The 144,179-nt window shown below is 43.8% G+C and overlaps 1 protein-coding gene across 6 annotated transcripts; it reads right to left on the bottom strand.

Moving 5' to 3' along the window:
* Positions 1-29,011: 29,011 nt before the first annotated feature.
* Positions 29,012-99,199, bottom strand: LOC138669635 (C4b-binding protein alpha chain-like). 6 transcript variants are annotated; one of them, XM_069756283.1, is made up of 14 exons: positions 99,067-99,199; positions 65,100-65,163; positions 63,912-64,103; positions 63,590-63,686; positions 62,198-62,277; positions 60,076-60,258; positions 55,315-55,494; positions 50,714-50,776; positions 48,410-48,466; positions 46,300-46,353; positions 41,970-41,996; positions 35,886-35,964; positions 33,348-33,450; positions 29,990-30,383 (listed from the first exon to the last, which is right to left on the bottom strand). In XM_069756283.1, the coding sequence occupies exons 2-14, from the start codon at positions 65,152-65,154 to the stop codon at positions 30,372-30,374; spliced, it is 1,182 nt and encodes a 393-aa protein (XP_069612384.1). In that variant the 5' UTR covers positions 65,155-65,163; positions 99,067-99,199; the 3' UTR covers positions 29,990-30,371. The 6 variants fall into 6 exon arrangements, with proteins under 6 accessions (XP_069612389.1, XP_069612390.1, XP_069612384.1 ...); XM_069756286.1 differs by having other exon boundaries at positions 99,094-99,169; XM_069756284.1 differs by having other exon boundaries at positions 99,072-99,154.
* Positions 99,200-144,179: the final 44,980 nt, after the last annotated feature.

Here is a 144,179-nt window from a genome sequence, read left to right as displayed (position 1 = left end):
TGAAGGCTTCAGTACACTCAGTCCAGAGCACGTTCAACCGTGCTATCAGAGACCGGCCGGTCCAATGGGCACATCCAGAGTTTCCCTCGCAGATGGAAATCGTTGCCTACCAATAGCGCCTGTGTGTTGTAGTCCTACCCTGCTGAGCATTCGGAATAGTCCTCACAACTGCTGTTCTCTTTCGTTCGTTCTCTACAGCTCTCTCTCCCTCTCGTTCTTTGGTTCCAGATGTTGCTAGTTTCTAACGTCCCCCAGATAAAGTATGGCTAGGACGCCACCCGTTTGACGGGAAGGCTTGGAGGTCTTCCGGGACCCTAGAGACGCCCCTCTCCCAATGTTGCCCCCTATGTCTTCGTAGGTGTAAAAGGTAGACAGCCAACCTATAATCAACTGTCCAGCGGAATTTGAAGTAAGGCCTGAAGTCAGTTATTCCTACGGTGATCCGGCCACCGACTACGCGCCTCAGTAAGATGTTGCCTTCCTCTCTCGGCACGACTCTTACTGGCTCTCCTTTGTGCTGATCTCGTTTACACTGTTCTACAATATTCTTCCCTTCTTGTCTCTTCCTTAGGATACCGCCGCAAGGTGTGCAGGCGCGGTTCCGTTACGTTCTGTTCTGTCGCTAGGCACCTGCCAGGTTCCCACGCCTGACAGGGACCCCCCTGTGTCTTCTCCCCGCAACACCCCCTGCCACGGGATGTTGCCTGGTTCCAACCCAGTCAGCTTCTGACTAACTTCCTCCCCAGCCCCTAGTTTTACCAGTGTGAGGAGTGGCCCAATAAATAAAGCCTTTTTCTCCCCCTAGTGGCCTTAGTGTGAAGTGTAATGTGTTCTGGTGATACCTGGTCAGGAGAACTCTTTAGTGCCATCGGACGTACCGCTACTCGCCTTGGGGCCATACTGCAACGACCAGGTCTCTGGGGCGCTGCACTCCCCCCCGGTTAAATCCAGTACTCCTGGACTGGGAAGAAGAACAACAATATAATGCAGTGAAAGACATACAAAATTTTTGGATGCTAAGAACAAATAAATAGAAAAGGTGCTTCCCTTTATGGGAGGTAAGGTCACTTGAACGTTACAAACAAAATTAACAGTTAAATATTCTTAAATAACATTATAACTATAAATAACTCTCTGTACCCAGCCGGGTATTCTACTAAGTGCAAAATTTTCGAACATTAGACTAACTTTTCCTTTAAGGGCGTATAAGCTGAACCCACTAAAGGCCTACTATCAAGTACTACAACAACTCAACTTTTCTTTTCCGTTCTCACTTCACCAATGCAGGACCGCCTAGCTCCTTGGCTGAGCCTACTGCCATTGTGCCGACCATCTTTCTACGTTTCTCAGGAGGACTCTCTCTCTAACCCCTACGGGCTCACTTCAGCATTCCTGTCCTCAATCTTTATTAACATTATCAAAACTTTCTAAATCCTTCAACATTATTAACGTTTTAGTAAAACAATCATCAAACATTCCCTTTAAGAGGGACCCAAGTCTCTGGTGCAGATTTTCTTTACAGCGAGCAAGTCCTTCCGCAGCAAGTCTTCGCAAAGTCTTCTTCGACTTATAAAACCAGTAGGGGGCACCTTTAAGAAGGTGCAACTATGTACAAGGCCAGTTTGTGAATCATTCACCGTCCATGATTCGGCAGTCTTTAAACAATGATGAACTGTTGAAAAAAACAAACAATAGAAAACAATAGGGATCCCGGGTCAACAAAGGGATCCCTAGGAGTTAACCCTGGTCGGGTTTAAAGCAGCAAAACAGGAAACAGTTAAATAACTAAGTACATTTGTCGGGGTTTCGAGGTTTAGTGCTGTAACTCAGGGGGTAGCCCAGCTGGATACTGGCGACTACCAGGTGCCACATAGGGAGCTCCCTCACTCCAGATGGGGGCCTTATGGCTTTGCATATCTCTTTTCTCATCCGATGCTGTATAAATGTCACTAATCAGTTTTTCAGGTATAATCTGGGTTCGAATGTCAGTTTTGGTAGTAGTATTAGGATTTGTCAGTTCAGAGTTATTCTTAGTCATGGCAGCAGGTGGCGCTGCTATGTAGCTTATCAGTAGGTCTTCTGTCACTGGGGCAGGGTCAGCGTTCTTACCTGCCACCACGGTGTCCTCGGGGTCAGCCTGCTCCGTCTCCGCTGGGATCTGGAGCGCTGACTGCGGGGCCTTGCGCTGCAGCGTTGCCATCTCTGTTTGCAGTAGCTCGCTTTCCGGCAGGACGTTGCTTTCTGGCTTCGGAGCGCTGGAACTTCTATCTCGCTCCGGACCACACGAGGCTGCCGACAGACGTCTGGTGAGGCCCCCGGTGACGATCTCCTTCCACCCGGCCTCAGTGCTCAGCTGCGTCCGCCGGAGTCGATCGCTGAGCTCGTCCACTCCAGCCTGCAGGAAGTCGGGGCCGACAGGTGACGCTTGGCCACGGAATCTCTCAGGGTAGCTGGGGAAGTCCTCTGCTCCGACCCCACGCTCCGATCCCGGTCGGCTGGCCATGGCGTCTCCCACGTGGTTCAGTTCTTCTCCCTCCTTGTCCTTTTCCCGCTCTCTCCTTCGTGGGCGGTTTCATTTTCTTTGTCTCCGCCCACCACTGAGGATCAGGAGGCTGATCTCGGCTGCTGACGGACACGTCCTCAAAGTACAGAAATATTTAGACTAGGCGGCCATTACTTTTCGCGCTCTTCAGCTTGCTCACGCCCACTTCCACGCCCTTCTTCTTCTCCTGCGCTCCTTGTGGCGCGGCAATGGCGGCGGTTTTGGCTGGAATCTTGCGGCAACAGCAATACACAGTCTTTGCAATAAATCACAGTCCAACACGTTTCAATCACAGTTCCAAGGCACACATGACCCAATTCTTCAGGCTTAAGTACGATCCTGTTCGAGACGCCAAGTTGGAGCGCCCCCAGACACAGGGCCACAAGTCACTCGGTACCGGTCCCTTCTCCTTCTGTTCTGCGGTTGTCACGGTGGCTTGACCCAGTCGTGACCCTGCTAAGGGGCGTCCAATGGAAATGGTAGTACAGTCTGTCAGGGGTTCGTGACGCCACCTGTGGTGTTCGGTCAGGGTGACTGACCCTGCTTTGGTGTCCGCTGGGGTGATGGAATAGCAGCTGGATGGTATACCTTCCCACAGGTGAAGTGAATCCCCAGGGCTTCCCAGTAAGGTGGATGGTGATGATGTGAGGTGCAGGCAATAACGAGGACACAGGGTTGCAGTCTCTTTACCTTTTACTGAAGGCTTCAGTACACTCAGTCCAGAGCACGTTCAACCGTGCTATCAGAGACCGGCCGGTCCAATGGGCACATCCAGAGTTTCCCTCGCAGATGGAAATCGTTGCCTACCAATAGCGCCTGTGTGTTGTAGTCCTACCCTGCTGAGCATTCGGAATAGTCCTCACAACTGCTGTTCACTTTCGTTTGTTCTCTACAGCTCTCTCTCCCTCTCGTTCTTTGGTTCCAGATGTTGCTAGTTTCTAACGTCCCCCAGATAAAGTATGGCTAGGACGCCACCCGTTTGACGGGAAGGCTTGGAGGTCTTCCGGGACCCTAGAGACGCCCCTCTCCCAATGTTGCCCCCTATGTCTTCGTAGGTGTAAAAGGTAGACAGACAACCTATATTCAACTGTCCAGGGGAATTTGAAGTAAGGCCTGAAGTCAGTTACTCCTACGGTGATCCGGCCACCGACTACGCACCTCAGTAAGATGTTGCCTTCCTCTCTCGGCACGACTCTTACTGGCTCTCCTTTGTGCTGATCTCGTTTACACTGTTCCACAATATTCTTCCCCTCTTGTCTCTTCCTTAGGATACCGCCGCAAAGTGTGCAGGTGCGGTTCCGTTACGTTCTGTTCTGTCGCTAGGCACCTGCCAGGTTCCCACGCCTGACAGGGACCCCCTGTGTCTTCTCCCCGCAACACCCCCTGCCACGGGATGTTGCCTGGTTCCAACCCAGTCAGCTTCTGACTAACTTCCTCCCCAGCCCCTAGTTTTACCAGTGTGAGGAGTGGCCCAATAAATAAAGCCTTTTTCTCCCCTTAGTGGCCGGAGTGTGAAGTGTAATGTGTTCTGGTGATACCTGGTCAGGAGAACTCTTTAGTGCCATCGGACGTACCGCTACTCGCCTTGGGGCCATACTGCAACGACCAGGTCTCTGGGGAGCTGCAGAAGCATCATGCAGGGAGGGGGCTCCCTGCATCCTTCCCTCCCTGCAGGCCCCGGATCCAAGATGGCCACAGGGGTCCTTCCAGGTCCTACAGGGAGGTGGCTTGTGAGCGCCTGCTGAGAGCAGGTGTCGGCAAGCCTCCAGTACTGCCTGTCAGATCACTGATCTGACACAGTGCTATGCAAAGTGTCAGATCAGCGATCTGAAAATATATAGTGATGCCACCCTGGGACAATGTAAAAAAGTTTTTAAAAAATACACTGTGTAAAAATATATTTTTTTAAATTCCTAAATAAAGAAAATAAATAAATATTGTTCCAATAAATACATTTCTTTATGTAAATAAAAAAAACAATAAAACTACACGTTTAGTATCGATGGGTCCATAACTACCCGACCCATAAAACTGTCCCACTGGTTAACCCCTTCAATGAACACCGTAAAAAAAAACGAGGCAAAAAACAATGCTTTATCATCATTCAAAAAACTTAAACCATAATCAGGTTCTTCATATCATGTTCTCAAACACTTTATGCAGTTAATAGCCCTCTGTGTCTGTACTGTTACATACTAAGGCAGTTAACTGGTTCATGCAGCTTTACATAAACACCCGAGCCTTACACTATGGCTGGTCCGACTAACTAAAGCAATTGTTACCATCCACCTCTCGTGTCTACCTTTTTCCTCATAGTTTGTAAGCTTGCGAGCAGGGCCCTCATTCCTCTTGGTATCTGTTTTGAACTGATTTTTGTTATGCTGTAATGTCTATTGTCGGTACAAGTCCCCTCTATAATTTGTAAAGCACTGCGGAATATGTTGGCACTATATAAATAAAATTATTATTATTATATACCTGTGAAATACCACTACTCTTCTCACTTACCTGATAAAGTGGTGACGCAAGTGTCGAGGGGTTCTCGCTTCTGGCTCCAAGTGCATTTTGACCCTTTTCCCAGCTAACCCGACTTGGTGGGGTGCACCCTGCTCAGGCTAAAGGGGCAGGTGGGAAGTTTGACTGGACAGTACACCTGTCAAACTGTAGCACAGGTGTCCTAAGGTGAACTCAAGGAGGCCTCCTGTGGAGCAGAAAGTCAAAAGCTCCTTTGATCTTAATTTAAAAGATAGACACTCTTTATAGGTTGGTTTGATCCAGTGAATTATGTTCAATTCTGAGATTAGACTTGAAATTAGAGACATTATAAAGGAACAATAATCTATAACTTTATATTGTCATATAATTATCCAATTATTATCAAACTAGATGGTGACCCAATCCTAACGCATCGGGTATTCTAGAATATGCATCCACCTCTCATGTCTCCCCTTTTCCTCATAGTCTGTAAGCTTGCGAGCAGGGCCCTCATTCCTCCTGGTATCTGTTTTGAACTGTATTTCTGTTATGCTGTAATATCTATTGTCTGTACAAGTCCCCTCTATAATTTGTAAAGCGCTGCGGAATATGTTGGCGCTATATAAATAAAAATTATTATTATAATATGCATGTCTACGTAGTATATTGCACAGCCACGTAGTATATTGCCCAGCCACGTAGTATATTGTCCAGCCATGTAGTATATTGGCCAGTCACGTAGTATATTGCTCAGCTACGTAGTATATTGCCCAGTCGCGTAGTATATTGCCCAGTCGCGTAGTATATTGCCCAGTCGCGTAGTATATTGCCCAGTCGCGTAGTATATTGCCCAGCCTCGTAGTATATTGCCCAGCCACATAGTATATTGCCCAGTCACGTAGTATATTGCCCAGTCACGTAGTATATTGCCCAGTCATGTAGTATATTGCACAGCCACTTAGTATGTAGTATATTGGTCAGCTACGTAGTATATTGCCCAGTCACGTAGTATATTGCCCAGTCATGTAGTATATTGCCCAGCCATGTAGTATATTGCCCAGCCACATAGTATATTGCACAGCCACATAGTATGCGGTATATTGGTCAGCCACATAGTATATTGCCCAGTAATGTAGTATATTGGCCAGTGACAAAATAAAAAATAAACATATACTCACCTTAGTCCTGGCTCCTGTGTACGGTGCACCGGAACCTGCCGGCGGACAGGACGCGACGTCGGAGGGTGAGAATAACTTTTTTTTTATTATTATTTGTAACATTAGATCGTTTTACTATTGATGCTGCATACGCAGCATCAATAGTAAAAACTTGGTCACACAGGGGTAATAGCTGCGTAACTGGAGTGTGTTACACTGCGCTCCGGTAACGCTGGCATTAACCCTGTGTGAGGGCTGACTGAATGACTGGAGGGGAGTATGGAGCGGGCACTGACTGCGGGGAGGAAAGAGCGGCCATATTTCCGCCGGACTGTGGCCGTCGCTGATTGGTCGTGGCAATGGTCGTGGGCGTTTTGCCACGACCAATCAGCGACTTGGATTCCATGACAGACAGAGGCCGCGACCAATAAATATCCGTGACAGAAAGACAGACGGAAGTGACCCTTAGACAACTATATAGTAGGATAATAAGCATAAAGAAATAGGTTTAGCCAGTGCTCATGAAATAAAAGAGAGCTATAACATTTTTTTTAGGCTGGCTGAATTGCAGTATCATATCTGTACATAATGGTTTTGCCTACATAGATAATATGAGAGATAGACCTTTTCTAAACAGGCGAGACCCTCCTAATAAATTACAATCATTCATCAAGTGTGGTGGTTCTACTATTGTAGTAGCAGCTAGAGCTAGAGACTTTGCACTGTGGAATTGTGAAATGTATTTTAATGTTTATTTAATAAAGGTTAAATTATTTAGCTAGTTCACTTAAAGAGGTGTCCAATACTTTATTGATGACCTATCATTGAGACAGGTCATCAATGTCTGATCGGTTGGGGTCCGACACCTGGCATCTCCGCCAATCAGCTGTTTTTGGTGTCTACTGTGGCGACTGCTGGCTGGAACCACTCAATTGTGGAGCTTCTCCGTCCTCTTATTGTGGCAGCAGCAGGGTACTGCACATCCTCATTGCATTGCTATGAATAGGAGGCGGATGTGCAGTACTCTGCTGCGGCCACTCTCACAAGCAGCTACACAACTGAGCGGTTCTGGCTGTTGCAGATGATACTGAGAACAGCTGATCGGCAGGGCTGCAACTTGTACCCCAACCGATCAGACATTGATGACCTATCCTAAGGCTAGGTTATCACTGATAAAGTAGCGGGCAACCTCTTTAAACGTACCGTCACACTCAGCAACTTTGCAACGAGAACGACAACGATCCGTGACGTTGCAGCGTCCTGTATAGCGATCTCGTTGTGTTTGACACGCAGCAGCGATCTGGATCCCGCTGTGTCATCGCTGGTCGGAGCTAGAAGTCCAGAACTTTATTTCGTCATCAGGTCGGCGTGTATCGTCATGTTTGACATCAAAAGCAATGACGCCAGCAACGTTTTACATGGATCTAACAACCAGCGAGAACAATAAGTGAGTCGCCGTTACGTCACTGGATCGCTCCTGCATCGTTCTGGAGTTGCTGTGTTTGACGTCTCTACAGCGACCTAAACAGCGAAGCTCCAGCGATCGGCTCGTTGTCTAAATCGCTGCAGCGTCGCTGAGTGTGACGGTACCTTAAGTTAGTGACATTGATTTCAATTCTAGTGGATTAGTGAGTATTGTAAGTCCTTGTGCCGTGATAGATTGCACCATTAGAGGAACAAATAAAAAGATTTTGTCATTAATTCAACAATAATTCTGCATTTCAAATAAAGGTCATATTATGTAAGCTATTTACACTGGAGTGATCTGCTTACCGGTAATTCAAGAAATCATTGACTTACAAGTTTACAGAGTGATGTCTATTGAGACAAAGCAAAGAAAAAAGCAGGAGCAGCTTAAAGGGAACCTGTCACCCACAGGGCATTTTTAAGTAAAAGAGCCACCGTTTGCAGCACTAAGGCTGCATTCTGTGAAGGTGGATCTTATATTTGTGCTCCCTAATAAAGCTGAAATATTAAGTTCTATCATTTTCGCACCATACCTGTATTCTGTCCGGGGGGGCACGTCTTTTCCCCTGGTCTGAGTCAACCGCCTTCCAGCCGTCAATCATCCCCGCGCCGCCTCCTCTGTTTGTATACACATACCCGACGCCTGCGCTGTGCTCTAATTTTTCTGTCATGCGCTGTGCGCGATGCCCTGCAAGTTGCATCAGCTGGTCTAGTGATCCCGCCCCGCAGTGTGTTCTGATGTATTCACACTGCGGGGCTGGGAATCTGGCGCATGCGCAGTTAGTATCTGTGGCTGTCCCCATCTCCTCCGCCTCTTTCCTCCAGCGTGATACGACTCGTCTGCAGCTTGTGATCAATCTGACGCTGCAGTGCAGACGAGTCGTATCACTCTGGAAGAAAGAGGTGGAGGGAGATGGGACAGCCGCAGATACTATCACTAGGATCACTGGGATCACTAGATCAGCTGATGCGACTTGCAGGGCAGCGCGCACGGCTCATGACAGAAAAATGACAGCACAGCGCAGGCGCCGGGTACGTGTATAAAAACAGAGGAGGCAGCGCCCGGCGCACTGATGGGATGATTGACGGCTGGGAGGCGGTTGAGTCTAGGGGAAAAGACGTGCCCCCTGGACAGAATACAGGTATGGAGCGCAATTTATAAAACGTAATATTTCAGCGTTATTAGGGAGCACAAATATAAGAGCCGCCTTCACAGAATACAGCCTTAGTGCTGCAAAAGGTGGCTCTTTTACTTAAAAACACCCTTGGGGTGACAGGTTCCCTTTAAAATAGTCTGGTCAGCAGAAAACTACTGGTACACCAATGTTTGTTTGCTTTTACAATGCACAAGAGTGAAGTCTTAGAACATGTGCACACAGAGTTTGTTGAGAAGTCTTTTGGTGTGGGTCTCCTAAAAAAACAAAATTGCTGAAAAAATGCTTGATAGACTCTTGTGTAAAGACTCTTAGGGGCACGTAGCCGGAAGCTGGGAGAGCTAGACATATGCAGCGCCCCAGAGTCCTGGTCATTGCAGTAATGTCGTTCTTCCACCAGGGGGAGCGATGTTACGTCTGATGGCACCAAAGGAGTTCACCCTGCCAGGTATCATAGCCACACACACACTTCACACGCCGGCCATCAGGGGGAGCAAAAGGTTCTATCTATTAGGCCACTCCTCACACTTGAGTAAAACTGGGGGTTGGTTAGGAAGTGAGTCAGAGAGTTGGAAGAGGAAGTCGGAGTTGAAGCCAGGAGGAGAGGAGCAGACTGGGCTCGGCCCAGGAAAGGGACAGAAAGACACGGAGCGGCTCTTGCAACCCATGCGGCAGTCTCCTAAGAAAGGACACGAGAGGAAGTGTGCCATAGTGAGTGAGCACAGAAGTCATAGCAACAGTAGTGAAACAACAGAGGGAGACCAGCTAGAAGCAGGCTGCCTCCCTCTGAGCGCAGATCCGGTGGCCGGAACACCGAGGGAGTAATAGACTCTACGCTTTACTTCAGAGACCGGCAGGGTAGTCGATTCCAAGTTGGCTGTCCGACCTAAAAGCCTAAGCAGACAAGGTGACAACGCGGAGGAGGGGCAACGCTAGGGTCCCTATAAAATAGCCTCAGGCCACCACCGTCATATGGGTTATGTCCTATCCATCTGGGGGACAGAGAGAGAAGTAACAAGCGTGAGGACCCTATGGTAGCTAATGCAAGTAGGGACCTATTATGTTACTGTGCGCAAGGGGAAGGTTACTGATTTCCACCTGGATCAGGGGACTCTGGAGTTGCCATCAGACCGGCTGGACCCTGCCTACCCTGTTATCTGGCACTCTGGACTGTGGATGCTGAAGCCTTCAGTAAAGGTAAAGAGACTGTACCCATTGTGTCCTCGTTATTTACCGCACCTTACATCATCCACCATCAACATCTACACTTCTGGGAAGCCCTGGGGATATACTTCATCTGTGGGAAGGTATACCATCTAGCTGCCATTCCATCACCCCAGCAGACCCCTAAGCAGCATCGGTCACCCTGACCGAATACCACAGGAGGCGTCATGAACACTACCGTTATCAACTAACTATTCCTTTTATTGGGCGCCCCTCATAGGGCCACGGTCCGGGTTGGGCCACCGTGACATCCCAGCTGAGGGAACTGAAGGACGCGGTACCAAGAACCCCATTGCCCTTACGTGGGGGCAATCCACACGCAGGAGAAATCTCTGAATCCAACATCATAAATCTTGCTAACCCAGCTGGTTTACCCTACCATCCACAGCCAAAAACATCTTACCTAACTCTGCTGCAAAGGGAGAAACCTTCAGAGCAAGCTATTGTGTCTCCTTCCTTACCCAGTGCCATCACCTGAGGCCTACTCAAAGGTCCAAAGCTGTCATCACTCGCTGACCCTGAAGTAGCTTACAGGGCTCATCAGCAACAGGACTGAGCGCAACAGTGGGGCTTTTGGGAGGTGGAAGGCTCATTGACACCCTTGTCAGGTGAATCAGCCAATGCCGCAAGCCGGAGAGTTGGCAGCGGATTAATCTCTGTCCTGTCCAGCTATTCAACAGTGAATATATGTTTATTCAGAAACAAAGATAACACAGCTTGCAACTTATATTTCTCATAGCTTAGGATCTTAGCATCTTGTTTGTCAGTTTGCAAAGTGATAGCAAATTGTGTTCCAGCTACACAGAATGAGTGAACAGTAACTTCCTGCTCTTTGTTTTTTGTTACAGTGCTTTACTGCAATATAAAACTATTGTTGGTAGTAGTAAACAGTAGTTGATGCAATATCTACTATATAATTGTCTAAGGGTCACTTCTGTCTTTCTGTCCTTCTGACTGTCAAGGATATTCATTGGTCGCGGCCTCTGTCTGTCAAGGAAATCCAAGTCGCTGATTGGTCGCGGCAAAACAGCCACGACCAATCAGCGATGGGCACAGTCCGGAAGAAAATGGCCGCTCCTTACCCCTCGCAGTCACTGCCCGGCACCCGCATACTCCCCTCCGGTCACCGCTCACACAGGGTTAATGCCGGTGGTAACGGACCGCGTTATGCCGCGGGTAATGCACTCCGTTACCGCCGCTATTAACCCTGTGTGTCGCGAACTTTTTACTATTGATGCTGCCTATGCGGCATCAATCGTAAAAAAATATAATGTTAAAAATAATAAAAAAACAAAAAACCTGCTATACTCACGCTCTCGTTGTCCGCCATCTTCCGTTCCCGGCGATGCATTGCGAAATTACCCAGAAGACAAGCCATGTGACCTGTGACGTCATCTCTCTGTGCCCGTCTCCAGCCCTCAGGAAGAGGTAAGTGCAGCTGTTATATGAGGGATGCACAGCACCAGGAGGGAGCCATCCGTTATATGAGGGATGCACAGCACCAGGAGGGAGCCATCCGTTATATGATGGATGCACAGCACCAGGAGGGATAATTGTCTAAGGGTCACTTCCGTCTTTTTGTCCTTCTGTCTGTCTGTCTGTCACGGATATTCATTGGTCGCGGCCTCTGTCTGTCAAGGAAATCCAAGTCCCTGATTGGTCGCGGCAAAACAGCCACGACTAATCAGCGACGTGCACAGTCCGGAAGAAAATGGCCGCTCCTTACTCCCCGCAGTCACTGCCCGGCTCCCGCATACTCCCCTCCAGCCACCGCTAACACAGGGTTAATGCCGGTGGTAACGGAACGTGTTATGCCGCGGGTAACGTACTCTGTTACCGCCGCTATTAACCCTGTGTGTCCCCAACTTTTTACTATTGATGCTGCCTATGCGGCATCAATAGTAAAAAATGTAATGTTAAAAATAATAAAAAACAAAAAACCTGCTATACTCACCCTCCGTTGTCCGCTGAGCCGCTCGCGCCTGCCGCCATCTTCCGCTCCCGGCGATGCATTGCGAAATTACCCAGAAGACTTAGCGGCCTCGCGAGACAAGGGGCCCTCGGATCGGAAGGTGAGTATGTAAGAACTAAAAGGGGCCCTCGGATCGGAAGGTGAATATGTTTATTTTTTATTTTTTAACCTGTGACATACGTGGCTGGGCAATATACTACGTAGCTGGGCAATATACTACATGACTGGGCAATATACTACGTGGCTGGGCAATATACTATGTAGCTGGGCAATATACTACATAGCTGGGCAATATACTACATGGCTGGGCAATATACTACGTCACTGGGCAATATACTACGTGGCTGAGCAATATACTACGTGGCTGGGCAATATACTACGTGGCTGGGCAATATACTACGTGGCTGGGCAATATACTACGTGGACATGCATATTCTAGAATACCCGATGCGTTAGAATCGTCCCACCATCTAGTATAAAATAATAAGCATTATTCCAACACCCCCACTCATCAACTACTTATCCTGTTAGTCCTATTATGCTTTTGATTTCTTGAACATTGGCTCTTGGTAGTGGCTTTGTCATAACATCAGATATCATCTGGTCAGTCTCACAATAACCTTTATTAACTATGCCCTAAAGGACCTTTAAAAAAAGAGTAAAAAGTACAAATAGTGTAATTATGAAAGGTCTAACAAAGATTATAGTATTAGAAAGGTTATCTGTCCCTATTGACTGTCTGCTAAACATATTCCTGGCTGCGGAGATTGGCACCCTAGAAGAGATGTCGAGAATTGATACCCCAGCTCGTTCGTCGACTGTCTCTAAACTGACCTTGTTGGCCCTAAATAGATGACCAATAGAAGACGACGATACCTATAATCTTGTACATCGCAATTGCAAAGTAATAATTCACCACGAACATGTATAAGAAAACTGAATAGTATATTGTATGTTAACATAATGTGCAACAAGCACAAAGGAATTTGAGGATTCTTATAAACTAATATACTTAGACAAAAAACTCAATTTTCAATCTCAATAAAAAGGCAGAACTGAGTCCCATGAGAATCATATAAGTCTCCTCAGGTTCATTTTTAATAATTAGAAGGCTGGGCCTATCTATACACCCTGATAAAGTGCTGGAAATAGTGCAGAACCTAAAAAGACTAGTTTCAGAAAAAGGTGATACCTGATGCTTATACCTAATGTGCACCTTTCTACTTGCGGAGGTTGGCACCCTATAGTGATGAGAGATGGTGCCCCTGTTCATGCATCGACTGATCCTAGCCTCCCCTAAATTACTCAGGATGAAGAGGGGCAAAAATGAAAGGATCCACACTCACTCTTGAAGGTCGACCAATAGTGTCAGGGATGGACTCTATAGCATAAAATCTAGGAGTATATGGAGACAAGTTTCTTAGTCCCTTTATTATATTCCTACCATCCTATCTGAGGGATACTGCAAACCTTTTAGTGAAACTTGTAGGCATAAATATCAGTGAAGACACTCTTCTAGCATCCGTCACCGTAGAAGCAATTATAGTAGTATTCCGCATTGGGCTGGAATTCAGGGAATGGAATATTTTCTTAACACAAGGGCAATACATTTTGCCCAACATAATAGGTTCATCTCCAATCTCATGACCTTCATACTCACCCATAATTATTTTCTCTTCAATGGGAGGACCTACCACCAGCCCAAGGGGACAGCAATGTGGAGCTCATGTGCCCCACTCAAGTGAGCCATAAGGAAATAAGACCGTTAATAAACAGCAGTGACTTACAATACAAATAGTTTCAAAATATAAACGTGAACTTATCACTTGAACAGACCCACAGAATGACCGTATCGAGAGAAACAAAAGAAATGCGATCTATAAACACAATAAGTATATATAAACTCCTCTCACAAAGTCCTATAGAAAGGTGTATATCCGGGTGTATGCAAATACTAAGTCACCCATAATAGAGAACATATCCAAATTTGCGGAGTGCCAGCGGGATTGTTGTACCCAGCCCCCTTACCCAGAAACATTTAAGGGGGAATAAACCACACTCCAATAAAGCCCCGAGCTTACCCACAATGGGGAACACACCCTGGATAATGGAGACCAAAAAACACAGGTAAGCATCTATTCAGTTATTATTAAGCGATCCTAGTCACTGCTGTAGATCAGTCAAGAGCCCTGGGAAGCAAAAGCAGGAGGTGCGCAGACCTGACGCGTATCCCCACAAGGAGTGGCTTCGTCAGGGGTGATATTTTTGATGTCTGACGTAGGTACCACATTTATGAATATACTGTATATAAAGTGAGTATTAGGTACCTATAACTATTAGTGATGAGCGAATATACTCGTTACTCGAGATTTCCCGAACACACTCGGGTGTCCTCCGAGTATTTTTTTTATTGCTCGGAGAGTTAGTTTTCATCACCTCAGCTGAATGATTTACATCTGTGAGTACATGTGGGGGTTGCCTGGTTGCTAGGGAATCCCCACATGTAATCAAGCTGGCTAAGATATGTGAATCATTCAGCTGAGGTGAGGAAAACTAAATTTCCGAGTACTAAAAAATACTCGTCGGTCACCCGAGCGTGCTCGGGAAATCACGAGTATATTCGCTCATCACTAATAGCTATATTTATGCAGACATGGCCATCTATATTTTATGTATCAGGCATCTACTACATACATAGACATCTCTAGATATGAATTGCCTCCATATTTATGTATTATTCATGAGATAAGTAATGGCTTTATCTACTGCATCCGTGGATTATTATGCCAAATTTTTTCATTACTAATCCTGACTAGTGAGAGAGGTCCTGGACTTTATTTTATGTTGTGTAGGACACATTTATATTACGGACAGTATACCTGGATTCTCTGACTTGAGCGGCATCTATGTGCACTCGGCCTGATCAGTTTTGGCACAGGCGCCTTTGATCCTCTGTCCTTCTGGACATAGGTGTCTGCCCTTGTTTTTGAGATAATTACCAAGTTCTGTCCCATTTGCCGTACGTGGTGCATGCACTGTGGAATTTTTGGGGAGCTTTTATAACTCCTGTGCAGTGTAGCTGGCAAGCGTAGGCGGCGCATGTGTGCTTACATCATTGTTCACGACTGTGCACGGGAAGTGCGCAACCTCTAGCATCCATAGACTGCTTTGACATGCGCATTCAGGGACCAGGGGTTATTTTTTAGATTGCTTTCTGAACACAGGCCTATACATCTACTTTATAAACAGGAAGTAAGGGGATCATTATGGCGAACGGCTACCTATATATATATGGCGATGTAAGGTGAATGGAGATGCAATCGGTCCTATATTATTATTTTTATCCACTATTGATCTCCTGATGAGCCATGACTAAAAAGGGAAATCCATTGAGATTGAGATAAAAACCCATGGGAAACATTATCATCTAAAGATGAGGAATATGGCTGTTTCTTTGCTATAGGCGGCCCCACAAGAAGACACCCATGTCTCATTTATTCTATTCTTAAGGCGCAACTCCCATAGACGCACCCCCAATAAACCCCCAAAAAACATCATAATGGCTGAAGGGGAAGAGAGCAAAACTTTCCATAGGCTTCATAGAACCAGCCACTGAATCCATAGTTATTTACTGACATCAGGTGACGGTTTACAGAATTGCATTAGGCTTTTCATAAATAATTGTATCAGACACACTTTTTCTCCCTACTGGTTTCTTTGAGCTGTAACAAGGGCCTCCTCCAACCGCAAACCATTAGCTAACACAAAGGTACATAGTTTTTGTCTACAACAACTATTTAAAGTAAAAGAAAAAAAAATTGATCTTGGTTTAAGTTGGTATACATGCAGCACAGAAACGCACACATTGGCCAACTACAGTGCCTTACGAAAGTATTCGGCTCCCTGGAACTTTTCAACCTTTTCCCATATATAATGCTTCAAACATAAAGATACCAAATGTAAATTTTTGGTGAAGAATCAACAACAAGTGGAACACAATTGTGAAGTTGATCAAAATTTATTGGTTATTTAAAATTTTTGTGGAAATTAGAAAACTGAAAAGTGGGGCATGCAATATTATTCGGCTCCTTTACTTTCAATGCAGCAAACTCACTCCAGAAGTTCAATGTGGATCTCTGAATGATCCAATGTTGTCCTAAATGCCTTATGATGATAAACATAATCCACCTGTGTGTAATCAAGTCTCAGTATAAATGCATCTGCTCTGTGATAGTCTCAGGGTTCTGTTTGAAGCACAGAGAGCATCATGAAGACCAAGGAACACAACAGGCAGGTCTGTGATACTGTTGTGGAGAAGTTTGAAGCCGGATTTGGATGCAAAATGATTTGCAAAACTTTAAAAATCCCAAGGTGCACTGTGCAAGCGATCATATTGAAATGGAAGGAGTATCACACCACTGCAAGTCTACCAAGACCCTCCCTCTAAACTTTCATCTCAAACAAGGAGAAGACTGATCAGAGATGCAGCCAAGAGGCCCATGATCACTCTGGATGAACTGCAGAGATCTACAGCTGAGATGGGACAGTCTGTCCATAGGACAACAATCAGTCATACACTGCACAAATCTGGCCTTTATGGAAGAGTGTCAAGAAGAAAGCCATTTCTCAAAGATATCCATAAAAAGTGACGTTTAAAGTTTGCAACAAGCCACCTGGTAGACACACCAAACATGTTGTAGAAGGTGCTCTCGTCAGATGAAACCAAAATCGAACTTTTTGGCAACAATGTCAAACGATATGTTTGGCGTAAAAGCAACACAGCTCATCACCCTGAACACTCCATCCCCACTGTCAAACATGGTGGTGGCAGTATCATGGTTTGGGCCTGCTTTTCTTCAGCAGGGATAGGGAAGATGGCTAAAATTGATGAGAAGATGGATGGAGCCAAATACAGGACCATTCTTGAAGAAAACCTTTTGGAGTCTGCAAAAGACATGAGACTGGGATGGAGATTTGTCTTCCTACAAGACAATGATCCCAAACATAAAGCAAAATCTATAATGGAATGGTTCACAAATAAACGTATCCAGGTGTTAGAATGGCCAAGTCAAAGTCCAGATCTCAATCCAATCGAGAATCTGTGGAAAGAGCTGAAAACTGCTGTTCACAAACGATCTCCATGAAACCTCACTGAGCTCGAGCTGTTTGCCAAGGAAGAGTCAAGAATTTCAGTCACTCGATGTACAAAACTGATAGAGACATACCCCAAGCGACTTGCAGCTGTAATCGCAGCAAAAGATGGCGCAACAAAGTATTACCAAATAATATTGCACGCCCCACTTTTCAGTTTTTGAATTTACACAAAATTTAAAATAAGCAATAAATTTCGTTCAACTTCACAATTGTGTTCCACTTGTTGATTCTTCACCGAAAATTTACATTTGGTATCTTTATGTTTGAAGCATGATATGTGGGAAAAGGTTGAAAAGTTCCAGGGAGCCGAATACTTTCGCAAGGCACTGTATGTTCCATGCCAAGCTTCCAGGCTGATGATTGCAAATTTGCCTCCAGTATTTGCTGACAACGTGCTGCATTCATCTTTCCTTCAACTTTGACCATGTTTCCTGTGCCTTAGTAGCTCACATATCCCCAAAACATCAGTGATCCACTCCGTGCTTTACAGTAGGAATGGTGTTCCTTTTATCATCGACCTTGTCTCCAAATGTAACGTTTATGGTTGTGGCCAAAAAGTTCAATTTCGGTATCATCACTCCAAATTACCTTGTTCCAGAAGTTTGGAGGCTTGTCTCTGTGCTGTTTTGCGTATTGCAGGCGAGATACTTTGTGACATTTGCAATCATCAGCCCGAAGCTACGCATGGAACATACTTGGGCTTTCCAACAGGACATCAATCCAAATTACAAGGCCAAGTTGACCTGTCATTGGCTTCAGCAGATCAAAGCGAAGGTTTTGTAGTGGCCAACTCAGTCTCCTGACATCAATATCATTGAGCCACTCTGAGGAGATCTTAAGCACGCAGTTCATGCTAGACAGCCCAGGAATTTACAGGAAATGGAGGCTTTTTGCCAAGAAGAGTGGGCAGCTTTACCATCTGAGAAAATAAAGAACCTAATCCACAACTACCACAAAAGATTTCAAGCTGTCATTGATGTTAGAGGGGGCAATACACGGTATTAAGAAATGGGGTATGTGAACTTACTGTATTTAACACCTTAGCGACCGCCGATACGCCTTTTAACGGCGGCCGCTAAGGGTACTTAAACCACAGCGCCGTTAATTAATGGCGCTGTGGAAAAAGTACATAGCGCCCCCCAGAGGCCGATTTTCTCCAGGGTCTCGGCTGCCGGGGGTAGCCGAGACCCCAGAGAACATGATTCGGGGTTTTTTTTAACCTACCCCGCATTTGCGATCGCCGGTAATTAACCGTTTACCGGCAATCGCAAAAAAAAAAAAAAAAGCGATCTCTTTTTAATTTCTCTATCCTCCGATGTGATCGCACATCGGAGGACAGAGAAAAGGGGTCCCAGGTGGCCCCCCAATACTCACCTAGCTCCCCCGATGCTCCTCGTGTCTCCCGGTGGGTGCCTCCATCTTCAAAATGGCGGGCGCATGCGCAGTGCGCCCGCCAGCCGGCACCGGGAGAATCTTTGGGGTCTCGGCTGCCGGGGGTAGCCGAGACCCCAAAGAACATGATTGGGGTCGGTTTTACCGACCCCTGTTTTGCGATCGCCGGTAATTAACTGTTTACCGGCGACCGCAAAAAAAAAAGAAAAAAGTAAAGTGTAATTCTCTGTCCTCTGATGTGATCGCACATCAGAGGACAGAGAAATAGGGGGATTCGGGGACCCTACAATACTCACCTGTGTCCCTGGATCCTCTTGCTGCTCCTCCTGGCCGCCGGCAGAAGAAAATGGCGGGCGCATGCCCAGTGCGCCCGCCATCTGTCTCCATCTGCCGGCCGGCAGGAGAACAGCAGTTGGGGCTAAAATTAGGGTTAGGGGTAGGGTTAGGGGTAGGGCTAGGGTTGGGGCTAAATTTAGGGTTAGGGTTGGGGCTAAATTTAGGGTTAGGCTTCTTTCACACTTACGTCGGTATGGGGCCGTCGCAATGCGTCGGCCCGACATACCGACGCACGTTGTGAAAATTGTGCACAACGTGGGCAGCAGCTGTAGTTTTTCAACGCATCTGCTGCCCAATCTATGTCCTGGGGAGGAGGGGGCGGAGTTACGGCCACGCATGCGCGGTCAGAAATGGCGGATGCGACGTACAAAAAAAGTTTCATTGAACTTTTTTTTGTGCCGACGCTCCGCCAAAACACAACTGATCCAGTGCACGACGGACGCGACGTGTGGCCATCCGTCACGATCCGTCGGCAATACAAGTCTATGGGAAAAAAACGCATCCTGCGGGCACATTTGCAGGATCCGTTTCTTGTCCAAAACAACGGATTGCGACGGAATGCCAAACGACGCAAGTGTGAAAGTAGCCTTAGGGCTAGGGTTAGGGTTGGGGCTAAAGTTAGGGCTATGGTTGGGGCTAAAGTTAGGGTTAGAGCTGGGATTAGGGTTGGTATTAGGGTTAGGGTTGGCATTAGGGTTACGCTTGGGATTAGGGTTAGGTTTGGGATTAGGGTTAAGGTTAGGGTTGTGATTAGGGGTGTATTGGGATTAGGGTTAGGTTTGAGGTTAGGGTTGAGATTAGGATTAGGGGTGTGTTGGATTTAGGGTTTTGATTAGGGTTATGGTTAGGGTTGACATTAGGGTTGTTTTGGGGTAAGGGTTGCGATTATGGTTAGGGTTAGTGATTAGGATTATGGATCAGGTTGGGATTAGGGTTAGGGGTGTGTTGGGGTTAGGGTTGGAGCTAGAATTGGGGGGGTTTCCACTGTTTAGGTACATCAGGGGGTCTCCAAACACGACAGCCAATTTTGCGCTCAAAAAGTCAAATGGTGCTCCCTCCCTTCTGAGCTCTGCCGTGCGCCCAAACAGTGGGTTACCCCCACATATGGGGCATCAGCGTACTCGGGATAAATTGGACAACAACTTCTGGTGTCCAATTTCTCTTGTTACCCTTGCGAAAATAAAAACTTGGGGGCTACAATATCTTTTTTGTGAAAAAAAAATATTTTTTATTTTCACGACTCTGCATTCTAAACTTCTGTGAAGCACTTTGGCATTCAAAGTTCTCACCACACATCTACATAAGTTCCTTGGGAGGTCTAGTTTTCAAAATGGGGTCACTTGTGGGGGGTTACTACAGTTTAGGTATATCAGGGGCTCTGCAATCGCAACATAATGCCCACAGACCATTCTATCAAAGTCTGCATTCCAAAAAGGCGCTCCTTCCCTTCCGAGCTCTGCCGTGCGCCCAAACAGTGGTTTACCCCCACATATGGCGCATCAGCGTACTCGGGATAAATTGGACAACAACTATTGCAGTCCAATTTCTCCTGCTACCCTTGTGAAAATAAAAACTTGGGGGCTACAATATCTTTTTTGTGGAAAAAAAAAATATTTTTTTATTTTCACGGCTCTGCATTATAAACTTCTGTGAAGCATTTGGGCATTCAAGGTTCTCACCACACATCTAGATAAGTTCCATGGGGGGTCTAGTTTCCAAAATGGGGTCACTTGTGGGGGATTTCTACTGTTTAGGCACATCAGGGGCTCTCCAAACGCGACATGGCGTCCGATCTCAATTCCAGCCAATTCTACATTGAAAAAGTAAAACGGCACTCTTTCTCTTCCAAGCTCTGCGGTGCGCCCAAACAGTGGTTTACCCCCACATATTGGGTATCGACGTACTCAGGAGAAATTGCACAACAACTTTTGTGGTCTAATTTCTCCTGTTACCCTTGTGAAAATAAAAATTTGTGGGCAAAAAGATCATTTTTGTAGAAAAAATGCAATTTTTTTTTTTCACGGCTCTACGTTATAAACTTCTGTGAAGCACATGGGGGTTCAAAGTGCTCGCCACACATATAGATAAGTTCCTTAAGCGGTCTAGTTTCCAAAATGGTGTCACTTGTGGGGGGTTTCCACTGTTTAGGCACATCAGGGGCTCTCCAAACGTGACATGGCGTCCAATCTCAATTCCAGCCAATTCTACATTGAAAAAGTAAAACGGCACTCCTTCTCTTCCAAGCTCTGCGGTGCGCCCTAACAGTGGTTTACCCCCACATATTGGGTATCAGCGTACTCAGGAGAAATTGCACAACAACTTTTGTGGTCTAATTTCTCCTGTTACCCTTGAGAAAATAAAAATTTGTGGGCAAAAAGATCATTTTTGTAGAAAAAATGTGATTTTTTTTCACGGCTCTACATTATAAACTTCTGTGAAGCACATGGGGGTTCAAAGTGCTCACCACACACCTAGATATGTTCCTTAAGGGGTCTAGTTTCCAAAATGGTGTCACTTGTGGAGAGTTTCCACTGTTTAGGCACATCAGGGGCTCTCTAAACGTGACATGGCGTCCGATCTCAATTCCAGCCAATTCTGCATTGAAAAAGTCAAACGGCGCTCCTTCACTTCTAAGTTCTGCGGTGCGCCCAAAAAGTGGTTTACCCCCACATATGGGGTATTGGCGTATTCAGGAGAAATTGCATAACAAAATTTATGGTTACATTTCTGTTTTTACACTTGTGAAAATAAAAAAAAATGGTTCTGAATTAAGATGTTTGCAAAAAAAGTTAACTGTTCATTTTTTCCTTCCATATTGTTTCAGTTCCTGTGAAGCACGTAAAGGGTTAATAAACTTCTTGAATGTGGTTTTGAGAACCTTGAGGGGTGTAGTTTTTAGAATGGTGTCACACTTCATTGTTTTCTATCATATAGACCCCTCAAAATGACTTCAAATGTGATGTGGTCCCTAAAAAAAAATGGTGTTGTAAAAATGAGAAATTGCTGGTCAACTTTTAACCCTTATAACTCCCTAACAAAAAAAAATTTTGTTTCCAAAATTGTGCTGATGTAAAGTAGACATGTGGGAAATGTTATTTATTAACTATTTTTTATGACATATCTCTCTGATTTAAGGGCATAAAAATACAAAGTTTGAAAATTGCAAAATTTTAAAAATTTTCGCCATATTTCCGTTTTTTTCATAAATAATCGCAAGTAATGTCGAAGAAATGTTACCACTAACATGAAGTACAATATGTCACGAAAAAACAATCTCAGAATCAGCGGGATCCGTTGAAGCGTTCCAGAGTTATAACCTCATAAAGTGACAGTGGTCAGAATTGCAAAAATTGGCCTGGTCATTAAGTACCAAATTGGCTCTGTCACTAAGGGTTTAAAGGTGTAGCTCCCTTCAGCCTCTCTGACTACAACGAAGGGCTCTTTCAGATGTTAGTGTCTCTGTTACATGTGGTGACACTTACACACTGTGCACATATCAGTGTGTTTCCATGGACATGGCCATATGCCAAATCATGTGGTATGGCCGAATACAATGCAATAACATCACATTCAATACATGAATAAGCATTGCACCATTTCATATTCTTCATTCCATTAAGGATGTGTTTGCTATCTCTTATGTAAATATGACATAGCAAGCACATCCTTAATGTAATATATACAGTATATATATATATATATATATATATATATATATATATATATATATAGTAGTGTGGCTAATGTTTGCGTAGTCGATAGGAGGTATGTGTCGCAGAGATGGCTTGTCTCGGTGATGTAACCCGGATTTTTTTCTCTAGTGCATGAAAGCACTAAGAGGTTCATTTGTTGTACCTGGGACTGGGTTACGGGTAGTTGTGAAAATGTGCGGTTCTAGTTACCCACATACCCCACCTCTGGGTGTGGTTAACAGACTATGTAATGGAGGCTGCTGTTTGGCACATGGTCTGTGTGTTGGGAGGTAGAAGGTCTTCTGTGTGTTTGTCTCCAGACCGAGCCTTAGTACTGGACGCTAACCTAATCTGTGTGCCCACAGGCCTGGTGGAGCAGAGTCCTGCTATAGACATTTTGTGTTTTGTTTGCCTGATCTAAAGGCTGATTATTTTCTGTTTGGCTTTTGGGTTTATGAAGCAATAAACACCCCATGAACTTTTAAACGAGCAAGCCTCCTGTTTTCCTCCCATCGCACCCAAGCAGCCGTCCCAGCAGAGACGTGCGACTGCTACAGGAGGGGCTGCAAGTCCTGGGTTAAGTCTGTCGCAAGCCAGCAAGGTTCGCTAGACAAAATGGAGGACCTGCTGAAACACCTGGTCCAGTTTCAGCAGCAACAGAAAGAGACCAACAGGCTGTTGTTACGGCAGAGCCAGCAAGAGGAATGACAGCAGGTGCAGCTTCTGGCAGCCGCCATCCAGGGCAGGATGAGGGCCCCAACCTCAAGTCTGGCTGATGATGTTCACATCTGGAAGGCAGTAAGACCTGCTTTGCAAAAAAAATGTCCCCCGGGGATGACGTTGAAACCTTCCTGACGGTGTTTGAAGGGGTCGCCGAGAGGAAGAAACCCCCGTCAGAGCATTGGGCAGAGATACTAGCGTCATACTTGAAGAGAAAGAACCCCAGAAGGCATACTATGACTTAGCTTTGCAGGGCACCAAAGAGTATGACAAGCTACAAACTGAGATTTTCGCATGCTTGGGGGTTTCAATGACAAGCAAGGCACAGCGGGTTCATTACTGGGGGTATCACCGGGAAAACCATCTCGCTCCCAAATGTTCGACCTGTTGCACCTGGTCCAGAAGTGGCTGAAACCAAAGTCCTCTACACCTGCACAGATGATAGAATGGGTGGTGATGGACCGGTTTGTGTACTCCCTGCCAAGGCTCATACAGACTTGGGTTGCTGAGGTTGAACCCCGGAATGCCAAAGAACTGGTCGGACTGGTCGAGAGATACCAGGAGATTGAAGGTTCCTTGGGATGGCAGCCTACTCCATACTGGGAATTCTAACAGGGGGTGGAGGCCCAAAAGGGGGTGGGGCATCTAAGGTCCAAAGGGACAGGGGGAGGTGGTGCCCAAGGTCCCTATGGGTGATGTTATTTGCTGGAGGAACCATGGCCCAGGACATATAGCTACCCCTGTCCCCTGATGCCCAAGCAGATGGACTGCAGCATAGAACGCCATTGTTCATATTGTGCATATCCTGCCTGCAGTGTTGGCACCACGTCGGATCCCTGCTCTGACAGGCAGGGTCATCGGCGTGTCTCTTCACTCACCCATGCTGCAGTTCTTCCCTTCCCCATGCTCAACATGCTTCCAGCCGGTCCTCTGGCCATGTCCTTAGGGCACGCATGCGTGCGCTCCTGCCCTCTTAAATGGCCAGCGTGTGCACTTGCTATTTCCTCCCCAGCCAATGTCTTTGGGACATTATGTATATATTGCTTCCTCCCCACTGGGGAGGTGCCTGAGCAACCTTCCTGTTTCACAGGCAGTGTAAGTTGTGTAAGGTTGCATACCAGTCCCCATTGCACTCAACTGCAGACCCTGCTTGCTGCACTCCTGTACAGACCTTGCCTGCTGCACTCAACTGCAGACCCTGCATGCTGCACTCTAATGCAGATCCTGCCTGCTGCATTCAACTGCAGATCGTGCCTGCTGTATTCAACTGCAGACCCTGCCTGCTGCACTCTACTGCAGATCCTGTCAGCTACACTCTGATACAAACACTGCCTGCTGCACTTGGATGCGAACTGGTTGCTGCATTCCAATACAAACTCTGCCAGCTGCTCTCTCCAGTCTGTGCTCTGGGTACAGCTGCTGCATGCCCGTTGTTCTGTCCTGGAGTGGCACCTGGCGTTAATCGGGAGCAAAGTCTAACCTCACCATCAGAGGCTCTAGTGAACAGTCAGGTGTTCGCTTAGTCACACCCCTTCAGGCTCTCCAAGGTCCGTGGCACAGTGGTTCCACAAACCATGTCCATGACAGTTTGCTCAGGCCATGGATTCCGCTGGATCCCGGATCTTGCCTGTTTTGGCCATGTACCAGGAGCTTTGCTGACAGAAAGACACACAGGAAGATCTGTCCATACCGTTGCAGTGTTTAAGAACTAAATTGGAGGCTTTAATCATCCCTCCTGAGTTCCAGCATGTTGAAACAGCGGTGTCTACTTCAGAAACTTCCCAGACAGTTTGCTTAGTTCAAGATCCAGGTCCATGACTCGCAGCTCCACCACATTTTGATGGCAATCCAAAGCTCTGCCACGGGTTCATTAATCAGTGCTGGCTACGTTTTGAACTTCTCGTTGGACCGAGCAAAACTAGCGTTCCTTATGTCGCACCTTGGAGGCGAGGCCCTGGCATGGTTGAACCCATTATGGGAGAGAGGATCCGATCATCTCCAATTTACCTGCATTTTTGGAAGCTTTTCGCAAAGTGTTCGATGAATCCGGGCGAACCACCTCGGCAGCTTCCGCTCTTCTCCGTTTACATCAGTCCAATTCTTCTGTGGGGCAATATGCGATACACTTTCGAACTCTGGCATCTGAACTCGGATGGAATAACGAAAAGTGATGAGCGAGTGTACTCGTTGCTCGGGTGACCTCCAAGTATTTGTTAGTGTTCAGAGATTAAGTTTTCATCGCAGCAGCTGAATGATTTACAGCTACTAGACAGCTTGATTACATTTGAGGATTCCCTAGCAACCAGGCAACCCCCACATGTACTCAGCCTGGCTAATAGCTGTAAATCATTCAGCTGAGGTGATGGAAACATAATCTCCAAACACTAACAAATAGTCACCCGAGCAACGAGTACACTCACTCATCACTAATAATGAAGCTTTGGTGGCCACATTCTGGGAGGGGTTTTCCGGAGATATGAAGGATGAGCTAGTTGGTCGAGACCTACCAACTACTTTCGACGACCTGATGTCCCTCGCCATCCGTATAGACCTCCACTTCATTTTCCACTTTGATTTTGAGCATCATTCCTACTCCAGACTTCAGTGGGATATTAGTTGTGATTTACGTTGATCATTTTTAGGTTTTATTGTTCTCAACACATTCCACTATGTAATGAATAAAGATTTACAACTGGAATATTTCATTCAGTGATAACTAGGGTATGGGAGGTGGAGCCGCATATTCATCACTGTAATGGGCGGCACCACGTGACCGCTCATACAGGAGAAGCTGCGGCCAGGAGAGGAAGCAGCGAGGGAGCCGGGTAAGTATTTTATTACCAGCGGGGGGGGGGGGGGGGGGGAGGGGAAGCGCAGAGGGGGTGGGAGGGGGTTGGGGACAGGGATTTTTTTTTTAAACACAAAAAAAAAAAAAAAGATTTTTCATATCTTCTCTCTAGCGAACGCTGCTGGAGAGAAGAAATGAATGGCGGCTTCAGCACCACGCTGGGGGGACAGCGCTTACTGTAGCGCTGTCTCCTGCATGGCACACGGACTGCACACGGACAACATCCGTGTGCGATACGTGTTTTACACGGACCCATTGACTTTAATGGGTCCGTGTAATACGTGCGCTCCCACGAACACTGACATGTCTCCGTGTTTTTCAAACGGACACACGGTCCGTGAAAACACGCTGACATGTGCAGAGACACATTGATTTTAAGGTGTATGGGTGTCACAGACAACTGATTGTTCGGGGAGTTAAGGATCCAGCTTGTCAGATTACAGATGCTGATCCTCTTGTTCTTTCAGAGATAAGCTGATGCCAGACAGGTCTGATGGCAGCTCTCTCAGAGAGCACAGGAGCACTCCTGTGTGTGGGCGAGTCAGCCCAGATGGCTACCAGCTGAACAATTGGTCGAAGCATCATTCGGCTGACAGACACTTTATGTGTAAGGCATTTTTTAGACTTTGAAGTGTGAGGAAAGAAATTTGATAATACTGATCAATCACTTGCTGTTATTAGATGGCAATTAAAGTGGAGCACGTGCAAAGTAATAAGAAGCTGCCTTCCGTCCTGCAGCGACATGATAGTAAATGCGTGCATTAGGCCATATTCACACGTAGAGTATTTGGTGAGTTTTTCCACTGCAATCACAATTGAGAAATAAATGTTTATTTATGGATCTGGTGATACAAAATAAAGTTCACTTTAGTAAAAATATTACTTTATTATATAATCATTTACATAGGAGGAAATAAAATTAAATACACAATAAATTTACATTGGCATGAAAGTCAGTCATCTATTGCTGTACAAAATGTAGAATGCTCATGTTGGTTTACGCTTTTTTTTTAAACAACGGAAACATTAAATGTATTTTAAGTACATCCAGGTTAACTATGCTACATTCAATTAAATTATTATTAGATTAGAAGCTCATTTTTAAAGAAGCCCTCCCATGAACTTTTCTTTTTACCCTTAATCCAGTGTATATGTCACTCTTGAGTGACATCACTGCTCTTCAGACCCTCCTCATCATGCTGCATGACCCAAAAGGTTTTTACCATGTAAACCTAAGGAGCGTCAAAACCAGGCTTACACTGTAAAAGAAACATCTGGCATACACACAGATTGATCCGGATAGTCTGAAAAGTATTGATGTCACTTTGAAGGGATGCAGAACGGGACTGAATCCTCGAGAAACCGCCAGAGTAAATGAAAATACTGACGCTACACTACATACAGTGGCATGTAAAAGTTTGGGCACCACTGGTCAAGATTACTGTTATTGTGAACAGTTAAGCAAGTTGAAGATGAAATGATCTCTAAAAGGGTTAAGTTAAAGATGACAAATTTCCTTTGTATTTTAGGCAAAAGAAATATATATATATTTTCATCTCTTACATGGAAAATGGGCCTATGCAAAAGTTTGGGAGATTTGTGTGCTCCGATGGCTTTGACCAAAGTTTCAGACCTTAATTAGCTTTTTAGGGTAATGACTTGTTCACAATCATCGTTAGGAAAGGCCAGGTGATGCACATTTCCCGGCTTTATAAAAACCCAGCCTCCTCTATCCTTGTGCCAAGAAATAGCAGCCATGGTCTCAACTGTCTAGCACTCTGAAAATGAAAATGATGGAGGCCCGCAAAGCAGGAGAAGATAGCAAGGAGTTTTTAAGTTACCCTTTCCTCAGTTTGAAATGTAATCAATTAAATTTCAACAAATTCTTGATGCAAACACGATCTGTAAAAAAAGCTGAAGTTGAAAAGATACTAAAATCCACAGCAGAACTACGTCAAAAGGCACAAGCTGAAGGTTTCGCAAAGGCCCTTACAGTCCCCTGATCTGGACATCATTGAAAATCTGTGGCTAGACATCAAAATAGCAGTGCATGCAAGAAGACCCAAGAATCTCACAGAACTGGAAGAATTTTCCAAGGAAGAATGGATGAAAATCCATCTAACAGGAACTGAAAAAATCTTGGCTGGCTACAAAAAGCATTTACAAGCTGTGATACTTTCAAAAAGAGGGTGCTACTTGGTACTAACCATGCAGGGTGCCCAAACTTTTACATCAGTCCATTTTCCTTTTTGTAATTTTTAAAATGTAAAATATGACAATTTATATATATATATATATATACACATTTTTTTTTCTAAAATACCGAGTAAATGTGTCATCTTTAACTTTAGGCCTTTTAGAGATCATTTAAATCTTCAACTTGCTTACCTGTTCACAATAACAGTAATTTTGACCAAGGGCGCCCAAACTTACACACAACTGTATACACAGATTTAGAGAAAAAAAATAAAAAGTTCATGTGACGGATTGTTTAAAGCAGTTTTCAGAGCATTAACACTTATTGCCTACACACAGCATAATTAGGTGTCAGAATGAAACCACTAAATCCAGCGTTTAACATTTTGTGTTTTTCTTTCCTTCCAAAGCCTCAATTAAAGGGAACCTGTCACCTGTGACCCAAAACCGGTCCCACCAAATTCAGGTGACATGTTCCCTTTAAAGGCAGATTTTCCTCACTCCAAGCTTGTTGAGTAAGTGGGAAAGGGAGGAGGATAAATACTATGAATATTATAATTGTATTCACATGTGGTACATATCGATAATTTTTTTACCATTTATGATATGCAAAGTTCAAGAATCTTAACAATCAGAAGGAATTCAGATGCAGAAAGTAATTCACCACCAAGATTTTTTTTTTGCTAGTTTTCTGGCTTAAAAGCTTTGAATGAGTGCCTTAGGCCAAGATATATCCACAAAGTGAATAAACCACTTTGATAAGTCCCCAAACTTTAGCGCAACTCAAAATTGCAGAAGAATTGTGCAACTTTTTTTTTTTTAGACAGGTCTTGCCTGGATCTCTCGAAATGTGCTGAGCTTGGGCCTGAAGGGGGCAGAACAGGAGTGTGACACCAGTTTGTCTAATTCATGCTGAACAGTGGCCTGCCTTATGCAAGAAATCTGACTAGCCCCGTCTAAGATTTGTGGTGAGGAGCATGGAGGCATGCATCTCCTAATGATGCTGGTGCCTCCAACTCCAGTGTGCCCCGTGATCACGACCGTCATCAGCATCGCCGTGCTTGATGAATTGGAGCCCAAGACTAGACAGTCTATAGATACGCCCGAACTTAACCAACAAGAGACAGCATGACAAATTTGGCACATTTCTCTATTACTTTTCGTGGGCTACTCAGTTCACCTAAAAACAATTACTACTGGGCTCTCCATTTATGAACTATGCCATTCTTAAGTCCTATACAAAGCTCTTACTTTTAAAGGCCATTACCATGGTCCTATTATGTGATGAGTCTACAGAACTTTGTCCACAATGCAGACTGTCCATGTGGCACATTTATCTTACTCACTTATATAGCGCCATTATTTGAACAGCACGTCACAGACATCATCACTGTGGGGCTTATTATCTAAATTCCCTATCAGTATGTCTTTGGAGTTTTGGAAGAAATCTGAGTAATCGGAGGAAACCCACCCAAACACGGGGAGAACATACAAACTCCTGGTATAGATTACCCCTGGTGTGATCAAACGCAGGACCCCAGCTCTGCAAAGCAACAGTGCTAACCACTGAGCCACCGTGCTGCAAGTTATAATATTCCCATTATTACTAAATCCCTTTAAGAATAACCAGGAAAAAGGTGTTTTTTTTAATTTTTTTTTTATAAAAATATAACAGTCTATCATATTATACTCATATTTTAAACTGATGAACTAAACATTACATTCACAGTCTTCATATATTCAACCGCTGCCATGTGCAAAGTTTGCAATCAGAAAACACAAGTCTTTAAGAAGGAAAAGCATTAAGTGCATGGATCTGGCTTTCCTGAAGAATTAGGTCAGACGTTCATGTGCATTTAAGCCAAGCAGGTCGGGGCGAGTTATTGCAGTCTGAAGGCACATCTTCAGGAATCAAGTGGATCAAAGCAATATTCTCCTCTCAGGCATACAGGATGGGGTGTAGGCTTTGCCACACATGGAGAGCCCTCAGGTTCAGAAGCCAATATTTATCACAAATGCCATAAGAGCCATAGTGAAGATAATTATGGTGTTGCCTAAAAAACCCCAGAAGAAATGCATTAAAATTGTGAAATTATTATGACGAGTATTTTGAGATAAAAACAATGGAGGCAAGTAAATAAACTTATCAAGTCGCCTAGTTTCTCATTAATAAGGATCTTTTGAGAAGCGAGACAAAGGTTAGTACGTTAGGAATATTTTGTTATTAATAGAGACATTGCATAACATCTGAGCCAGTCTTAGAAAACAGAAGCGTTCATTTTCAGTACTACCGTTAAAAAGGAATCTGTCACCAGTTTTGTTCTACCAATCTAAGAGCAGCACAATGTAGGGGTGGAAACCCAGATTGCAGTGATGTCACTTACTGCACTGGGTTCTGTCTTTTTAAGGGGTATCTGTCAGCAGGTTTTTGGGACAATCTGAGAGTAGCATAATGTAGGGCAAGAGAGCCTGATTCCAACGATGTATCACTTATGGGGTGCACCAGTTGGGACACAATTAGATTTTAGATTTAGCATGTAGCAGAGCTCAGAAAGCGAACCCTGCTCACACCACAACATTCTGTGTAGACTGTCTATTGACAGAAAGCTGCTTATCAGAGGAGGGCATGCTCAGACCAGGGCTCATATGTACTGTGGTCAGGGCAATGATAATCTTCTAGTGATAAAGAAGTCACTGTAAGTAAACAACAGCATACTTTCAAATAGATGACAATGCTGGATTCAGTGTCTCAGCTTCTATCTCATACGCCCTCAGATTACATAGCAAAAACCGGGTGACAGATTCCCTTTAACATAATCATTGCTTCATCTGCAGATATAGCAGTTCTCTAAATACGGAGCGCTGTATAACCCCGCCCACATCACTGATTGGCAGATTTCACTGTGTACACAGAAAGCTGCCAATCAGTGGTGGAGGCGGGGTTATACAGAGCTCATTAATTTGGAGGACTACATGGCAGCAGGTTTAGTAGTCCTCTAGTGATAATCTCCTGCTGATAAAATAATGACTTTATCAAAACTCCAGGGATATTAAAACTACAGCAAGCAGCTCAGTAAGTGACACATCTCTGGTATCGGGGTTTCTGTCTCTACATTATGTTGCCAAAACCTGGTGACAGTGTCCCTTTTACGCCACACTAGGTGTAGTCTAGGTTTATTCAATGAAACCATGTCTATGATTTGGTATATTATATTCTTTATAAGACAAAATAAAAGTAGCTACAAGGTCAGGAACAAGCAAAAAGTGAAATACTTTTAGTATTCTCATAAAGATAAATTGACAGTAGATAGAGTCATGCTGACTGTGGTTCGAGCAGCATCAGACCGGACGCATTATTGCAGACGTGTGGTTTAGTAAGAGCTAGCTAGAGAGTATGCCCCACAACTTGGGCGTGTATAGAGAGACCTGACAACCAAGAGAGAGGAGCGGAAAGATGCTGCTGGGGACCGGAGTTTTGGGCTAATCCTATAGATGCATGCTCCTCAGCAAGGTTTTCAATGTATGCTTACTCCAAAATAAAATTCAGAGTAAGGGTGGGTGGATCTTAGTCTAATCAAGGACCGCAATACACAGACTGGCCGTGCGTCTTCCAACTAGAGAATGGCAGCTTCATATATTTCCATGGAGCCATCACGCTCGGGCCGGGGGCCCCTTGGCTAGTCTATCGATTGTTGTCAATAGATTGAGATCCATGGACTTCTGGATGGGCCCTAAGAAATACACGACGGCAATAACACAACCAGTGTCTGATTCATGCTGCCCATGGCTCACACAGCAGTAACTTACCCTCCGGTCACCCCTAAATGGGTGACTTTAAACTACCAATTACTTCTAAAACTCATTTGGATCCCAATTAAGAATGACATTTTATACATATCAATCCCATCCAGCACACACCACAGTTTACATATGCAATGAATAAGTACGGTACAAGCCAAGAACAACAATTTGGTAGACTTGAGGGGGCCAGAAATTGCTTGATATTCGTCACTAAAGCTAATGACCGTGAGCCAACAATGTGAAACATAAATTATTCCGGTTGAACGGAGACTGCCTGCTTTGATCAACGTTTCCAATACTAACGAGTATATCCTACCCAACGTAGACGGAAGAATAAGATAACACAAACGGCACACGACATGGCCGGGATGGCTAGACAAACGGCAAGAGGAAATCTAGAACAATGAACATGTAACATGGAAAAAGACATTTAAAGGGGTTGTAGTACAATGGTTAGAAATTTCATTGGTGGATCCACTCACAAACCACCATTATTTTCATCCATTAATATACGGCTAAGAAAACAATGCACATTAGATTTTGCAGCGTATTAGCTGTGATCTAACGTATCCCACAATGTGTACATGTAGATACTTTCTACAGCAAAAACATTTTATTTTTTGGCTGAAAATGGTAATGTATACCAAGTGTAAACTTTATGATCCAAGTGAATAAAAATAGTAACAACCCCTTTAATAGACACAATCCTGTTATTATCATAGACGCACATTGATCAATAGTGTTACGGTTCTATCGCACATTACGACATTGCTTTTCCTTTGATAAATGTGCGCTATACTGTTAGAGGTTAATGACAGGCATGTTGCCGTACAAAACTGGAGTTGGTTAGATTTGTTGCAAGATATCAACTAGGTCAACGGTTTTCTTCTTAAAGGGAACCTGCGGCAGACTCGTATCATCTCTCCCTATGGCTCCCGGACAGATCCTTACAGTAGGTTTTCTCCAAAACACCGGAGCGTTTCAGAGCAGAACATACCTGGCTGCAATCGTGCGCAAGGATCGGATTCAGGCTGTGGTTTGGGCAGCATGAATCCACTGACAGGTTCCCTTTAATCTTCTGTCAAACCGTGCCCGGTCTATGTTACAGAGGAGCGAGGTTAGTGCACAACAGGCAGCAGGACGGCACTGAGCGATGCATAATGGACTCGGAACATGGGCCCGGTGAGAAGGTAGGTACCGAGACCATGACGATCTACCTGGGCTTCTAGCTGCTTCATATCATACTGTTCTACTGGAGTCTGTGGGCTACTTGATGGGCCACTGTCTGGGTTCTTTCCAGTTGGAGCTATATAATCATCACTGCCCATATTTCAGTGTAGGAATGGGAAAAAAGAATATATATTATATGTTAATACAATTACCAATGATTAAACTAACAAGTATTTAAAGACGACCTGACAGCTCTCCTGAATCTACTACATGGACATGAACCTAGAAGACGCACAGGCATCTTTTCTTGTAACTGTGTTGGGCAGTACCTCTTATTTTTCTTCGACGTGTAAGGAAGATGGATCACTGTGCGTTACCGCTTTCCATGTACCTACACACACTGTCAATATGATTTGGCCCTACAACGTCTGACAAAGAAAATGTATAGCCATTTAAATGGAATCTGTCAGCAGTTTTGAAAGCAGTAAAATGTAGAGAAAGAGACCCTGATTCCAGCGATGTATCACTTACTGGGCTCTTTGCTTTAGTCTTGATACAATCACTGTTTTATGTGAGGTATATTGAACAGTTCTCGGATTGCTGAGCTCTGTATGACCCCGCCCACACCACTGATTGCACAGTGTGTACAAAAAGCTGCCAATCAGTGATGGGGGTGGAGTTATCTAGTGCTCCTGAATATGGAGGACTGCAGGTTTACTAGTTACTTGTATCAAGCCTACAGCAAACAGCCCAGTAAGTGACACATGGCTGGAATCAGGGTCTCTGTCCCTACACAACTCTGCACTCACATTAGGTGGTAAAAACCTGGTGACAGATTTCCTTTAACATATTACTACAAGAGGAGTAACTGAATTTGTCCCGAGCAATTCCTAACAAAAAGGTGCACCAGAATTGTTATTTTACAGGGAATACAAGTACAAGAGACAAGAACGGAGGTCCTCTATCCCACAGAAAATCCCTTGTATGAACCCCAGGTCTCTATATGAACTATTGTCAGAGATCACATCAGTCAGTGCATACCGAACTATCATTTCAGTGGCTGGGGCACATACAAACTAGGGCAAAAAATGGGCATCAAATGGAACGTTTTTGGGAGGTGATCATTATGGTTTTTCCTTTTCTGAGGCACATTAGCAGTCAAAGGGTTTCCCAGTAATGGATAACCAGTTTCAATATAAAAACCATTCAGAGGCCTAACTTTATTTTTACATTAATATACGGTAAGTATTTTTCAGGAGCAGTTTTGGCACATTATTACTGTACAAAATTTAGCGTTTAGCTTAGATATATTAATTTTTATTATGGGCAGAAGGCATAAATAATTTATATTTTCTTTATTTTTTGGGACACTTAAAGAATTCACATTAATTTAAAAAAGTGTAGAATTTGTTTTTGCAGTGTCCTGTTTGAGACATTTATTCAAAAGTGTTTGCTTTATTATTTTGTGCTTTATTTTTCAGAATATTTAATTGGATTTACACATTTTTGTTTTAAAGAGAATCTCTTGTAATAATAGGTTAATTAAAGGGAATTGGTCATGAGGTTTTTGCCACCTAACCTGAGATCAGCATAATGGAGACACAAAGAAACGGATTTCAGCGATAGGACACTTACTGGGCTGTTTGCTGTAGTTCTGATAAAATCATTATTTTATCAGCAGGAGATTGTCACTAAAGGAATAATAAACCAGCTGCCATGTAGTCCATGAGTTCTGTATAACTCCGCCCCCACCACTGATTGGCAGCTGACTACACCCAGTATACATGGAAATCTGCCAATCAGTGGTGTGGGCGGGGTTATACAGAGCTCAGCATTCAGAAGACTGGTGGATCTGCAACAGAAAAAAAATCTGATTTTATCAAAACGACAAGCAGCCCATCGCAGGAATCAGGGTCTCTGTCTCTACATTATATAAAATAAAAAACATGCAAAACATTAAAAACAAGCACAAATGCAATAGTGAATGGCCACTTTAGGTTTCTTCTTTTACAACAGGCCGCTGTGCTATTCAATAATTAAATTATCCTATTTATTAAAAGGTAATGTTGGATTTATACAGTTATATGTTCCACTTAGTCATTTATATTTTCTTTATTTGGAAAACATCAAGACTATAAAGCTTTGATGTTATGGCCTTACACTTCGAATTAAAAGGGCCTAATGTATGGTTACTAAGAAATAAAAGGGTTAAGACCCCTGGGGGGGATTGCATGTTGGTAAAATTTGGTCTAAAAACACATGAAGAAAATGGAAACTTAGAGGCAGATTCATCAAAACTGATGCCTCTTGCTGGAGTAGAAGGGGCCAAATTCATCAAGAGGCACACGCCACCTAATGAATTCGATGCCTCCATGCGCTGCATCAGAAATGCCCCTCCTATCAGGAGAATCCGCACGTCCCATCCGGGCCCCTTCCCAGCTACGTCCATGTTGTCGGTGTTCTTCTCGAAGCTTTTACAGAACTTTTCTGGCGTACAAGCTTTGATGAATCGGCCCCTTCGCTTTTCAGCACTCTACGCTATACTTTTTAAATACAGAATGCATCTGGTCATTGGATCATCTCACCCCTTTTTTCTCCTAAACCAGCACGCATAAATTACTGATGCTGCAATGAGAATTCCAAGAATTCCACCGATAACTCCGCCTTAAAAGAAATACAGCAATATTACATACAAGTGCAAGTTTCCTGCAGTCAGGGATCAAACGTCTGCTTGACTACAAGTATTGAAATATTGAGAAAATTGGTTACGGTATAAGGGTTGTCCAAAACTTCTTGAGCTACGCCTGAAAAAGAAAGATTGTTCCAAATATTTACTTACTTATCCTGCCCATTCCCGCCGTGCACGTATCGGTGACGTGATCCTGCCCACCAGCCTCCTGTGATGTTCACAGTGAGAGGCTGCCCCAAAAAGATGCGCATGCGCAAACTCCCACAGCTCCGTTCAACCTTCTCTTGAGTGATGAGACTTCGGAGACTGGAGGTCCGAAGGAGAAACCACTGGACAGAACGTCACAGGATGCGGACAGGCAACATCACATTTACGAAAACTTCTTTCTTGTTTTTTTAAAAGAACTTTCGGACTAAAGTGGTATAAACAGACAGAAGAGGGCATGGCCGCTGGAAGATGGGCCAAATGTGGCAAGCGGCACATGCACCTTACAGAATTTAACACATCTTACTCCAGTAAATCCTGGATTGAGGCTTGCATAAAGAATGCTAGTCTTGATGAATCGGCCCCCTTTTTCTATATTGTGGGCAAAACTAATTTTTTTCTAAATGAGAGATCAAATTTTCCTTGCAGTTGAGAAATATAAATCAATCAAAGCTGATTTCAGCCTCTATAGAGAGAATAAAAGCTTACAGAGTTTAATGGGGATTTTTTTTTCTTTAAATTTTCTTTTTAATCATTTTTCAATTTTTTTTTAATGGGCCTAAGAACTTACTGCCAGGTAGTTGCTAACTACCCTACCTGTTCTTCCCAGCGCTGATCATTGCCGGCTCAGAGCAGTCATGGACCACACCAGACGGTGACTCTGCGGCTTCCAATGATGTCACGGCTTCTCTACCGCTCTGTGTTACGGGGCCGATGTTGAGCTGATTGTCTGTTTGCTCCCTGCTGCGTGGACCAAGCTGTCAGTCAGCAGTGACGCCTCATCGACAGGAGATCGGAAGAGAAAGAGCTGCTCTTTTGACGCAGTCACATGAAACAGCAGAATTGCCGGCATGGAGCGGTCTGTGATTACCATGAGCCGTAACCAGGCAGAATAGGCAACTACCTGCCTGTAAGTGTTTGGCTCCATGAGAAAAAGATAAAATAGACAAAAAGAAGCCCTTTAATAAATTGCATTTGATACCAAGAGTATACAGTAAACACCTACATTTCCCTAATGGCGGTTGCAGATAGATACAACAGCAATAAAGATGGATCCATTTACCGTGCTCGGTGTGGATTCATCAGAGAATAAAAAAAAAAAAAAGTGAACCGATCTAAATATGTAAGGCTGGTTTCACACTTGCGTTTCAAAACGCATGCGTTTAAAAAAAAACGCATGGTGAAAAAATGCATGTAAACGCGTGCAAACGCTGCTTTTTTTGACGCATGCATTTTTGCATGTGGTGAAAAAAACGCAGCGTTTTGACGCGTTTACATGCGTTTTTTCATGCGTTTGCGTTTTTTAAACGCATGCTGAGAAATGTGTGACAGCTGCCAATCATCAAAATAAAGTAAAAAACCCACTATAAACAGAAATAGTTAGGGTTAGGGTTAGGGGTAGGGTTAGGGATCATAACCCTAACCCTAAAGGGATCCTAACCCTACCCCTAACCCTAAAGGGATCCTAACCCTAACCCTAAAGGGATTAGGGTTAGGGTTAGGATCCCTTTAGAGTTAGGGGTAGGGTTAGGATCCCTTTAGGGTTAGGGTTAGGGGAAGGATTAGGATCCCTTTAGGGTTAGGGTTAGGATCCCTTTAGGGTTAGGATCCCTTTAGGGTTAGGATCCCTTTATCACCTTTATGTTGGGGGGTGGCATATCAGTGTGTTTTCTGTTTTTTTTAAATAAAAACGCATGCGTTTTTAAAGCAAACAAACGCATGTGCTTAAAAACGCATGCGTTTCCATTGACTCCAATGTATTTTTTGGCACAAAAAAAAAAACGCATGAAAATGCATGCGTTTTTATGTGTAAAAAAAAACGCCTCTCAAAAATACTACAAGTTGCATTTCTGAAAAAGAACGCATGCAGCAAAAAAACGCATGCGTTTCAAAACGCGACCAAACGCGTACAACAAAAAACGCATGCGTTTTCAATGTTAAATATAGGAAAAAAAACGCATGCGTTTTTTTGTGCAAAAAACGCTGCAGAGAAAAACGCAAGTGTGAAACCACCCTAAGAACAGTAGAAGCGCTTATTCAGATGTCAGCAGTTTCTATCACAGGCAAAAAAGGTTCAGTTTTTTAATCAGTGTTTCTATATCAGATTTTCATCAGCGTTTAGTCAGCATGCCGGGGTTTACAGTCACAGCTTGATCGGTTTTATTTGCAAATTACAAGTTTCCTCCAGCTTCTCCCATCAGACATTTAAATTGGACAGCACACAATGACACATGGGTTTATTATGTAACCATAGATGGAAATCAGCAAGTTTGATTCGGATAAAAAGCAAGACATTTCTGTGTTCTGGTGCAGACCACTCGGTCCACAAAAAGACATGGATATGGCGTGATGACGACGACAGACATGCCTCACAGCTGACCCCTTATCCAGGCCACTAAACAAATCCAGAACCATTCCCGAATTGGCAGACCTCCAACCAAAAGTACTTTGCGGAGGGAGGATCATTTCCCAGCTGCCTTGGAGACCCGGTAGAGGAGCACAGATAGATGAGCGCACAGCGCCAGACAGCGCACAGATCCCCAGGCAGACGTGCAATTGGCAGTCAGCAGAGAACCGCGATATATGATAGTGAGTGGACACACCATACAGTCATCCCACATGGCTACGTGTTCCATCAACACCCCGGCCGCCACCACTGCCTTCCGAACGCCTCACCACCACTCTACAATGTGTCAAATAAAAGCATCAGGAATATGACCACCATACCACCAGCCTAGCTCAAACTTAAATCCATATCCATCTACCTTCTTAGAAGCTCAGCTTTTACACAACGGAGGTCACTGGCCTAATTTTTGATAATTTTCTAAGATTCTGCTCTTACTATGTGATCGTCTGCAGCTCTCTTACTTGCTTATTAGCAGACAGTTTGCTGCCACCCGCTGGCCATTACTAATAATGACATCACTTTTACAATTGCCTATAGGGATTTGAAACCTCTACTGTCGTCCTTCACTTTACTTATGAAAGCTCTGTGATTTCTCTAAATGTTTTATTGTCTAAAACGACCATTCTGCTCCTAAAATGAGCCTGATTTATTTATTTTTTCTTCTCGATACAGTGTGTGTGTTGGGATTAAAGTACAATCCCGTTTTTACTTTTATTTATTTGACCGCGGGTTAGGCATCAGTAATGTATGATCCATGTGTGTTGTAAAATAGTTTCTGGTGGCCATCTTCTATTTTTTCCAATGCTACTTTGGTCCCTCTCCATCTTCTTGTGATCGTAGCTCTGACTGGCTGGAATCACTACCAACTGTTCGTTTCTCCCTTAGAGGTTGTCCACTACTTTTGCATTGATGACCTATCCTTAGGATAGGTAATCAGTGTCTGATCGGTAGGGGTCTGACACCCAGCTCCATCTCCGATCAGCCCGTATCTGTGGGGAGGCCGTCTGCCAGATGTACTCACTTGAGGAGCTGGCCGTCTTCTGTTGGTGGCCACCGCAGGATACTGCACATTCGCATCCTATTGATCTGAAGCGGATGTTCAGTACCCAGCTGCGGTCACTACCAGAGGACGGAGCATGGCTTGTGAGTACTTCCGGCCACCGATCAGCAGAGGTGACGGGTGCCCTACCCCAGCCGATCAGACATTGGTGACCTATCCAAAGGAGAGGTTATCAGTTTAAAGGTAGTGGACAACCTCTTTAATGTAGGTCTATGAGACTCAGAATGTGGCTCTCGCAGAATAACATTGAGACATGACTTGTGGTCTGCTGAGCAAACCGTAGAGGGTTCCGCACAGCCCAACTTTAATCACAGGATGCATAAGAGAGGAGCTGCGCTGGAAACAGCAGAAGATGGTGACTGATAAGCATTTTATACACACGTGGAACATACAATGCTGATACCTTACCGGTGGTTAAATAAGAACCACTGGAGAGTTGGTGGTCATGAAGAGGTTATCTATGGACCTATGATGTAGGCGAGTGTAGAGCTTTCATAAGCATTTGTCAGAATAAGCTGGTGCATGATGGAATACCCCCTAATAAGGTATAGATTTCCCCCTCCTTTCACAGCCACTATGCTGATCTTTCACTTACAATGCTCAGCGAGGGTCAGTCAATGGAAACTTTAATATCCAAAATGGCATGCGTCAGGGCTGCCCACTTTCTCCCGCTTTGCTCAGCCTCAAAACGGAGGCTTTCATCTAATAAAGCAAGACTACAGGGGCGTGGCGTGTGCTGATGATCTTATGCATGCTTCTTGACATATTTGAAACAAAACATCACAGACAGAACTCCGATATGAAAGACAGATGTTTGGATGAGCCCCAAGTATGGCTACTTCCTCCTCCTTTTATTGTTATTTTTTAGGAAGTCAACAAACGGGACTCTTCAGCTGAAGCATATGATGTCTGCATGACTTTTTCGGTGTGAAGAATAATAATTTAACTATGACCTTAATTAAACGATGAAACTTTGGATTTCAGCTAATTGAATTATGCCGCCATATGCAAATAACCACTTCAGAGAGCAATAGAACCGGGTCTCTGGTGCCAACTACAGGAGGGGACAATCTTACAAGTCAATAGCATCACTTTAAAGAAACTTGCCACACAACTTGGGACATAAAGCCAAACAAGTATCATCGGTGAACATGAAAGACCGATAACTGCCCAATACCAGACAATAAGTCATCTAAAAGGACCTCAGAATTACTGCAACACATGACAATTACCTTCCTGAATAACGCATGCATTCAGAGCAGGTCAGATTAGATCAGAGGCTTCCACTACTCATGCATGCATCCAGCAGTGGGCATCTGTCAAGGCAGAGGACTAGCGGACATGACTCTTTAGAAAAACTCTTCCACCCATATGACTCCCTACATATCATGTTTCCATGGTCAGGAAACGCTGTGGATCGGATGCTGCGTACAACCGCAGCGTCCACTCCGCAACGGCCAGATGTTACAGCATAGTGGATGGGATTTTATGAAATCCCATCTCCCCTATGCGCTCAAAGACGCAGGTGGCAAACCTGCGTATACGCACATGCGGGGCGTCTTTATAGACCGCAGCATGTCTATTTATCTTGCGGAGACGCTCAACCTCCGCAAGATAAATAGCACCGTTCTATGTATAGGATGCGGTGATTCCGCATGTATTCAATGAACACATGCGGAATCACCGCGCGTACAAAAGCCGGCAGCGCTTTGGATGGAGCGGGTATCTGCTGTGTCCAAAGTGCTGCCATTCCGGACCGTGGAAACATACCCCTGGTGATTGTGAACCAATGCCTTGGGTAAGTAATCCACATGTAGATGTTATCGTAAGTAATGCTGATGTAGAACGTTGTATTGTCGAATGTCAAATCTGGGGGGCAATAATGTAAGCCAAGACGTTCAGCAAGTGGCACTGCTGATGTACAAGACCTGGCAATGGTCTGTAGTGTATACCACAGAATCTTGGGGTCAACAGAATCTCTTGACCCCTGTTAACTGTTTCAGGCAACTGCATTCCCTACCAGTGGTCACAGGAGAAGTCAATGAACGTTATGGAGAGAGCTTCAATACACTTCCTCCTCTTTAATTCTCATATGGAATAATGATTACTAAACAGACTGTTGATTTCTTTGTTCTACAACTACTTTTAACAAATATCCAGGGTTAAACAACAGATCATTCCCTAATACAATATGCAGCCCCTTTAGAAGACAAATGACTTATCTTTATGAGAATAAAATGATCACAGTGAGAAGGAAATGCGTGCAATATTTACATGTACATTGGTAAGCAAACAACTACGTGTCTTACCCACGATGGCTCCACTGCTGCTCCCCCCTGTAAGGAGACAAAATGATTCTCATCAGATAGTCTAGAACATTATTTACCCATTTCATTAGATATTTTCTATACAGCAGTGAGTACCAATGTACAGATTAAAGTAGAAATTATGTATTCCCAAAAAGAGGAAAAATTAATGGATAGAAGTAATAGATTTTTAAAACTAAAAAAAAAAAAAAATTGATAGTCTCCAACATGTACCTTAAAATGGGATTTCTCATTTTTCATCTATGCAGTGCCAAAAAACTGCATTTATATAAAAGTTGGACAACTTTTTAATACATAGTTCTGAGTTGCTCACCAAGATCTCGGTTTGTGGCGAGTGAATGAGAATATTCTTGTTTATGAGATGCTGCAAACCTGTAAATGTTACCAGCAGTGTTTCCATTCACTTCAACAGACAGGGTCTTGAAAATAATGATGGGAGTAAAAAAAGAAAAAACTTATACTATAACGCTGCACTTATATAATGGTTAAAGGGAGTCTGTACACCAAGAACAACAACTGCAAGGAGTTTGTATGTTCTCCCCGTGTTTGCGTGGGTTTCCTCCGGGTACTCCGGTTTCCTCCCACACTCCAAAGACATACAGATAGGGAATCTAGATAGTGAGCCCCAATGGGGACAGCAATGATAATGTCTGTAGAGCGCTGTGGAAACTAACAGCGTTATAGATGCAAATAAATACCTGAATAAACCCAAATAAACATCCTGCAACATAGATTTCAATTCTTTCATTTTGCATGGCAAAAAAATGATATGCAAATGAGGGTTCTGCATCCATGGCATGGCCAAGAGCTTAGTACACCATTCCACATCCTCAATCCGCATGCCAAGAAAACAGAAAATAAATCGGTACAGAATTTTGGATTCAACCCACCTTTCTCGCCCAAATAGAAAAAGGAACAATTTTGCGATATGAACCTTTAACTGGTAAAAAAAAAATGCTAGAAAATGCCAGTATAAGTATAACATTTAAAAGGGAAGCATCAACCGGAAAAGACTTCTTGCTTAAATCAGGTTTTTGTGTAACATGTATTTATTTATTTATTTTTTTTAAAGCAGCCAATATTTTTATTCCATATCACAATCTTTTTTAATAAAAACAAAGTTAGCAATCTTGCAGTTTTCACAGTGGCCACTGTGGTTTTTTTAGACTCGTGCTTCCCACCTCTTCAAGAAGCAGGCTCCTTATGAGAGGCAGGATTACAGTGACAGGTAACACCTCTATACACAGCGGATAACACAGGATCCACCAATCACAATAGAGGATACCGCAGCTGACCGATCCCCATTCCTTCAAAATGATTTTTGCACAGGAACACACTTCAAAGCAACACATAGGGTTGGGGTCTGACCATTGTGGCTATGTACATATGTTATTTCCTGAAACAAACCGGGAGTTAGTGTCTAAGAAAGCTGCAGTGTCCAGTGTGAAAATTGCAAGATTTCTAATTTTTTTTTATTTTTAATACAGCTTGAACTGTAACAAGAAAACCTTGCCAAAAATGTTTAAAAGTGACATTTAATACAAAAATCCGATTTAAACAATAGGCAATTTCCTGATGAATGTTTCCCTTTACAGGCCTCCAACAGATAATGCCCATACACATTATACGGATGTTTCCCAAACCACAAAATATTTATGGGCTCTGCAAACAGTCTGCCCAATAATGAATGGGGCACCCCCTTCCTAAATAATCCCCCAACAGATGTCAGGGGATATAAGAACCTCAAATGTCCGAATTCAGACTGCCGATCCTTTTGTTCTCAAAGATATGCCTCTGCCATAGGAGTCTGGCAGCTGCTCTCTCAGAACACAGGATCACTCGGCACAGCAGGTGCTCCTGTGTATGGGAGAGTCAAGTGAGATAGCTCCCGGCCATCAGCTATCTAGACTGTATAGGATGCTACACAGTGTGCCACAGAAGCATTGCATTGAGTAAGATGCATAGTGTGTGCTATTAAGACCAAAGGGATTAACAGTTCAACGGCTATTGAGATTTACTGTGTGAATAAAAATCTCATCGGTCAAAACATTAAAGCATGTACCACTTATTGACTGGTTCTTACAGAAAATGTTTTTTGAAAAAAAAAAACAAAAAAAAAAAAAACACTTGACGCAGTGGTTTCCATTTTCATTGGAGATTCACTTTTAATACAGCTATTTGGCACAGCTTAGTGTTTGACTTTGTTCACAGAGTAGCAACTTGGTGCATTTTCAGACAATTTGATTTAAAGGGAATCTGTCAGCAGGTTTTTGCTACCTCAACTAAGAGCAGCCTGATGTAGGCAAAGAGAAGCTGAATCCAACGATGTATCACTTAGATTACTGGGTGCAGCCGGTCTGACAGAGTTTTTAGATTTAGCATGAAGCAGAGCTGAGGAAGCTAACCCCGCCCACCCCAGGCTCTGTATATACAGTGTCCATAGACAGTGCGGTGCCTATCACAGGAGGGGGCGTGCAGGACCAGGGCTTATGGGACCAGCTAGTGGCAGCAATGATAAGCTCCTGGTGCTAAAACAATCATAAGCAAACAAAACCTCTGAGCTTGATAAGAGAGGCATTGCTGAAATTTGTGTTTTAACCCCTACAGCACGCTGTCTTCAGAATACATAGCAAAAACCTGCTGACAGATTCCCTTTAAAAGAAAAAATAAATAAATAACACATCGGTGTATAAATCCATTCCTGGATGTCTCTGGAGTGACATCATTGTGATGTTCCATCTGTTTCTGGAGACCAGAAGAAGAAACCATTTGAATGGGATGACAGAGAAAGCGGACAGGTGGTGTCATGTAGCCGCTACCTCCTCAGTTGGAACAGGGCAAGATAAGTCAATGTACTTAGGAAAATATTTTAGTTTATCAAAAGATTAGTATTGCGTTTTGCTGTAAAAAAGTAATGGACAAGCCCACTAATGTACCAAAGGGTGCATAAACTACTGAATCCAGTGGCATACAACTAATAAAATCAGACCACTTGTCCACCATGGGACTCAAGAGTTGGAGGGGCCCTGTGCCAATCAACATCCGCCCCTCTCTGTGTCATTAACCCAAAGAATCTGCATCCTCCATTGAAATATTAGGATGGGACAGGGAGCCATCGGCCTGTCAGAGGCTAAAAAGAGAAGGCAAGATGACTTCACTAGTAGTGATGAGCGAGCGTGCTCGCCCCTTGAGTGACATTGGGGTGCTCAGGTATGTACATGGTATCGTGGGTGCTTGAGTGCCATGCTTCCATGTTTTGCAGTTGTTAGCCATTAAACATGCTCGGATATCCTGCCATACAGGGTAATTTTGTAGCTATGTTGGCTACAGCCTACAGCATTAGCATGTATGGCAGGCAGTCCCTAGGGACTCAAGCACCTGCGATACTCAATACGCTCATGAGAGCCTCAATGTCACTCAAGTGGTGAACACGCTCGCTCATCACTATTCACTGTATCTTACCTGCTGCGCTGAGCCATAGTTGGCACGCAGCACAGACCGGAGTAGCTCATTGGAGGAATAGGGCTAGGCGAGTAGTATTTTTATTTTATCAGTACTTGTATGGAGCTGGGTGGAATCATATTGTGGCTGTAGGGGATCACTGGTCACTGTGGAGATCTGAATGCATGTGGGGAAATCACATAGTAAGTGCTACACACACACACACCAGTAGTGCTGTGTAACCAGGGGTGTGGAGTTAGAGTCTGTGTCCATTTTGGTGGAGTTAATAAAATGGACTCTATTATGATAATATAGAATACATTGGGTACAGTAGTACAATGAAGGATGTGCTGTAAATTTTTCTAAGAATTTGGGAAAGTTAAGAAATGACCCATAAATGTCTGTTCTGTCCCTGATCTAAGGAACTCGGCTTTTAGCCGAGATGAATCTGTGCTGCACTTTATGTACATGCTCAGTAGTGATCAGTGCTGTGGAGTTGGAGTCAGGAGTCGGAGTCAGGGAAATGGAGGAGTCGGAGGTAGCGCTAGTGCTTCCAGGCAGACCACTGTGCAACTGAAGAAAGTTTATTTTTTATTAGGTTATACAGATAGTTTCTGAATTTCTTTTATAATAGATAAATTTGTTTTCATAGAATGGTTTAAGACTCTGCAAATAAACTAGTTTAGGATACGTACACACGAGACAAAAACGCTGCACGTTTTTAGTGACCATTCGGGCACCCTTGTGCTTTCAATCTGGTACTTTTGCCAATAAACTTGCATAGAAATTTAATGGCAGGTTTCTGGCAGACTTAAGTCCCGTGTGGACGCACCCTGGTTCCTTATTCTTAATAATTTACTGTACATGTTACCTCCATTTTCCTCAGTGCTTTGCGGTTTAGTTGTTTTTTGAGCGACAGTTGAACCTGGGATTAAATAAACAGGACTTTGAATTTCAGTAAAAAAAGCCACCTATCAATGCTTGTGAAATGCTCTCTCCATTCAGAAAGTCACTAACCAACAATGAATGAAAAGCAAATTCATGCTCATAAAGAAGCTCAACTTCATCTTTTTGATTTAATTCGAGGCGCCCTACATATACACCTCATACACCCAAGATTACAGTTTTCCAAATATCCCCTTACGCCAGACGTTGGAGAAAAGGATCAGATCTGCTGGATTTCAAAATGTCCAATATGTTGTTCATGTTTATGTAAGCTACTGCAAGCAGAGTATGACAGCAGCCCCGTCCCTTCTCCTGATGGAAACACATGCTCACTTCCGTGGCTATGTCAATGCAGATGTCCTGGGAATAGGTGTCAAAGGACAACCATCTACAGTATGTGTGCCGCTTTTAACCAGTATGTGTTTGTCTAATTTTAAGGCATCTCAAAAGGACATTTTCCGAGACCAAAATCAATAGGAAATTGGAAAAAAAACACATAAATGGACACGTTAAGATAATATGTTCCTGTGCAGAGTTAAACTTCTAATAGTGCCCCTGATGCCCAACCATGTAGAGATGCTGCAGTTTCTGGTCAGTCAAGCAGTTTGCATTGATCCCATAGACCAGGGGTGGGGGATCCTTCTTTCTGCCAAGAGCCATTTGGATATTTATACCATCCTTCGAGGGATCCATGGGTCATTCGCAGTCTCAGATGTTTATTTTCTTCTATGATGACGTTGTGCATTTGCTAGTGACAAGTCTGACATGTGTAAAGCATGCCCTAAGGTGCGCTGCATATTGTTTTTCCAAGGTCAATGAGACCTTCACAATCCATATGTAGGAGGATCCCACTAGAAGTGGCCAGAAGGAGCTTCTATGACCCAACACTATAAATCCATGGCCATTAACAGAGTTGGTCCCCCGCCTTAAAGATAAAACAGCTTCCGCTCTTCTGGGAAGGCTTCCTACAAGATTTTGAACTGTGTCTGGAAATGTTTGCCCATTCATCGATTAGAGCATTTGTGATGTCAGACAAACAATGATGTTGGACAAGACAACTTGGCTTGCACTTTCCATTCTACTTCATTCCAAAGGTGTTCGATAGGATAGAGGTTAGGACTCGGGTCACACCAAAATATCCCAATCATGCCTTTATGAACCTTGCTTTGTGTACTGGGGCAACAGTCATGCTAGTAAAAAAGATCCTTCCTAAACCTTATCACAAAGTTGGAAGCATACAAAAGTGTCCAAAATGTCTTGGCATGCTAAAGCATTAATAGTTCTCTTCACTGGACCAAACTTTACAGTTGGCACGGTGCGGTAAGGCAGGCAGCGTTGTCCTGGAAATCGCCAAACCCATACTCATTCATCAGATTGCCAGATAGGGAACAAAGATATGTCACTCCACAAAACTGTGTTTCTCCGAGTACAGTGGTGCATGCTTTACACTATCCAATGCTCAGCCATGGAAAGCTATGGCATAAAGTTCCCGATGCACATATTCACGCCAATGGAGGTTTGGAGATCTGCTATTAGCGAGAGAGCAGATCACAGGTGACATTTATGCACTAAGCGTCTCAGCCTTTGAAGATCTAGGCTTGTGTTTTTATATTTTCTGCAAATTCGTGGACGAGTTGCTCTGGCTCTTAATCTCTTCTCCTTTTCAACATTTGTACTCAATTAATTGTGGAAAATTTAGGAGGGAAGAAACTTCACAAACCGATTTGTCACAGAGGTGGCATCCAATTGCCAACTTCCAGGAGCTCTTTAGAATGCCCCATTCTTCACAAAGGTTTGTAAAGGCAGAATGCATGGCTAGAGGCTTGGTTTTATTATTCCATTACAATGGGACTGGATGAGAAACCTCAATTCATTGATGAAGAGGGGTGTCCAATACCTTTGTCTATATAGTGTGTATTCTATATCATTCCTATATCTCTTCTACTATCATAACACCTTATTCAGGTGAACCCAACCATAACCTAATCCAAATGCATTTAGTCCTTATGCTACATGATTTTTTGCTTGACCGTTACCTCCATTAGTCTCATCGTTCTTCTTTGTGGTTGATGGTTTTTGACTGACAGTTGTACCTAAAAATAACAAATATGCCTTTGATAGGTGGGTTTTTCTACTGAAATTCATAGAGTTTGAAATCTTTTTGCGTACTGCCGACAAAGCCCAAGCTCCCAAATAGTACGGAAGAATCATTGTGACTTCATTTGGTAACCCGATTGTTGGAGAAATTTTTTAAATTTTTAAATGTCCCATTCATTCCACATTATTACTTCTGTACTTTTGGAAGACAAGCAAAGCATAGCTCCCAGTCATGCAAACATTGGATACGGACAGAAAATAAAAATCGGAGCTTCACAGCTCTGCGGTTGGAATTTCACATACTGTACATCTAAAGCAGAAAGCAACCCGTAAACTGACCAAGTCCAGTGCCCAAAGATTGACAGCTTCCAACATCATATAGTGCTCCTTCCCTGATCTGCATAACACTTGTATATAATAAGCTCTGATGAGTACATAGAAGTTTACGGTGTAGAAATTTTTCTTTTTTCATTTTATTTCTGTATTTGGTCACTGCTTTTGATCATTGGGATAAAGGAATAAATAAGCACATAGATATTGTTTGACAGTAATGAAGCGGAAATGTTGAATAACTCGGAATTTTGGAATTCATTTTGTGCAAACCACTTGGATGGGATGCAGCTCAATGATAAAAGAAATTTCTAAAAATACTACACTTTACTCAGTCACTATAATCTATTTAAAGGGGTTGCTCCACCATCATATTTATATTTATTAATGAAAAAAATATTTCTTCTGCCTTTTTTTAAGTTAATACTATTAAAAATAATGCAGTGTTATAAAGACATGCTTTACGATACGGATGGTGCCATTTACCTGGGGTTTAACATCGGATTGGTCATAATAATGACACTCAGATCAGAGTGACGGCCTAGTGTGATTCTCTCGGATGAGAGAACCAGATCACAGGTGCGGAGAAGAAGGAGAACTTCATTTCTCCATCTTCTCCATTGTGGGAGTCTACGGGAATGGGACTGCACTCAAATGACATCAGAGTGTGGGGAGATAATTTACACGGCCCTACAGACTTGAATGGGTGGGTGTGATCCAATTTGCGATGCATGCTGCAAAATTTTTAGATTTGGTCTGTGGGGAAAAAAAAAAAAAAAAAAAAAGATCTGCCATGCCCTATTATTATTATTTTCTATTATTATAGCGCCATTTTTTCCATGGCGCTTTACACGTGAAAAGGGGTATACATAATAAAAACAAGCACAATAATCTTAAACAATGCAAGTCACGACCGGTACAGTAGGAGAGAGGACCCTGCCCGCGAGGGCTCACAATTCTATAACATTGGTCCAAGTTTATCCCATAAAACACTTGTCTGAGTCGTACGCTCGCGTGAACGAGCCCTTAGAGTCAGTAACAATGCCGGCAATGTGGTTCTGGGTATGTAACTGACCCAAGCATTCACAATGCATGGTTATTCTTCAGTATCTGTAGCAGCACTCCGCTGTAAAAGTGTAATCCTCCGACTTGGCCAGGGGGTCAGTATGTACAGAGACTTTCATGACAAAGGAATCTATTATTACAGCCCAGTACCGCAACTCTGGCAGTTTTGACCACATTTGCTCAGTTTTCTCTCTTCCGTAGATGCAATCGGCAGTAATACTAGATTGTACCATAACGGCAGCCTATGTACTCACTATCCCTGGCTGCAATACAAGAGAGCCAGCTGAGTGCAGCTACAATGATAGAAGCTGGACTGAGCATGCTCGGACACCCAAGATCAGTTATGTATACAGAACCATGCGGCAGGCATTATAGAGTGCCATCCTTGTGATAAAATAGAAAATTGAAAAAAAGGGAAATATACAATTTGCTTGATAAATACCGTAAGTATAACTATGATGATGGAACAATAACCACTAAGTAGTGACACAACATAGGCCAGATCAAGGGTTGCCATTTCAGAAACTTTAAAATGCTGTATTTAAGCTACCGTAATCTTCATTCTTATTGTCAGGACACAAATATGCAAAAAAAATTTGAAACCAAATCTACTGAAGTTGCTTAGGAGGAGGCGATAATAATGTTGGAAGCAGATTTCGCAGAGCATGGAAGAGCAGATCTTATTCATTCATGTAAAAACAAAGAATAACTAAACCAAAATATTTACGGCAAGTCATATTGAATATTAGGCAAATGCACTGCGGTCCTTTTTTTTTCTTTCTATGTAAACATATGATGAGGGTTTAGTTATTCTTTTGCAAATTGCCCAATAGATTATAGAGTTTTACCTCCGGTTACAGTCTCCTTTCCTATTGTTGTTGTTGTTGTTGTTGGAGTCGGAGAAACAATTTCTGATGTTAAAAAAATAGGTGTTAACAGGTTAGTGAGGATTAGTACGAAACGACACAGACATGCACAAAAAGCGGACAGTGTGACCAGTTGCAACAAAGCAGCATTAGTTTTCACAAACATTTTAATATGCTACTGTTTAGAATATAAAAGTCACAAAGACAGGAGGAGTACGACATTGTGTTAAACTATTTTTCTATTTAGGTTAGCCAAGCAAAGCTTGCACGGTGCAGAGTACAGCACACAGCTATCTCCAACAGTCCCATAGAGAATAAATGGAGTACACGTGACCATGCTTAACCTCCGCTCCATCCAGGTAAGGATCTGCTTTAGGCCACATGCACACATTCAGTATTTGGTGAGGTTTTTTTTTACCCCAGCATTTGTAAGCCAAAACCACGAGTGGGTGAAAAATGCAGAAGTGGTGCAACTGTTTCTATTCTGCTTTTCCTCTGACCGTTCCACTCCTGATTTAGGCTTACAAACACTGGGGTAAAAAACTCTCCAAATACTCAATGTGTGCATGTGGCCTTACGGTCTCAGTCCTCAGGACTGGGATCACAGCCAGCTGCGATTTCATGCATAGACTTTAACAAAGCTATATTGCACTATAAAGTACAAGCGATAAGACTACGGATTCAAATCCCCTAAACATAATTTTAAAAAAATCTATATAGACACACACACACACACAAACATGAAAATGTAAATGTCCTCAACCATTTCACTCATTTAATTAAAAAAAAAAATTTTTTTTAAAAAAGCCATTCGGTATTGCCATATATGCAAAAGTCTAATTTAGCAAAATCTAAAATTAACCTCTATGTGAAAGGCTGTAAAGCAAAAATAATATATCAAACCATTGTACGCACTCCATAATGTTATCAGAACAAACATCGTGAGATAACAATTGCAAAACAGAACCATCTACAGATTAGATTTTCTATAAGTTATTTACGAGCTCATTAATCTTCATTGTCACAAAATAAAAGACCCTTGGAGTTCATTAGCCTAATCCTAGTCTATTGGAGAGGTCTTAAGGTACCGTCACACTCAGCGACGCTGCAGAGATATAGACAACAAGACGATCGCTGCAGCGTCGCTGTTTAGGTCGCTGTAGAGACGTCAAACACGGCAACACCAGAACGATGCAGGAGCGATCCAGTGACGTAACGGCGACTCACTTATCGTTCTCGCTGGTTGTTAGCTCCATGTAAAACGTTGCTGGCATCGTTGCTTTTGATGTCAAACACGACGATACACGCCGACCTGGCGACCAAATAAAGTTCTGGACTTCTAGCTCCGACCAGCGATGTCACAGCGGGATCCAGATCGCTGCTGCGTGTCAAACACAACGAGATCGCTATCCAGGACGCTGCAACGTCACGGATCGTTGTCATTCTCGTTGTAAAGTTGCTGAGTGTGAAGGTACCTTTAAACACATGGCTATTGGGTGGCCCCTGAAGCAGCTTTATGAGGCCCACAGGCACTGTAGACCCCTTGACTATTGTGGCCCGGTTCAGGGGTCATCCGACAGAAGCACTTTACTGTATTTCAGTTAAATGTGCGTTGTTGGATTGAAACGCAAGCTCATGGTATAGCAATACTAATGCCAGAACCGGCCAATCAGAGGCCGGGAGCGGACATCAGTGCATGGCATATGACGTCACTGTCATGCACTAGCACGCCGGTGTCAGCTGCTGGCCTCTGATTGGCTGGCATTGGTACTGCTGTTCAGACAGCTTTCCTCCATGTGGCAATACATTTCAATTGAATGTGCATCAAAGGACACACACTCAACTAAAATTAAGGAGTGCCATCGGCGATCCCCTCTACCGGGCCACGATTGTCAAGGGGTCAATCATGCTTGCAGGTTGCATGTGCAGAAAAGAGGACGCTGAGGGAACGGAGAACAGGTGAGAAGAATCTTTTTATTTCTCTTAGGTGTATGTGAAGAACGGCACGATAGAAGACATTACTACAATATGTGGATAGTATGGGGCATTACTACAAGAAAAGGACCGGGATGGGGTATTGCTACAAGATGTGGACACCATTCTAAAAACTGCACCCCTCAGGGTGCTCAAAACCACATTCAAGAACTTTATTAACCCTTCTGGTGCTTCACAGGAATTTTCAGAATGTGGAAGAAAAAAAAAATGAACATTGAACTTTTTTCACAAAAATTTTACTTTAGAACCCAATTTTTTATTATTTTTTTTTAATTTCACAAGGGTAACAGGACAAAATGGACCCTAAAATGTGTTGTGCAATTTCTCATGAGTACACATATACCAGATATGTAGGGGAAAACTACTGTCTGAGTGCATTGCAGGTCTCGGAAAGCACCACAAGTGACCCCCATTTTGGACACTAGACCCTCAAGAAATGTGTGTTGAGCACTTTGAACCCCGGCCATGGTGCTTCACAGAAATTTAGAACTTAGGGCCGTAAAAATAAGAATTAAAAAAAAAAAAAAATTCTGACAAAAATGTTATTTTTGCCCCGAATTTTTTATTTTTACAAGGGTAACAGAAGAACATGGACCCCAACATTTGTTGGGCAATTTCTCCTGAGTACGCCCGATACCCCATATGTGGTCGAAAACTACTTTGAGGCACAGCGCAAAGCTCAGAAGGGAAGAAGCGCCAAATTGGAGTTCAGATTTTGTCCTTGAGGTGCCATAACACCAGAACTCAACATAAGAAACACCATTTTACAAACTACAGCTGTATCTAGGGGTGCAATGATCATATTCACACCATAGGTGGGTTACAGAATTTTACACCATTGGGCAGTGAAGAAAAAAATAATTACGTTTTTAGAACCAAAATTTTGTTTTAACCCCAGATTTACCATTTTCACACTGGGAAATGGGTAAAAATGGTACCAAAATTTGTCCCACAATTTCTGCTGAATGTGAAAATACCCCATATGTGGCTGTACAATACTGCTTAGCCATACGGCGAGATTTGGGTGGGATGGAGCGCTATTTGCCTCCTGGAGCACAGATTTTCCTAGAATAGTGTGCGATTATACAGAGCCCTTAAGTACTAGAAGAGCAGAATTCCCCCTCAAATGACCCCATTTAGGAAATTATCTACAAGTTTGGTAACGATTTTGACTTCATGGGTGTTTTCCAGAAACAAGAACCAATGGAACTTATGGACTGAAAATTGCAAACTGCCGTTGAAGCGACCAGTACATTGTAGTGACCAATACATTGTAGTGACCAGTATGTTATGCCCAACTCATGCTTCTGGAGACGAACACCCGTAAATTAGGTGGACTGTCATCACTACATAAAGTCAAGTATGTGGATGGTAAGTGTGGTTTAGGCATACTGTGACGCTCAGGAGGGTGAGGGGGTGGAATGTGGATTTGGGAGCACAGAATGTGCTGAATTTCTGTTGGGGGGGCAAGAAGCCACTTCGCTTTTCCAGAGCCTTTGTGCCAACAGTAACATTGAAGACTCCTATATTTCCCTTGACAGATGACAGACCTGAGTGGGGACTTTTTTTGTGTATTGAGTTGACACTTTCATTGGGAACATTTTACATAACATTTGTGATCACATTTATCCTACGCCACTTAAATTTGGTGTTTCCATCTAAATCTCAAAGTGACGTGATTCAGATGAAACCCCCGAAGGATCTATTCACTATAATGAGGCAGCAGAGTCAGTGATGTCCTTTTTTTCCCCAAAAGTGGACAAAACTGTGGCAGACCATGCCTTTATGAATGCCTAAAAAGACAGACACCACTGGATCATAGGAAAGACAGCGTCCACAGTTTTTGCAGGACAAGTTAACAGTTTTATTGACACCAGTAGTTTGATTGCAGTATTTAAGGGGTTAAAGTGTCGGGAATGGTGTGTGCACCAATTAATTTCTGCAGATTCCAGGTAAAGGATATAATGGTGGAGGATGATAGTTGCACTGTAGGATATTAGCAGAATGAAATGAGAGCGGAAATAGAAGTGGGTTCAATTTTGCTCTCTCTCTTTTCTCTATATACAATTTGGGAGGCATGTTGGCTGACATCTGGTCATTTTTTGCTGTCACTATAAACTGGGTAACAAACTTATTGTTGCCTGCGAATATTGTTATTGCCCCCTGCTGGAGACTGTGAATCCACTTGCCTTTCCTACCAGAACAGATGCCACACAGAAAGTATCATAAAGTGCACACTTTTTCATGTGAAGCCTCTTCTGGTTGCAGCTAATTTTCATTTTTGTGCTTTTGTTTTTTCTTCCCCTTCTTCCAAGAATGCTAGCACATACTTTTTCTTTCAATATAGTTGTATGAGGGCTTGTTTTTTTTTTGTGGGATCTTTTATTGATATGATATCTGCACTTGTGATGTACGTGTAGGTCACGGGTCAGGAAGAGGTCAAAAATTGTAGATGAGGTCAGACCTAATCTTATGTTGCTGCGTGAGAAGATTCGCTTAATCCAAATCATCTGGTTGTGCATAGAAGACATGTACTGTATAAAGAGCACGGTGTGAGATCACTAGAAGGTGATGGAGGCCATACTTACTGCTGCAGGTGGGCAGAGGAGGATGCCACTCACTACTAGCATTGCACGCTACAGAATGCGATCCAGTCATGGTGTAGCCGGAGTCACATTCAAATGTAACAGCAGAATTTAAAGTGTATGGACCAACAAATCCAGACAATTTCTTTGCATTTTCGACATCTGGAGATTTACAAGACACAACTGCATGGAGACAAAATAAAGAATAATTAAAAAAAAAAAAATATATATATATATATATATATATATATATATATATATATATATATATATATATATATATATATATATATATATATATATATATATATATATATTATATTATATTATATTATATTATATTATATATATTATATTATATTATATTATATTATATTATATTATATTATATTATATGTGGGGCAAAAAAGAAAGTATTTAGTCAGTCAGCAATAGTGCATGTTCCACTACTTAAAAAGATGAGAGGCGTCTGTAATTTACATCATAGGTAGACCTCAACTATGGGAGACAAACTGAGAAAAAAAAAATCCAGAAAATCACATTGTCTGTTTTTTTAACATTTTATTTGCATATTATGGTGGAAAATAAGTATTTGGTCAGAAACAAAATTTCATCTCAATACTTTGTAATATATCCTTTGTTGGCAATGACAGAGGTCAAACGTTTTCTGTAAGTCTTCACAAGGTTGCCACACACTGTTGTTGGTATGTTGGCCCATTCCTCCATGCAGATCTCCTCTAGAGCAGTGATGTTTTTGGCTTTTCGCTTGGCAACACGGACTTTCAACTCCCTCCAAAGGTTTTCTATAGGGTTGAGATCTGGAGACTGGCTAGGCCACTCCAGGACCTTGAAATGCTTCTTACGAAGCCACTCCTTCGTTGCCCTGGCGGTGTGCTTTGGATTATTGTCATGTTGAAAGACCCAGCCACGCTTCATCTTCAATGCCCTTGCTGATGGAAGGAGGTTTGCACTCAAAATCTCACGATACATGGCCCCATTCATTCTTTCATGTACCCGGATCAGTCGTCCTGGCCCCTTTGCAGAGAAACAGCCCCAAAGCATGATGTTTCCACCACCATGCTTTACAGTAGGTATGGTGTTTGATGGATGCAACTCAGTATTCTTTTTGCTCCAAACACGACAAGTTGTGTTTCTACCAAACAGTTCCAGTTTGGTTTCATCAGACCATAGAACATTCTCCCAAAACTCCTCTGGATCATCCAAATGCTCTCTAGCAAACTTCAGACGGGCCCGGACATGTACTGGCTTAAGCAGTGGGACACGTCTGGCACTGTAGGATCTGAGTCCATGGTGGCGTAGTGTGTTACTTATGGTAGGCCTTGTTACATTGGTCCCAGCTCTCTGCAGTTCATTCACTAGGTCCCCCCGCGTGGTTCTGGGATTTTTGCTCACCGTTCTTGTGATCATTTTGACCCCACGGGGTGGGATTTTGCGTGGAGCCCCAGATCGAGGGAGATTATCAGTGGTCTTGTATGTCTTCCATTTTCTAATTATTGCTCCCACTGTTGATTTCTTCACTCCAAGCTGGTTGGCTATTGCAGATTCAGTCTTCCCAGCCTGGTGCAGGGCTACAATTTTGTTTCTGGTGTCCTTTGACAGCTCTTTGGTCTTCACCATAGTGGAGTTTGGAGTCAGACTGTTTGAGGGTGTGCACAGGTGTCTTTTTATACTGATAACAAGTTTAAACAGGTGCCATTACTACAGGTAATGAGTGGAGGAAAGAGGCGACTCTTAAAGAAGAAGTTACAAGTCTGTGAGAGCCAGAAATCTTGATTGTTTGTTTCTGACCAAATACTTATTTTCCACCATAATATGCAAATAAAATGTTAAAAAAAACAGACAATGTGATTTTCTGGATTTTTTTTTCTCAGTTTGTCTCCCATAGTTGAGGTCTACCTATGATGTATATTACAGACGCCTCTCATCTTTTTAAGTGGTGGAACTTGCACTATTGCTGACTGACTAAATACTTTTTTGCCCCACTGTAGGTACGTACGTACGTACGTACGTACGTACACACATTATATATATATATATATATATATATATATATATATATATATATATATATATATATATATATATATATATATATATATATATATATATATATTAAGATTCACAACAAACACTTGTTTTTTTGGATCGTTAAAAAAATAAAAAAAAATAAAAAAAAATTACCAAGAATACAAGATTGTTGGAGAAAATTTGGTGCATGGAAATCTGACCTTTAAATGGGAATCTTTCACCAGGTTTGCCCCATATGAGATACGACCACCACCTTTCAGCACTCATACAAAACATTCTAATATCATATGTATATGCCCCCGAATCGGGCCCGTGACAAAAGAAAAACAGCTTTTATTATGCTCACCTGCTGGGCATTCGGGTCCGATGGGTGTCGCTGTCCTGGTCAGCGCCTTCCTTCTTCTTTCGATGACATCCTCCTTCTATGCTTCATTGTTGCCCAGCATTGTGCTCCTGCATACTTCTCTGCTCTAACCAGGGCAGAGTAAAGTACTGCAGTGCGCATGCGCAGAGCTCTTTGACCTTTTCCGGCACCTGCGCACTACAGAACTTTGCTCTGCCCTGGTCGGGGAAGAAAAGTCTGCCTGCGCAGGAGAGCGATGCCAGAGAACACTGTGTGGATCCACACGAAGCACAGGAGGACGGCATATGGAAGAAGGGAGGCACCGGATCAGGACCAGTGACAGCCGTCAGACCAGACCGCCCCACAGGCATCTATAATAAAAGCATTTTTTCTTTTGTTGCAGGCCAGATTGGGGGCATATATACAGCATATTAGACTGCTGTATATCAGGGCTGGAAGGTGGTGGCCTTACCTCATATGTGGCAACCCTGGTAACAGGCAAGTTTGATAAAATAAGTGGTTAAAAGGAGTCTGTTCAATTGCAAGTACAGGTAATCGGTGCACCCTTGGCGTGGACAAGCAGTTAAGTGCACCTTCCATCTATCTCCACTCTCCTTTAGGCTAGGTTCACATTGCGTTAGTGGGTGTCCGCTGATGGAATCCGTTTCATAGCGGCACTAACGCTATGTAACGGATCCGTTAGCGCACCCATTGACCGCAATTATGTAGCTCATTGCTAACGTATGCCATTATTGGCATGCGTTAGTGATGTGCCGTTATTTTGTGACGGACCCTCGAACGCTGTCTGCAGCGTTTTTGGGTCCGTTCCCGCTAGCGCAGATAGAGCATCTGCGCTAGCGCGATCGCATAATGCGATCCCTTTTCGGCAATTGTGTTAACGCAGTCCGTTAGTGCATGCGCTAAACGGACTGCACTAACGCAATGTGAACCGTCTCCGCAGCTTCTTTTCATGCATCTGCATATTTCCCATAAGGGATGGGGGCAGTGTTCTGGAATCACTGCGTTGAGAAACACGTGATGGTGTCTCCGCGGTGTTGGATATTTTGGTCTCCCCGAGGCCAATCATCTGTGCCTTTATAGCAATGTGAACCTAGCCTTATCCTCAAATCCAGAGCTGTCACGCCAAACAGAAGGGGTAGGCGTGGAGATATAGAGAAAACAAGTGGGAAGTTGCACTGAAAAGTTTGGCCACACCAAGTGTGCACCAAGCATCTGTACTTCGTTTGAACAAACATTATACGCTGACAGACTCCCTTTAAGCATATACACAAATTCAGGACCCTCATTCTAATGATCCTTGGAAAAAAAAACATCAGTGGGAGCCCACTGCAAATGTACATTATTTGTATGTAATGCAGATACATTAGCAATATATGTTTTAAAGTAAAGAAGGGGAATGCGGGACTGTGATTGTCTAACTGTAGAGTGAAAAGCTATATTACTGATAAGTAATTTCCCCCAAACCATCAGTGATGATCATTTGGGGCAATTATCCATCACTAATACAGCGTTTCACTTTACTTTACCCCTACAATTAGGCAGTCCGTCTGATGAAGGTCTGATGTTCAAGACAGAAACATTGTTTTTGAGTTGTGCTACAAATAAAGCATTAATATTCTATTTTTCACAGTTTGATGGGCTGGATGCCTTTGATTTACATTGGATTTATGGAGTGGTATCCTATCCGAGCACCTACTCACACACAATGACATATCTTGTCCTTGTGTACTTTATCAATGTGTTTTAAAAGGTAAAAGACTTAAGGTCTACAGGGTTAATAGCGGGTTAGCCTTCTCTTCAGTATCCTCGTCTCTTGACCGGATTGGAGAGCGTCTATCGGAGGACCTGACCTGTATTACACAGTTCCATTGGATTCAGTAAGCAGCGTGTAAAGCCGTGATTACCCTGAGGGGGCGCTGCAAGCAAATGACCGTAAATGCTTACTGCCAAAGTTCCCTACAGATTACAGTTGATCATCAGATACAAATCGGTTACCAATCGATCCTGCTAGCATATGAATGGTTACAGAGGAGAGCTCCTTTAAAGGCCTCACATGGTTTCATAGAGACCGTCTAATGTTGAAGTTGCGGAATCTACAATGTACATGTGACCTTTTGATGAAGACATGGGTGATGTACTGTACGCAACAAAACCACGGGACAGGCGGGAAGTTGTGGCAATCAGATAAGCGCAACAGACGGTCTATATTCCATCCTACATGTCACAGGACACGTGAGCTAAATTTCCACCATGCCCATGACGGACTATAAAAAATAAAACCCCTCAATAGTAATTGGAGTCAAAACCATTGCATGCGGTAAAGATAAAACAGTCACACCGAGCTCACATACCTGTGCACTTGGGAGGCTCCGCGCTCCAGTTTCCATAGCCTGTGCAATATATAGACTTGTCGCCAATAAGGGAGAATGTGGAATCTTTACAATTATAGGTTACAGCATGCTGGTAGGTATAATCCTCCATATCGGGCTCATAATGTCCATCTGCTATTGGTGGTGGAGGCGGACAGGTCTGAACTGTGAAAAAAAGACGTTTAGACTTAACCATCAGTTTGGTAACAGCAGACTAATTGCTCAGAAGATTAGCGGTCTAGGGTCTAAGTTTAATACCGAGACAACAGCAATCATTCGAAAGATGAAAAGTTCTGACTTCTTTGATGCTGTCGTGTAATGCTGTGCTTGTTAACATTGGCAGAAGAAGCATGCACGTATGAACGCGGCACTACATGAACTTTCACTTTCAGGAGGTATTGTTTTTCTAAGGCTATGTTCACATGTTGCGTTTTTTGATGCACTTTTCTCCGCAGGCAAAACCTGCTCTCTTGGCAGTAAGAAACTTGCTTAAAAAAAATAAAATAAAATAAAAAAGGTTTTGCTTAGTTTTTGCTGCATTTTTTTTTCCTTTTTTTGTCAGGGTACATCTGCCTCTTGTGCATGATGATAAAGTTTAGTGCCCCCCAAAAATAATCTGATTCTACTTCGTCGGGTTTTGGCACCAAAAAACGAATAACTGCGTTTTTGCAGCATTTTCTTTGCACAACCCATTGCATTCAGCGGGTGAAGACCACTGAAAAAAGATGCTGAAAGAAGTGACACGCTCGATTGTGCAAAAAAAAAAACAAAAACAAAAAAACAAGGTATTGCACAAAATACTGAAGACGAAAAAAAAACAAGCGGTGTGCATGAGATATCTGAAATTTTAGACTTTGCTGGTACTGTAAAACACAGCTGAAAATTGCAATAATAAAAAAAAACTAAAAACGTGTGAACGTAGCATAAGGCTGTGTGTGATTCAGACTAAACCAAAAATATTACCTTTTAGGTGTAACAAAGGTAGCTTATAAATTTGATGCAAAATTATAATAATTTCTATTCTTCTCGGTCAGCGCTGCACTCTTTCTAGCCCAGCATATGGCTCAGTTTATACATTCTGTAGTGATCAATCAGTTCACCCGCTAACGGCTCAGTGCCACGTTCCTCATTGATATACCTTCTATGTCTCCTAGAATCTTACCTTATAGTTTAACCTTGCATAGATTAGACTCATTTAGGTTCCCTTTTCTTTTTCACACTTTTTACATTAAATGCACCCTTTCAACGGGGCTTTTTGTGTCAGCACTGGAGTGGCGCTTTAAATGTAAATACCCTCTAGTCATATACTCACCCTCTGGCATCTTCCGTCTTGAGAGTACAACTTCTGATTGTACATCACAAGCTCTTAATGCCAAAAGTGACCCCCGCACCGCTCCATGGAACACTGGAGCTGCCCTCAGGGTGCTTTCCGCCGGAGACCGAGGGGAGTGACGCTGGAAAAGGATCAAGATAAAAGTAGGAGAGTATCGGACAGGGAGCAGGGGATTTACAGGGGCAGTTTAAAAAAAAAACCACGCTGGAGTGGCGCTTTAAACCTAGTTATGAGCATCATATTGCAGTCTGCCCAAAGACCATGACTTGCTTATACAAGTAAATGTACATTCCCCCTATGTTTACAGCTAGTGCCAGATATCAATAGCACATTTTAATGCCATGTGCACATGTTCAGTATTTGGTCAGTATTTTACTCCGTATTTGTAAGTCAAAACCAGGAGTGGGACAATCAGAAGAACAGTATAATAGAAACACGTCATCACTTCTGCATGTTTCTTCCACTCCTGATGGCTTACAAATACTGAGTGTGCGAACGTGGCCTAAAGGGGTTTCCATTTTAACCCTTTCTCTGTGACAATGCCGCAGTCTTTGCTGACATGACGGCTAAAGTGCACGTGATCGTTGCCGCCAAACCACTGGTCTCAGAGGTCTTGTGCCATCTACTCTTGCATAGACATGATGGCAGATTCCAGGGATTGGCCGCAGCGATCAAATGTGCTCGCTAATAAGCTGGAAAAACAATTGAAAGCAAAATAACCCATATCAGCACTTTAACAGGTCCCACTACACTCCCCCCCCCCCCCGTTACCTTCGCATACAGGAACCTCATTACTCCACATGCCATTTGCCTGACATTCTCGATAGCTCCTTTTAGAAATCATGATGAATCTAAAATACATGAAATAATGCTGTAAAATTCATTTTTCTCTTCATGGTAATTTTGCTTCCCATGCTCATTGTTACAGCCCTAGCTCCAACAAATAATCTTTACTAAACATTTCTGCATTCCGTCATCCACACATTATACTAACACAATGGTAATATTACTATTATTATTATTATAGGGATAGCATAACAGACACTGGGGCATCTGTCTAGAATATTCCACAAGTGCCTGATTAGGAGGAAGCGGCTCCAGAAATGACGAGAGGGGTGACCTCGCAGTATCCAAGCACCGATGCCATTTTGTTCTTCCTACTGATGATTAGATATGTTTGACATTTATTAGCCTATTTTTTTCTGTGACTATTTTTACACTGAGTTTTGATCGCACTAATTATTGTATTATTCTGCAGATTAAATCAATTTTAGCCAATCAAGGACAAACTTATCTTAGAGGGATTATCTGGTAAAAACAAGCTGAAATCTATCCACAGAGTAGGCATGGCTTGATCGGCGAGGGACCGCAACGCATCCCATCGGCGCTTCTCGATCACGTCACGGGCGCAACGATGAGGGCGAAACCGATCTCCGGTGCGTGTTAAATGCAGCTGTCAAAAATGGACACTGGCATTTAACATGGTAAACAGCTGTGGTGTTAGAGGCAGATGATGGCTGACTAAATCAGCCATCAGAGTCCGGGACACAAAATATCACTTAAATGTACGTCATATGTCGTGAAGGGGCCAAGACTGAAGCGAGAGTGTATGTCTAAGCTGCTCCAGTCAATTCCTCCTTCCAATCAATGTGGAGCCTACGCCAATCTAACAATTATTACCTATCCAGCTGTTTTGTGTTATGTAATTTGTGTAGTTTATATAGAATACCCTTTAATCACCTGAAATATTGATTGTATGAATGATTGATTAGAATTATTGCCCAGCATAAATGCTGTATGTCTAGGGAACTAATGGCGAATGAGAAGTTGCTTGTTTGTGGTTGATTGCTGACATAAAAACCATTGTTCATTGTCAGCACATCCCCTCATGTAAACAGGCATCTGCCTGTCTCTAGTAATAGAGACTAGGGGGGAACCATTATATGAGAGCAATATTTATCACTGTGTAGAACGCTACAGGAATGGTGTGGGTGCGATGCACATGTCGTCCCTGGCATCACAAAGGGTGAAATACGCAAGAGCACATCGTGGATTGCTTAATATACCATAAAGGGCAGACAGTAAAACACATACCGAGAAACATACACTGGACCTTAAAAGTTATCTTCTATAGCTCTTACACAGCAACAGAACCAAACTCACCCAAAATCACAAGTGTAGTTTACTCTAGATCCAAACAGAATATCACTTATCAATGTTTGGCCATTTTGTATGTCACCGGGATGCCCACATGATCGTCCTTAATAAAAAAAATAAAGAGATAAAAATGTGAACACGAGTGTCTTTTCAACAAGAGCGTTAACTTAAAGGGAATGTGTCACCAGCTAATCTGAGAGCAGGATAATGTAGAGAGACCCCGATTACTGGGCTGCGGTACAGCCTGACGGCCATTGTAGCGTTAGTTTAATCAAAGGCAATATTATACAAATAATAAAGAGAACTAATAAACCTTACAAAGACTCACGTGTACAGAATTCGTCAGGCGTAGACCAAGACGAGTCATTTAAGCAAGTAATCACATTGCTTGTTTGTTGAACAGTAATATACCCCGGCTGACAGTTATAGTTTACAGTTGCACCAACAGTGAAATTGTCCAGGTCAGAATATAGTGTATCCAGCGCCCCATAGTCCAGCCTCGGAGGTTCGCCACAGTTACCTAATAACAGCAAGATTAGAAAAGGAAAAAACAATAAGGACACCGGTTATGTGACCACTGTGCAATCATTCAGTCCTAAGGGTGAAAGGTTTCAATCTAGAGATCGCAGAGGCCATCATAACATCAATGTTGACCCCATGGCTGATCCAATGTTCTGCTAGAGCTTCATTCAGGCATCAGCCAACACCCAATTGGAAATGTGGAGTTGTATCATCCTGCTGATAGAGGAAGACCTGCCAAACGTAACTCGTTTGATTAAGATGTCCAGGTAAAGATGGCTAGGAACACAGGATTCGGGTTTTGTGCCTGCTCATTGCCCAGAACACATTCACACTGAGCATATGAGGGGCTCGCCCAATAAGGGCACATGGTATTCGGAGCCCTTCAGAGACCCAAATTCTAACATGGTGGAGATTGACCTTCGCCTCTTCAGCGAATTCACCCTATGATTCTCTGCCCTGCAAGTCCATGCATAAGTCACGGCGTTTTGATTGGTCACGGGAAGAAGACGTAATCTGTATGTCTTACACTGCAGAGGTAAGATGGTTTATGGCACCTGTAGTTCCATACTAGTCACCATGGCTGACTTTCTAGGAATATATTTGTGCACGGATGGAATCCTGTTCACGGCCTCTTCTGAAGTCTTTGGGCTGCCCGGACTTTTCCCAGGACATCCAATGGCTTCTAATTGCTTCATCCAACACAAAGTGCAGTTCCTATGTGGAGCACATTTACCATTCTGCTTCGATGTCGCCGGCTCATGTCACACTATGTAAGCACATTTTACATTTGGCTCTTGAATATTGGAAGCCAAGCTGTAACTGACTGCTATGGGCAACCAAGCCAGCTTTGCTTTAATTGTCATCCAACTGGTCATTTACCGCTCATGTTACTGCAACTACAGGCCTTACTTTTGCACAGTCCTTTTTGGACCACCCTGTATATAGAAATAGATTTAAAAATAAAATGCTTCTACTTGCTATGAATACAACTTACCATAACTACTTCCAAAGAAGGCTGGTAGGAGTAACAATGTCCAGTAGTATCCCATGGTTTTTCACTGCAAAAAAAAAGAAGAGATAGTGAAATAACCAGTCTCCATTAACTTACATTTCCTAACACTAGGGGGCAGACTTTCTCACATTTACTTTTTATTTTTTTTTATTACTGTATAACACATCAGTCCTGAGCAAAACAACAGACATCTATATACAGTATATGCGTCATCTGGTGAATAAGGGAGGCAAAATTCAATTATTGCAATGTTCTACTATAGCTGGAAATAATAATGATTTTCCATGAACAGTTCATAAATGCTGCTATACTATAGTAGTCCTAGATCTAAAGATTACAATGGGCAGCACTACCAGCTACAGCACAGATCCATTTTTTAGCAGCGTTCTGGTTTACATCAATTTGGCAGGTGGCTGGAAACCCTACTCTGAGCTCTTCCTTGTGTGGTTTTCTTGGTACAGCCCTTTAAATAGAGGCTCGTATTAGCGAGACACCAATGCATTCCTTGTGAGGATTCACTGGAGAAGAAATATCAGGAACCAAGAGGATAGATTCAAGTCACGTTTTTTCATGTTCGATTTACAAACAATTGTGGTGATGCACCCCAATATTGTAAAGATCTCCGTAAAGGAAAAAAAAAAAAAAAAACAATAACCATGTAATGTAAGCCATAAAACCAAATTCACGCATCAATATGTTTTTCTCACATGAAAATTAACCCTGTTATTTTGCGTCACTTTGCAAGGTCTGATTTTAACCCAATTTTGCTGTTTTTCACCATCCATGTGTCGTTCGTTGTTCTCCTATAAAGCCCCCCAAACTTATGGAGATTTCCCAAAGCTTCTCTTATCGTTAATTGGCAAAAAAACACAGAACACTGATGATATCTGTGTGCAAATTATTTTGAGTGAGAACATTTCCATATTTAATTTTTTTTTTGTTTAACAAAACACAGTGGAAAAACTGCTGATACATTGATGATAAACACAAAGCACATGCTGACTGCTGTTCCTCGGCTGGACTGATCCTTGATAAAACCCACAAATCTCATCCCATGATTAGGGCCACCCTCGCTTGCTGTACTCATCCCACAGTCTGTTCTCATATTTTACCACCATCTGCCTTTAGGTTCCCCAATTTGGGTAATCCACCTTCATTCTGGGGGGATACAGGATAAGGCTACGTTCACATTTGCGTTGCGTTGGGCGCAGGTTCGGCGACGCATAGCGACGCATGCGCCCCTATATTTAACCCCTTCATGACACAGCCTATTTTGACCTTAATGATCTGGCCGTTTTTTGCAATTCTGACCAGTGTCCCTTTATGAGGTAATAACTCAGGAACGCTTCAATGGATCCTAGCAGTTCTGAGATTGTTTTTTCGTGACATATTGGGCTTCATGTTAGTGGTAAATTTAGGTCAATAAATTCTGTGTTTATTTGTGATAAAAACGGAAATTTGGCGAAAATTTTGAAAATTTCGCAATTTTCACATTTTGAATTTTTATTCTGTTAAACCAGAGAGTTATGTGACACAAAATAGTTAATAAATAACATTTCCCACACGTCTACTTTACATCAGCACAATTTTGGAAACAAAATTTTTTTTTGCTAGGAAGTTATAAGGGTTAAAATTTGACCAGCGATTTCTCATTTTTACAACGAAATTTACAAAACCATTTTTTTTAGGGACCACCTCACATTTGAAGTCAGTTTGAGGGGTCTATATGGCTGAAAATACCCAGAAGTGACACCATTCTAAAAACTGCACCCCTCAAGGTGCACAAAACCACATTCAAGAAGTTTATTAACCCTTCAGGTGCTTCACAGCAGCAGAAGCAACATGGAAGGAAAAAATGAACATTTAACTTTTTAGTCACAAAAATGATTTTTCAGCAACAACTTTTTTATTTTCCCAATGGTAAAAGGAGAAACTGAACAACGAAAGTTGTTGTCCAATTTGTCCTGAGTACGCTGATACCTCATATGTGGGGGTAAACCACTGTTTGGGCGCACGGCAGGGCTTGGAAGGGAAGGAGCGCCATCTGACTTTTTGAATGAAAAATTATCTCCATCGTTAGCTGACACCATGTCGCGTTTGGAGAGACCCTGTGTGTCTAAACATTGGAGCTCCCCCACAAGTGACCCCATTTTGGAAACTGGACCCCCCAAGGAACTTATCTAGATGCCTAGTGAGCACTTTAAACCCCCAGGTGCTTCACAAATTGATCCGTAAAAATGAAAAAGTACTTTTTTTTCACAAAAAAATTCTTTTCGCCTCAATTTTTTCATTTTCACATGGGCAATAGGATAAAATGGATCCTAAAATTTGTTGAGCAATTTCTCTCGAGTACGCCGATACCTCATATGTGGGGGTAAACCACTGTTTGGGCACACGGCAGGGCTCGGAAGGGAAGGCGCACCTTTTGACTTTTTGAATGGAAAATTAGCTCCAATTGTTAGCGGACACCATGTCGCGTTTGGAGAGCCCCTGTGTGCCTATGCATTGGAGCTCCCCCACAAGTGACCCCATTTTGGAAACTAGACCCCCCAAGGAACTTATCTAGATGCATACTGAGCACTTTAAACCCCCAGGTGCTTCACAGAAGTTTATAATGCAGAGCCATGAAAATAAAAAATAATTTTTCTTTTCTCAAAAATGATTTTTTAGCCTGGAATTTCCTATTTTGCCAATGGTAATAGGAGAAATTGGACCACAAATGTTGTTGTCCAGTTTGTCCTGAGTACGCAGATACCCCATATGTGGGGGTAAACCACTGTTTGGGCGCACGGCAGGGCTCAGAAGGGAAGGCACGCCATTTGGCTTTTTAAATGTAAAATTAGCTCCAATCATTAGCGGACACCATGTCGCGTTTGGAGAGCCCCTGTGTGCCTAAACATTGGGGATCCCCCACAAATGACCCCATTTTGGAAACTAGACCCAGAAAGGAACTAATCTAGATGTGTGGTGAGCACTTTGAACCCTCAAGTGCTTCACAGAGGTTTATAACGCAGAGCCATGAAAATAAAAAAAAAAAATTATTTTCTCAAAAATGATTTTTTAGCCCGCAATTTTTTATTTTCCCAAGGGTAACAGGAGAAATTTGACCCCAAAAGTTGTTGCCAGTTTCTCCTGAGTAAGCTGATACCCCATATGTGGGGGTAAACCACTGTTTGGGCACATGTCGGGGCTCAGAAGGGAAGTAGTGACTTTTGAAATGCAGACTTTGATGGAATGGTCTGCGGGCGTCACGTTGCGTTTGCAGAACCCCTGGTGTGCCTAAACAGTAGAAACCCCCCACAAGTGACCCCATTTTGGAAACTAGACCCCCCAAGGAACTTATCTAGATATGTGGTGAGCACTTTCAACCCCCAAGTGCTTTACAGAAGTTTATAACGCAGAGCCGTGAAAATAATAAATACGTTTTCTTTCCTCATAAATAATTTTTTAGCCCAGATTTTTTTATTTTCCCAAGGGTTACAGGAGAAATTGGACCCCAAAAGTTGTTGTCCAGTTTCTCCTGAGTACGCTGATACCCCATGTGTGGGGGTAAACCATTGTTTGCGCACACGTCGGGGCTCAGAAGGGAAGTAGTGACTTTTGAAATGCAGACTTTGATGGAATGGTCTGCAACGTCACGTTGCGTTTGCAGAGCCCCTGGTGTGCCTAAACAGTAGAAACCCCCCACAAGTGACCCCATTTTGGAAACTAGACCCCCCAAGGAACTTATCTAGATATGTGGTGAGCACTTTGAACCCCCAAGTGCTTCACAGACGTTTACAACGCAGAGCCGTGAAAATAAAAAATCATTTTTCTTTCCTCAAAAATGATGTTTTAGCAAGCAATTTTTTATTTTCTCAAGGGTAACAGGAGAAATTGGACCCCAGTAATTGTTGCGTAGTTTGTCCTGAGTATGCTGGTACCCCATATGTGGGGGTAAACCACTCTTTGGGCACACATCAGGGCTCGGAAGTGAGGGAGCACCATTTGACTTTTTGAATACAAGATTGGCTGGAATCAATGGTGGCGCCATGTTGCGTTTGGAGACCCCCCTGATGTGCCTAAACAGTGGAAACCCCTCAATTCAAACTCCAACACACCCCTAACCCTAACCACAACCCTAATTCCAACCCAACCCTAACCCTAAGGCTATGTGCCAACGTTGCGGATTCGTATGAGATTTTTCAGCACCATTTTTGAAAAATCCGCGGGTAAAAGGCACTGCGTTTTACCTGCGGATTTACCGCGGATTGCCAGTGTTTTTTGTGCGGATTTCACCTGTGGATTCCTATTGAGGAACAGGTGTAAAACGCTGCGGAATCCGCACAAAGAATTGACATGCTGCGGAAAATACAACGCAGCGTTTCCGCGCAGTATTTTCCGCACCATGGGCACAGCGGATTTGGTTTTCCATATGTTTACATAATACTGTAAACCTGATGGAACACTGCTGCGGATCCGCAGCCAAATCCGCACAGTGTGCACATAGACTAATTCTAAAGGTATGTGCACACGTTGCGGAAAACGCTGCGGATCCGCAGCAGTTTCCCATGAGTTTACAGTTCAATGTAAACCTATGGGAAACAAAAATCGCTGTAGACATGCTGCAGAAAAACTGCACGGAAACGCAGCGGTTTACACTCCGCAGCACGTCACTTCTTTCTGCGGATTCCGCAGCGGTTTTACAACTGCTCCAATAGAAAATCGCAGTTGTAAAACCGCAGTGAAATGCGCAGAAAAACCGTGGTAAATCCACAGCGGTTTAGCCCTGCGGATTTATCAAATCCTCTGCGGAAAAATCCGCAGAGGACCAGAATACGTGTGCACATCCCGAACCATAACCCTAACCCTACCCTTAACCCTAACCCTACCCCTAGTTCTTACCCCAACATTAGTGGAAAAAAAAAATTCTTTATTTTTTTTTATTGTCCCTACCTATGGGGGTGACAAAGGGGGGGGGGTCATTTACTATTTTTTTTATTTTGATCACTGAGATAGATTATATCTCAGTGATCAAAACTCACTTTGGAACTAATCTGCCGGCCGGCAGATTCGGCGGGCGCACTGCATATGCGCCCGCCATTTTGGAAGATGGCGGCGCCCAGGAAAGAAGACGGACGGACCCCGGGAGGCTAGGTAAGTATAAAGGGGGGGAGATCAGGGCACGGGGGGGGGGGGGGGCGTCGGAGCACGGGGGGGTGGCTCAGAGCATGGGGGGGTGGATCGGAACACGGGGGGGGTGGATTGGAGCACGGGGTAGGGGATCGCTGTGCGGGGGGGTTGGATTGGAGCACGGGGGGTGGGATTGGAGCATGGGGGGAGCGGACAGGAGGACGGGGGAGCGGAGCACAGGACGGAGGGGAGCGGACCACAGAACGGAGGGCTGGGGGGGCGATCGGTGGGGTGGGGGCACATAAGTGTTTCCAGCCATGGCCGATGATATTGCAGCATCAGCCATGGCTGGATTGTAATATTTCACCAGTTTTTTAGGTGAAATATTACAAATCGCTCTGATTGGCTGTTGAAAGTGAAACTGCCAATCAGAGCGATCGTAGCCACGGGGGGGTGAAGCCACCCCCCCTGGGCTAAACTACCACTCCCCCTGTCCCTGCAGATCGGGTGAAATGGGAGTTAACCCTTTCACCGGATCTGCAGGGATGCGATCTTTCCATGACGCATATGCTGCGTCATGGGTCGGAATGGCACCGACTTTCATGACGCAGCGTATGCGTCAAAGGTCGGGAAGGGGTTAACATGGGGGCGCATGGACATGCGTTGTCTTGCGTTTTGTCACGCATGCGTCATTTTTGGCGCAAGCGTCAGGGCGCAGAGGACGCAGCAAGTTGCATTTTTTTTGGGTCCAAAAATCAAGCCAAAACTGGACGCATGCAAAACAATGCGTTTTTGCATGCGTTGCGTCGCCGACGCAACGCCCAACAGTGCAAATGTGAATGTAGCCTAAAGTCTTTGGTGCTGGCTAAACAGGGTTTGCTTCAGAGGTGTCTCATTTTGAGGATGAAAGTATCTGGCCTTCTCAGCTACTCTACTCCCTCTCCTTCCCTGGGAACCTGGAGAGTGGGCCAGCGTTCCCATTTTTTCTATTCACTTCTTCCTAGACCTTTTTATTATAACAAGGCACCATTAAGACACACTTTACCCTTCTCATACTACTGCCTGATCGAAGCACCAGATCAACCGAACACCAATTTTGAAAAACCACAGGAAGGTGATTTGGACCTCTCTCTCCAACGATAGATCAGTGGAAGTGTATTTTCAGATTATCGCATAAATCATCTATCTGCCCCCACTTTTAGGAGGCCAGGCATAAATTACTCTCTAGGTCTTATAGACTGCAGACAAGTCAGAACGCCATCTTTGTGAAGGCGAGTCCCTTGTGTTGGAGTTGCATAGAGGAGAAAGGGGACATGTTACACATTTTCTGGTCCTGCAGACATCTCCCTTCTTTTTGAGGAAAGGTGCAGCTGGTGATACGTCAAGTACCCGGCTCTCGTCTTCCTCAATCACTGTGACTTTCCATTAAAGACCTACAGGAATGTGATGTTAACATCTAAATCACGACTAAAAGAGCGTGCATTCCCCTTCTTTGGATGAAAGATACTGCTCCAATAATGTCGATCTTGTTCAATAAACGAGGTGATGTTATTGGAAGAACTCACTTCTACGATGAATAACTCTGATGATCGCTTCCACACTACCTGGTTTTATTGGATGGAGTTTAAAGGGAACCTGTCACCCCGTTTTTTCAGATTGAGATATAAATACTGTTAAATAGGGCCTGCGCTGTGCGTTACAATAGTGTATGTAGTGTACCCTGATTCCCCACCTATACTGCGAAATACATTACCAAAGTCGCCGTTTTCGCCTGTCAATCAGGCTGGTCTGGTCAGGTGGGCGTGGTGACATCGCTCTTTTCTTCCCCAGCTTTCCGTTGGTGGCGTAGTGGTGTGCGCATGTCGCAGTGACGAATCCACTGTGCGCACGTGAAGAAACAGCGCGCGATCTGCGCTATTACCCCTGTCATCGGTGGGGGCGGCCATCTTCCTGGGGCCGCGCGTGCGCAGATGGAGTGCTCTGCTGCACGGGGCTTCAGGAAGATGGCCGCCCCCACCGAGGGCAGCATAATCGGATGACAGATCCATTTACAGATTAGATGTCACTCACTACTTTATCATTATCTTAGTAGTGGAAATCAGCACAAAAACAGGATATGAAAGCACGTGAAAAGATGGTACATCGCACTAGTCACAGTAAAAACGGATTATTCAAAAGCGGGATACCAGTACAGATAATTGCTTAAAGGGATTATCTAAACTTCTTAAATGGGTAAATTTGCAAAGTGCTTACAAAAACAAGCAACATTGCAATTTACAGATTATTAAAAATCTTCTCTGTCTTAAAAAACGGAAGGATTTTCCATTCTATAATTTACTGCTCATTGCCTAGGTTTCTGCCCACCCTTCAGTCTATCAGAGGTGGCCAGATCCTAGACACGAGCAGTGGCGCGGAGGAAACACTGCCCCTGCTTGCAGTATGGGAAAGTACGCTGTACAGGTCAGCGGCACGACTACGCAGGAAGTTATGAGAGCAGTGCGCTCCTGAAGAAAGAAGATTAGACAATCTCCTTGGCTGGTTTCCAAACCCAACATATCCCCACCTGCATGGCACAAGATTAAACTAACATGAAGGAGAAAAAAAAGTATGCAACAGGATGTAGCTATTAAATTGGTATCCCAGCAAACTGTACAACAACACAATTCAAGAAAACCGACTGGTGGACACATCGGAACTTGCCACTGGCAACATCAAGGCAGTGTATATTGCTAGACAACCTGCTCTAGCATTATTACAGATAGGAACTCATGTGTTGGCCAACAGGCATAGTATTGAGGGGCATATGGATACACTGATGGTTACAAGGGGTCTTAGGACTCTGCCCAGGAGTGTTGGATTTGCTGGAAAACAAACTCCATGGTCGCCATGTGTAAAATGCAAAACCAGCCTTAAATTTGGTAACCGCCCCCTTTGGCGTTGTGTTGTCTAGTAGCAGCCTCAAGCAAACTCTTCTGCATAAAACCTGGTTTCCTTCATACTTCAAAAGTAACCATCATTTTATTATTATAGAAATCAATTGCACATATAAAAATGAGAAACTCTGTAATATACGGTATCTTATTAGAGAAATATGTTTTCCACCTTAGGATTTGATCATTCAGTCTCAAAATTCTCAATTCACAGGTAAAATCTGTAATCAGCGAATGCAGACAGGAAATGACAGTTAGTGCTCATGAGCTTCTATGCAGAAATGTAAATTATATTTCGGAACTTGCAGCAGAATATCCATCTCTAGCTCTTCCGCGCCATCTCCTATCTCAGTCATGTGAATGTCTTCTCTAGGGATGAGCGAACGCGCTAGGATAAGGTGTTATCTGCACATGACCGTGTGCTAAGCGAGGGACTTCGGCACTCTCGAAAAACCTGTTCAAGTCCCAGCGACTGCATATCTCATGGTGTTACGTCGCCTAATACGTACCTCTCTGGCCGGCGCGCTCCTAACGCTCCTCCTCACTCTCCTCCGTCTGGGTTCGCTGGCACTTGACGCTTCAGCGGTCCGCACATGTGCAGATGCGCTCCTTTCACAGTTGGGGCTTCTGGGAGTTCGTGACCTGGTGGCTCTGCCCCAATATGGCGAGGCCCATCAGGTATTTCTTCACTGCATCTACTCAGGTAAGACGCCTTAGTGTCTATTGTTGTCGCTGGCTTTCTTGCTGGCGCTTCTTTAGGTTTCTCTGGCTCCTCGCCTGATTCCCTTGCTGTGAGTCTGCCTTGTTCCATTCTTATTTGTCTTTGCCATTCTTTTCTGCTAGTCCTGTGTCTCTGCCGTTCCTGCCAGCCCTGAGTCTCTGCTGTTTCTGTCACCTCGGTGGTCCTGTCTTCTCCCAGTCATCTCTTCCCCTTTGGTCAAGCCCTTAGTCGCCCCTTTAGCCCTGGCAGTTGCGGTTTCATCCTCCTTGGGCCTGTTCCAAACACTCCCTGTAGAGGAGGTGGCTCCATCTGGTCCGCTCATCCTCCGAGGCTCTGAAGCTGTGACCCAGAAGGTCCACTTCTCGGGTTTTCTCCTCTGAATCACGATACATGGCTTTTAACAGCGGCAACACATGCCTGTTTGTTAGGCAATCCTTACATGCAGCCGCGGGCCTCAAACATAGTATTCAAGCACGTCAAAGTCGCTCAGTTAGCACCCAAGCATGAGCGGATAACACCTATCCATGCACCTTTGCTCATCATTAATGTTCAACAAATACACATTTTACCCATAAACTGAGAATGAAAGATCAGTCCAGGAGAGAGAAGCAGATTTCCCTGGCAAGATGGTATAGGGTTGCTTATTTTCATATGTTCTATTGATGTATGAAATACAAATGTAAACGGTGGTTACTCTTTAACCCTGTAATGACATATGGTAAGTTCATTCAATCTAATTGGTTTCAGTTTAAAAACTATGGGGGAAACACGTCCCAAAATAAACATGGAACTGATTCCCTGGACTATTTAAGCATTGGGCAAAATATAATTACCCACAAATGCAGACTGGACATGTTGTATCATTTTTCCTGTGAATTCTAATTGTTATATGTAGAAATTATGCACATGTAGCGGCCATGAAAAAAAACAAGTCTACACATGTAAATAGCACAAATCGGTGCACTTATCAAATCGATCACTAATGGCTGTGTAGTTTGCATTTAGAGATGCTGCATACCTACTCAGAATCTATACAAAGCTACTTGAAGTTGTAAAATGACATGTTGACATCTATAGGTGGACTAATCCATAAGGTTCTATCAGCTTTCAGCTATGAACAAGCTGGAGGCCCCATCCAAGCTTTGCTAGAGACACTATCGGAAGATCACCAGACAGAAGATGGCTCTTGTGCAAGAACAGTATTTGGGCTCTTTAAGGTTCAACAATGTGTCTGTGACAGAAGCGGTTTGCTGCTTTGGCGGTGGTAATGGAGCCCCCTTACCCATCTGGCTGCCCCAATGAGATGTCCGCCCCTGCAACAACCCTGACCATTTCCTATGCTCACTGCAGTTTTATGAGTGGAGGATAACATTACAATACATCTACATGGATGATATCCATTTGCTGGAGTGACCCAGAGTAGTCACCATGGTAAGTGGACACCATTCTGCTTTTGAACATTCATCATTCAGACTCTAGTCATTTGTATAAAAGGTCTCCGGGTCCGGCTCACATAACTTATCACACGCGATTACAGTAAGCCACCCCCAGGGGGCAGAAACTCTTTGAAGTTGTCAGACAGTGAGCAGTAGTGTACTGAAGATGCCTTTCTAGGGGGTCTGGCAAAGTTCCCCTTTCCTACCAGCTCCACCCTTTCCTTTCACGGGATGCTTTATTTACATCAGTGTTTGGCAATACAAATGCTGTGCTTTTGCTTAAATGCAACTTTTTCATGTAGTTACAGGAGCTGCTGGAGATCGGTATTAGAATGGCTGAAATCCACCGACAAATGGCAAAGGTACGGCGTAGATTTGGCTGCAGATTCCTCAACAGCTTGGTGAAAATCTCATTCATCCTTATAGGTCACAGTAAAGCAATGAGTGACTGAGGATTGCGAGGGGGTTTCCGCTTTTCCATAGATTGGATCAAGTCTACATCCACAAAGTGGAAGGCACGTGACGTATAACACATCTGTTCTTGCATTGAAAAACCTGCCAGCTCTGGTCAGGACACCCAGCGATCCGGCTGCATCTTGCGATGCGAGACTGGTCAATGTTTCACAAATGTGTGAAACTGCCATAAATGTTGCGAGATTTTCCATCTGGATTGATGGTGGAAGAGGAACAGTATTACATCTGCACAATGTTTCCTTAGTAACAGGTCAGTATTTCATTAAGACGTCTGTGCAAATTGGTCCGAGACTGACCCACAATGCACGGACTGGCCACGGGTCTCCCATGCATTGCTGTCACGCTCGGGTCGGTAGACCCATGGCCAGTCCGTGCTTTGCGGTCCAATCTCTGGTAAATTTTCACAGACGTCCGAATGTGCCCTAATCGTAAGTCAGAATCACAAGTGACTTAGAATCATAGACAAGGTGTGCGTTTCAGTTACCGTATTTTTGCCATGTCAGTTGCACTCCTATTTTTGGCTTACAAATACTAATGAAATATTGACCGGACATCTGCTCAGATGGCTGTAATCTGTCTGCATGTGAAACGCATTGTATGTGTACAGGGCTTGGACCAATGCAAGCAATGTGGTAGCTCACATGAACGTTGTACATGGCCTGTATGGAAAAAAATATCCCAACCTGCAACCACTAAGATCCGAGGCTTGAATCAGACTCGTTAGTTAGAAGTCAATGGGTGTGCAAACACAGGTCACATGCGGGCTTCCATCCATATGGCATCTATTTTATATGGATCCACTGCAATTATTAACATAGATAAGTGAAAATGTATTTTTCTAATAAAATTATTTAGAAAAACAAAACAAAAAACAGACATAAGGATAACAATACCAATTTAAAAAAAAAAATCTGTTTTTCTGGAACAAACAAACAATTTTTCAGACTCATCTGAACTCGGCTTAAGCCCAAAGAGCAGGGAAAACAATTTAGATATGGGCCAAGAACAACCACTACGGAAGGTGTAATACAGACATAAACCGTATGGGTAGCTATGGTACGGCACATGGCCTCAGCTTTCTTCTATTAGTGTGTAGTTGGAACTTCCGGCTGCTCTTCCAATTTTACATGTAGTAATATTATATAAGGCCATCTTCACACATTCAGTATTTGGTGAGTTTTTTACCTCAGTATTTTTAAGCCAAAACCAGGAGTGGGTGATAAATATAGGAGTGGTGCCCATGTTTATCTTATATTTTCTTTCGACTCTTTCACTCCTGGTTTTGGCTTACAAATACTGAGGTAAAAAAAACCTCACCAAATACTCAACATGTGAACATGTGAACATGGCCATAGATCGATATATGAAAACACAACTGAAAGCGGGCTCTTTCACCAGGAGAATGCATCCTGCCACACTGCAAAAAAATGTTCAGGGATGGTTTGAGGATCACGACAGTTTAAGATGTTGATGTCGCCGGCAAATAAACCAGATGTCAATCTGATTGAACAATTGAACAGATGTGATGGTGAAAGAAGTCAGACAAGATTAAAGGGCCTCTGTCACCCCCCTCCAGCCGTTATAAACTAAAAGAGCCACCTTGTGCAGCAGTAATGCTGCATTCTAACAAGGTGGCTCTTTTAGTTTTTGGTGCAGTTATTGCCAAAATAAAGCGTTTTATAATTTCGCCAAAATACCTTTCTTTAGATAGGGAGGCAGGTCTTAACCCCCCTGCTGGAAACGCCACACTGCCGTTACGCAAACCTTCTGGGGCGCCGCCCCCTCCGCGCTGTTTTCCCATGAAATCCGGCGCCTGCGCTGTTCAGTACTGGCTGCACAGGCGCAGTCTGCAAGACTGCATGTGAGGTCAGATGGCCAGAGCTCACTGCGTCTGCACCAGCCAGTACTAAACAGCGCAGACGCCAGATTTCATGGGAAAACAGCGTGGAGGGGGCAGCGCCTGGCACCCCTGAAGATTTGAGTGATGGCAGTGTGCCGTTTCCAGCAGGGGGGTTAAGACCTGCCTCCCTGTCTAAAGAAAGGTATTTTGGCGAAATTATAAAACGCTCTATTTTGGCAATAACTGCACCAAAAACTAAAAGAGCCACCTTGTTAGAATGCAGCATTACTGCTGCACAAGGTGGCTCTTTTAGTTTATAACGGCTGGAGGGGGTGACAGAGTCCCTTTAAGCACATGGTTTTATATTATGACTAATCGATGCTTGTACTACTTTTATGCTGCCGTTGTAGGTCACTGTACTGCGGCATTTATTGGGCCCTTGGCTGTGATGTTATCTGCAGCGCAGGTTACTCAATCATTTGCTATGTGACGCTGAATCACCTAGTAACACATAAGCACTTCTATGTGCCAACCTTACTTCCAAGTGTGACGTCTAATCAGAGGTAGGAACCCATCAACTCCCAGAGTCATAAGGAGTGGGCAATGAAAAATATGTTCTTGTACATGACATTGTATTTTTTTCATTAATAATTCATGAATATAAATATGAAATGATATCTTATAATACAACTATTATCCACCACCACCCGTGCAGTAATGAACGCCTGACGGCTCATGGTGTGCATGTCACACATACATTCTTTCACACCATGTTTGCATTAGCTTGTAATACGGAGCCACTAGAAATACTGCCAGGCAATAAGCAAGATATAAAGTGCAAAGAAACCTTCTGCTCCTGGATCGCGAGTGTTAGTCAATTGTTTTTTGGCAATCATTTCAGGAACTATGGGTGATCGCTAGGCTATGTGCACACATTGCAGATTCCATTGCGGATTTTTCAGCGTGGATTCTGCAGAATCCGCAGGTAAAATGACCTGCGTTTTACATGCGGGTTTTCTGTGGATTTTGTGCAGATTCCTATTGAGGAGCAGGTGTAAAACGCTGCGGAATCTGCACAAAGAATTGACATGCTGCGGAAAATAAACCGCTGCGTTTCTGCACGGAATTTTCCACAGTATGGGCACAGCGGATTTTGTTTTCCATAGGTTAGCATGGTACTTTAAACCGCATGGAAAACTGCTGCGGATCCGCAGGGCCAAATCCGCAACGTGTGTGCATAGCCTTAAACAGCATCAAAAAGATAAAGTCATTTTCCAGACTCCCAATGTTGCTGGTTTATCCGTTCGCTAGCTGTTTGGGTTTGGCCTGGCATCCTTGTTGATCGGCTGACTGAAGAGGCTGTGGCCCTCAGTAGAGAGATGGGACTTTTTGTATTGCCTAGCCTACCTGCATGGCGTCATCATATAGGTAGCGTCACTGGCGAGTACTACAGCATGGTCTAAATATAAGATGATCAGATCAACAATGTGTCAAGAATGAGGAGCACTTAGTCTGCACAAATTGTGTATGTATATATGTATATATGTATATATATATATGTATATATGTATATATATATATATGTGTATATATATATATATATATATATATATATATATATATATATATATATATATATATTAAAGAAAGATGATACATCATCCTGTGTAAACAGGACCTGTGCTACCAAGAGCTATGGCAGCCTGTGCGTACTGAGCAATCTATTGCGGATTGTTCTGTGAGCATACTAAATGCGGTCTGCCTATCCAAACAGGTCAACTATCAGCAAAGAAGTAGCTGAACAGAGGTCATTTAGCAAGATAAAGCAGGTGGTGAACACCAACCTTACGGTTACGTTCCCACAAAGGTTTTGCTGTTGCAGAATGTCTGAACCGATCATTTAAATTACCGTAGGTTACTTGCGTTTTTATTTGCTTTTTTTTTTATCACTGTGGTTTTTGTCTCTTTTTGGCGTGTCATGCTTTAAATGAAGCTCCTTTGTTTTAGATACTTCCTGGTATTTGGCTCTGACAAAACTTTAGTTATATATTTAGGTGTGGATTTTCCGAATCTAATGTAAGTTTATGTAAAAAATCTGCACAGAACACAATGTACCCGCAAGAGAAATTGACATCCTTTGGATTTGAAAGACGGCCCCGGAGGTGAGATTACGCTCAGAGAATTACAATGACAAGTAACAATCACTGAAGGCGATGACACAGCCGACCCTGCTCCCCTTCCCACCACAATGATGTCTGCACATGCTCATTAGACACATCAATATAAAAGAGGGTCAGAGTCTGACTAATGCTGGTGTGTAGATATGAGTTTTCCTGATACTGATGACCCGCGCCACTTTATCTCCCATTCATTTGAATAGGGGATAACACTACACAGTATGGCAGTGCTGGGTCTCACACCATACGCTGTTTACATACAGCAGAGCTGACAACAGCCGATTGGTGGGATCCTAGGATTTGGACCCCACAGATACTGATATTATTCTTAATTTAGGATAGTTGGATTGAGGCTACAGCTACTATTTCACTACATTTTTCTTTTTTATTGGGGGGGGGCATAATCATTTTAGGTTATAGCATCCATTATACAAAGAGAAAACATTCCATTGTGGTTCATTCCACCACAAGAGCTCTAGGTCATGTAATAAAAGATCATGGACTGCGATAAAGTAATAGGGCCCGACACTTCCGGTATTAATCGAGACTTTGAACTGTTTGTCATTCGCTTGGTAAATTCCATTAGCTGATAAGCAGCCATCAGAGCAAAATCCATACAGAGAGGCACTTAGAAGAAGAAAAGAAGAAACGCAGCCAATGTCATGACCGAACAAGAATTCAAAGTTTAGCCAACTGACCCAAACATAACCGTACTAGCCAGTTGAACATTAGTAAGCACAATGAGGATCACGTGTTCTAGGAGCGCTCAGACATCTGGCCAGTGGAAATGGGCTTCTACTGACTAGACTTCACCAAAAAAGGATGAAGACAGTGACTCAAATTGGAATTTGACTCCTCGTTATTTGCACTTAGTAGCCAGAGACAATCAAGTGACTTTCTTTTATAGCCGGAAGTTATATGGTGCAGACACATAGGGAACCGGTCATGTAAAAAAATGCTATTAACCTGTAGCTATGGGGTTGACCTGCATGTTAACAGCATTCTGAAGCTGCCCGTCACCTGCACTAAGACCAACTGCCAGGAGGTAATGAACTTTATTCTTCCCCAGAAGTGTCAGACAAATCTCCGTAATGATTGCGCGACATGTCTAAGTCTGCAGTGCACGCAGAGTACAAAAGGCTTGAAAATATTTTATTAAAATGTGTTCAACCTCCTCAAGTTGAAGAAAGTTTTGTTTTTGGTTGTTGATTTTTTCCTCCTCCTTCTTTCAAGAGCCATAACTTTTTTTATATTTTTCATTTAATATATTCATATGAAGGCTTGTTTTTGGTGAGTCAAGTCATCATTCACTTTACCATATAATCTACTGAAAAACCGGGGAAAAAAATTCTAAGTGGGGTGAAACTTTTAGATTCATGTATTACCGAACAATGAGGGGATCACACCAGACACGGAAAGCCGGGCTTCATATATTTTTGCCACTCAGATTTGATCATAGATAATTTTCCCCAAGTTAAAGCACCACTCCAGAGGGTTTTGTATTATTATTGCAGCGCTGGAGTGGTACTTCTAATATAAAAGTCTCTATATTTCGTCTCATACTTCACTTTCTATCACCACCGCTCAGGTCGGTCTCCAGCAGTTTGTGACCTGCCGATTCGCTCTATTATTTGCTGAGCCGAAAGTCACATTTCAATGCAAGTCAATGACATTCTGGTTGTGATTCTCATAGACTTCCACGGAGAGCTTGTGACCGTTACTTCGGACATCCAGGCAGTCAGAAGATGGCGGCGCAGGACCGAAGCGACGCCGATAGAAGGTGAACACGACGATTAGCACTGATACTAGGGTCAGGGACCTTAGATTAGAAGCACCACTCCAGCACTGCAAAAATAAATACTGGAGTGGTGCTTAAAAATATTACTAATATTTTTAACTTATTTTATTTGATTTCTTTATCTAACTGCAGTTATTAGGTAATATGTATAAAGAAATAAGGAAAATACTGAAGTGTATGTTTGACTTTTTATTACATTCTTGGGGGAAAGTGAGGGGTCTGAAAAACCAGACATGCTGTGGTTTATGCTGTAATTTTGTTTACCTACCTTTACTTATATTATGGGTTCAATAATTTTCTATGTTAGTAAATTAGACTTACAGCAAAAACTAATTCCAAATTTTTATGTTTTTTCCCTTTTCTAAATTTTAACAATTGTTAAAAGGAACGAGTCAAACTTCTACTTTTTTTGTTCCCTCTAAGGACCTTGAAGCAGCGATTGCTTGGTCAGTTCAGCACTGCAATATATTGTCAAAACGTCAATCTCTTATGAAGGCCAGTGACAGTGTAAAGTTGGTGGCGAGGGCAGGAGTAATGGTCAACACCGAAATTCCTGGAACAGACAGCTTAAACATCGCTGTCAGAGATCGACCGTAGCATTTAAACGATTAAACAGCAGGAATCAGAATTCATCTTGTGTATGGCTGGTTAACTGGCTAATTTTAAATAGAAGCCAGACCCTTTTGTCCAGGCATATGCAGTGAAGGGGACTGGCTTAGCTATTGAAATGAATCAGTCTCCTTAAGATGCATCACAGTTTCCCATGTCACATGTCAACATAAGAAATGATCGCCCGGGTCAAACATAGAAGTTTAATCAAAAATTCAAATGATCCATAAGTACCTTGTGCAAGAACCCCCATCTGTATCACTACTCTACTCTGAGTGAAGTGGCCAGAAATGCACGAGAGAATAAATCTCAAAAAAATTAAAAAAATTTTTTTTTTTAATTAGATTTATTCTCTTGTGCATTTCTGGCCAAACATAGAAGTTGCCTGGATTCCACTATCACTGTCACTAAGAATAGGGAACCACTGTTATTTGAATTAAATTAGTACATTTTATATCTTCGTATTCTCAGGACGGAATTTTTATGGACTGATGTTTAGTACCATTGTTAATGTGGATTTGGTAAGTAGTAGGTAAATATTTCATGGTAGTCACGAGAAGAATATGAGTTTCTACACCAGGCCTGCACAACATACGTCCTGCTGGAGCTGTCCAGGAGATGCAGATTCCTTCTTACCATATGCAAATTTATAGGAGTCTTTCAGACACGAATACATTTCAACACAGCGGAGCCAGGACTCGGGCAGAGAAAGCGCACGTCAGCCACTGACCCGACATGCAGCAGCGGGATAAAGTCAGCACAATGCTGCCAGCGCCGCACAGGCAGAGGAGACGTCGGGCACTGGTAAGCGCTCCACGGAAGAGGCGAAGATTAAGGCTATGTTCACACCTTGCGTCGGGTCCCTGCGGGTTCTCCCGCAGCGGATTTGATAAATCTGCAGGGCAAAACAACTGCGGTTCTCCCTGCAGATTTATCGCGGTTTGTTCCGCGTTTTCCGCTGCGGGTTTCCGCCTATACTATTGATGCTGCATATGCAGCAATATGCAGCATCAATAGTAATGTTAAAAATAATAAAATCTGGTTATACTCACCCTCTGATGTCCGGATCTCCTGGGCGCTGCACCCGGCGGTCCGGTTCCTAAGATGCTGTGGGAGAAGGACCCTTCGTGACGTCACGGTCATGTGACCGCGACGTCACCGCAGGTCCTGGTCGCACAGCAACTCTGACCGGACAGCCGCGTGCTACGCCCAGGAGCTCCGGACATCAGAGGGTGAGTATAACCAGATTTTTTATTTTTTAACCCCAAATATGGTTCCCAGGGCCTGGAGGAGAGTCTCCTCTCCTCCACCCCGGGTACCACCCGCACATTATCCGCTTACTTCCCGCAACGTGGGCACAGCCCCATGCGGGAAGTAAGCGGTTCAATGTATTCCTATGGGTGCAGAATCGCAGCGATTCTGCACAAAGAAGTGACATGCTGCGGGTTGTAAACCGCTGCGTTCCCGCGCGGTTTTTCCCGCAGCATGTGCACAGCGGTTTGCGGTTTCCATAGGGTTTACATGTTACTGTAAACGCTATGGAAACTGCTGCGGACCCGCAGCATCAAAATCGCGGCGGTTCCGCGGTAAAAACCGCTAAGTGTGAATATAGCCTAAATGTCATGTCAATTTAGAAGAGGGTCGGGTAAGGGAAGGGTAGCGTTACTACAAGGGCACATAATGTGGAAATTTGGGCAATTATAGGGGAATATTTTGGGGATTGGTTCAGTATAGTAATATGGTACTTGGACCAAAAATGTTGTACACCCCTGTTCTATATACATAATAGGGCTAAGTTTAGACAAGTATATTTTAGGTTTTCGTGTGGCCTGTCTACATGATGGATGGCAGACCAGTCATTTGTATCAGTCAAACAATCATAATTGCCACACGGTCCATGTGGATGAGAATTGAAAACTGAACTAATTTGGTATGCAAAGAAAAAAAGAGAGAGAAAAAAAAATGGAGACCATAACTGTCCCTCCAACCTCCAAGTGGCCATCTTATACCAACCTCCAGGCTCAGCCACTGCCTTTATTGACCAATACTCCACCTGTCTTCTTTACTTTCTCTCTGCTGACATTTCCACCATCATTATGGGTGACTAACACCCCCACAGACACGTGCCAGTCAGCAGCCTGCAAACTCCTATGGCTTTCTTCATCTTTTGGACTATATACTCAAGCATAAGCTGAGATTTTCAGCCCATTTTTGTAGGCTGAAAGTGCCCCTCTCGGTTTATACTCGAGTCATTGTCCCAGGAGGTCGGCGGGGGAGGGGGAGCGGCGGTGGCTGTCACGTCATACTCACCTGCTCCCGGCGCGGTCTCTGCACATCCCTGCTTCTCAGATGGTGTCTGGCGCCTGCAGCTCTTCCTGTGTTCAGAGGTCGCGTGGTACCGCTCATTAAAGTAATGAATACGGACACGACTTCACTCCCATAGGGGTGGAGCGCATATTCATTACTTTAATGAGTGGTACCATGTGACCTCTGAACACAGGAACAGGCTGCTGGCGCACGCTGGAGACCATCGGAGAAACAGGGACCGAGCCGGTAGGGTGAGTATAACGGGGAGAGTGAGCCATGCAATATTCACCTGTCCCCGTTCCACCACCGGGCTCTGTCTTCCGCCTCCTGTGGCTGTGACGTTCAGGTAAGAGGGCGCGTTGACGTGGTTAGTGCGCTCCCTCTGCCTGAACAGTCACTGCAGAGGCCCGGAAGACAGAGTGGCGCGCGGCAGTGGAACGGGGACAGGTGAATATCGCAAGTGCCGGGGGCCTGAGCCAGCGGCGACACCGGTACCTGGCCCCCATAGCGCGCCGGTGTCCCCGCCTGCTCAGGACACCGGCACCTCTTCCCCGGCGACGAGAGGGGAGTATGTCTTTTTTTTTTTTTTTTTTTTATCGCAAGCAGCACCATACGGGGAAAATTATTCTATGGAGCATCTAATGTGGCCATCAACCTTTATGGAGCATCTTATGGGGCCATTATTAACCTTTTATGCAGCATTATATGGGGCATATTTTAACATGGAGCATTTTATGGGGCCCATCATGAACTGTATGGAGCAGCATATGGGGCTTCTGATACAATAAGGATATTAAAAAACATTTAACCTACTGATGTCTCAATTAATTTTACTTTTATTGGTATCTATTTTTATTTTTTAAATTTACCAGTAGCTGCTGCATTTCCCACCCTAGGCTTATACGCGAGTCAATAAGTTTTCCCAGTTTTTTGTGGCAAAATTAGGGGTCTGGCTTACACTCGAGTATATACGGTACTTAGTGGTCCTCCTCAACCACCCACACTGACGGACATACATTAGACCTCATCTTCACCCGACTGCTTCCTATCTAACTTCACAACCTCCCCTCTCCCCCTTTCTGACCATCATATGCTCATGTTCTCATCATTGTCATCCTCACCATGTCCAGCAACTAGCACACCCCCGCAGAAACCTTGCACATCTAGACACTCATGCTTTCTACAATGCCACTCTTGCATCAGCTATTGACGAAGTTGCCCCTCTCAGGCATGGCTGAGTGCGACAAATCAATAGACAACCCTGGCACAATAATCTAACTAAAAAGCTTTGTTCAAGTGTCCAGGGTTGCGGAGCGGCATTGGAAGAAAACATATTCACAAGATGATTTCACTGCACTCAAACAAGCAACAATCGCATTCAAATCTGCTCTCACCTCTGCTAAGCAGGCCTACTTCACAACCCTTGTATCTTCTTTATCCTACAGCCTCAAACAGTTGCTATGCGTTTTAGGCTGCCATCACACTAGCAGTATTTGGTCAGTATTTTACCTCAGTATTTGTAAGCCAAAACCAGGAGTGGAACAATCGGAGGAAAAGTATAATAGAAACATATGCACCACTTCTGTATTTATCACCCACTCCTGGTTTTGGCTTACAAATACTGATGGAAAATTCTGACCAAATACTGCTAGTGTGACGGCAGCCTTACCTGCGGATTAACAGCGGATTTTTAGCGTTTTTTGTGCAGATTTCACCTGCGTTTTACCACCTGTGGATTCCTATTGAGGAGCAGGTGTAAAACGCTGCGGAATCCGCACAAAGAATTGACATGCTGCGGAAAATAAACTGCAGCGTTTCCGCTCTGTATCTTCTGCACCATGGGCACTGCGGATTTGGTTTTCCATAGGTTTACATGGTACTGTAAACCTGATGGAAAACTGCTGCGAATCCGCAGCGGCAAATCTGCACCGTGTGCACATAGCCTAAGTCCTATGGCTTCCAATACCATCTCTACACTGATGACACTCAGATCCATCTCTCGGGCCCAGACGTCACCTCTCTGCTGTCCAAAATCCCAGAGTGTCCATCAGCCATATCCTCCTCCTTTGCTTCCTCAAACACAGTGTGGACAATATGAACTCTGTAGCTTTCCTCCATCTCACATATATTCCCTACCTGATCTATCCATCACAATAAATGACATCACGCTCTCCCCTGTACCGGAAATCCGCTGCCTCAGAGTAACCCTTGACTCTGCCCTGTCCTTCAAACCGCACATACAAGCTTTTGCCTCCTCCAGCTCAAAAATATTTCCAGAATCCGATCTTTCCTCAACCCTCACCACCAAAATGCTTGTGCCCTCATCATCTCCCGCTTAGATTACTGTAACATGCTACTCTGTGATCTACCTGCTAACTCTCTCGCACCTCTCCAGTCCGTCCTTAACTATGTTGCCCGACTAGTTCATCTCTCTCACCGCTATTTCCCCACTTCCCTACTTTGGATTCCCTTCATTGGCTCCCAATTCCCCAGAATATCTAATTCAAACTACTAACACTGTCCTACAAAGCCATCCATAACCTTTCTCCTCTGTACATCTCCGAACTAATCTCCTGATATCTTCCCTCATCTAATCTCCGGTCTTCCGAAGACCTCCTTCTCTCCTCCACACTTATTCGTTCTTCACCCAACCGCCTCCAAGACTTCTCCTGAATATCCCCCATCCTCTGGAATTCTTTGCCCCAACACGTCCGACTATCAACCACATTCGGATCATTCAGACGGAACCTCAAAACCCACCTCTTCAGGAAAGCTTTCAACCGCAATGACCACGTTGCCACCTGAACACCACGGGAAGTACTGCAGCCTCCGACCTATTGTCTCCTTCCCCACCATCTTGTAGAATGTAAGCCCGAAAGGGCAGGGTCCTCTTCCCTCTGTACCAGTCTATCATTGTTAGTATGTCTACTGTAAGTGATTTGTATGTAAAGCCTTCTCAAGTACAGAACCATGGAATCAATGGTGCTCTATAAAACCACAACTGTCGGCAGATGCCTACTTAGCACCGGAAGGCCCTGTGCAGAGTGAAGATGCCCAAAGAGGATGGAAGGAGTGAAGGACCACATGGAGAGCACTTTTTCAGGCCCTCTACAATGCAACATTCATTCATTCAGGCTTTCATTTTGCTCAATCCACACAAAGCAAGACACAGAAAATTTGGATTTAGGAAAATACACCGATCTGAAAGGGCTTGTACACTTTACAGTTTTCCAAGCAAAAGACATTTCGGGAAAGCACCAGCTATGTTTTTCCAGAAGCGTCTTTTTTGGACCCTATGCATTTTTTGTTTGTTTGTTTTTAACTTTTCACATAACAAATAGTGCGGCTTTTTCAATAGACAGGTCACTTCTTTTAAATCGCTTTGTGTTTTTGGAAACCTGAAGCAGTTAAAAGAAGCTAAAATGATGGAAAATGTGAGCAGCAAGTTATTTGCACATAGAAATGCAGATGTTCGTCCTTTTTAGCGTTTATGAAGCACTTTTTCAGATGGGTTATGGAGTGTAACTCCGTGAAAAAAAAAGAAAAAAGAAACTATCCATGTCATATGGATTTCAAGAACTGACATACGGACCACATGTTATAAGCAGACCGATGCCTGTGTGTGGAAAATCTCTCATGGGAACTGGCCCCGTGCTTACATAAACCTGGGTGCAATCCATGTGCATGAACTGGCCAGGAGGAGGGCTTCTTAATACAGTCCCTCACCCAGCGCAGAGCACATCCAGCCACACAAAGGGTTAATGAAGCTCTGCGCCACCCAGGACATTGTATATGCAGCCTAAATCACATCCGCGTGCTGAGGCCAATATCTACATGATTCAGCAGGTAAATGAAGGGACTGCCATGTACACTGGGGCGTAGTGCAGGTTACACGCAGCCCGATACGCAAGCGTACGTGTCAGAGCACAGCAGTGGCTTATCAACATGGCGGCCGTTTCAGCCAATATATTATATTATTAGGTATTTACAGCAGAAATCTGGCATAAACACAAAAAATTAATCTGACCCAATACATTCTTGTTTGTGGCTCAACTTGGACTTTGGTTTTTCATGCCGCCATAAAGCCGGTGCAAAGAGCGCGTTGTGGATCTTATTTATACAGAAGATTGAGATTACTTGATAAAAACCCAAAAATGTCCCAGAAACTGCAATGATGCGTACCATTCCTGTCTCGTATGTTATTCCCAAATAGCAAGGACTCATACCCACAATGTGTCCACTCCGCGCAAAACCGGATTTATGCAACAGTCAAGACGTTAGAATGGGATCTGCCCAATATGGCCTCCGCTGACCTCAGAATTGTATGTACTGTACTAGACAAGTCTGCAGTGATCAGGGAGGGACCGAAAGGCTCCACAATAACAGCAGGTGCAGGTACAGGTCATAGCCAGGCTCCGGGGAAATATTCTAACACCTCCCCCCTCTCCTTACAACAGAAACCAAAAGAGAAGCCATTATCCAACCCTACCCGCTACTTCACACATCCTACAGGACTAAATGTAATACCGTACGATAGTATAGAAACACTACAAGTACCGTACAGTGCATAGTACAACACCACAGTGCAATATAGCACACCGCACAGAGTGTAACACAATATACCACACTGCAATGTAGTACAATAGTATTCCACACAACACAGTACAGGGTAACAGAATAATACCGCAATAGTCTGCCTCACACCACACTACAATATTAGGCGGGTGCAGAAGTAGGAATATAGTAAATAGTCAAATCATAATCAGGTTATCTTCTGTGCCCATTTGTTTTTTAGTGTTAATATTCCTAATCTCTGATAGCCCCCCAAAAGAAGAAAAGTCCCCCTGGGTAATGTCTGGTGGCCATTATGGCCTCAGCTAGCCACCTATAGTTATAAAGATACAATGTGACCCCACACTATACGCCTACATACGCACCACTGTAGTACGGCTATAACATACTACACTATAGTATACAATATAAATCACCGGCTATAGTACGGCACAATATAACACCGCTATATACTACAGTACACCGCAATATAAACACACTGATACAGAACAGCATATAATGCAGCACGATACAGTGGAACACCAGATAAGCAGCACAATAGTACCCAACATACCCCGCTATAACACAGTACAGAAACCCATAGGCTCACACTGGCGTATAACACGGCCGAGCGCTCATATAACACTGGGCATGGTGCTACGTGCCCACCATCAGGAACAGCAGCGGTTTGGAAGCAGGTATTTTCGCTGCCTCCAAAACGCTGTGTTCTAATTACACAATTGAACCCGCATGTTCTTATAGAACTACCGTTATGTGGATTTACCGCATCTAATGATGTCTCTGCCGCAGCTCGTAAACCGTGGGCGAGTATACACAGCGGTCATACAAGTCTATGGATGCGTGTGAAACATCGGACTGAACTCAGATGTCATCAGAGTACAGTCCGATGTACGCACGTAGAGAAGATGGGGAAATAAAGTTCTCTGTACTTATGCTACAATTCTCTCATGCAAGAAAAGGTCACACTAAAGGGAAACTTGGATCAAACTCTGACAGAGTGTGATGCAGGTGAATTTAGCATAAATGGGCCCAATTCTCCCCCATGTGAGATTATATGGGAGTGTGAGCGAGCCCTTACACTAACGCACAATAGTACAGGACACTACACGTATAATATCAGTAATACTGCAGTATATGTAAAGTGCCACAGTACAGTGTAATACCATGTAATATAAAACAGCACTACAGTCCTCAAATGACCCATAACAGTGCAGCGCACCAAATATAGTACAGCACAACAGTACCCTATATAACAGCACAACACATAAGTATAATATCAGTAATATAGTATACAAGATGATGACCCGATTCTAACGCATCGGGTATTCTAGAATATGCATGTCCACGTAGTACATTGCACAGCCCACGTAGTATATTGCACAGCCCACGTAGTATATTGCACAGCCCACGTAGTATATTGCACAGCCCACGTAGTATATTGCACAGCCCACGTAGTATATTGCACAGCCCACGTAGTATATTGCCCAGTGACGTAGTATAGCTATGTAGTATATTGCACAGCGACGTAGTATACAGCGCAGAGCCACGTAGTATATTGCACAGCAACGTAGTATATTTCCCAGCGAAGTAGCATACAGCACAGAGCCAAGTAGTATATTGGCCAGTCACGTAGTATATTGGCCAGTCACGTAGTATATTGCCCAGCCAGGTTTGTCACAGGTTAAAAAATAAACATATACTCACCTTTCCGAGGAGCCCTTGTAGTCCACGGCAGTTTCTGGTCCCAGGGCTGGTATGAGCGCAGGACCTGTGATGACGTCGCGGTCACATGACCGTGACATCATGGCAGGTCCTTCTCGTGCAGGGCCTGTGATGATGTCGTGGTCACATGACCGTGAAGTTATGACAGGTCCTTCTGCCACCGGAACCTGCAACGGAAGATGGCGGCCGGCGCGAGCGGCTATGGAGGGTGAGTATAGCAGGTTTTTTTAATTATTTTTAACATTACATTTTTTACTATTGATGCCGCATAGGCAGCGTCAATAGTAAAAAGTTGGGGACACACAGAGTTAATAGCGTCGGTAACGGAGTGCGTTACCCGCGGCATAACGCAGTCCGTTACCGCCGGCATTAACCCTGTGTTAGCGGTGACCGGAGGGGAGTATGCGGGCGACAGGCACTGACTGCGGGGAGTAAGGAGCGGCCATTTTCTTCCGGACTGTGCCGGTTGCTGATTGGTCGCGGCAGCCATGACAGGCAGCTGGCGAGACCAATCAGCGAATGAATAACAGAGAAAGAAAGAAAGAAAGAAGTGACCCTTAGACAATTATATAGTAGATGTAAAGCACCACATACAGTGTACTGCCATGTAATATAAAATAGCACTACAGTCCCCAAATCTACTATATAATTGTCTAATTATTAAGGGTCACTTTCGTCTGTCTGTCTGTCCTTCTTTCTGTCACGGATATTCATTGGTCGTGGCCTCTGTCTGTCATGTAATCCAAGTCGCTGATTGGTTGTGGCAAAACGCCCACGACCATTGCCACAACCAATCAGCGACGGGCACAGTCCGGAAGAAAAATGGCCGCTCCTTACTCCCCGCAGTCACTGCCCGGCGCCCGCATACTCCCCTCCCGGTCCCCGCTCACACAGGGTTAATGCCGGCGGTAACGGACCGCGTTATGCCGCGGGTAACGCACTCCATTACCGCTGCTATTAACCCTGTGTGACCAAGTTTTTACTACTGATGCTGCCTATGCAGCGTCAATAGTAAAAACATCTAATGTTAAAAATAATTTTAAAAAATAAAAAATCATTATATACTTACCTTCCTCCGCCTTTCCCGCTCCTCGCTACACTCCATGCAAGCGGCAGGTTCCGGTGGCATGGGAGAAGTACCTGCCATGACGTCACGGTCATGTGACCGCGACGTCATCACAGGCCCTGCGCGCCTACGTGATAATGTCCTGCCATGACGTCACGGTCATGTGACCGCGACGTCATCACAGGTCCTGCGCGAGAAGGACCTGTCATGACGTCACGGTCATGTGATCGAACTACAAGTGGCCCTCGTATGGTAAGGTGAGTATATGTTTATTTTTTTATTTTTTTAACCTATGACATACGTGGATGGGCAATATACTACGTAGCTTGGCAATATACTACGTGGCTCTGTGCTGTATACTAAGTGACTGGGCAATATACGACGTGGCTGGGCAATATACGACGTGGCTGGGCAATATACGATGTGGCTCTGTACTGTATACTATGTCACTGGGCAATATACTACGTGGCTGGGCAATATACTACGCTACAGTACCCTATATAACAGCACATCACACTACAGTACAGCACCCTATATAACAGCACAGCACACTACAGTACCCTATATAACAGCACATCACACTACACTACAGTACCCTATATAACAGCACAGCACACTACACTACAGTACCCTATATAACAGCACATCACACTACAGTACAGTACCCTATATAACAGCACAGCACACTACAGTACAGCACCCTATATAACAGCACAGCACACTACAGTACAGCACGCTATATAACAGCACATCACACTACAGTACAGCACCCTATATAACAGCACAGCACAGCACATTACAGTATCCTATATAACAGCACATCACACTACACTACCCTATATAACAGCACAGCACACTACAGTACAGTACCCTATATAACAGCACAGCACACTACAGTACAGCACCCTATATAACAGCACAGCACACTACAGTACAGCACCCTATATAACAGCACATCACACTACAGTACAGCACCCTATATAACAGCACAGCACACTACAGTACCCTATATAACAGCACATCACACTACACTACAGTACCCTATATAACAGCACAGCACACTACACTACCGTACCCTATATAAAAGCACAGCACACTACCGTACAGTACCCTATATAACAGCACAGCACACTACAGTACAGTACCCTATATAACAGCACAGCACACTACAGTACAGCACCCTATATAACAGCACAGCACACTACAGTACCCTATATAACAGCACAGCACACTACACTACTGTACCCTATATAACAGCACAGCACACTACAGTACAGTACCCTATATAACAGCACATCACACTACAGTACAGTACCCTGTATAACAGCACATCACACTACAGTACAGCACCCTATATAACAGCACACTACAGTACAGTACCCTATATAACAGCACATCACACTACAGTACAGCACCCTATATAACAGCACAGCACACTACAGTACAGTACCCTATATAACAGCACAGCACACTACAGTACAGTACCCTATATAACAGCACATCACACTACAGTACCCTATATAACAGCACATCACACTACAGTACAGCACCCTATATAACAGCACAGCACACTACAGTACAGCACCCTATATAACAGCACAGCACACTACAGTACCCTATATAACAGCACATCACACTACACTACAGTACCCTATATAACAGCACAGCACACTACAGTACAGTACCCTATATAACAGCACAGAACACTACAGTACAGCACCCTATATAACAGCACAGCACACTACAGTACCCTATATAACAGCACACTACAGTACAGCACCCTATATAACAGCACATCACACTACAGTACAGTACAGTACCCTATATAACAGCACATCACACTACAGTACAGTACCCTATATAACAGCACATCACACTACACTACAGTACCCTATATAACAGCACATCACACTACAGTACAGTACCCTATATAACAGCACATCACACTACACTACAGTACCCTATATAACAGCACACTACAGTACAGTACCCTATATAACAGCACAGCACACTACAGTACAGCACCCTATATAACAGCACAGCACACTACAGTACAGCACCCTATATAACAGCACAGCACACTACAGTACAGTACCCTATATAACAGCACATCACACTACAGTACAGTACAGCACCCTATATAACAGCACATCACACTACAGTACAGCACCCTATATAACAGCACAGCACACTACAGTACAGCACCCTATATAACAGCACACTACAGTACCCTATATAACAGCACATCACACTACACTACAGTACCCTATATAACAGCACATCACACTACACTACCCTATATAACAGCACAGCACACTACAGTACAGTACCCTATATAACAGCACATCACACTACACTACAGTACCCTATATAACAGCACAGCACACTACAGTACAGTACCCTATATAACAGCACAGCACACTACAGCACAGCACACTACAGTACCCTATATAACAGCACATCACACTACACTACAGTACCCTATATAACAGCACAGCACACTACACTACAGTACCCTATATAACAGCACATCACACTACAGTACAGTACCCTATATAACAGCACATCACACTACAGTACAGTACCCTATATAACAGCACATCACACTACAGTACAGTACCCTATATAACAGCACATCACACTACACTACAGTACCCTATATAACAGCACAGCACACTACAGTACAGTACCCTATATAACAGCACATCACACTACACTACAGTACCCTATATAACAGCACAGCACACTACAGTACAGTACCCTATATAACAGCACAGCACACTACAGTACAGTACCCTATATAACAGCACATCACACTACACTACAGTACCCTATATAACAGCACATCACACTACAGTACAGTACCCTATATAACAGCACATCACACTACAGTACAGTACCCTATATAACAGCACATCACACTACAGTACAGTACCCTATATAACAGCACATCACACTACACTACAGTACCCTATATAACAGCACAGCACACTACAGTACAGTACCCTATATAACAGCACATCACACTACACTACAGCACCCTATATAACAGCACAGCACACTACAGTACCCTATATAACAGCATATCACACTACCCTACCCTATATAACAGCACAGCACACTACAGTACAGTACCCTATACAACAGCACAGCACACTACAGTACAGTACCCTATATAACAGCACATCACACTACACTACAGTACCCTATATAACAGCACATCACACTACACTACTGTACCCTATATAACAGCACAGCACACTACAGTACCCTATATAACAGCACAGCACACTACAGTACAGCACCCTATATAACAGCACAGCACACTACAGTACAGCACCCTATATAACAGCACATCACACTACAGTACCCTATATAACAGCACACTACAGTACCCTATATAACAGCACATCACACTACACTACAGTACCCTATATAACAGCACAGCACACTACAGTACCCTATATAACAGCACATCACACTACAGTACCCTATATAACAGCACATCACACTACAGTACCCTATATAACAGCACAGCACACTACAGTACAGTACCCTATATAACAGCACATCACACTACACTACAGTACCCTATATAACAGCACAGCACACTACAGTACAGTACCCTATATAACAGCACATCACACTACAGTACCCTATATAACAGCACATCACACTACAGTACCCTATATAACAGCACACTACAGTACAGCACATCACACTACAGTACAGTACCCTATATAACAGCACATCACACTACAGTACAGTACCCTATATAACAGCACACTACAGTACAGCACATCACACTACAGTACAGTACCCTATATAACAGCACAGCACACTACAGTACAGTACCCTATATAACAGCACATCACACTACAGTACAGCACCCTATATAACAGCACAGCACACTACAGTACCCTATATAACAGCACATCACACTACAGTACAGCACCCTATATAACAGCACAGCACACTACAGTACAGTACCCTATATAACAGCACATTACACTACAGTACCCTATATAACAGCACAGCACACTACAGTACAGTACCCTATATAACAGCACATCACACTACACTACAGTACCCTATATAACAGCACAGCACACTACACTACAGTACCCTATATAACAGCACAGCACACTACAGTACAGTACAGTACCCTATATAACAGCACAGCACACTACAGTACAGTACCCTATATAACAGCACACTACAGTACAGCACATCACACTACAGTACAGTACCCTATATAACAGCACATCACACTACAGTACAGTACCCTATATAACAGCACATCACACTACAGTACAGCACCCTATATAACAGCACAGCACACTACAGTACAGTACCCTATATAACAGCACACTACAGTACAGTACCCTATATAACAGCACATCACACTACACTACAGTACCCTATATAACAGCACAGCACACTACAGTACCCTATATAACAGCACATTACACTACACTACAGTACCCTATATAACAGCACAGCACACTACAGTACAGTACGCTATATAACAGCACAGCACACTACAGTACAGCACCCTATATAACAGCACATCACACTACAGTACAGCACCCTATATAACAGCACACTACAGAACAGCACATCACACTACAGTACCCTATATAACAGCACAGCACACTACAGTACAGTACCCTATATAACAGCACATCACACTACACTACAGTACCCTATATAACAGCACAGCACACTATAGTACAGTACCCTATATAACAGCACACTACAGTACAGCACATCACTCTACAGTACAGTACCCTATATAACAGCACATCACATTACAGTACCCTATATAACAGCACATCACACTACAGTACAGCACCCTATATAACAGCACAGCACACTACAGTACCCTATATAACAGCACAGCACACTACAGTACAGTACCCTATATAACAGCACATCACACTACACTACAGTACCCTATATAACAGCACATCACACTACAGTACAGTACCCTATATAACAGCACATCACACTACAGTACAGTACCCTATATAACAGCACATTACGCTACAGTACAGCACCCTATATAACAGCACATCACACTACAGTACCCTATATAACAGCACATCACACTACAGTACCCTATATAACAGCACATCACACTACAGTACAGTACCCTATATAACAGCACATCACACTACAGTACAGTACCCTATATAACAGCACACTACAGTACAGCACATCACACTACAGTACAGTACCCTATATAACAGCACAGCACACTACAGTACAGTACCCTATATAACAGCACATCACACTACAGTACAGTACCCTATATAACAGCACAGCACACTACAGTACAGTACCCTATATAACAGCACAGCACACTACAGTACAGTACCCTATATAACAGCACATCACACTACAGTACAGTACCCTATATAACAGCACAGCACACTACAGTACAGTACCCTATATAACAGCACAGCACACTACAGTACAGTACCCTATATAACAGCACATCACACTACAGCACCCTATATAACAGCACATCACACTACAGCACCCTATATAACAGCACAGCACAGTACAGTACCCTATATAACAGCACAGCACACTACAGTACAGTACCCTACATAACAGCACAGCACACTACAGTACAGTACCCTATATAACAGCACAGCACACTACAGTACAGTACCCTATATAACAGCACAGCACACTACAGTACCCTATATAACAGCACAGCACACTACAGTACAGTACCCTATATAACAGCACATCACACTACAGTACCCTATATAACAGCACAGCACACTACAGTACAGTACCCTATATAACAGCACATCACACTACAGTACAGTACCCTATATAACAGCACAGCACACTACAGTACGGTACCCTATATAACAGCACAGCACACTACAGTACGGTACCCTACATAACAGCACAGCACACTACAGCACCCTATATAACAGCACAGCACACTACAGTACAGTACCCTATATAACAGCACAGCACACTACAGTACAGTACCCTACATAACAGCACATCACACTACAGTACAGCACCCTATATAACAGCACAGCACACTACAGTACAGCACCCTATATAACAGCACAGCACACTACACTACAGTACCCTATATAACAGCACAGCACACTACAGTACAGCACCCTATAAAACAGCACAGCACACTACAGTACAGTACCCTATATAACAGCACAGCACACTACAGTACAGCACCCTATAAAACAGCACAGCACACTACAGTACAGTACCCTATATAACAGCACAGCACACTACACTACAGTACCCTATATAACAGCACAGCACACTACAGTACAGTACCCTATATAACAGCACATCACACTACACTACAGTACCCTATATAACAGCACAGCACACTACAGTACAGTACCCTACATAACAGCACATCACACTACAGTACAGTACCCTACATAACAGCACATCACACTACAGTACAGTACCCTATATAACAGCACAGCACACTACAGTACAGCACCCTATATAACAGCACAGCACACTACACTACAGTACCCTATATAACAGCACAGCACACTACAGTACAGTACCCTATATAACAGCACATCACACTACAGTACAGTACCCTACATAACAGCACAGCACACTACAGCACAGTACCCTATATAACAGCACAGCACACTACAGTACAGTACCCTATATAACAGCACAGCACACTACAGTACAGCACCCTATATAACAGCACAGCACACTACAGTACAGTACCCTACATAACAGCACAGCACACTACAGTACAGTACCCTATATAACAGCACAGCACACTACAGTACAGCACCCTATATAACAGCACAGCACACTACAGTACAGTACCCTATATAACAGCACATCACACTACAGTACAGTACCCTACATAACAGCACAGCACACTACAGCACAGTACCCTATATAACAGCACAGCACACTACAGTACAGCACCCTATATAACAGCACAGCACACTACAGTACAGTACCCTACATAACAGCACAGCACACTACAGCACAGTACCCTATATAACAGCACAGCACACTACAGTACAGCACCCTATATAACAGCACAGCACACTACAGTACAGCACCCTATATAACAGCACAGCACACTACAGTACAGCACCCTATATAACAGCACAGCACACTACAGTACCCTATATAACAGCACGTTACCTTACACGGCCGCCAGGGAATAATCACCGGTTACCGGGATGACCCCTCGTGTCCGCGCTCCCGGGACCTGCTCTTCTGTCACTGAAACTTCTCGGCTCAGGCAGCTGTGAGCAGTGTACTTGGTGACGTCACGTGACCCCTCCCATCACACGCCCCGCACACCCTTCCGATGCAGCGTGTGAGTAATGACAGCCGCTGTCCCAACTTGCGAAATCCAAATTATAGGCTACACCAAAATGGCGGTTGTCCGTCATCCATGCCATGCCCTGAAGTGCAGCGTCTGCGGCAGCTGTTTGCCGGGCTCGGGTGTCAGTGCTCAGGAGCCTCATAGTAAATGTCGCACCTGTTCTTGCCTCTAGGGCGGTCGGTGCGGGGCGGCTGGCATGGTGCCTCACATTATACCGTCAGCAGCTTCTGCCATCAGTGAATGCTGCCCCCTGCTGGCCAGGCAGCCTGAGGGCTTAACCCCTTCATTGGGTTTAGTTTGCCATCACCGTGTTCCAGGAGCCATGACTTTTCCCGTCCACATAGATGGGTGACGGCTTGTTTTTTGCGGGTCGAGTTGTACTTTTGAATGGCACCAGCTATTTTATGATTCAATGTATTGGGAAATGGGGAAAATTTCATGTACAGTGAAATCATGAAAAACATTATTTTGAGCGTTTTTTGCTTTTAGAGCCTTCATTGTGTGGTAAAAATGACCCGGTGACGTCTCCCCAGGTCAGAAAGACTATGGCGATACCAAACATGGCGATACCTAGCGAGCTGGCGTATTTATTGGTACCAATTTGGGGGGATAGATCCAATCTTTTCATCGCTTCTTAATGGATCTTTGCAACTGCTGTTCTGGTGTTTCAACACATTGATTTCCTGCTGGTCGGTGTGTTTATGGCGATAGTGTGGCATTTTATGGTCTCACTTGCTCCAGCGCTGACGTCACAACTATAGCGCATGTCACCCCTGCAGCCAATCACTGAGCTCAGTGGCTCTGCAGAATTAGGCAGCACGAAACACTGACATAGATGAGGGGCCCGCCGACTCCAGCCTCTACTTCAGCTGGATGTGCGTCCTTGGAGTGTATTGCAGCGTACAGACTCATCAGGTCCGTGCACCACAATACACGCTTCTGGTCAATCAGAGGACAGCTGGTGACGGCGTGCACGTGACCATCATGCGCTCCTGTAACACAGCGAAGTCAGCTGAAGTGGAAGCCGCATGGTCTGGGAGCACTGGGAAAGTGAGTAGGAACAGGTTTTTTTTTCTGTGTATTGAACAACAGGGGGGCCATATACCAGTATGGGGGACCTATACCTGGCTAAGGGACATATAACAGCATGGGGCGACATATACCAGGATGGGGGCCATATACCAGGATGGGGTGACATATACCAGGATGGGGGCACATACCAGGGTGGGGGACATTCACCAGGATAGGGCGACATATACCACGATGGGGGCCCATATACCAGGATGGGCTGCGCATTATACTATATGGAGGACTAAGAGGGGTGCATTATACTACATGGAGGACAAAGAGGGGTGCATTATACTACATGGAGGACAAAGATTGGTGCATTATACTACATGCAGGACAAAGAGGGTGCATTATACTACATGGAGGACAAAGAGGGGTGCATTATACTACATGGAGGACAAAGATTGGTGCATTATACTACATGGAGGACAAAGTGGGGTGCATTATACTACATGGAGGACAAAGAGGGGTGCATTATACTACATGGAGGACAAAGATTGGTGCATTATACTACATGGAGGACAAAGAGGGGTGCATTATACTACATGGAGGACAAAGAGGGGTGCATTATACTACATGGAGGACAAAGATTGGTGCATTATACTACATGGAGGACAAAGAGGGGTGCATTATACTTTAGCTATGTGCCCTCATGACTTCTACCCTGGTGAGTATAATAGTTTACTTTTTCCTAAACATTAAAGTACAGAGGCAGAATGGGGGATATATACCAGTATGGGGCCCAAGATAAGCGACATATACCAGAATGGAGGAGATATATATATCATAATGAGGGACATATATACAAAGATTAAAGACGTATATATATTTCAGGAAAGGGGAGGGGGGTCCTAATCTTGCACCTGGGCCCATCAGACTGTAATTACGCCACTGTCTCCTGCTATGCTTAAGATGGGATGTATGCTCAGTAATGTGACAGTGGCCAGTTTAAAAATGCTAATAATTGCCTCATAGGCAATGGATAATAAAAATAATTAAAAGTATCTGTAATAATGTATATTTTGTTGTTTTCGCGATTTCCTGGAAAACCCCTTAAAGCATCCCTTTCCCTGATCTGGGAATTCCCTGGGATTTCCTGGCTGTCATGTCACTACTTCCACAGAAGGGATGTTCTGTTTTTTTGCAATGCTGGCCAGGTTTATACTATTTTTCAGTAGGACGGCATTGTCTGGGAGCAGTGGGAATGCTCTGGTGGTGTGTAGTGCCTTCATTACTGATTTTATATATTTGATACATTCCTTTGTGCTATATTTAGCACACCCTAATGAATGGTATTCAGAACCTTTCTATGTCTTGGACTCACATGTTAATCATGCTGGAGAGCGGCACCATAGAAACTTGTTGGGCCCTTTCCCAGTTATGATGTCACTGGGATTTCCAGCTATCTCAAGTGCTGTTGTGACAGTGCAGAAAAGGAGCCCCATCAGATGTACCGTACTGTTCAACTCTTCAGTTTTCTATTATAGATTGTAACCTTAAAGGGAACCTGTCAACAGAAAAAACCTAATTAACCTGCAGACAAATGCTGCCGTCCCTAATGCAGAGCCAGTGTCAGTCAGGGCCGGGGAGCACGGTTACAGCCGCTGTCCTGTACCGAATCTGCGCCAGCGCCCCCCGTGACTAAAACCGGAGCGCTGTCAGGGAGAATAAAGTTAATTTTCTTCCAGCAGCATTCGGCTAAGTTCAAGCGCCAGGCAGGTTAATAACTCTACTAACCTGTATATTGACCCCATATCTGTAGGATAATAGCAATTTTTCTGGTGACAGGTTCCCTTTACGGCTGGGTTTACACCTGTGTGTGGCTGCACAAGTACGGACCACAATATGCTGAATGGCCGCGTGTCCCCTGTCAAAAACTCATAGTGAGATAATAGTTTGATCCTATTTTCTTGGATGAGAGGAAGATGGAGACAAAAATGTCTCCATCTTCTTTATACTGTCAGTCCGTGGTGTGGTAGAACGGCTCACGTGGCTGGACACAGAGGCAGAAATAGAACACTGTCTCTTTAAGAACGTGCTTGGTTTATTAAAGGCAGTATAGACCAAGCTGGGAAAAATAAACACGGCTCTCTGGACAAAACAACAAAACACAGTCCTTCTCCTAGCGGGGCTCAGCCCGCTCACGGCTAGCAATGTCCACAGTTCAGGTCCTTTAACCCCTATCTGACCTCGGACGGGATAGTACGTCCAAGGTCAGATCCCCTGCTTTGATGCAGGGCTCCGAGGTGAGCCCGCATCAAAGCCGGGACATGTCAGCTGTTTTGAACAGCTGACATGTGCCCGTAATAGGCGCGGGCAGAATCGCGATCTGCCCGCACCTATTAACTAGTAAAATGCCGCTGTCAAACGCAGACAGCGGCATTTAACCCCTTCATGACCCAGCCTATTTTGACCTTAAAGACCTTGCCGTGTTTTGCAATTCTGACCAGTATCCCTTTATGAGGTAATAACGCAGGAACGCTTCAACGGATCCTAGCGGTTCTGAGATTGTTTTTTCGTGACATATTGGGCTTCATGTTAGTGGTAAATTTAGGTCAATAAATTCTGCGTTTATTTGTGATAAAAACGGAAATTTGGCGAAAATTTTGAAAATTTCGCAATTTTCACATTTTGAATTTTTATTCTGTTAAACCAGACAGTTATGTGACACAAAATAGTTAATAAATAACATTTCCCACATGTATACTTTACATCAGCACAATTTTGGAAACAACATTTTTTTTTGCTAGGAAGTTATAAGGGTTAAAATTTGACCAGCGATTTCTCATTTTTACAACGAAATTTACAAAGCCATTTTTTTTAGGGACCACCTCACATTTGAAGTCAGTTTGAGGGGTCTATATGGCTGAAAATACCCAAAAGTGTCTAAAAAGTCTAAAAACTGCACCCCTCAAGGTACTCAAAACTACATTCAAGAAGTTTATTAACCCTTCAGGTGCTTCACAGCAGCAGAAGCAACATGGAAGGAAAAAATGAACATTTAACTTTTTAGTCACAAAAATTGTCTTTTAGCAACAATTTTTTTTATTTTCCCAATGGTAAAAGGAGAAACTGGACCACGAAAGTTGTTGTCCAATTTGCCCTGAGTACGCTGATACCTCATATGTGGGGGTAAACCACTGTTTGGGCGCACGGCAGGGCTTGGAAGGGAAGGAGCGCCATTTGACTTTTTGAATGAAAAATTGGCTCCACTCTTTAGCGGACACCATGTCACGTTTGGAGAGCCCCGGTTTGCCTAAAAATTGGAGGTCCCCCACAAGTGACCCCATTTTGGAAACTAGACGCCCCAAGGAACTTATCTAGATGAATAGTGAGCACTTTGAACCCCCAGGTGCTTCACAAATTGATCCGTAAAAATGAAAAAGTACTTTTTTTTCACAAAAAAATTCTTTTAGCCTCAATTTTTTAATTTTCACATGGGCAACAGGATAAAATAGATCCTAAAATTTGTTGGGCAATTTCTCCTGAGTACACCAATACCTCACATGTGGGGGTAAACCACTGTTTGGGCACATGGTAAGGCTCGGAAGGGAAGGAGCGCCATTTGACTTTTTAAATGAAAAATTATCTCCATCGTTAGCGGACACCATGTCGCGTTTGGAGAGACCCTGTGTGCCTAAACATTGGCGCTCCCCCACAAGTGACCCCATTTTGGAAACTAGACCCCCCAAGGATCTTATCTAGATGCCTAGTGAGCACTTTAAACCCTCAGGTGCTTCACAAATTGATCTGTAAAAATGAAAAAGTACTTTTTTTTCACAAAAAAATTCTTTTCGCCTCAATTTTTTCATTTTCACATGGGCAATAGGATAAAATGGATCATAAAATTTGTTGGGCAATTTCTCCCGAGTACGACGATACCTCATATGTGGGGGTAAACCACTGTTTGTGCACTCGGCAGGGCTCGGAAGGGAAGGCACGCCATTTGACTTTTTGAATGGAAAATTAGCTCCAATTGTTAGCGGACACCATGTCGCGTTTGGAGAGCCCCTGTGTGCCTAAACATTGGAGCTTCCCCACAAGTGACCCAATTTTGGAAACTAGGCCCCCCAAGGAACTTATCTAGATGCATATTGAGCACTTTAAACCCCCAGGTGCTTCACAGAAGTTTATAACGCAGAGCCATGAAAATAAAAAATAATTTTTCTTTCCTCAAAAATGATTTTTTAGCCTGGAATTTCCTATTTTGCCAAGGGTAATAGGAGAAATTGGACCCCAAATGTTGTTGGCCAGTTTGTCCTGAGTACACTGATACCCCATATGTGGGGGTAAACCACTGTTTGGGCGCACGGCAGGGCTCGGAAGGGAAGGCACGCCATTTGGCTTTTTAAATGGAAAATTAGCTCCAATCATTAGCGGACACCATGTCACGTTTGGAGAGCCCCTGTGTGCCTAAACATTGGAGATCCCCCCAGAAATGACCCCATTTTGGAAACTAGACCCCCAAAGGAACTAATCTAGATGTGTGGTGAGGACTTTGAACCCCCAAGTGCTTCACAGAAGTTTATAACGCAGAGCCATGAAAATAAAAAAAATAAAAATATTTTCTCAAAAATGATCTTTTAGCCTGCAATTTTTTATTTTCCCAAGGGTAACAGGAGAAATTTGACCCCAAAAGTTGTTGTCCAGTTTCTCCTGAGTACGCTGATACCCCATATGTGGGGGTAAACCACTGTTTGGGCACATGCCGGGGCTCGGAAGTGAAGTAGTGACGTTTTGAAATGCAGACTTTGATGGAATGCTCTGTGGGCGTCACGTTGCGTTTGCAGAGCCCCTGATGTGGCTTAACAATAGAAACCCCCTACAAGTGACCCCATTTTGGAAACTAGACCCCGAAAGGAACTTATCTAGATGTGTGGTGAGCACTTTGAACCCCCAAGTGCTTCCAGAAGTTTATAATGCAGAGCCGTGAAAATAATAAATACGTTTTCTTTCCTCAAAAATAATTATTTAGCCCAGAATTTTTTATTTTCCCAAGCGTTACAGGAGAAATTGGACCCCAAAAGTTGTTGTCCAGTTTCTCCTGAGTACGGTGATACCCCATGTGTGGGGGTAAACCACTGTTTGGGCACACGTCGGGGCTCAGAAGGGAAGTAGTGACTTTTGAAATGCAGACTTTGATGAAATGGTCTGCGGGCGTCACGTTGCGTTTGCAGAGCCCCTGGTGTGCCTAAACAGTAGAAACCCCCCACACGTGACCCCATTTTGGAAACTAGACCCCGAAAGGAACTTATCTAGATGTGTGGTGAGCACTTTGAACCCCCAAGTGCTTCATAGAAGTTTATAATGCAGAACCGTGAAAATAATAAATACGTTTTCTTTCCTCAAAAATAATTATTTAGCCCAGAATTTTTTATTTTCCCAAGGGTCACAGGAGAAATTGGACCCCAAAAGTTGTTGTACAGTTTCTCCTGAGTACGCTGATACCCCATATGTGGAGGTAAACCACTGTTTGGGCACACGTCGGGGTTCAGAAGGGAAGTAGTGACTTTTGAAATGCAGACTTTGATGAAATGGTCTGCGGGCGTCACGTTGCGTTTGCAGAGCCCCTGGTGTGCCTAAACAGTAGAAAACCCCCTCAAGTGACCCCATTTTAGAAACTAGACCCCCCAAGGAACTTATGTAGATATGTGCTGAGCACTTTGAACCCCCAAGTGCTTCACAGACGTTTACAACGCAGAGCCGTGAAAATAAAAAATCATTTTTCTTTCCTCAAAAATGATGTTTTAGCAAGCATTTTTTTATTTTCACAAGGGTAACAGGAGAAATTGGACCCCAGTAATTGTTGCGCAGTTTATCCTGAGTATGCTGGTACACCATATGTGGGGGTAAACCACTGTTTGGGCACACGTCGGGGCTCGGAATTGAGGGAGCACCATTTGACTTTTTGAATACGAGATTGGCTGGAATCAATGGTGGCGCCATGTTGCGTTTGGAGACCCCTGATGTGCCTAAACAGTGGAAACCCCTCAATTCTACCTCCAACACTAACCCCCCCACACCTCTAACCCTAATCCCAAATGTAGCCATAACCCTAATCACAACCCTAACCACAACCCTAATTCCAACCCTAACCCTAAGGCTATGTGCCCACGTTGCGGATTCGTGTGAGATTTTTCAGCATCATTTTTTAAAAATCCGCGGGTAAAAGGCACTGCGTTTTACCTGCGGATTTTCCGCGGATTTCCAGTGTTTTTTGTGCTGATTTCACCTGCAGATTCCTATTGAGGAACAGGTGTAAAACGCTGCGGAATCCGCACAAAGAATTGACATGCTGCGGAAAATACAACGCAGCGTTTCCGCACGGTATTTTCCGCAACATGGGCACAGCGGATTTGGTTTTCCATGGTACTGTAAACCTGATGGAACACTGCTGCGAATCCGCAGCGGCCAATCCACTGCGGATCCGCAGCCAAATCCGCACCGTGTGCACATAGCCTAATTCTAAAGGTATGTGCACACGCTGCAGAAAACGCTGAGGATCCGCAGCAGTTTCCCATGAGTTTACAGTTCAATGTAAACCTATGGGAAACAAAAATCGCTGTACACATGCTGCGGAAAAACTGCACGGAAACGCAGCGGTTTACATTCCGCGGCATGTCACTTTCTGCGGATTCCGCAGCGGTTTTACAACTGCTCAAATAGAAAATCGCAGTTGTAAAACCGCAGTGAAATGCGCAGAAAAAACGCGGTAAATCCGCCATATATCCGCAGCGGTTTAGCACTGCGGATTTATCAAATCCGCAGCGGAAAAATCCGCAGAGGACCAGAATACGTGTGCACATACCGAAACCCTAACCCTAGCCCTAACCCTACCCCTAACCCTAGCCCTAACCCTAACCCTAACTCTACCCCTAACCCTATTGTAACATTAGTGGGAAAAAAAAAATTCTTTAGTTTTTTATTGTCCCTACCTATGGGGGTGACAAAGGGGGGGGGGTCATTTATTATTTTTTTTATTTTGATCACTGAGATATAATCTATCTCAGTGATCAAAATGCACTTTGGAACGAATCTGCCGGCAGGCAGATTCGGCGGGCGCACTGCGCATGCGCTCGCCATTTTGGAAGATGGCGGCGCCCAGGGAGAAGACGGACGAACCCCGGCAGGATCGGTAAGTATGATGGGGTGGGGGGGAGCACGGGGGGCGGGGGATCGGAGCATGGGGGGGTGGATCGGAGCGTGGGAGGGGTGGAACGGAGCACGGGGGGGGTGCATTGGAGCATCGGGGGATGGATCGGACTGCAGGGGGGGTGGATCGGAGTGCAGGGGGAGTGGATCGGAGTGCAGGGGGGGTGGTTGGAGCACGGGGGAGGGTGATTGGAGCACGGGGGGAGCGGACAAGAGCACGGAGGGAGCGGCGCACAGGATGGAGGGGAGCCGGAGCAGTGTACCCGACAGATCGGGGGCTGGGAGGCGATCGGTGGGGTGGGGGCACATTAGTGTTTCCAGCCATGGCCGATGGTATTGCAGCATCGGCCATGGCTGGATTGTAATATTTCCCCCGTTATAATAGGTGAAATATTACAAATCGCTCTGATTGGCAGTTTCACTTTCAACAGCCAATCAGAGCGATCGTAGCCACGGGGGGGTGAAGCCACCCCCCCGGGCTAAACTACCACTCCCCCCTGTCCCTGCAGATCGGGTGAAATGGGAGTTAACCCTTTCACCCGATCTGCAGAGACGCGATCTTTCCATGACGCCACATAGGCGTCATGGGTCGGATTGGCACCGACTTTCATGACGCCTACGTGGCGTCATGGGTCGGGAAGGGGTTAACTCCGGGAAGCGGCCGGAAATGACGTCATCGCTGACCCCCGTCACATGATCGGGGGTCAGCGATGCGTCTCCATTGTAACCATAGAGGTCCTAGAGACCTCTATGGTTACTGATGACCGGTGGCTGTGAGCGCCACCCTGTGGTCGGTGCTCACAGCACACCTCCATTTCTGCTACAAAGCAGCGATCAGCAGATCGCTGCTATGTAGCAGAGCCGATCGAGTTGTGCCTGCTTCTAGCCTCCCATGGAGGCTATTGAAGCATGGCAAAAGTTAAAAAAAAAGTTAAAAAAAATGTAAAAAAAATATAAAAGTTTAAATCACCCCCCTTTCGCCCCAATCAAAATAAATCAATTAAAAAAAATCAAATCTACACATATTTGGTATCGCCGCGCTCAGAATCGCCCGATCTATCAATTAAAAAAAAGCATTAACCTGATCGCTAAACGGCGTAGCGAGAAAAAAATTCAAAACGCCAGAATTACGTTTTTTAGGTCACCGCGACATTGCATTAAAATGCAATAACGGGCGATCAAAAGAACGTATATGCCCCGAAATGCTATCATTAAAAACGCCAGCTCGGCACGCAAAAAATAAGCCCTCAACCGACCCCAGATCACGAAAAATGGAGACGCTACAAGTATCGGAAAATGGCGCAATTTTTATTTTTATTTTTTAGCAAAGTTTGGTATTTTTTTTCACCACTTAGATAAAAAATAACCTAGTCATGTTAGGTGTCTATGAACTCGTACTGACCTGGAGAATCATAATGACAGGTCAGTTTTAGCATTTAGTGAACCTAGCAAAAGAGCCAAACAAAAAACAAGTGTGGGATTGCACTTTTTTTGCAATTTCACCGCACTTGGAATTTTTTCCCCGTTTTTTAGTACACGACATGCTAAAACCAATGATGTCGTTCAAAAGTACAACTTGTCCCGCAAAAAATAAGCCCTCACATGGCCAAATTGACGGCAAAATAAAAAAGTTATGGCTCTGGGAAGGAGAGGAGTGAAAAACGAACACGGAAAAACGAAAAATCCCAAGGTCATGAAGGGGTTAACACAGGCACCAACACTTTCCTGGAGCGCTTCCTCTGCAGACCCCAGAACACTGCTGCCTTTGGAAGCCAGCTATTTAAGCCCCAGACTATGTGACTCCTCTCCCCATGTGACTGATCACATGACTGTGACACCAAACAGATCCTGTCAGCACACGGCGATGCCGGCTTTGCAAGGGGAGATAAGGTGGACATCCTCCCACCCACTCTATGGATGTCCACATAAAGGCCAGCCCATTATGTAACTTAGCTTAACCCTCACAACACATAGTGTGCTGGAGGAAAAACTTTTATAATACTGATGCCATATCTCCCCTCCAGCACTTTATCAGTGACTTTGTCACAGCGGAAATTGGATGGCACCCACAAGTCATCTGAATGCAGCTTAATCTTTCTCACAGACTCATTGACTTGCAAGGTCAAGTGCAATCCGAATATCGGACCAAACTCAGACATTCAGCAATGTATTTTCCCCGGCTCTGTCCAAGGAAAAAAATCAGACATGCGCACGACCCCATAGAATAACATTGGTCCGAATGCAATCGGATCGCAGTAGGACCAATAATACGTTCAGCTGTAGGAGCCCTTATAGGCGTGTATCAGGCTGCTGATATTGGCCGGATCGTGCATCATGGATGTGTGTATTTTCACAGTTCTTAAAAAGTAGCATTATTGAGACAAGTTGAAGGGTTAACTCAGTGGGCGGTAACAGTGGATATAGTGGTCTACTGCCGCCCAAAAGATTGTGGTTGGGTTCAACCTTCCTGCACTGCGAGTTCTGAGCTGTCATAGAACGGCACCTGCCATTGTAGTGTAGTAAAGCGCATTATCTCCTAAATCAACATGATCCCGCTACCCGTGGGGCACAGCAGCAGCTCACTACCTAATGTAGTTTATTGATGCTCCACATTATGAAATTTAAAGGGAACCTGTCACCTGAATTTGGCGGAACGGGTTTTGGGTCATATGGGCGGAGTTTTTGGGTGTTTGATTCACCCTTTCCTTCCCCGCTGGCTGCATGCTGGCCGAAATATTGGATTGAAGTTCATTCTCTGTCCTCTGTAGTACACGCCTACGCAAGGCAAGATTGCCTTGCGCAGGCGTGTACTACGGAGGACACAGTATGAACTTCAACCCAATATTGCGGCCAGCATGCAGCCAGCGGGTAAGGAAAGGGTGAATCAAACACCCCAAAACTCCGCCCATATGACCCAAAACCAGTCCCGCCAAATTCAGGTGACAGGTTCCCTTTAAGTTCTCAGGTAGATGGTTTCTGCATATACCACTGAGCAGAGCCAGAGGAGAAAGATGATCTGTAAACCTCTGGGACTGTGGGCTCAGTGTAAGTCAAGGAGAGGCTCGATCTGAGTCTCACGGCCTAAGGCTACATTCCCACATGCGTGGTGCTGTCCGATGTTTTTTTTTTTCCCCTTTTTTCAGACAACACCCTGACTCCGAAAGTTTCATTGATACATGCCATTAAAAGGTATGAACCACTGAGGACGCTCAATTCTACATATTTTTTCATTGATACATGCACACATTAGTTTTAAAAACTGATCCGTGCCTTCAATTAGTGAGACTGAAGGCATATCCTATTCTCATCAGTTTTGCTAATGAGACTCGGCCATTAAAGTCTATGAGGATCCATGTAGATCGGAAGACCCACAGAACATAAGACTGTGCTCGGCGCTCATCACAAAGCGGTAAATCTACTACATAGGAGCCGATCAGGCTATGCCAGCTTCTAGCCTCCCATGGAGGCTATTGAAGCATGGTAAAAGAAAATAAAAAAATAAAAGTTTAACCCCTTCTTGACCCAGCCTATTTTGACCTTAATGACCTGGCCGTTTTTTGCAATTCTGACCAGTGTCCTTTTATGAGGTAATAACTCAGGAACGCTTCAATGGATCCTAGCGGTTCTGAGACTGTTTTTTCGTGACATATTGGGCTTCATGTTAGTGGTAAATTTAGGTCAATAAATTCTGTGTTTATTTGTGATAAAAACGGAAATTTGGCGAAAATTTTGAAAATTTCGCAATTTTCACATTTTGAATTTTTATTCTGTTAAACCAGAGAGTTATGTGACACAAAATAGTTAATAAATAACATTTCCCACATGTCTACTTTGCATCAGCACAATTTTGGAAACAACATTTTTTTTTGCTAGGAAGTTATAAGGGTTAAAATTTGACCAGCGATTTCTCATTTTTACAACAAAATTTACAAAACCTTTTTTTTAGGGACCACCTCACATTTGAAGTCAGTTTGAGGGGTCTATATGGCTGAAAATACCCAAAAGTGACACCATTCTAAAAACCACCCCTCAAGGTGCACAAAACCACATTCAAGAAGTTTATTAACCCTTCAGGTGCTTCACAGCAGCAGAAGCAACATGGAAGGAAAAAATGAACATTTAACTTTTTAGTCACAAAAATTATCTTTTAGCAACAATTTTTTTATTTTCCCAATGGTAAAAGGAGAAACTGAACCACTAAAGTTGTTGTCCAATTTGTCCTGAGTACGCTGATACCTCATATGTGGGGGTAAACCACTGTTTGGGCGCACGGCAGGGCTTGGAATGGAAGGAGCGCCATTTGACTTTTTGAATGAAAAATTGGCTCCACTGCCTAAAAATTGGAGCTCCCCCACAAGTGACCCCATTTTGGAAACTAGACGCCCCAAGGAACTTATCTAGATGCATAGTGAGCACTTTAAACCCCCAGGTGCTTCACAGAAGTTTATAACGCAGAGCCATGAAAATAAAAAATAATTTTTCTTTCCTCAAAAATGATTTTTAGCCTGGAATTTCCTATTTTGCCAAGGGTAATAGGAGAAATTGGACCCCAAATGTTGTTGTCCAGTTTGTCCTGAGTATGCAGATACCCCATATGTGGGGGTAAACCACTGTTTGGGCACACGGCAGGGCTCGGAAGGGAAGGCACGCCATTTGGCTTTTTAAATGGAAAATTAGCTCCAATCATTAGCGGACACCATGTCGCGTTTGGAGAGCCCCTGTGTGTATAAACATTGGAGATCCCCCACAAATGACCCCATTTTGGAAACTAGACCCCCAAAGGAACTAATCTAGATGTGTGGTGAGCACTTTGAACCCTCAAGTGCTTCACAGAAGTTTAAAACGCAGAGCCATGAAAATAAAAAAATGTTTTTCTTTTTTCAAAAATGATTTTTTAGCCCACAATTTTTTATTTTCCCAAGGGTAACAGGAGAAATTGGACCCCAAAAGTTGTTGTCCAGTTTCTCCTGAGTACGCTGATACCCCATGTGTTGGGGTAAACCACTGTTTGGGCACACGTCGGGGCTCAGAAGGGAAGTACTGACTTTTGAAATGCAGACTTTGATGGAATGGTCTGCGGACGTCATGTTGCGTTTGCAGAGCCCCTGGTGTGCCTAAACAGTAGAAACCCCCTCACAAGTGACCCCATTTTGTAAACTAGACCCCCCAAGGAACTTATCTAGATATGTGGTGAGCACTTTGAACCCCCAAGTGCTTCACAGACGTTTACAACGCAGAGCCGTGAAAATAAAAAATAATTTTTCTTTCCTCAAAAATGATGTTTTAGCAAGCAATTTTTTATTTTCTCAAGGGTAACAGGAGAAATTGGACCCCAATAATTGTTGCGCAGTTTGTCCTGAGTATGCTGGTACCCCATATGCTGGTACCCCAATTCTAACTCCAACACACCCCTAACCCTTATCCCAACTGTAGCCATAACCCTAATCACAACCCTAACCCCAACACACCCCTAACCACAACCCTAACCCCAACACACCCCTAACCCTAACCACAACCCTAATTCCAACCCAACCCTAACCCTAAGGCTATGTGCCCACGTTGCGGATTCGTGTGAGATTTTTCAGCACCATTTTTGAAAAATCCACGGGTAAAAGGCACTGCGTTTTACCTGCGGATTTACCGCGGATTGCCAGTGTTTTTTGTGCGGATTTCACCTGCGGATTCCTATTGAGGAACAGGTGTAAAACGCTGCGGAATCCGCACAAAGAATTGACATGCTGCGGAAAATACAACGCAGCGTTTCCGCGCGGTATTTTCCGCACCATGAGCACAGCGGATTTGGTTTTCCATATGTTTACATGGTACTGTAAACCTGATGGAACACTGCTGCCAAATCCGCACAGTGTGCACATAGCCTAATTCTAAACGTATGTGCACACGCTGCGGAAAACGCTGCGGATCCGCAGCAGTTTCCCATGAGTTTACAGGTCAATGTAAACCTATGGGAAACAAAAATCACTGTACACATGCTGCGGAAAAACTGCACGGAAACGCAGCGGTTTACATTCCGCAGCATGTCACTTCTTTGTGCGGATTCCGCAGCGGTTTTACAACTGCTCCAATAGAAAATCGCAGTTGTAAAACCGCAGTGAAATGCGCAGAAAAACCGCGGTAAATCTGTGATAAATCCACTGCGGTTTAGCACTGCGGATTTATCAAATCCGCTGCGGAAAAATCCGCAGAGGACCAGAATACGTGTGCACATACCGTACCCTAACCCTAGTTCTAACTCCAACCTTGGTGGAAAAAAAAAAATTCTTTATTTTATTATTGACCCTACCTATGGGGGTGACAAAGGGGGGGGGGTCATTTACTGTTTTTTTTATTTTGATCACTGTGAGGTTTTATCACAGTGATCAAAATTCACATTGGAACGAATCTGCCGGCCGGCAGGTTAGGCGGGCGCACTGCGCATGCGCCTGCCATTTTGGAAGATGGCGGCGCCCAGGAAAGAAGACGGACGGACCCCGGGAGGCTTGGTAAGTATGATGGCGTGGGGGGGAAGTACGGGGGGGTGGATCGGAGCATGGGGGGTGGATCGCAGTGCGGGGGGGGGTGGATCGCAGTGCGGGGGGGGTGGATCGGAGTGCGGGGGGTGGATCGGAGTGTGGGGGGGTGGATCGGAGTGCGGGGGGGTTGGATTGGAGCGCGGGGGGTGGGATTGGAGCATGGGGGGAGCGGACAGGAGGACAGGGGAGCGGAGCACAGGACGGAGGGGAGGGGAGCGGACCACAGATCGGAGGGCTGGGGGGGCGATCGGTGGGGTGGGGTGGGTGCACATCAGTGTTTCCAGCCATGGCCGATGATATTGCAGCATCGGCCATGGCTGGATTGTAATATTTCACCAGTTTTTTAGGTGAAATATTACAAATCGCTCTGATTGGCAGTTTCACTTTCAACAGCCATCCAGAGCGATCGTAGCCACGGGGGGGTGAAGCCCTGGGCTAAAGTACAACTCCTCCTGTCCCTGCAGACCAGGTGAAATTACAGGTAACCCTTTCACCCGGCCTGCAGGAGCCCAATCCGGCCATGACGCATATGCTGCATCACAGGTCGGAATGGCACAGGTTTTCATGACGCATACGGTGCGTCAAAGGTCGGGAAGGGGTTAAATAACCCCCCCTTTCGCCCCATTCAAATTAAAACAAAAAAATTAAGCCTACACATATTTGGTATCATCGCATTCAGAATCGCCCAATCTATCAACAAAAAAAAAGGATTAACCTGATCGATAAGCGGCGTAGCGAGAAAAAAAATCGAAACGCCAGAATTATGTTTTTTGGTCTCCGCAACATTGCATTAAAATGCAATAACGGGCGATTAAAAGAATGTATCGGCACCAACATGGCATCATTAAAAACTACAGCTCGGCAAGCAAGAAATAAGCCCTCACCCAACCCCAGAGCACAAAAAATGGAGACACTACGGGTATCGGAAAATTGGGCAATTTTTTTCTTTTAGCAAAGTTTGGATTTTTTTTTACAACTTATATAAAACAACTTAGACATATTTGGTGTTTATTAACTCATAATGACCTGGAGAATCAAAATGGCAGGTCAGTTTTAGCATTTAGTGAACCTAGCAAAAAAGCCAAACAAAAAACAAGTGTGGGATTGCACTTTTATTGCAATTTCACCGCACTTGGAATTGTTTTCCCGTTTTTTAGTACACGACATGCTAAAACCAATGATGTTATCCAAAAGTACAACTTGTTCCACAAAAAATAAGCCCTCACATGGCCATATTGATGGAAAAATAAAAAAGTTATGGCTTTGGAAGGAGGGGAGCAAAATCGAAAACAAAACACCGGAAAAAGCTGGGGTCGTGAAGGGGTTAATCAATACACGTCACGACTAGTACAGGAGGAGAGAGGACCCTGCCCGCTAGGGCTAACAATCTGGGTGAGGATACTATAGGTGAGAGCAGAGCTGGTCGTGTTGCGGTTTGGTGGATCGGTGGTTACTGCAGGTTGTAGGCTTGTCGGAAGAGGTACGTCTTCAGGATCCTTTTGAAGGTTTCCACAGTAGGCGAGAGTCTGATATGTTGGGGTAGAGAGTTCCAGAGGAGGGGGGATGCACGGGAGAAATCTTGTATGCGATTGTGGGAAGATGAGATAAGAGGGGAGTCGAGAAGGAGATATTTTGAGGATCGGAGGTTGCGTGCTGGTAGGTCCCGGGAGACGAGGTCACAGATGTATGAAGGAGATAGGTTGTGGATGGCTTTATATGCCATGGTTAAGGTTTTGATCTGGAGTCTCTGGGTAATGGGGAGCCAGTGAAGGGATTGACAGAGAGGAGAGGCCGGGGAATAGCGGGGTGATAGATGGATTAGTCGGGCAGCAAAGTTTAAGATAGATTGGAGGAGCGCGAGAGAGTTAGAGGGGTGGCCACACAGCAGTGGTTGCAGTAGTCAAGATGGGAGCTGATGAGGGCATAGAGTTTTTGTAGATTCTTGGTTGAGGAATGTATGGATCCGGGAGATGGTTTTGAGTTGAAGTCGGCAGGAGGTGGAAAGGGCTTGGAGAGGTGGTTTGAAGGAGAGATCAGAGTCAAGGTTTACACCGAGGCAGCGAGCTTTTGGAACTGGGGAGAGTGAGCAGCCATTTACTTTAATGGATAAATTTGTTGGGAAAGTCGAGTGAGATGGGGGAAAGATGATGATTTCTGTTTTTTCCATGTTGAGTTTTAGAAATCTAGCAGAGAAGAAGGATGAAATAGCAGACAGACCGTGTGGGATTTTAGTTAGTAGGGAGGTGATACCTGGTCCAGGGAGGTAGATCTGTGTGTCATCATCGTAGAGGTGATACTGCAAGCGGTGAGATTCTATGAGCTGTCCCAGTCCCAAGGTGTAAATGGAGAAGAGCAGGGGCCCTAGGACTGAACCTTGCGGGACTCCGACAGGGAGCGAGGTGAGGATGTGGTGTGTGAGTGGGAGACACTGAATGTCTGGTCTTTTAGGTATGATGGGAGCCAAGATAGGGCCAAGTCTGTGATGCCAAGAGATGAAAGGGTCTGTAGTAATAGTGAGTGGTCCACTGTGTCAAAGGCAGATGACAGGTCCAGGAGAAGGAGGACAGAGTACTGTCACTTGGCTTTGGCAATCAGCAGGTCATTGGTGACTTTAGTTAGGGCAGTTTCAGTAGAGTGATGTGGCCGAAAGCTAGATTGTAAACGGTCGAAGAGGGAGCAGGAAGAGAAGTGGGAGGACAATTCAAATTGGACATGTTGTTCAAGTAGTTTTGATGCAAAGGGGAGAAGTGATATTGGGCAATAGCTAGATATAGAGGATTGGTCAAGAGAGGACTTTTTGAGGATAGGTGTGATTGAGGCATGTTTGAAGCATGACAGGAAGACACCAGTTGTTGATAGGTTGAAGAGATGGGTTAGAGTTGGGAGGAAGACTGTGGTGAGGTTTGGGATGAAGTGGGATGGGATTGGGTCAAGTTCACAGGTGGTGAGATGTGATCTTGAGAGGAGGGTGGAAAGTTGGTCTTCTGTAATGGTGGAGAAGCTGTTTTTGAGGAGGAGGGCTGACTAGTTAGGAATAGGGGTTGTGGGGGTTGTAGGCCAAAGCTTTCTCTGATGTTATCAATCTTCTGTTTGAAGAATGAGGCAAAGTCTTCAGCTGAGATGAGTGGAGAGGGAGGAGGTGCTGGGGGATGGAGGAGAGAATTGAAGGTGTTGAATAGCTGTATAGGGTTGTGAGACAGGGAGGATATGAGAGATGAAAAGTAGGTTTTGCTGAAGCGAGTGTGGTCTTGAAATTAGTGAGGGACTGTTTGAATGCGGTAAAGTCCTTGTTGGTGTGTGATCTTTTTCATCTCCGCTCAGCAACCCTGGGAGCCCGCCTCAGTTCTTTGGTCAGGCTGTTGTGCCAGGGTTGTCTGTTGATTTTGGGAGCTTTGGTATGTGTGAGGGGACAGCCGATTCAAGAGTTGCAGCTATTGTGGTGTTATAAAAAGCAGCAGCGGCATCCACCATTGTGTAAGGAACTTATGTCTGTAAGAGGAAGAAGAGATTCAGAGAGTCAGTGTAGATCGAGGTATTTGATATTTCTGCGAGGGTGTGCAAGTTTGTGGGGTGGGGATTGTGGACCTGGAGAGGAGAGGGAAGATAATGTAAGCAGTTTGTCGTCAGAAAGAGGTAGAGGTGACTTACAGAGGTTAGATAGGGAGCAGAGGCTGGTGAAGTTGAGATCCAGTGTGTGGCCATGTTTGTGAGTGGCTGCAGAAGACCATTGAGGGAGGCCAAAGGAGGAAGTGAGAGAAGTTTAGTGGCAGCTGAGAGGGAAATTGTAGTCACCCATGATGATAGTGGGGATGTCAGCGGACAGGAAATGAAGTAGTCAGGTAATGAAGTGGTCAAAGAAGGTGGTGGCTGGCCCTGGGGGCGGTAAATAACAGCCAGTTGGAGGTTGGTGGGGGAGTAGATGCTCACAAAGTGCACCTAAAAGGAAGAGAGGGTAACAGAGGGTGGCAGTGGGATGTGGGTGAAGGAGCAGTTATCTGACAGGATAAAACCAACTCCTCCGCCATGCTTGCTGCTGGGACGGGGTGTGTGTGAAAGGTGGAATCCACCATATGAAAGTGCAGCAGGAGAGGCTCTGTCAGAAGGGGTGAGCCAGGTTTCGGTGATATGGAGGAAAGAAAGTTTGTTAGTAATGAAAATAACATGGACGTAGGAAAGTTTGTTGCAGACAGAGCGAGCATTCCATAGTGCTCCTGTTAGTGGGACTGGGGAAGTGGGGGCCGGGCGAATGGGTATAAGGTTAGAGAGGTTACGGAAATTTGATAGAGCGTGAATGGGAGGTAGAAATGACTGTAGGGGTGTGGTGAGGAGGGCCAGGATTTGGAGAGATATCGCAGGTAGTGAGGAGGAGCAGAGAGAGTGTAGCAGGTGGGAGCAGGAGAGATCATGAGGAGGCTCTCTGTGTTTGTAGACAGAGGATTGTATGTTGAGGAACAGTTCTGAGGAGGAGGTGAGATGGATAGGGAGGATTGAAGAGGAGATGAACAGTTCCTTACTAGGTGTAGGGATTCCAGGGGTGGGGGGGGGGGTGGGGGGGGGGGCAGGGGGTTAGTAGAAAGTGAAGGATTACAGGGGTCAGAGTGAAGGCAAACAGAAACATTGTTTACAGTGACTAAGTATCCAGTTACCTTCAGTTCTCTTCTGGTTCAATTCTGGATTAATTCTTCCATAACTCCATATGTGATTCTTCAGAATTTCTATTAGTCCATGCCTGATGAAGAGACCTGAGTAGTCTCGAAAGCTTGCAATTTGCTACCATCTTTTCAGTTAGCCATTAAAAGGTATCAACCACTGAGGAGTCTCAATTCTAAATATTTTTCTATCCACTGGCTAACACGGTACCAAGATATATATCTTTCCTGCATCCATAAGGCTATGTGCACACGTTCAGGATTTCTGCAATTTTTATGCACATGATGCGTTTTTTTCCGCTAAAAAACGCATCGCGGTAAAAAAAAAAGCAGCATGTTCATTAATTTTGCGGATTTGCACGTTTTTTCCCACTATTTATGCATTGGGAAAAAACGCTAACAAATCGCACAAAAAACGTGCAAAAAAGCGCAAAAAAAACATGCGGATTTCTGGCAGAAATGTCCGTTTTTTGTCAGGAATTTTCTGCAAGAAATCCTGAACGTGTGCACATACCCTTACTCCACACACTTCTATGATGCATTTATGTGATGCACGCTGCAGACTGAAGTCTGCAGACTTAGGGTATGTGCACACGTTGCAGATTTGCCTGCGAATTTTTCTGCACTAAATCCACAGGTCTTGGCAGAAAATGCAGGTGCCTTTTTGATGCGTTTTTTGCACGGTTATTGATGCTTTTTTTACGCAGTTTTGTATGTGTTTTTGAAAGCTAAATAAAGATGTATTATTGAACAAAAAAAGATTTGTGATGTCATGTCTTGTCCAACCTCCTCTTTAACATTTGTCCATCCCACACTCCATTACACACATAAATAGACAGATAGATTGACAGATAGATACATAGACAGATAGATACATAGATAGACAGAAGGAATGAGATAGATGTAGATAGATATATGTATAGTTAGGCTACTTTCGCACATCAGGTTTTTGCCATCAGGCACAATCCAGCTAGTTTTGCAAAAAAAACGGATCCGTTTTTTTTTCGCCGAATCCGTTTTTTTCTCAGAGTTGTATTAGTGACAGGATTGCGCCAGATGGCCACATGTTTCATCCCTTTTTTTGCCGGATCCGTAAAAAAAAACTTTCCGCTGGACAGAGATAGCATACAGAGGAAAGTTTTTTCTGTCCGGTGAAAAAACGTGCAGCGACGGATCTGGCAAAAAATGTATGAAACAGATGTGAAATGATGAATCCAGCCTCCGAATCCGTTTTTTCATTAATTTTTTTCCATTGAAATCATGCACATTTTCCGTTCTCTCTCTCTCTCTAAAAAACGGATCAGTTGCATCAGTTTTTTACTATTTGCAACGGATCCGTTTTTCCACAAATTCACCGGATCCTGCCTGACAGAAACAAACTGATGTGTGAAAGTAGCCTAACAATCCATATATCTACAGTATCTACATCTATGCATCAGGCAGGATCTGGTGAAGTTTTGAAAAAACGGATCCGTTGCAAATAGTGAAAAACTGATGCAACTGGTCAGGTTTTTTTTTTTAGAGAGAGAGAATGAAAGATGTGCATGATTTCAATGGAAAAAATGCATGAGAAACCGGATTCGGAGGCCGGATTCTTCATTTCACATCTCAGTTTCATACATTTTTCGCCAGATCCGTCGCTGTGCATTTTTTCGCCGGACAGAAAAACCGTTCTTCTGTACGTTTTCTCCATCCGCTGGAAACAGCTTTTCTGATGGATCCAGCAAAAAAACAGATGAAACGTGTGACCATCATGCGCAATCCGGCGCTAATACAACTCTATAAGAAAAAAAATGATAGACATCGGACAATGCCTGCACACACACGCACAGACCCCCGGCAGGCCCACACAGACCCCCGAGAGGCCCGCACAGACCCCCGGCAGGCCCGCACAGACCCCCGAGAGGCCCGCACAGACCCCTGGCAGGTCCGCACAGACCCCGGCAGGCCCGCACAGACCTCCGACAGGCCCGCACAGACCCCCGAGAGGCCCGCACAGACCCCCGAGAGGCCCGCACAGACCCCTGGCAGGCCCGCACAGACCCCGGCAGGCCCGCACAGACCTCTGACAGGCCCGCACAGACCCCTGGCAGGCCCGCACGGACCCCGGCAGGCCTGCACAGACCTCCGACAGGCCCGCACAGACCCCCGAGAGGCCCGCACAGACCCCCTGGCAGGCCCACACAGACCCCGGCAGGTCCGCACAGACCTCCGACTGGCCCGCACAGACCCCGCCCACACACACCGGCACGCAGTCTCCGCCCATGCACCGCCCACACTCTTCCCCCCTCCCGATCTGAAGCGTTTCACCACAGCTAAACCGCAGATCTTTTTTATATCTGCGGTTTTGCTGCGGAATTGCCTGACTCAATGCAAGTCAATGGGTGCAGAAACGCTGCAGATCCGCACAAAGAATTGACATGCTACGGAATGTAAACCGCTGCGTTTCCGCGCATTTTTTTCCGCAGCATGTGCACTGCAGATTGTGCTTCCCATAAGTTTACATTGAACTGTAAACTCATGGGAAACTTCTGCGGAAACGCTGCCGATCCGCAGCAAAATCCGCAGCGTGTGCACATAGCCTTATGGTTTGCAATGTATTTGCTACAAAGTGCATTCAGGTGTGGAGCAGAGAGCAGTGGTCTGTGCTCATCTTGGTCACATAGTTAAGAGTGGACCAGATGCATACAATCAAGCCAAAGTAAACAAGGTCATAAATAACATTGGGGTAAAGCACGGGGTTAGGCCTCTTTCATACTTCTGTCTTTCTTTTTCCATCACAATGCGTCAAAAAAACGGATCCAGGGCATCCATTTTTTACAATCTGCACAGGATCCGTCTTTTCAACATTTTGACGGATTGTGACTGATTGTAAAAAACGGAAGTGTGAAAGAGGCCTTAGTTGAAAGACATACCAAGTGAATGCTAGCAGCAGAAGTAAGAAAAGTGAGTGTAGAAAAACTGGGTAACATACCAAACTGTTTGCAAGAGGCTGCGGTATGGGAAAGTCAATGTGGAAAAGCTGGGTAATGTACCAAAAAATGAAAGGATAATTAATGACATGGCCCCTTCCTGACCTGATCTAAACCCTACTAAGGACTAGTGGACATCTTAAACAGGAGATTTACGGCGAAGGAAAACAGTACACTAAACGATGTTGTGGTTCGTGCTGCCCAAAAGCTTGATCAATTAAGGAAGTAGTAGACACAGTGAAGGAATTTCATGCCTAAAAGAACTTGAAAATGTTTCAAATATGATTTATTGTCAGTACTAGCTGAAGAGCCCGGCGTTGCCTGGGCATAGTAAATATCTGTGGTTAGTTATAGCACGTCACTTCTCTTATTTTCCCATTACGCCTCTCATTTTCCCAATCACATCTTTAATTTTCCCCCTCACATCTCTCATTTTCTCCCTCACTCCTCTCATTCCCGCCTAACACTTGTCATTTCGACCTCACATCTGTCATTTTCCGATCACTACACTATTTTCCCTCACTCCTCTCATTTTGCACTCACACCTCTCATTTTCACCTCAGTATATACATGTTTGTCATCTCCCTTATATATAGTATACACCTGTATGTCATCTCCTGTATATAGTATATACCTGTGTGTCATCTCCCCTGTATATAGTATATACCTGCTGTGTGTCATCTCCCCTGTATATAGTATATACCTGTATGTCATCTCCTCCTATATATAGTATATACCTGTATGTCATCTCCTCCTATATATAGTATATACCTGTATGTCATCTCCTCCTATATATACTATATACCTGTATGTCATCTCCTTCTATATATAGTATATACCTGTATGTCATCTCCTCCTGTATATAGTATATACCTGTGTGTCATCTCCCCTGTATATAGTATATATCTGTGTGTCATCTCCTCCTGTATATAGTATATACCTGTATGTCATCTTCTATATATAGCATATACCTGTATGTCATCTCCTCCTGTATATAGTATATACCTGTAGGTAATCTGCTCCTGTATATAGTATATACCTGTGTGTCATCTCCTCCTGTATATAGTATATACCTGTATGTCATCTCCTCCTGTATATAGTATGTACCTGTATGTCATCTCCTCCTTTATATAGTATATACCTGTGTGTCATCTCTCCTGTATATAGTATATATCTGTGTGTCATCTCCCCTGTATATAGTATATACCTGTGTGATCTCCTGTATTAGACCTCGTTAACACGTTATTTGCTCAGTATTTTTACCTCAGTATTTGTAAGATAAATTGGCAGCCTGATAAATCCCTAGCCAACAGGAAGCCCTCCCCCTGGCAGTATATATTAGCTCACACATACACATAATAGACAGGTCATGTGACTGACAGCTGCCGTATTTCCTATATGGTACATTTGTTGCTCTTGTAGTTTGTCTGCTTATTAATCAGAATTTTATTTTTGAAGGCTAATACCAGACTTGTGTGTGTTTTAGGGCGAGTTTCGTTTGTCAAGTTGTGTGTGTTGAGTTGTGTGTGGCGACATGCATGTAGCGACTTTTGTGAGATGAGTTTTGTGTGGCAACATGCGTGTAGCAACTTTTTGTGTGTCGAGTTGCATGTGACAGGTTAGTGTAGCAAGTTGTGTGCAGCAAGTTTTGCGCATGGCGAGTTTTGCGCGTGGTGAGTTTTATGTCTGGTGCCTTTTGAGTATGTGCAAGTTTTGTGTGAGGCAACTTTTGCATGTGTTGCAAATTTTGTGCATATGGCAATTTTTCCGCATGTGCAAGTTTTGCGTGTGGCGAGTTTTCCATTAGGTGAGTTTTGCACTTGTGGCGAGTTTTGCGTGATTTTGTTTTTCCTGAGTTTTGCGTGAGCCTATTTTTTGCATGTGGCGAGTTTTGCGCGTGGTGAGTTTTGAGCGGCGACTTTTGTGTTTCGACTTTTATGTGGCGAGGTTGGCGTATGTGTGGTGAAATGTGTGCTGAGGGTGGTATATGTGTTCAAGCACGTGGTAGTGTGTGGCGCATTTTGTGTGTGTGTTCATATCCCCGTGTGGTGAGTATCCCATGTCGGGGTCCTACCTTAGCAACTGTACGGTATATACTCTTTGGCGCCATCGCTCTCACTCTTTAAGTCCCCCTTGTTCACATTTGGCAGCTGTCAATTTGCCTCCAACACTTTTCCTTTCACTTTTCCCCATTATGTAGATAGGGGAAAAATAGTTTGGTGAATTGGAAAGCGTGGAGTTAAAATTTCACCTCACAACATAGCCTATGACGCTCTCAGGGTCCAGACGTGTGACTGTGCAAAATTTTGTTTCTGTAGCTGTGACGCCTCCAACACTTTTCCTTTCACTTTTTTCCCCATTATGTAGATAGGGGCAAAATTGTTTGGTGAATTGGAAAGCGCGGGGTTAAAATTTCACCTCACAACATAGCCTATGACGCTCTCAGGGTCCAGATGTGTGACTGTGCAAAATTTTGTTGCTGTAGCTGCGACGCTTCCAACACTTTTCCTTTCACTTTTTTCCCCATTATGTAGATAGTGGCAAAATTGTTTGGTGAATTGGAACGCTCGGGGTTAAAATTTCACCTCACAACGTAGCCTATGACGCTCTCGGGGTCCAGACGTGTGACTGTGCAAAATTTTGTGGCTGTAGCTGCGACGGTGCAGATGCCAATCCCGGACATACACACATACACACACACACACATTCAGCTTTATATAGTAGACTAGCTGAAGAGCCCGGCGTTGCCTGGGCATAGTAAATATCTGTGGTTAGTTATAGCACCTCACTTCTCTTATTTTCCCATCACATCTCTCATTTTCTCCCTCGCACCTCTCATTTTCTCCCTCACTCCTCTCATTCCCCCCTAACACTTGTCATTTCAACCTCACATCTGTCATTTTCTGATCACTCCACTATTTTTCCTCACTCCTCTCATTTTGCACTCACAACTTTTCATTTTCACCTCACACCTCTCATTTTCACCTCATCACCTCAGCATATACATGTTTGTCATCTCCCTTATATATAGTATACATCTGTATGTCATCTCCTGTATATAGTATATACCTGTATGTCATCTCCCCTGAATATAGTATATACCTGCTGTGTGTCATCTCCCCTATATATAGTATATACCTGAATGTCATCTCCTTCTATATATAGTATATACCTGTATGTCATCTCCTCCTGTATATAGTATATACCTGTGTGTCATCTCCCCTGTATATAGTATATATCTGAGTGTTATCTCCTCCTGCATATAGTATATACCTGCATGTCATCTTCTATATATAGCATATACCTGTATGTCATCTCCTCCTGTATATAGTATATACCTGTGTGTCATCTGCCCTGTATATAGTATATATCTGAGTGTCATCTCCTCCTGCATATAGTATATACCTGCATGTCATCTTCTATATATAGCATATACCTGTATGTCATCTCCTCCTGTATATAGTATATACCTGTATGTCATCTCCTCCTGTATATATATGTACCTATATGTCATCTCCTCTATATAGTATATACCTGTGTGTCATCTCTCCTGTATATAGTATATATCTGTGTGTCATCTCCCCTGTATATAGTATATACCTGTGTGTCATCTCCTCCTGTATATAGTATATACCTGTGTGTCATCTGCCCTGTATATAGTATATATCTGAGTGTCATCTCCTCCTGCATATAGTATATACCTGCATGTCATCTTCTATATATAGCATATACCTGTATGTCTTCTCCTCCTGTATATAGTATATACCTGTATGTCATCTCCTCCTGTATATATATGTACCTATATGTCATCTCCTCTATATAGTATATACCTGTGTGTCATCTCTCCTGTATATAGTATATATCTGTGTGTCATCTCCCCTGTATATAGTATATACCTGTGTGTCATCTCCTCCTGTATTAGACCTCGTTCACACGTTATGTGCTCAGTATTTTTACCTCAGTATTTGTAAGCTAAATTGGCAGCCTGATAAATCCCCAGCCAACAGGAAGCCCTCCCCCTGGCAGTATATATTAGCTCACACATACACATAATAGACAGGTCATGTGACTGACAGCTGCCGTATTTCCTATATGGTGCAATTGTTGTAGTTTGTCTGCTTATTAATCAGATTTTTATTTTTGAAGGATAATACCAGACTTGTGTGTGTTTTAGGGCGAGTTTCGTTTGTCAAGTTGTGTGTGTTGAGTTGCGTGTGGCGACATGCATGTAGCGACTTTTGTGAGATGAGTTTTGTGTAGCAACATGCGTGTAGCAACTTTTTGTGTGTCGAGTTGCATGTGACAGGTTAGTGTAGCAAGTTGTGTGCAGCAAGATTTGCGCATGGCGAGTTTTGCGCGTTGCGAGTATTATGTGTGGTGCCTTTTGAGTATGTGCAAGTTTTGTATGTGTTGCAACTTTTGTGCATGTGGCAATTTTTCCGCGTGTGCAAGTTTTGCGTGTGGCGAGTTTTTCATGAGGAGAATTTTGCACTTGTGGCGAGTTTTGCAAGAGCCTAGTTTTTGCATGTGGCGAGTTCTGCGCGTGGCGAGTTTTGAGTGGCGACTTTTGTGTTTTGACTTTTATGTGGCGAGGTTGGTGTATGTGTGGTGAAATGTGTGCTGAGGGTAATATGTGTTCAAGCATGTGGTAGTGTGTGGCGCATTTTGTGTGTGTTCATATCCCCGTGTGTGGTGAGTATCCCATGTCAAGGCCCCACCTTAGCAACTGTACGGTATATACTCTTTGGCGCCATCGCTCTCATTCTTTAAGTCCCCCTAGTTCACATCTGGCAGCTGTCAATTTGCCTCCTACACTTTTCCTTTCATTTTTTCCCATTATGTAGATAGGGGCAAAATTGTTTGGTGAATTGGAACGCGCGGGGTTAAAATTTCGCCTCACAACATAGCCTATGATGCTCTCAGGGACCAGACGTGTGACTGTGCAAAATTTTGTGGCTGTAGCTGCGATGCCTCCAACACTTTTCCTTTCACTTTTTTCCCCATTATGTAGATAGGGGCAAAATTGTTTGGTGAATTGGAACGCGCGGGGTTAAAATTTCGCCTCACAATATAGCCTATGACGCTCTCGGGGTCCAGACGTGTGACTGTGCAAAATTTTGTGGCTGTAGCTGCGACGGTGCAGATGCCAATCCCGGACACACACACACACACACACACACACACACACACACACACACACACACACACACACACACACACACACACACACACACACACACACACACACACACACATTCAGCTTTATATAGTAGACTAGCTGAAGAGCCCGGCGTTGCCTGGGCATAGTAAATATCTGTGGTTAGTTATAGCACGTCACTTCTCTTATTTTCCCATTACGCCTCTCATTTTCCCAATCACATCTTTAATTTTCCCCCTCACATCTCTCATTTTCTCCCTCACACCTCTCATTTTCTCCCTCACTCCTCTCATTCCCGCCTAACACTTGTCATTTCGACCTCACATCTGTCATTTTCTGATCACTACACTATTTTCCCTCACTTCTCTCATTTAGCACTCACACCTTTTCATTTTCACCTCACACCTCTCATTTTCACCTCAGTATATACATGTTTGTCATCTCCCTTATATATAGTATACACCTGTATGTCATCTCCTGTATATAGTATATACCTGTATGTCATCTCCCCTGTATATAGTATATACCTGCTGTGTGTCATCTACCCTGTACATAGTATATACCTGTATGTCATCTCCTCCTATATATAGTATATACCTGTATGTCATCTCCTCCTATATATAGTATATACCTGTATGTCATCTCCTCCTATATATACTATATACCTGTATGTCATCTCCTATATATAGTATATACCTGTATGTCATCTCCTCCTGTATATAGTATATACCTGTGTGTCATCTCCCCTGTATATAGTATATATCTGTGTGTCATCTCTGTTGTGATAGGCAATTCAGTATCACAATGGACATAGCGGTCAGAGCACATGCAGTGATCTGACAATAACCCAAAATAATAGAACGAGCTCTGAGACGTGGGAACTCTGCAGACCGCAATCCCTAATCCTCTCCAAACAACACTAGAGGCCGTGGATTGCGCCTAACTCTACCTATGCAACTCGGCACAGCCTGAGAAACTAACTGGCCTGAAGATAGAAAATAAGCCTACCTTGCCTCAGAGAAATACCCCAAAGGAAAAGGCAGCCCCCCACATATAATGACTGTGAGTTAAGATGAAAGGACAAACGTAGGGATGAAACAGATTCAGCAAAGTGAGGCCCGACTTTCTTAACAGAGCGAGGATAGGAAAGATAACTTTGCGGTCTACACAAAACCCTAAAGAAAACCACGCAAAGGGGGCAAAAAGACCCTCCGTACCGAACTAACGGCACGGAGGTACACCCTTTGCGTCCCAGAGCTTCCAGCAAAACAATTTGACAAGCTGGACAGAAAAAATAGCAAACAAATAGCAAAGAAGAACTTAGCTATGCAGAGCAGCAGGCCACAGGAATGATCCAGGGAAAAACAAGTCCAACACTGGAACATTGACAGGAAGCATGGATCAAAGAATTAGGTGGAGTTAAGTAGAGAAGCACCTAACGACCTCACCAGATCACCTGAGGGAGGAACCTCAGAAGCCGCAGTACCACTTTCCTCCACAAACGGAAGCTCCCAGAGAGAATCAGCCGAAGTACCACTTGTGACCACAGGAGGGAGCTCTGCCACAGAATTCACAACACATCTCCTCCTGTATATAGTATATACCTGTATGTCATCTTCTATATATAGCATATACCTGTATGTAATCTCCTCCTGTATATAGTATATACCTGTAGGTAATCTGCTCCTGTATATAGTATATACCTGTGTGTCATCTCCTCCTGTATATAGTATATACCTGTATGTCATCTCCTCCTGTATATAGTATGTACCTGTATGTCATCTCCTCCTTTATATAGTATATACCTGTGTGTCATCTCTCCTGTATATAGTATATATCTGTGTGTCATCTCCCCTGTATATAGTATATACCTGTGTGATCTCCTGTATTAGACCTCGTTAACACGTTATTTGCTCAGTATTTTTACCTCAGTATTTGTAAGATAAATTGGCAGCCTGATAAATCCCTAGCCAACAGGAAGCCCTCCCCCTGGCAGTATATATTAGCTCACACATACACATAATAGACAGGTCATGTGACTGACAGCTGCCGTATTTCCTATATGGTACATTTGTTGCTCTTGTAGTTTGTCTGCTTATTAATCAGAATTTTATTTTTGAAGGCTAATACCAGACTTGTGTGTGTTTTAGGGCGAGTTTCGTTTGTCAAGTTGTGTGTGTTGAGTTGTGTGTGGCGACATGCATGTAGCGACTTTTGTGAGATGAATTTTGTGTGGCAACATGCGTGTAGCAACTTTTTGTGTGTCGAGTTGCATGTGACAGGTTAGGGTAGCAAGTTGTGTGCAGCAAGTTTTGCGCATGGCGAGTTTTGCGCGTGGTGAGTTTTATGTCTGGTGCCTTTTGAGTATGTGCAAGTTTTGTGTGAGAGGTGTGGAAACCACAAAGAAAACGACAGCAAAAACGGAATGTAATAAATATCAAATAAACCTTTATTGATGTACATAACATACAAAAAAAGATAAAATACGGACCAATACACGGGACCAAGTGCAATATGGCGAAACACACGGGGAAACAGCTACCCGTGTAAAAAGACGTGCGGCGGAGGGGCTGGCTATAAAGGACAATGGTACATAAAGATAGTACTACCTATCATGGATACTGCCCATGCATGTGACCTTGCACCCTAATTGCAAATGTGCACTACTGACATAGCTAAATATTACCAAGATATGTGAGTGCCACAGTGGGCTCACATGTAGGCTAATCAGAGAGGGGTAATATATACAGTGGGGCAAAAAAGTATTTAGTCAGTCAGCAATAGTGCAAGTTCCACCACTTAAAAAGATGAGAGGCGTCTGTAATTTACATCATAGGTAGATCTCAACTATGGGAGACAAACTGAGAATAAAAAATCCAGAAAATCACATTGTCTGTTTTTTTATCATTTTATTTGCATATTATGGTGGAAAATAAGTATTTGGTCAGAAACAAAATTTCATCTCAATACTTTGTAATATATCCTTTGTTGGCAATGACAGAGGTCAAACGTTTTCTGTAAGTCTTCACAAGGTTGCCACACACTGTTGTTGGTATGTTGGTCCATTCCTCCATGCAGATCTCCTCTAGAGCAGTGATGTTTTTGCTTTTCGGTTGGCAACACGGACTTTCAACTCCCTCCAAAGGTTTTCTATAGGGTTGAGATCTGGAGACTGGCTAGGCCACTCCAGGACCTTGAAATGCTTCTTACGAAGCCACTCCTTCGTTGCCCTGGCGGTGTGCTTTGGTTCATTGTCATGTTGAAAGACCTAGCCACGTTTCATCTTCAATGCCCTTGCTGATGGAAGGAGGTTTGCACTCAAAATCTCACGATACATGGCCCCATTCATTCTTTCATGTACCCGGATCAGTCGTCCTGGCCCCTTTGCAGAGAAACAGCCCCAAAGCATGATGTTTCCACCACCATGCTTTACAGTAGGTATGGTGTTTGATGGATGCAACTCAGTATTCTTTTTCCTCCAAACACGACAAGTTGTGTTTCTACCAAACAGTTCCAGTTTGGTTTCATCAGACCATAAGACATTCTCCCAAAACTCCTCTGGATCATCCAAATGCTCTCTAGCAAACTTCAGACGGGCCCGGACATGTACTGGCTTAAGCAGTGGGACACGTCTGGCACTGCAGGATCTGAGTCCATGGTGGCGTAGTGTGTTACTTATGGTAGGCCTTGTTACATTGGTCCCAGCTCTCTGCAGTTCATTCACTAGGTCCCCCTGCGTGGTTCTGGGATTTTTGCTCACCGTTCTTGTGATCATTCTGACCCCACGGGGTGGGATTTTGCGTGGAGCCCCAGATCGAGGGAGATTATCAGTGGTCTTGTATGTCTTCCATTTTCTAATTATTGCTCCCACTGTTGATTTCTTCACTCCAAGCTGGTTGGCTATTGCAGATTCAGTCTTCCCAGCCTGGTGCAGGGATACAATTTTGTTTCTGGTGTCCTTTGACAGCTCTTTGGTCTTCACCATAGTGGAGTTTGGAGTCAGACTGTTTGAGGGTGTGCACAGGTGTCTTTTTATACTGATAACAAGTTTAAACAGGTGCCATTACTACAGGTAATGAGTGGAGGAAAGAGGAGACTCTTAAAGAAGAAGTTACAGGTCTGTGAGAGCCAGAAATCTTGATTGTTTGTTTCTGACCAAAAACTTATTTTCCACCATAATATGCAAATAGAATGATAAAAAAAAAACAGACAATGTGATTTTCTGGATTTTTTTTTCTCAGTTTGTCTCCCATAGTTGAGGTCTACCTATGATGTAAATTACAGACGCCTCTCATCTTTTTAAGTGGTGGAACTTGCACTATTGCTGACTGACTAAATACTTTTTTGCCCCACTGTATATACACAATTGTCACATAACAGGGTCAGGCATACCAAATGTCCAAGAGCTACTGTCCCATAATCCCTACCCGCCAACTATACAGACTCCCCACATGTGAAAAGGCAGCGACGCTGCTCAGAAAGTATACCTGTGATAGACCAGAGAGGGAACCAGCGCAGGACCTCAGGCCGCACGTCCGCCCGACGCGCGTTTCGGAGAACTCCTTCGTCAGGGGCTGTCAATTTGCCTCCTATACTTTTCCTTTCACTTTTCCCCATTATGTAGATAGGGGCAAAATTGTTTGGTGAATTGGAAAGCGCGGAGTTAAAATTTCACCTCACAACATAGCCTATGACGCTCTCAGGGTCCAGACGTGTGACTGTGCAAAATTTTGTGGCTGTAGCTGCGACGCCTCCAACACTTTTCATTTCACTTTTTCCCCATTATGTAGATAGGGAAAAAATGGTTTGGTGAATTGGAAAGCGCGGGGTTAAAATTTCACCTCACAACGTAGCCTATGACGCTCGCAGGGTCCAGACGTGTGACTGTGCAAAATTTTGTTGCTGTAGCTGCGACGCTTCCAACACTTTTCCTTTCACTTTTTTCCCCATTATGTAGATAGGGGCAAAATTGTTTGGTGAATTGGAACGCGCGGGGTTAAAATTTCGCCTCACAACATAGCCTATGACGCTCTCCCGGGGTCCAGACGTGTGACTGTGCAAAATTTTGTGGCTGTAGCTGCGACGGTGCAGATGCCAATCCCGGACATACACACACACACACACACATTCAGCTTTATATAGTAGATTTTATATCCATTGGTTACACCACAGTATGGACAGTATTATGTTAACATTTCGGTTGAAGACCCTTCATCAGACGTATAGACTATGTTCAATGCATATAGGTCAAAAGCGTCCAGGCTGTGGGGTGAGATTCCCCCAAACAGAGACAACCAGGATCCAGCTGTATCACATCGCAGGCCTTGACACAGCTGGATCCTGGTTGTCCCTGTTTGGGGGAATCACACCCAGCACCACCAAACACCTTTAGGCGTGCAGTTCCTTCACTTTGCCTACTATTGGTCTACAGAAGCTCAGTAGTTGGCTCCAGAAGAACTAGCACCCTACACAAAGTAACTATTTCACTGAATGTGCCACCTACCTGTTTGACTTCTACAGATAAAGAAACTGTTGTTAAAAAGAAGGGTGGCTAAATTGATCACTGATATTTGTTTTTTTAAATGTCAGAAATGTATTTTTGTGCATTGAGTTGTATGGTTATTATGCTCACTTTAACAGATGAAATGAAACAATTCTGATGGGAAAATTCACATTTTTCATTTAGTTGCATAATAATTCTGTACACATAGATATAAGTCTTACTTTTATTTTCTTAAATATGCAGGGTTCATTTTTATTAACTTGGATTGACCTATAGCACTGTAGTTGCATTTTGAGAGACTGGACTTTCACAGAGCTAGAAAATATGTTTGAAAATTTACTTCACAGGTGATTAAGGGGTTAAATTGCTATCTGTAGCAATAAGGGATTTATAGGTGCCTTTATGTCTTGTCACACATTGTTACTTCTGCTGCCAGTTGTGCTGCAATCTAGAAGCTTTAACCCCTTAGCGACCGCCGATACGCCTTTTAACGGCGGCCGCTAAGGGTACTTAAACCACAGCGCCGTTAATTAACGGCGCTGTGGAAAAAGTCCATAGCGCCCCCCAGAGGCCGATTTTCTCCGGGGTCTCGGCTGCCGAGGGTAGCCGAGACCCCAGAGAACATGATTCGGGGGGTTTTTAACCCACCCCGCATTTGCGATCGCCGGTAATTAACCGTTTACCCGCGATCGCAAAAAAAAAAAAAAGTAAAGTGATCGCACATCAGAGGACAGAGAAATAGGGGGATTCGGGGACCCTAGCATACTCACCTAGGTCCCTGGATCCTCTTGCTGCTCCTCCTGGCCGCCGGCAGCAGAACATGGCGGACGCATGCCCAGTGCGCCCGCCATCTGTCTCCATCTGCCGGCTGGCAGGAGAACAGCAGTTGGGGCTAAAATTAGGGTTAGGGGTAGGGTTAGGGGTAGGGTTAGGGGTAGGGTTAGGGTTAGGGTTAGGGTTAGGGGTAGGGTTAGGGGTAGGGGTAGGGTTAGGGGTAGGGGTAGGGTTAGGGTTAGGGTTAGGGGTAGGGTTAGGGGTAGGGTTAGGGGTAGGGCTAGGGTTAGGGCTAGGGTTGGGGCTAAATTTAGGGTTAGGGTTGGGGCTAAATTTAGGGTTAGGGTTGGGGCTAAACTTAGGGTTAGGCTTCTTTCACACTTACGTCGGTACGGGGCCGTCACAATGCGTCGGCCCGACATACCGACGCACGTTGTGAAAATTGTGCACAACGTGGGCAGCAGCTGTAGTTTTTCAACACATCCGCTGCCCAATCTATGTCCTGGGGAGGAGGGGGCGGAGTTACGGCCACGCATGCGCGGTCAGAAATGGCGGATGCGACGTACAAAAAAACGTTTCATTGAACGTTTTTTTGTGCCGACGCTCCGCCAAAACACAACTGATCCAGTGCACGACGGACGCGACGTGTGGCCATCCGTCACGATCCATCGGCAATACAAGTCTATGGGCAAAAAACGCATCCTGCGGGCACATTTGCAGGATCCGTTTCTTGTCCAAAACGACGGATTGCGACAGAATGCCAAACGACGCAAGTGTGAAAGTAGCCCTAGGGCTAGGGTTAGGGTTGGGGCTAAAGTTAGGGCTAGGGTTGGGGCTAAAGTTAGGGTTAGAGCTGGGATTAGGGTTAGGGTTTGGATTAGGGTTGGTATTAGGGTTAGGGTTGGCATTAGGGTTACGCTTGGGATTAGGGTTAGGTTTGGGATTAGGGTTAAGGTTAGGGTTGTGATTAGGGGTGTATTGGGATTAGGGTTAGGTTTGAGGTTAGGGTTGAGATTAGGATTAGGGGTGTGTTGGATTTAGGGTTTTGATTAGGGTTATGGTTATGGTTGACATTAGGGTTGTTTTGGGGTAAGGGTTGTGATTATGGTTAGGGTTAGTGATTAGGATTATGGATGAGGTTGGGATTAGGGTTAGGGGTGTGTTGGGGTTAGGGTTGGAGCTAGAATTGGGGGGTTTCCACTGTTTAGGTACATCAGGGGGTCTCCAAACACGACAGCCAATTTTGCGCTCAAAAAGTCAAATGGTGCTCCCTCCCTTCTGAGCTCTGCCGTGCGCCCAAACAGTGGGTTACCCCCACATATGGGGCATCAGCGTACTCGGGATAAATTGGACAACAACTTCTGGGGTCCAATTTCTCTTGTTACCCTTGTGAAAATAAAAATTTAGTGGCTAAAAAATCTTTTTTGTGGAAAAAAAAAATATTTTTTATTTTCACGGCTCTGCATTATATACTTCTGTGAAGCACTTGGGCATTCAAGGTTCTCACCACACATCTAGATAAGTTCCATGGGGTGTCTAGTTTCCAAAATGGGGTCACTTGTGGGGGATTTCTACTGTTTAGGCACATCAGGGGCTCTCCAAACGCGACATGGCGTCCGATCTCAATTCCAGCCAATTCTACATTGAAAAAGTAAAACGGCACTCTTTCTCTTCCAAGCTCTGCGGTGCGCCCAAACAGTGGTTTACCCCCACATATTGGGTATCGACGTACTCAGGAGAAATTGCCCAACAACTTTAGTGGTCTAATTTCTCCTGTTACCCTTGTGAAAATAAAAATTTGTGGGCAAAAAGATCATTTTTGTAGAAAAAATGCAAATTTTTTTTTTCACGGCTCTACGTTATAAACTTCTGTGAAGCACATGGGGGATCAAAGTGCTCGCCACACATCTAGATAAGTTCCTTAAGGGGTCTAGTTTCCAAAATGGTGTCACTTGTGGGGGGTTTCCACTGTTTAGGCACATCAGGAGCTCTGCAAACGCGACATGGCGTCCAATCTCAATTCCAGCCAATTCTACATTGAAAAAGTAAAACGGCACTCCTTCTCTTCCAAGCTCTGCGGTGCGCCCTAACAGTTGTTTACCCCCACATATTGGGTATCAGCGTACTCAGGAGAAATTGCACAACAACTTTTGTGGTGTAATTTCTCCTGTTACCCTTGTGAAAATAAAAATTTGTGGGCAAAAAATCATTTTTGTAGAAAAAATGCGATTTTTTTTTTTCACGGCTCTACGTTATAAACTTCTGTGAAGCACATGGGGGTTCAAAGTGCTCGCCACACATCTAGATAAGTTCCTTAAGGGGTCTAGTTTCCAAAATGGTGTCACTTGTGGGGGGTTTCCACTGTTTAGGCACATCAGGGGCTCTCCAAACGCGACATGGCGTCCAATCTCAATTCCAGCCAATTCAACATTGAAAAAGTAAAAAGGCGCTCCTTCACTTCCAAGCTCTGCGGTGCGCCCAAACAGTGGTTTACCCTCACATATGGGGTATCGACGTATTCAGGAGAAATCGCACAACAACTTTTGTGGTCTAATTTCTCCTGTTACCCTTGTGAAAATAAGAATTTGTGGGCGAAAAGATAATTTTTGTGTAAACAAAAGCGATTTTTTATTTTCACGGCTCTACGTTATAAACTTCTGTGAAGCACTTGGGGGTTCAAAGTGCTCACCACACATCTAGATAAGTTCCTTAAGGGGTCTAGTTTCCAAAATGGTGTCACTTGTGGGGAGTTTCCACTGTTTAGGCACATCAGGGGCTCTCTAAATGTGACATGGTGTCCGATCTCATTTCCAGCCAATTCTGCATTGAAAAAGTCAAACGGCGCTCCTTCACTTCTAAGTTCTGCGGTGCGCCCTAACAGTGGTTTACCCCCACATATGGGGTATTGGCGTATTCAGGAGAAATTGCATAACAAAATTTATGGTTACATTTCTGTTTTTACACTTGTGAAAATAAAAAAAATGGTTCTGAATTAAGATGTTTGCAAAAAAAAGTTAAATGTTCATTTTTTCCTTCCACATTGTTTCAGTTCCTGTGAAGCACGTAAAGGGTTAATAAACTTCTTGAATGTGGTTTTGAGAACCTTGAGGGGTGTAGTTTTTAGAATGGTGTCACACTTCATTATTTTCTATCATATAGACCCCTCAAAATGACTTCAAATGTGATGTGGTCCCTAAAAAAAAATGGTGTTGTAGAAATGAGAAATTGCTGGTCAACTTTTAACCCTTATAACTCCCTAACAAAAAAAAATTTTGTTTCCAAAATTGTGCTGATGTAAAGTAGACATGTGGGAAATGTTATTTATTAACTATTTTTCATGACATATCTCTCTGATTTAAGGGCATAAAAATACAAACTTTGAAAATTGCAAAATTTTAAAAATTTTCGCCATATTTCCGTTTTTTTCATAAATAATCGCAAGTAATATCGAAGAAATGTTACCACTAACATGAAGTACAATATGTCACGAAAAAACAATCTCAGAATCAGCGGGATCCGTTGAAGCGTTCCAGAGTTATAACCTCATAAAGTGACAGTGGTCAGAATTGCAAAAATTGGCCTGGTCATTAAGTACCAAATTGGCTCTGTCACTAAGGGGCTAAGGCCAATCCATATCCTGGTGTTGATAAACAGTTTATCATCGTAAACATGAAAAAGAAAACAGCATGTTAATTACTATACATAAAAAAAAAAAGAAAATAATGTGTTTTCCCATAGACATATTGCACATGATGATTTCTTGATCTTAAAATAAGGTGGAAAACCCCAAAATGACACAATCATTTCATGCGGCTAAAAATGAAACCATGTGAGTGGCAATTTCACAGTGTTTTGCAACGTCATATGTAACCCATGCTCTACAAAACTTCAATGCCAATAAGCTCTGTAATGCCATCATTCTTTTCGCTACTTCTAGAATCTTGGACAGTCCTGTTTATGTGAGAATTTGCCCAGAGGGACCCCACTGTGATCAGATGTGAGCCACCACAAGGGAAAAATTGATCATCTCAATATTCCTATGGGTCTTATGTAATGTGGCGTAGGGCGGGAGCCATGGGCTAGGTACTCATCTCCTGCGCCCTTCCATGTTACATGACAGTGGGTATGTGGACTTGTGCTATGAAGGCTCTTAACCCGCTCAGGCTGCATGTGACCCATGATGCTGATTTGCCAGAACCACATGTTTCACAGTTTAATGAAGGAGATCGCCATTTATAAATAAACTTTTTACGAACATTAACTTGGGGAGGGTTATATAGCGTAGATAACAGGTACATACATTTGCATACATTTCCTTAATGATGTATCACATTCTCCTCACACAAATTCAATCCCTTTCTTTTCTTTTTCTGTACTTGTTCTCTGCATTCACTGTTCCTGACTGCTTCATCACAACCCAGCTTGACACTACAGTTCAGCATAGCAAGAGTCCTTTACTCAACTCTCGGTTCCACGTCTTCTTTCCCCTTAGAGGAGCTATGATGCCAGTATGGTACTTCTACTGACGTTCTGGAACTCCTGCCTGGGGCACTCTACTCGTCTCGCTTCCTCCGTCCTGTCTAGGCCTGTTACCTTTAAGGCCATGTTCACACTTTCCGGCGTCCCTCTGCGGGTTCTCCCGCAGCGGATTTGATAAATCTGCAGGGCAAAACCGCTGCGGTTCTCCCTGCAGATTTATCGCGGTTTGTTCCGCGGTTTCCGCTGCGGGTTTCCGCCTATACTATTGATGCTGCATATGCAGCAATATGCAGCATCAATAGTAATGGTAAAAATAATAAAAATTGGTTATACTCACCCTCTGATGTCTGGATCTCCTCGGCGCTGCACCCGGCAGTCCGGTTCCAAACATGCTATGCGAGAAGGACCCTTTGTGACGTCACGGTCATGTGACCGCGACGTCACCGCAGGTCCTGTTCGCACAGCAACTCTGACCGGACGGTCGCGTGCAGCGCTGAGAGGTGAGTATAACATGATTTTTTGTTTTTATTCTTTTTTTTTACCCCAAATATGGTTCCCAGGGCCTGGAGGATAGTCTCCTCTCCTCCACCCCGGGTAGGAACCGCACATTAGCCGCTTACTTCCCACAATGTGGGCACAGCCCCATGCGGGAAGTAAGCGGTTCAATGCATTCCTATGGGTGCAGCGATTCTGCACAAAGAAGTGACATGCTGCGGGTTTTAAACCGCTGCGTTTCTGCGCGGTTTTTCCCGCAGCATGTGCACAGCGGTTTGCGGTTTCCATAGGGTTTACATGTAAATGGAAACGCTATGGAAACTGCTGCGGACCCGCAGCATCAAAATTGCGGCGGTTCCGCGGTAAAAACCGCAACGTGTGAACCCAGCCTAAGAGCTATAAATTATGAGCCGTTCTCCTAGGTGTTCTTTCCCAGGACCCGTCTTTAATAAATCACTCTGTCTTTCAGTCACTTCTGATCCATATCACTATCTCTTTCTTCTGGCCTCCTCTCACTTCACGGACACCCAAGAATGTCCTCCCTGTATCATGCACACACACTCCTTTTCCTCCAGTGATAGAGATGTTTCTTATAGCCACTCTTGGTCATACATGAAAGTTCTGAACAGATTTATAACCTCACAATTCATTAAAAGTGTATTTGAAAATTGATTTTCTAAGCGATTAAAAAATAACGTTACTATGCAAGTATATGGTATCTGCACTCTAAGGGTGTGACGACCTACATCTATTGTTCCAACAGAGTATAGGCATTTATCACAGGCTCTCAATGACACCTTTACTCTTATTGCAGCTGAAAAACATTTTAACAGTGTACAAACTATGGACAATGAAGGTGAAATCAAGCACCATGATGTGTACTATGTGCTTGTTGTACAGAAATGCTTGAATAACTTTTTGCCTTACTCATTAAAGTGGGAAGCGAAATGAATGTTTGTTGTTGTGAATTCTGCTTTTGGGCTCCCTCCGATGGTTGTATGTGGTAATGCAGTTGTCTCTGGGCTGCAGTCCTGGACAGGTGTATCTGCTGATTGCAGTTCTGACTGGGGTATTTAGGTTTGCAGGATTCATTAGTCCTTGCCAGTTGTCAATGTTTCTTGGGAAGTGTTGGATCTCTGTCTGGCTTCTCCTGCTTAGCTGCCAATTCAGCAAATATAAGTGTCTGTTTCTTTTTCTATGGCACACAAGCTGTGTGCTTGTTTTTTGATTGTATTCCTGCTCTGAGTTTAGTAGTCTCTGGAGTTGCAGATATACGTTCCACGTCTTTAGTTAGATGGATGAATTTTTTGTATAATCTGCTGTGGATATTTTTGGAAGGGTTTTAATACTGACCGCACAGAAATCTGTCCTATCCTTTCCGATTTTAGCTAGAGTGGCCTCTTGTGCTAAATCCTGTTTTCTGACTGTGTGTGTCTTTCCTCTCCTACTCACAGCCAATATTTGTGGGGGGCTGCCTATCCTTTGGGGTTCTGCTCTGAGGCAAGGTAGTATTCCTATTTCCATCTTTAGGGGTATTTAGTCCTCCGGCTGTGACGAGGTGTCTAGGGCTTGTTAGGTACACCCCACGGCTACTTCTAGTTGCGATGTTAAGATCAGGATTTGCGGTCAGTATAGTTACCACCTACTCCAGTGAAAGTTTTCATGCTGCTCCAAGGTCACCGGATCATAACAGTTTGTAGTTCAATTATTTGCTTACCTACTAAGAGCACTTTTGCATTGTTATAATCCTTAATAATTCAAACCATGCAGTTTGTTGTCCAGTTAGATGTTAAAGAGACCATTTCATAATACAAACTCCATGTATTGATAAATAGATCTTGTGAGAAAGACCAGCAAACTGTCCTTTTTAAAAAAAAAAAAAAAAAAGTGTGCTGAAATGCTGCATATTTATCGCGGATATACCGCAGATTTACCACGGTTTTTCTGCGGATTTCACTGCAGTTTTACAACTGCGGTTTTCTATTGGAGCAGGTATAAAACCGCTGCGGAATCCGCAGAAAGTAGTGACATGCTGCGGAATGTAAACCGCTGCGTTTCTGTGTGTTTTTTTCCACAGCATGTGCACAGCCTTTTTTTTGTTTCCCATAGGTTTACATTGTAATGTAAACTCATGGGAAACTGCTGCGGACCCATAGCTGCGGAAACGCTGCGGATCCGCAGCGTTTTCCGCATCGTGTGCACATACCCTTAAAGATTGCTCAACAACATTTAGACAAGGGAAATATTGGGAGAATATAGTCTGGTTAGATGAGACCAAAATTAAACTCTTTGCCGTAATACACATCATATTTGGAGGCCAAAAGGCACTGGGTATCACTGCAAAAACACCAAACCAACAATGAAATTTGGAGGTGGGAATATCATGGTGTTGGGCTATTTTTCAGCATATGGCACTTCTAAACATCAAAAAAACAAAACGCAACAAGGATCCTTAAAATATAACTTTTAATATTTAAAGCTAAAAAAGTTTGTTCCAATATATGCAACAAAGGTATTACAAGTTATAACCCATGAAAGTCAGATACAAACTACCTTACCCTGTCTGGTAGCCTATTCTCAATCACTACCTGACAGCGGAGGTTGGCACCCTAAGTTTCTGCGGTAGGCGCCCCCGCTCCTCGACGACTGGCCCTAATAGCCCTAAATAGACCCTATATTCCCTAAAAAAGGCGTGTCAAATCTATCCACCCCAGAAAAAATGAAAAGAAATATAAAAAATAAATTTTCTTGATCCGTCGAATCAGAGAGTCCCTTAAATAGGGATATTTGGAAATGTCACTGCCAAAGGGGTAGAAAAAACACCCATGTCTCTTTAATCCAGAAAGATATCAGCGGGCCACACCATCACATATATATACTTCAGGGTGATCATGTGCTTCTGTACATTCAATGATGTTTCCCAAAAAGGGACGTATCCAGTATAAATACCCCCCAAAGAATGAAAGAAATATAAAAAATAAAAAAAAACTACAAAAATAGAAATAAAAAATGAAAAAAATAAACACAGCAAAAAAACACAAAATTGTTGTCTGCCAGAGGAAAAAAGTCCCTTAAAGGGAAATAGTCCAAAATCACATCCCAATAAGTACAAATACCAATGTCTCGTTTATCCATAAAATATCAGCGAGCCACTCCATCCCGTATATTTATACTTGCAAGAAGAAAAAAATAATAATAAGTATAGTCCAGAAAGTAAATCCAAAATCAGTCCAATGACTCCCAAATAAATGGATTTCACAAGAGGACAGTGGCCCACCTCATACCAAAGACATCCCAGCAAAAAGAAAAAACAGAGGACCATCAAAGCCGGTTGAAAAAGTTGTCCCAAAGACACCCCATAGTTCAATACTGTATCCAACGCTTCTACTCATCTGCGTCCCAGAGGCGTTGTGGGTGGTGATGCGATCATCCAGCTCCGTTAAGACTTCTGCCGGGATGTCCTCCCTATTCTGCCCGACGCGTTTCCCCCCCGTGAAAATCCTGGGGGTTCATCAGGGGACATGGATCAATGCCACAGAGATATCAAGATGCACGTGCATCTTGATATCTCTGTGGCATTGATCCATGTCCCCTGATGAACCCCCAGGATTTTCACGGGGGGGAAACGCGTCGGGCAGAATAGGGAGGACATCCCGGCAGAAGTCTTAACGGAGCTGGATGATCGCATCACCACCCACAACGCCTCTGGGACGCAGATGAGTAGAAGCGTTGGATACAGTATTGAACTATGGGGTGTCTTTGGGACAACTTTTTCAACCGGCTTTGATGGTCCTCTGTTTTTTCTTTTTGCTGGGATGTCTTTGGTATGAGGTGGGCCACTGTCCTCTTGTGAAATCCATTTATTTGGGAGTCATTGGACTGATTTTGGATTTACTTTCTGGACTATACTTATTATTATTTTTTTCTTCTTGCAAGTATAAATATACGGGATGGAGTGGCTCGCTGATATTTTATGGATAAACGAGACATTGGTATTTGTACTTATTGGGATGTGATTTTGGACTATTTCCCTTTAAGGGACTTTTTTCCTCTGGCAGACAACAATTTTGTGTTTTTTTGCTGTGTTTATTTTTTTCATTTTTTATTTCTATTTTTGTAGTTTTTTTTATTTTTTATATTTCTTTCATTCTTTGGGGGGTATTTATACTGGATACGTCCCTTTTTGGGAAACATCATTGAATGTACAGAAGCACATGATCACCCTGAAGTATATATATGTGATGGTGTGGCCCGCTGATATCTTTCTGGATTAAAGAGACATGGGTGTTTTTTCTACCCCTTTGGCAGTGACATTTCCAAATATCCCTATTTAAGGGACTCTCTGATTCGACGGATCAAGAAAATTTATTTGTGTAGTGTTTTGATTTTTTATATTTCTTTTCATTTTTTCTGGGGTGGATAGATTTGACACGCCTTTTTTAGGGAATATAGGGTCTATTTAGGGCTATTAGGGCCAGTCGTCGAGGAGCGGGGGCGCCTACCGCAGAAACTTAGGGTGCCAACCTCCGCTGTCAGGTAGTGATTGAGAATAGGCTACCAGACAGGGTAAGGTAGTTTGTATCTGACTTTCATGGGTTATAACTTGTAATACCTTTGTTGCATATATTGGAACAAACTTTTTTAGCTTTAAATATTAAAAGTTATATTTTAAGGATCCTTGTTGCGTTTTGTTTTTTTGGTTGTTTTCTAGGATCCTGATACTATTTGCTTTGAGTGGTTCTTTTGTCACTTCTAAACATCATATAATAGGAGGAATGGACAAATGTACCTAGACATTCTGGAAAGCAAATCTGATGCTATCTGACAGGATGATGAAGATGAAATAAGGGTGGTCATTTCAGCAATACAATTATCCCAAACACACAATCAAGGAAACTCTCAGTTGGTTTCAGAGAAAGAAAATAAAGCTGCTAGAATGGCCCAGCCAATCACCTGAACTGAATCAATTAGAAAAAGTTATGGAAGGAACTAAAGCTCAGAGTTCATAGAAGGAGACCACGTAACTTTCAAGATTTAAAGAGTGGTTTGTGTTGAAGAAAGGGTCAAACAGGGCCACCATCAGGGCATTACTGCCATTACTTGTTTATGGGGCCCATTGAGCAGACGCAAGGAGGGGGGCCCGGACTGGATGAGACACACTGCACAGCTTGCACTGATGCAGCACAGCTAAGCCACTGTATAAACCACCTGGCAAACTGTGTGGCAACCAAGGGTGGTTTGCATGTTAATGACCTGCCAATTTTTACAATTCTAACCACTGTCCCTTTACGAGATTATAACTCTGGAATGCTTCAACGGATCCCAGTGATTCTGACATTGTTTTTTCGTGACATATTGTAATTCATGACAGTGCTAAAATTTCTTTGATATTACTTGTGTTTATTTGTGAAAAAATGGAAATTTGGCGAAAATTTTGAAAATTTCGCAGTTTTGCAACTTTTAATTTTTATGCCCTTAAATCACAGAGATATGTCACACAAAAGACTTAAAAAGTAACATTTCCCACATGTCTACTTTACATCAGCACAATTTTGGAATCAACATTTTTTTTGTTAGGGAGTTATAAGGGTTAAAAGTTGACCAGCAATTTCTCATTTTTACAACACCATTTTTTTTAGGGACCACATCACATTTGAAGTCACTTTGAGGGGTCAATATGATAGAAAATACCCAAGTGTGACACCATTCTAAAAACTTCACCCCTCAAGGTGCTCAAAACCACATTCAATATTAACCCTTCAGGTGTTTCACAGGAAGTTTTGGAATATTTAAAAAAAAAATGAACATTTAACTTTTTTTCACAAAAAATTTATTTCAGCTCCAATTTGTTTTATTTTACCAACGGTAACAGGAGAAGTTGGACCCCAAAAGTTGTTGTGCAATTTGTCCTGAGTACGCTGATACCCCATATGTGGGGGTAAACTACTGTTTGGGTGCATGGCAGAGCTCGGAAGGGAAGGAGCACCGTTTGATTTTTCAATGCAAAATTGACCGGAATTGAGATAGGACACCATGTCGCGTTTGGAGAGCCCATGATGTGCCTAAACATTGAAACCCCCACAAGTGACACCATTTTGGAAAGTAGACCCCCTAAGGAACTTTTCTAGATGTGTGGTGAGCACTTT

This window comes from Ranitomeya imitator, chromosome 3 (assembly GCF_032444005.1).
Source record: "Ranitomeya imitator isolate aRanImi1 chromosome 3, aRanImi1.pri, whole genome shotgun sequence".
NCBI lineage: Eukaryota > Metazoa > Chordata > Amphibia > Anura > Dendrobatidae > Ranitomeya > Ranitomeya imitator.
This window is presented reverse-complemented; position numbering and strand designations above follow the sequence as displayed.

Coding starts and splice junctions, on each gene's coding strand:
- LOC138669635 (XM_069756283.1), bottom strand. CDS start 65,154: ATGGGATACTACTGGACATTGTTACTCCTACCAGCCTTCTTTGGAAGT. Junction 63,687..63,911: donor GCCTGACGAATTCTGTACAC/GTGAGTCTTTGT, acceptor TTTTTTATTAAG/GACGATCATGTGGGCATCCC. Junction 50,777..55,314: donor TCCTCTGCCCACCTGCAGCA/GTAAGTATGGCC, acceptor TTTTAACATCAG/AAATTGTTTCTCCGACTCCA.